The 130,518-nt window shown below is 37.3% G+C and overlaps 1 protein-coding gene across 2 annotated transcripts; it reads left to right on the top strand.

Annotated features, from left to right (window-relative positions):
- Positions 1-9,731: 9,731 nt before the first annotated feature.
- LOC139695186 (uncharacterized) lies at positions 9,732-129,276 on the top strand. Of its 2 annotated transcripts, XR_011702279.1 has the most exons (4): positions 9,732-10,033; positions 45,148-45,588; positions 96,150-96,275; positions 128,633-129,276. XR_011702279.1 is itself a non-coding variant. In XM_071593857.1 (3 exons), the coding sequence occupies exons 1-3, from the start codon at positions 9,802-9,804 to the stop codon at positions 128,635-128,637; spliced, it is 678 nt and encodes a 225-aa protein (XP_071449958.1). In that variant the 5' UTR covers positions 9,732-9,801; the 3' UTR covers positions 128,638-129,276. The 2 variants fall into 2 exon arrangements, 1 of the variants encoding a protein (XP_071449958.1); XM_071593857.1 differs by lacking the exon at positions 96,150-96,275.
- Positions 129,277-130,518: the final 1,242 nt, after the last annotated feature.

The following is a 130,518-nucleotide window of genomic DNA, read 5'->3' as shown; positions in this document are numbered from 1 at the left end:
GGTTTACACATTTAAAGGGCTCTTATTACTTTTATTCTAGTGGGACAGTTTAAAAAAAGTATTTTATTTAAAATTTCGCAAAGAAAAGTTTGTTCATCTAAAATGGAAGTTAAAAACCTCACGGGCACATAGATTATTCTTCTTCAAATCCTAATTAAAAGACAGTCGAACGATTTTCCGTGACGCTCTAACGGTTCACTGGGTTGATTAATCATCATATCTGGGATTTTTATAGATGTACTCTTTCCCCACCTCACGGGCACATAGATTATTCTTCTTCAAATCCTAATTAAAAGACAGTCGAACGATTTTCCGTGACGCTCTAACGGTTCACTGGGTTGATTAATCATCATATCTGGGATTTTTATAGATGTACTCTTTCCCCGGAAAAGCATCTTCCAACAGACGCATCTGCGAAATTAAAGGCCTTACAGCATCTTTCAAATCATCGAAAATTGTTTTCCTCAATAGCTGAATAACGAGATTTTATTTCGTGTCCTTGAATGTTCTCATAATTGATGCAATTATGGACTTCGTGGGGATCGGTTTACAGCAGTAATTAAAATTAATTTGCATCCAAACGAGAGACTCAAATAACACGATACGATTCTTTGGGCGATGGTTCGTCATGAAAATATTATATTTCAGTGCTGATATATTGTTGACCTTGCACGCATTAGTTAATTGCTGATTTTTTTAAATAATTAAATTCTTATTTGAAAAATATTTAACTAAATGCTCCACAAAATGAATAGTCAAGTCTTTTAAAAAAGAAAATATATCAATTTATGAGTTCCTTAAAAATAATAGGGTGATCAAAAAATGTTTACTTTCTTCGTGTATTTTCAAAAATAAAAATTTAATTTTATATTGTTTAGTAGGTGTGTATTTTATGTGTAAAGCAAAATTTCATTGATTTAACTTTACTTTTTCCTCAATGGGAGTCGTTGCATATTTGCTCGATGAAATGGAACATAAAAACTGTTTGGTAACTTATTCAACGATATACTATTAGGTTTGAATGTGGGATTCAGATCTTTTATTGATGAGTGTTTGCCAATTGTTTTCATCAAAATATTTTTTTGAATAGTTTAAAGAAAAATGACTTTTTTTATCAAAAAATTACCGACACTGCTTCCTAATGAATCCAAGTTTAATCAGCTTTCAACCAACCTTTTTCTTTTTTGTTGTCTCCGGTGTAACTTTATGGAATTTGCATGACATATTGAAATGAAATGAAATTATTGACTTTGTAATTCCACAAACTTTATTTAAAAACACGACACAGGTTTCGACGTGGAACGTCATCGTCGACTTTTTTCTGTTATTAATTCTATTTCCCCACTATTGCTACAGCATTTATGTTGATGCATGCAGTTTTTACGGTGCAGAAACTACGAAATATTCGTATTATGCTAATTTAGTTTTTGTAAAGTATATGTTTGGGCACTAAATATTGATTCACAGTCCACGATCCATATCATCACCGGGGTCAGGTAGAATTTTCATCTGCGTCCTTCGCATATGATGCTTTTGCCGTTGGGGTAAATTATAATCCCACTCTGGCAACAATATTTTATGCCCTAGAGCTCACTGCATGGCTACCTTGAAACTCTAGATTTACTAGAAGGACCCTGAAAAATATTACCATTATTCTTCCATTCTAAGTTAAAACTCATTTGCGTACATATATATTATCGTAATTAAAATATAACATATTAGAGGTGTAAATAGATGCGTCTTAATAAAACTTTACGGCGGATTCTCTAAAATGTGTTGTATTGATGCTAATTCATGCCATATTATATCATTTGGATATGTTTCTCACTTCGCCTATGCACTTAGTATCACGACATTTCCAACTAGATTTCAGTGAAACTGAACATATTAACCTCCTGACAATTAGGTATTTAGGCAAATATAATTCATCAAATTAGGTATGTACGATACAGAAGTACGCCTTTTAAACTTACCTGAGTCTTGGAAAAATTAGTTGTAAATTAATATAAAAACACTACACTACGCTAAGTTATCGTACTTTCCATTTAATTGGGCGATGGTCATTACAATTTGAAAGTAGATATACTGGTGGTACTTATTAGGAGATACGATGGATACCAAGGGCCATTGTCTCCAATGGAATGGGTAGAGAGTTTGGTAGAAAAAAATTATGACTTAAATGATCATATGTATAGTGGAACCATACTGTGCATATATTTTTAAGATAATGCCCAAGAGACGACATATTCCTGAATTTTTATATATTTTCCATGAAATTTCCATCGAACAATTGAAGATTTAGGGAGAATTACATTCCGTTACAACCATTTAAGGAGACCATGGTTATAGTAACAACATTTTTCATTCATATTTTTCCAAAATTGCGCGTGGATGTTGTTTACGCTTACACTACGGTGGCCAGCAGAAAGCAGGATTGTTTTCACTTAGTTACACCTTGGCCGCTCTTAAAAAGGTAGATAGAGTTTCTTAGCAAAAAAAATTTAATTTCGAGCTATTTCATGCTCCCAAAGATTTTTTTACCAGAGCTCTCATAATATTTCTTAATCTTTTGAGGTATTTAGATCACCGTTTTCATATGAGTTCTTGTTAAGTTCGTTCACTTGTAATTTGAAAATGAAATTTGCTGTTGAGGATTGAGCATCTATTTTATAGTAATATGTCTCTCAATGAAATTTTGTCCATTATCACTAGTGTAATAATATTTTACTTTCAAAAATATGATTTTTATAACATATTTCTACGAATGATTCAGTAGGTGTTCTAAATATATCATTCAAAGGGGTGAAATTTGGAACAATTTGAATGATATTTTCTGTCAATTATAAAGATTTTAAAACAAATATGATATTTTTAGCGCTAACGACATCCACTCATCATTTAGATTCAGTAATGAAAGTTTAATTATTTTAAAGACCGTTGTAGTGATCCGATTGTTTTCCTTATCATCCTATTTCTTCAATAGCCGATTCTAGATTTTTTATGGATGCTGAAATAGTTATCACTTTTAAATTTTCATTTTGAAACTTTTTATAACGTCATTCACCACGACGGAAGTAAAGTAATATGGTTACAAACAAGAAAGTAATTTGTTAAAAGTATTCATGTGGAGTGTGTCTTTGCATTGGTCAGATGCAAGGATAATATGAAAGTAACCACAGGGAAAAAAAAGTTTTGGAAACTAGTTTTTGGAGGCGGATTCTGAATACTAAATGGGCTGATAAAATAATAATTAAAGAAATACATAGAAGATTAGAAGAGGAAAAGACCAATAGGGGCAATTAAAAGAAAAAAAACTAAATGGATTGGGCTGAACACGAGGCATGACCTTTTATTGAAGAATATATTGGAAAGAGAAATAGATTAAAAGGGCTCAAGAGGAAGGCCAATAAATAAATACCTTGGCCAAATAATCAATGATGTTTAACAGACTTCTTAACAAGCCATGAGAAAACCAGTTGTGGAAAGGAAGGGCAAATCGTTTTGCATAATTCTCTATAGTGCCATATAACGTATTCAAATATATCGAGCTATTTTCGCATCGAAGCACGAATGAACAAATTTTGTTCTTATTTATTGAAATTGATAATTTTCTGCCATCCATAGATAAGGATTAAGCCATGTTGCGCCTTATCATGTATTTTAGTCGCTCTTTTCTTCAATTGACTGAATTTAGCAATGCCAACTCAAGGAAATATATATTTGTGTTAATGAGTTGTCTCCTTTCTGTTATCAATTCTTGTATCGTATAGATAATAACACATAAGTAAATTTTAATTGTATCAATTGAAATGAATTTGAAATTTATCACGAATTCACTTCTGTTTGAAATAAATATAGCAATTACGAAGCCCTTAGACAAAATATCCACTCAAAAACATACACAAAACTATTATTAGTGCTCAGGTGTGTGATGTGTAGACATGAAAGCCAGGGCTTTGAAGTTGACGGCAGAAAATAAGAAGAGGGAAGTAAAAATATTTTTACTATCGAATAAACGGGATATAGTATTTCAGATGGGTACATAAGGAAGGTGCGAATAACACCTTTCGCTTGTAGCACACGAAAACGCGTCCGTCAATACTAGCGTGACTGAACGCTTTCTTCCAGAGCCTATATTCCCTGTGGCCCTTTAAGTCGGATAAGGGATAAAGGAATGAACAAAGGGTGTCATATTTTTGTTATAGAGTACCTTAAAGATAAGCGTTGGTGCGCAATTAGATGCGGAAACTTGTTAATCTCATTTTACCTTTCGAAAACGGTCCCCTAGTGGAGACTTGGGGATTTCATAAAACAGCGTTAGGCATGGGGAAAATGACTGAGTACTATTATAAAGAAGAGCTAAAAATAACTGGCATGATCTAGAATTTATCTATTTTAAATATTTTACTGAAGTCCTTACCTAGCTGTGAATAAATTGAAAAAAAATTGTAGAAATAACCATTTTTTTCATCCCTAAACCATTTTAAATTCTATTTCAATATCATAACGGTACTTTTAGTGACAACTTTATGCAACAAATGAAATAATTTTGACGAGAACAAATGAATAACTTGGTAGCAAGTTAGTATATAGGCATTGGATTAATCAATGGATTCCAATGACGCTAAAGCTTAACGAAAATATGATTCTGATTATATGTTGCCTCATGTTTAATGTCTTTACTGACACCAAAGATTTTTAACAAATCAATATCACGAACAATAATTGTATATGTGTTTCTATGTAACACCTAAGCGAAGTTTCAAAACCGCATGAAAATTTAAAATTTGATCTTTGAACGATATTCATTTTAAAGCCTCCTTTCATCGTTAATGGAATGATAGCTTAATATTTTCTCTCTTTTTGGCCTTCATCTCTCATATTTTATGTTAATACATTTCATTTTTAAGTAGCTACTGTTAAAAAGTTTTTAACTTGCTAGTTTAATTTTTCCTAAAGATTTCCTTGAAGTGGAACTTCAAGGAAACCTTAGGAACACTGGAACTTGATAAGAGCTTTCAGTATAAGAATCATTACTAAACTCAAATCTCCTCAATTTTTTCTCTAAGGCATTAAAATTTTTGTTTTATTTTTTTATATTCGCCAAATTGTTTGGAGTACATTTTGTGTCTATATTTCTAGGAATTACTTAATCTGAATGCAACGATTAATTTTTAACTAATGGCGTAAAACTATTCTAAGAAAACTGAATTTAAGGCCTAAGTTTGAAATTATTGAAAATTATTAATTTAATTAAATGTTAACGTTTCTTTTGAATAATATTTCCTAAAATATCGAATCAATCTGCAATTATTAAATACTTCTCCCAACATATTAAAAATTCATATCCACTTAAAAAAATAATAGCTGAGATAACATATATTTTAATAATTTATTTGATTTCATTTTTTGTTACCAATAATAATCTAAATTTCCACCCTTATTGAAAATGATATTGCGGTAGAGTGGTAAGAAGTTCGCTATTTAAAAAAAATCAATTCATTAATCTATGTATTGCAACAAGCTGACACACAATTGTCATTCTTGCCCATTACAACTGTATGTACAAGGTATTCTGTAATCCCCAGGCATGGTGTGTAGTAGGGGATACATCGATCCAGGAGGCTTACAGTATGCCAAGAGTGTAGGCCAACTAATGTACATCAATGCCTGTTAGTTGTAAAAGGATTCAGGTATAGGACGCTTTAAAAGAGTAGGTGCTGTCTAATTCATTGAAAGGGGACCTTAAACACCTATTAGACTTTCTCTTCCCAGAAAAATATATTTTTTATGTCAATTAAGTTAGAAATAAGTTGGGTGAGTGAAATACCGACCCTCGGAAATAGGTAAATTGTGGCAGAATACGTCTTCTTGCAGTTAGAGAGCAAAGTAGAAAAGAAAAAACTAAAGAATAATAGAAAATGCATTCACCTTAAAGAAAAAACTACGGTGCTACATACTCCTTCATTGAAGTTAGTTCCAAAGCAGCCATTTTGCTATATGGCTCTCTAACATTGAAAATTTTGTCTTCCATTGAAAAAAAGTTTTATATTGTGCTATTAACTGGTGTATTAACTCCACATTCTTTCATGACCCACTCGATCCTCAACCTATCATCCCCTTTTATTTACCAAAAAACTTCCCAAAAATATCCCGTTCCCATGTTTTACCTCCATTTGAAAATGTGGGTTGCAGTATAATTTTATTCTGTACTATATTTCCTGTCTTTGGGAAGCCTTCTGTTTTCAAGATACATAACCCACATTCTTCAAGGAAACTTTCTCCTTGTTAACCCTAATATAATAATTTTTTCCATTTATCCCACAATCTGTCGAGATTCAGCAGAATTCATCCGCTTCTTGTTCACCGTTTGCATTCGCTGTGCTGTTCTTGAGATATGTCCTCCTCCTTTGAATAGCACTGATATAGCTCATGGATGTAAAAGAGGTGAATGAGACGTGGGTTCACACGCACGCGCATATGCTTCGTGTTTTTATATTCGAAGCGTAAAGCCACGGCAAGACTTGGACCGTTAATAATAAATCCTATACGAACACTAAGACTGGCAGTAGTCTCTCGCTCACAGGCAAACACTGGCCAAGCACTACCGCTTCCCGCACCGCAGGAGGAAAATTAAAAAAAAAAAAAATTCCCCGCTTCCCACAAAGCTACCGAAGTTACGATCTTGGGACCGTGTAATGGTGGCAATGGCAATGAGAGAAAACAAAAGAAGATCGCCGTCTGCCTCGCTTCGGTCTCTTGCACCCATGGAACTAATTTCCGACGAGTCCGGATCCCTTCAAATCCGTATCTCTTTTATTGTCCCCCTCCCTATTCCGTGTTATCCATTGGTCAATAATACTTCATTTATATTTTGTATATTTCCGGCGTGTTTTCTGAGTAAAAACATCCTTAGGGATCCGGATAGCGGTAATCCAAGGAAACCTTCACCCTAACTTGATTCTAGGGTAATATTTTCTAAAAGAGAAAATCTGCATCTATTGAATCTCCGCCAAAAGAAGATAAAGGCATTATTTTTCTGACCCCCTTACCCAAATGGAATTAATATAGACAACAGAGAAATCAATGATACTTGGTAAAATACATTACATATTGAAATGTAATGAAATAATTGACTTTGTAATTCCACACACTTTTCACACTTTTTAAAGTGTGTGGAATTACAAAGTCAATTATTTCATTACATTTCAATATGTTATGCAAATTCCACAAAGTTACGCCTGAGACAACAAAAAATACATTACAATAATTTAAATTGGGGGCCGGGGTGGACCAGTGGTAGCGTGTTCGACTCTCATTCCGAGGGTCGCCGGTTCGAGACCATTGCACGGAGAAGATTTTTCTGGATATTCTGCGGGAGAATATTTTTCAGCGGTCGACGACTTTTACACGCAGCACAAAATGACCCTACTACTGAGAGGAAGCAGCTCTCAGTAAAAGGCAATGATGGCGCAGATCAAGGAGATCGGCCCGGCATCAACTGCCACAACTTCGGGCGAGAGTGAAGTTCACGGAATCGGCCGAAGTACTGCGATGCGGAAGGCAACGGGAAACCACCGCATTAAACTCCCGAGGAGATGCAGCCCTTGCACCATGGAGCAGGGCCGCAGTACACCAATTCTAGGATTGTAATACTAAAAAAAAAAAAATTTAAATTGAGGTAGTGCCCTAAAGTATATTTTTGTAAGTCTTCGGTTTTCAGTATCTACTCTGCTATAAGGGTCGCATACACATCCTAATTGTACTCGATGTTTCTCTCTATAACTGACGTTAATACTCATTGAATTACATTAATACTCATTCTTCCTGAAACCAATGCGATTATCCCCATCAGATCGGGTGTCTATCTTTTCATCCTTTTTTAATGATCCTAAGTAGCACATAAGCCGGGTGCAAAATCAAACCCATTTTATTATAATCATCACGTATGATTGCCTTTTCCTTTATTGGGATGAGTAAACTTCGATCTAACGAAATCTGCTGATCGAAGATTTCACTCATACGTGCTACACATAAGTAAAAAAAAATTCTTCTTGACCCCTTTTTCTAAACCTTATATAGTTCCGCAGAAAAGTTAAATGTCCCCAACACCACTTTATCTTGTTTGCTAACTCAAGCTTAAAACATCTTCATGTAACAAGGAAATATGTGCACGAGGAATTTTGTTTCACCGTCGTATGATAGATGGCAGCACACGATGATAGCATAAACTTCCCTCAGGAACGCCCTTTGTCGTCAAACACGGGTACTTATTGAACTGCCCTTGTAAAATATTCGTATGCATTTTAAACTTTTGATAAAAAACAATGGTCGAAATAATCATTTGGTGCATCGCATTATCAATATTCATTGCATTGTATTTTGTTTGAGGGGTTGTATCCAAACCCCCCCTCCATATACCCTTCCGGATCGCTTGCAAGATATAAAATAGACGTTAATGTAACAATACCTGCATGAAACATGAGATTAGGTCTTTCATATTTTAATTCAATGCGTACAACACAATACTTATTCCACGCACGTGTCGTTGCATACTAGATCTATTGTATAAAAGTTCCATTGAAGTCGCATACTTGTATATTTTTGGTCAAACGCAGATGTAGGGACTCTTTTATTCACTCATGCAAAGTATTCATACACTAAACTCCTACAACGGACATTTTATAACGCTCTATTTTACGAAATTTTCTTGGAAAAGGTTCGGAATAATTACAACATATTTGTCAAATATTATTACGAGAAGAGAGTAGGTGTGACGGGTATTTAAGAGCATTTTGAACAAGAATCGGTTGAGTAATGAAGAGAAGAATCAAGGTTACGATTTTTAGTAAAGAAAATGGTATGCTTTAATTTGCTAGTAAGCACGAGGGAATTATTACAAGCTCACATTGACAGATTGGACCAATAGGATAAAAATAAGTAAGGTAGACACCAGTGCTGACAGATTCGAGTAATCGCTCCTCCCTAACGCGATATATATTTATACGTAAGCATTCCTACTTTCTTAATTCAAGAAACAAATTTTAAAACCTTCCTCTAGAATTCCTTATTTTGCATTGTGTAAATGGGTCTATACGCGTGTATTTTAATATGTGAAAATATAGATTTATTTGGATGCTTTTGAGGTATGAGTGGATAAGGCCAAAAAAATAAAACAGAAAGAAACTCTAACCTAAAACTTGTGGATATGGAGGAAAGGAAGAGACAGCATTTGGGAGAATTTGAAGAATGCAGAACCGTTGAATTCAGGAGAAACTGAGAAGCAATTAGATACTTAAGATTTAAATGGAGGAGAGAAGATACACACAGAGGAAAGCAGAATAATGGGTATTCTGCATGTGGTTATGTAAGGAAGAAATTTTGCAAAGCAACGTGGAAGATCCTCTACATAATGAGTTAATGCAATCCGAAATATGGGGCTAAGGATAATTTGTGTCACGTAAGTTAGGCCTTCAAGTATACAGTTGTTACATACAAAAAACCTACCTCCACCGGGTAAAATGCTGCTTATTATTATTATTTATATATAAAATAATAATTATGGGTGCATAAAAATCGGGTGCCCTACTACCAACGTGCGTGGTACGAACGTGGAGTATTTTTTAGATGTTTGTTGTTAACATTTCCTATGTTTGGTAAACACTTTGGTCCACGCGACTTTGTTGCGTCTACAGGATCGAGTCTGAATGCTGTTCTTTTCCTTTAGAATACCCGACTCCGAGGAACTGCAGCGGGGAATGCGAGGGACCAGGATCGGCCTCGGGGGAGGGTTCCGAGGCCATGGTAGGGCCGCAAAGCAAGGACCAGCTGTGCCCCGTCGGGTCGGCCCCAAGATCGGACCCCATGGGATCCTGCGTCTGCCTGCCCTCGCTGTGCCCTTCGGCCTACCTGCCCTTCACATGTCCCTTCGGCGCCAGGGTCCTCCGCAGGGCCTCGAGGATTCCCGGCGATTGCTGTGACCAGTACGAGTGCGCCTCCCCACCCATGGTGCCGCAACTCACACCAGACCATGGTGAGTGAGTCGACTACTCAATCTACTCCCATTTAAATTAGGGGTCATGTAAAAACTCCTTTTGCTTTGATGTGGTGGAGAACGAGGGATTACTAAAACTATAGCAGTTTCATTGTGTGTAACGGATGGCATGTTTAGTCGCCCTTTTTCCACATGCCCTTTCGGTGGATAAGCGGGTGTGATGTGTGCGTGGAAGTACATTTGTGCGTAGAAGTAGATTTTATGAATTAATATGAGGTTAGCATCCCCTGCCACATGTCCTTGCGACGGATTGTGGCAGGGTATAGATGTAGATAAATGACCTCAGACAAAAAATGAGAAGATATGAAGGGAACTTTTACATTGAACATCATGCTATGTGAGTTGCTCCCGGTCAGTGTGAAAATCATCGCGGTAACTTTTGTTAATCGACATTGCAATTTACGTGAGTCTTAATATGTGTAAATCACCGTCAATTGATATAATGTTTTGGAAAATATCTTTTTCAAGTGATTCCTCATTTATCGAATATTTACGGATTTCTAATTTAGGTAAATAAAAGATTAATATTCAATACATATTTAATAAACGCTTTCGTCAAGTAGGCAAAAGTAACACTAACGTATTTTTCTTCGTCTTTCTGACGGTGTTAAACATTTGAATTATAAACAACTTCGCTTTTGTTTCATTGGCAGCATACATTAGAATGTATTCTACGGATTAAAGAGAAACTCTCAATAATTAAAATAGTAGTTGGTAAAATCTGTAAAAATCCAGGTAAGTAATGTGTAAATATACTGAACAAGCGATCAGCCAGGATTATCTGTGGAATATTTATTAAGTGTTAAATTAAGAGAGAAATTAAAAAAAATCTTATACTGGCAGTATTTAAAATTCGCAGTCATTTATATTTTACAGGCTCTTTGAAATATTTACAAATGTTCTCATTAGGAATTCAAATCCAACCAGTGTAGGCTTTCAACCTCATTGACGAAATAATGGTGTTTTTTTATTTTCTTTAGACGGTTGGATGAATCTTTAAAACATGAGGGCAGATAAATATTTTCTAAAGAAATTTTAATTAAGGAAAGATTTATTTTTCTTAAATAACATGGATTAAAATATATAAAGGCTTTACTCTCATTTTCAAGGTAACAAAAATAACTGGGAATCATGAGCGCTAAGCTTGGGTTCGACCTCTTACTAATTTTCGATTAATTTAAAGTCGATCGCTAACCGTATTGTGGGCCAAAAAGTTAATTTCTCGTGCTTAAACATTTTTTATACAATAGTTTTTTTGAAATTATAACGGTCTCACGGCGTAGTCTGGATAACTCCTTCCCATTATAAATTCAATAAGCAATCCACCGCGGTATTATTACGTATCAAGAATTTGTAAAAAAATAAAAACTCCTGAATATTAACATTTTCAAGGGTAAACAAATAATCCATTTATCCCCGTACCGCACCATCGTGGATTCAAGAGGAAAATGTTTTCATGCTCATAAAAACTGATCACCTGCCCGTGAACTACAACCTTGACATGGCGACTGGTACGTTCCGATGAGCCCTGAAGCTGTACTAGCGGAAGCAATGATATTAGTTACCGTTGGGGTCACCCATGCCAGATAGGTCGAATTGTAGGAGACAAAGGAAAGCTAGTCCGTGCAGCGTCTGTTCCTCAGTAAGGAGTCAGCAAAGGCCCTGATTCCAGTGGGGCTATCAACAAGTGATGGTGTGACGTTAAAAACACCGTTGAGGAAGGTAAAGGGAACCATCCCTAGAAGCATTGGTGGACATCGATATCATATAATCACTAGCCACGACGGAACGTGGCCTGTGGGCCCTGTGTTTTTCCCGGCAGTGTGAGAGGCAATGCTTCGGCAGTCTCCGTCACACGTAACTTACAAACCAAAATCGTAAGGAGTGGCAGCAAAAACGGCACAGAAGAAAATCGAACCAACTACAAAATGACTTGGAAAGTTAGGACGTTCATGCGGACAGGGAAATCAGTAAATAAAAAGGGAATGTTGGAGAGAGCATATATAGATATTTTAAAATACTATACTTTTAAATTAATATCTATTAAATTTTGTGCGTTCTTTGAATTTATTACTAAGATTTGTATAATATTAGAGGAAACAATTTATGTTATCCGAATCATATTTTTTAACGCCTTGATTATATATTTTAAACGACATACTGAGGTTTAGATTCCTTAGTTCCCGAACTTTAACTCTTGGTAAACGTTGTTTTGTTTGAATACCTATCTATTTTTATCCATGAACGTTTTAACCACTTAACCACCAAGGTTAATAGAAACCACCTTAATGTAGAAATAATTTATTGTAAAACAACATTTCTGTTGATCATTCGTTATTATAATGTCAAATCTTTTTTGCATATTTCAGGGGAGGTGTCTATTGAGTCATCTAGACACAGAAAGGTTTCATTTTTAGGGTTGCACGGAACGCAAAGCAATTTCAGAATTAAGTGAGGGAAGTTTTGGGATTGGAAGCCTTAGTACGGGGAGAGGAGGTTGGTAAAGCTTGAGTAAGGGATTATATTAGGAATAACTTTTTCAATTGGAAGATTTAATATTTGAAAAGTGTACTAGGACCCAGGTTTTCATTTTATTCCAATTTTCGAATAATCTAGACTTATATTCTGAAATTCAATTTGAATTGGTTAGTTGCTTTTGAATCTTCATCAATCATTTTTTTTCAAATAACGGAAGGAGGGCTGAGAAACCGGAGTTAATGGTTGCCGTATGCAATATAGTATATTAGGTCAACATACCTACTGTAATGGAACATTCTAGCCAATTAGAAAATTGTTTGAAATATTTAATTATTTTATTTTTTGTAAATTTTATGGTGATTGGCATTAGCTAAGTGAAATGCTAACTAAATTTTCCCATAAAAGTTTATAAAATATTTACATTTTTGAAATTCTGCATCAAAAATTGATAAAAGGTCGGCAAGGCAAAATTTTAGTGGAACTCAATTATTAATCAAAAGAGATATATATGTTGTAGTTTGAGGAAAAGTTTGAAAACATTAATATTATAACTCATAGCTATTAAATAATTCAATTAATTCATTACAGTCATTTTGCATTAGTTTTTTAGAATTATACGTAATCATATAAATGACGAAACCACAAGAAAGTGTGGCGAAAGCAACGGATTATGAGCGAGGAAACGAGAATCGTGAAGATCACGAACTCACCACCGTGATATGCTGTCGGCATAACTATAAAAGCAACTCGGATGGATTTCATATCGTACTTATTTCATTCTCACAGTAGTGTTCACCACTCAGGCGATACAGAAGCAAAACCTATTTAATTATCTCAAATAAGTCAAAAATTTGATCTGAAAATATCTCCTGATAACACTAGCAATATAATTATTTTATAGAACCAATCATGGCATTGTACTCATGATTAAGGTTCAACTGATACAGCTATTCCTTCAATTGAAAGAGTTTGACGTAGACCTGACGAGTATTCATTACCAAGCGAAACATGTGAAGGAGCAAATAATAAACAGTGGTAATGAAAAGAAAACAGAGGACCTAGACTGATTGTCAGGTACTGTTTAGACATTGAGGTCAAAATTTTCAAGCCCCACATTAGATCATCGATCGATTCCTAAAGTGGAATTCGTGTGCGTAGTTCAATTTGTTTTTAACTTCTTATACTTATACTATAGTATAAGTTATACTTATTATTAAAATAAAATTGATTATCATCATACTGCTGTCATGTTCCTTATTCTTTATTCATTCTAATAAACTTCAATGTTTCAATAGTAATGCACGTTTTGATACACATTAAAAATATTTTTCCTATTTTCCCCATGTTTCATGGTCATCTGAATGAAATTACTGGTCAATTAATATCTACTCCTGAAATCATTTATGTGTAGTTTTGTATCTTAACACCTCTTGGTGATTATTCAATTTTATGGAAGTTTATGTCCATTAAATGAAGAACACAACGTATCTTTCCACTGTTCTATATTTACGTACAACTAATTTCAACGCTTAAGCTTCCTCCTGTACCTGATGATGACGTTATAGCGTTGAAACTGGTTGTACGTAAATAAAGAACAGTGGATAGATACATTGTGTTCTTCATTAAATGGACCTCTTTGTAAATTTAAAAATATATTGATTGCGTGTTTTGCTCATATATTTTTTTTTACCTACAAATGGGTGATGTTTGAACTAAGTCCCTAGAGTTAATCGAAATCCTCTCGAATACCAATGCTCGGAACGTTCGGCTTTTTGCCTCTAATTTTTTACTTGTTTAGGAGTGGAGTCGATGGTTAGTGCGAGTGATACCAAGAAGCTCAAACATCATAACATTCACCGTTATACTATTTGACCAAAGTACACAATTACAAAGTACAAAAAAGTAACTCTATATTGCAGTGCTCTCTCCTAGAAAATTAACTTTGTATTTAGCCAGTGTCATTTACATTTAACGAGAGCATATTCGAAAGGAAGATTAATTCAGATATGATATTTTAAGCAAATTTAAGTCCAGACAATACACTATTTTTCAGGGTTTCATATTGCATAGAAACAGCTAGTAATTTTTATTTCATATGAGGTGTTTGCTTGTTTATTGCAAAAGGAAAAGAGAATAACAGAGTTAAAATAACAGGAAACACCGAAATATTCCGGACATAACCGAAGAAGAAGAAAATAATGATGCGTTCTGCGACCCTCCATTTATGATGGATAACTATATTTTTACTTGATGTACGGAGTGCTTCAGTTACAGTTACTTTTATCTGAATAAAATCACTGGATAACTGATGCATTGTTGAGAAATGATATCTTCTAAGCCGTTCGATGGAGAAAAAACACGTTAAAAACATGCGCCGAGCTGGCGCGTTATCGTTGTGAAGAAGCCAGTCACCGCTTTCTTGTCACGGCATCACGCAATCTTTTCAGAACTTAAGCGTAATATTCTTTGTTGATCGTCTGACCTTTTGGGTCAAATTCGTAGGGCACAACACCCTCACAATTAAAAACGCAGGTTGTATACTTTACGTATGCACCTCGTTTATGACAGGACGATTCAGTTTGGATTATGTAAAGCAGATAACGTGGAAAATTGGATTTGGTAAATTTTCGAAATAAGAGAGAATAGCTGGCGATACAGAGATGTTGAAGATGGTCATAAACCAATCCTCATGGACGGATTACTACAGAATATGCAGTTATACTTTAATGTAAATGCGTAACGTTTTTTTAAGTGCACAAATTTTACATAGATGCATTGCTATATTGGTATAATTTAGTTTGGTATGTACTCAGAGTTTAAATAGTAACTATTAATTAGTATGTGATAGTACCTAATTCGGCAAAAACTCGATTAAAATTCTCAGCCGTTCAGGTGGCCTTATGATGGGAAATGTTTTTTTTCTCTTAAACAAATTATCCAAATTACATCATTTAAAAATGGATAAGATTTTTGAAGAACGATGAATTAGGTTATTGTGTTAAACAACTTGTTTTTGCTTCGCGAGGTCTTTGAGGTTTGACATTAAATACACCTGCACAAAGGGAGGACTCATAGGGTTATGTAGGCCCTCCGCCATGGATCGTTTTTCGTGAATGGTGGCTCACCATAGGCGTTAGAACTTGGTAGTGTGAACTGTAGGCAGGCTTTCGTGTCCATCTGAATTCCTGGGACGTCAGTCGATTTCTCGCTTCATTCCCCTGATCAGTTAGCTGCTCGCTCCGCATTTTCAAGTTCCTAAGCGCCAATCCACTTCATCCCTACAGTTCATAAATGGAAATTCACAGGGGAAGGTGGTGGACTATGGTACAGAAATTTGCTTATGAAGATCGCAAAGAGGATCTATGTTAAAATAATGCCTGGAGATATTCCTAAATAATCATTGGGATTGTACAACGGATTCGAACAAATTCAATTGAAATTTCAATGTTTATCAAAAATTCACTCAACATTCGCTGGATTAGCCGAAGAAACGCACGTTAAATATTAGCTGAATCTTTTTCTATTGATAAGATTTTCATTATTCCAAGGATTTATTTTGCTCAGTTTTCCCCTATATCCAATCAGATATTTCTCAATATCTTAAATGTCGTTTTACGGGTACATTATTGAGCACTAATATTCAATTCTTGGCTTAAACTTATATTACTCTTCATGATTTTCATTTAAAAATCGTTGCATTCCTCAGACTGGAACGTCCCATCATAACTAACTAGATATGCATCATTTGAGATTGAACATTTTCAGTATATATATTTTGTTCTGTGATAGATTTTATGACCTCCAGTTAAAAAAATCCATTATCTTTGTCGAAGCATGACTGGTAATATCAAATGCGTAAACGATGGCAACTACTATCTGTTATTCTATGCATTCAATTCTGATTCATGCTTGAAAAAATGTAATAAATGAATTATTCTGGTATTAAATATTCTCTGTGGTCAATGTAGATATTTGCTCCGTTCATCAATACCTATGTAGTATTTATTCTACCATTGGTAAAAATATTTTTCTGAAAATGTTATCGGATAAGACAAGTGGTGTTGAGTTCGACGTCATGATTAATCCAAGTTGAAGCTATAATATTTTTTGAATATCCGTATACTTCCTACAGGGTGTTTATGGTGTTCTAGTAAAATTATCCTGCTTTTAGCCTATGATTTAATAAGAATTGTAATTAGTTTCTCATTAAAAATTAGTATTCCTGAGAACATTCTTGAGATCAATGATATATACAAAGTTCAACAAAAATTAACTTCAATTAGATTGTTAACAAATTTGTAGCGAGCTTCCTCTTAAATGAACTGATTTTTAATTGCCATTATAAACTAATGTGGCTATGGAAATTGATATTGTTTTATAATAGATCCCTTTGTATTTGTTTGGATATGGAAGATGTATTAACTATCTTCTACGGCCAAAGAATTCGAAGCTCATTTTTTTACAATTGAGATTGTGTGGAAAATCCTTGCTTATTCCGTAAGCAAGGATTCCATTCCATCACTATTACATAATAGTGATGTTTAAATCCTGATTCAATCTATGATATCGCACTTAAATGTACGCTCGTAATTATGTTATATTTTAATTCAAAGTTTAATTGCAGAAAAGAAATAACCATTAATGAATATCTCCGAAACTAAAACGTTTAGCCCGCTTCTATTCAGACCGTAGTTTTTCTGTTTCTTTCCCAAGTAGTGCGGCCATGGTTGAAACATAACAGCAGCGACCGGAAAGGCGAATGCGCTATCCGTCGCGTTTCCCGGAACTTCGCTCGGGGGCGCCTCGGTGAAAAGAGTCCCAGTTTGCGTCGGGATGATTGGTTTCGTCGGCTCCCCGATCGATGCCAAAAGTGATGTTTTCCCCATCCTTTGTTCTCGCAAATTGATGCCTTCCACGGACTGACGGGAATCCGTCTACGATTAGTCTTTTGTTTCCCCGGCTCCTCTCGTCCACTATCTCCCTCCCCTCCACCTCACTCCTCTCTCTCCCGTCTCCCATTTCCTACCCTCCCTCCATCTCCATCACCCCGTCCCTTTCCTGCTCTTTGACTCGGCCGCATTTCACGTGCCCGCGAACGGAAACATTGCTCACTGACCTCTCTCTCCGACCTCCCCACTCCGAGCACTAAACTTCCCTCCTGCTCCATTCGACGATCCCTTCGAACCTCCTCCCATTGGCCCAAATCGAGCGGCGGCGACGGTGCTGCTGACACACAAACACGCGCACGCAAAAGGGCGGGTGCGGCCAATCGTTCGCGCAAGTGCCGGCCCTGAGAAGGAGACTGAGAGGGAGTGAGAGAGAAGGTCCACCGCGTTAGCCTTTGTGGTCGAAAATCCATTTTTTCGACCAAAAAGTTCGGCTCGAAAAAAAAACTCTGTTGAATATAGGGTATCTATTATTACTATTGGCGCTCTACCGGTTAAGGTGGGGATTGGATGGACGCACACTTAACATCGATACAACGATACATACGTATATTTGGCCCTCTTACCAAAGAAAACCTGACATCTGGAACTCAAAATAACGTTTTCCAATTCAGCATATTTCATTCCCCCCTTCATTCAGTTTAAACTTGGTCCATTCCTACCCTTTCCATTATTACCTAATGTTCTTTATTCTATTACCGACTTAAGTATCTTATTGCCGGCCAGCATTCTCCCCATTCATTTCTCTGCGGCCACCCTTAGATTTCTTCTAGTATTCGTCTCACCTTTCCAAATATGTTTAGAGCTACTAGTTAAGTTCCTTTTTGTCCAAATCACTTTTTCCATCATTCTCCATACTCACCTTTGAAAAGCCTCCAATGTAAGCCAGTCTTGCTTCAACGATCATGTTTCCGCACCGTAAAAAAAAACCACACCCTTTATTTACGTTGTAACGAGGTGCTTCTTTACACCCTCAATATTTGTCCCTGTAGTAAATTCCATCTTCGTTGTGAAATAATTTTGCCTAATAAGACTCATCCTATTCTTATTTCCACACCACTTTGATTATTCCGAGATCGGTACTCCGACTCACCTGGTCAAGTTAATGACCTATTTTAACATTCACAGAATAAATCTGTCAGAAAATGCATATTTCCAACATTATTTATGGGTGGGCTTTCTTCTGTGGGCCTTACGTGTGAAATATTTTTGGTAAATACATTTTAATAAGAGCACACCCTCGTTTGGGATCGACAATAAGTCTTCCTAAGAGGCCATTGTCTACCTTCAATGAGGGTTCATCATAAACATGATTGCCACTTATACAATTTTAATTGACCTTAGCGCCTAATGTAACAGAAAACATGGCAAATGGTTTAGTAAAGTTGGCAAGCAACAGGGCAAACCACCTTGCCTGGCATACGAAAGGGAACCTATAGAGAACTGGTAGATAGTGGTCGTCATTACTATGCTTTTCGAAACTTTCCATTAAATGCTAAACTCTTTCATGTTAACTATTTTAATTCGGTGAAAGAAGGCGTCTGATTTGTTTTATATTGCCTTTCTCTTTGTCGACCGACGTTGGTCTTCCCAGCCACTAGAATGGGAGTCTGCTGTTCCCATTGAACCACTGAATTCAATACTTTTCCCCCAGGGCCCTCATGTGTTGCCTCCAGATCCTCAAGGCTAGATCAGATTTTTTTGGCGTGAAGGGTGTAGTATTGCATAGATGAGGTCTTAAGGGCGTTCATAATGCCCTTTGCCGGTTTACGCTTGGGTTGGCGCTTTCTGAGAGTGAGGAGAAAATGAGAAGGAAATTTTGTGCTTTCTCTTGAAAATACAAGTCTACTGCCATAATAACAGGTTATAGAAGGATCAAACGTGTCATATGCTCGTGAAAATAGATCTTTATCTGCGACCTCATTTCAGGGTTTGTTTTGAAACCGTAGTAATATCGTGAAAGAAGTCCCATGATAAGAAGTTTCGGGCAAGATACATCTTTCTAATACCTGGTTGTATAACAAGCTTCGGGAAAGAGTCTTGAAAAAAAATGTACATGAGATATAGCAACATTACCTCAAAATTCTTCGAAGTAAATCCCTTGAGCGCCATCATACATTAACCAGAGGCTATTCCACGACTAGGAAGCTCCCTGGTAGGCGGATTCTAGAAGGTCATTAAGAGTGCGCGTGCAAGAATCTTTGACGGTGCTTAGGGTCCCATGGTGATTTCCTTTTAGGGAGGATTTCACTTTAGGCAATAGGAAGTAGTCTGCTATCGAGATCGTGTAGTTGGGACTGTAATAGGGTTGCAGGTTTACGCAAGCAGGCTCTTGAATTGATCATGGTCATCTCTCAAGACCATCTAGACGGGTTAACGTAGATCTTTCGCTACGCCAAATTTTCAGTGATAATGGTGTAAACTGCCTTCTTATTAATACCAATGCGATTTGCAATGATGCGCAAACTTACTTGACGGTGTGAATACAGCACTTCACGTACAAGTCAGGAAAGCATTGTTACTAATGCATACAAATGTATACAAATCTTGTAATAAAGATGTGCAACTGCCAACCACCTTTGAGCGTGAAACGAGGTATGATGGTCAATAGCTGAAAAGTGTTGAAAAGATTACTCTGTTAGGTGGATTATAAGCTACATTTCATATTGGATGTTTAAGCCTAGTATCTGAAATGAACAGGACACACAGAACAAGTATTCTTTTTGTGACAAAAAACTGACAAAATGCGTCATATTTTATCCTGGATATTTTTTCTGGATCGATTTGAAACTGGATTATTAAATAAAAATACCAAATAAGTAGAAATGGTAGATCTGACCTGGCGAAAATAATTCTTGCTTTGCACACACTGATGGCGATAGCATATACCAATTTGTTAAGAGAAACTACTAAATAAAAACAGTGTCAAGTCAAGTAATACGACCCAGATAAAAAACGCCCAAGCCATGAGTGGCACACCGACCAGTCTCTCAGCCCCAAAAAGGTAGGAATGAGAGAATCAAAAATGAAAACAATGCTCATTGTCTTTTTCGACGGTAAAGGAGAGATCAATAAGGAGTTTTTTTCCTCAAAGACATACTGTTAACGCTGTCTACTACGTGGATTTGATGAAAAGACTCCGAAAAAGGGTCATCAACACGAGAAAAGACTCCGCTATCTGGCATCTCCATCACGACAACGCGTCTTGCCACAACGCGCCACGAGTCCAAGAGTTCCTGGCCAAACAACAGGTGCCAACGCTGCCCCACCTACCCTTTGCTCCTGACGTCGCCTGAACAGACTTCTTTTTTGCTCCCTCGAATTAATACAGCCATCTAAGGAACCCGTTTTTCGTCCGATCCAATCAGCCGTGACCAAGACCTTACGAGAGGACCCCAAAGATGTATTCCAGGGCGCGTACCAATTATGGCCGAGTCGCTAGAAATAATTGAATAGGCCTAAGGAAGGATTGAAGAATTTTAACTGTTTGTGCAAATCTGTTCAATGAATTACTTTACAATAACTAATTGCATTACTTTTGTAACTCACTCTGTATGGTCGACTAATTGGTATTAATATTAAAAAGCAACATATAATAGCGCAAATTTCATGGGATTAATATAAATATGGGGTACAGAATATAGGGCTTCTTTTTAATGGGCACAAAACCAATCAAATAATGATGATGAAAGTAAGAAAAATGTTTTCTAACAAAATAACAAACAAAAGATATATTTTAAATAGAACGGTAACCAGATTTGGTTATAGTAACATTGCTTCTTCTGAACTAAGTATTCCGAAACTTTTGCCTGAAGCAATAATCAGAATGATTAAGATCTTTTAAGAAAATTTATTTAAAGTTATGAAAACGAAAAAATAAATTATGAACATAGTGGACTCGCAAATTTCGAAGTATCTAGATATAGAAATATATCCCCTTTATTATTCCCTTGTATGTAAAATGTACATGCAAGGGAAACTAACATTATTAATTGTCTACATGTGAAATTTAATGTATTTTAACTTTCAGTTAGAGCAAAAAATGTTGAAATTCTTTATTGTCCTAGGAGAAATTCAATTGATTACGGTAGCAATATTTACCGGAGATAAATTGCTATCGATGTTCTACAGGATTCAGACCAGATTTTTCGTTTCAAACAGTAATTAACCAATTTGATGAAAACCTTTGAATTTCCTTTTTGTTCATAATATGTCACTAGGTCCGTTTCAAATACTGCCCCCGGGTACCTCTGGGATTACTCCAGAATTTAATGAATCGACTAGCGAACTGCCTAGCGTCATCCACCGGCGACTTAATAATCTCAAATTTAACCGTCTAATCCCCTTAATATCCGCCTAAATTTTGATAACTTTTGTAATTGGATTTCTACCAAATGATATGATTCAAGGGGAAAGAGATTTGTGAATAAAACAACACATACCAGTCAGAACATGTGTTACTAGTCACGGTTAGCGGTTAGCACATTATTTTCACCACCCGTGGTGCGTGGCTATTTAAAAATGAGTATAAAATAAAAATATAACTGGAAAGGTATACTTTTAAAGAACATACAAATCAAATAATCTAAGTAATTGACCTTCCAAGTGACTTAGAGAGACATTGAAGGATTTACGTATATTTAAAGAAGAATAGGTAAAATGAGATAAATAAAGAGAAACTAGAATGCAGTGTTTTATAATATATCATATTGGGGCAGTTTAAAAGGTATATTTTTAAAAATACCTGAAAGTAAATTTGGGAAGTAAATAGAGTTATCGGAACGCTGAACTGTAATTATTCTGAAATTGGGAATTGTCGTAAATCTGGAAAGAGGATGGAGTATAACGTTTTGGTCTGCATGCTACTAATTGGATACATTTCGGATCGTTTTTGGAGTGGGGTGAAGGAATGGTTAAAAATGAAAGGAGGTTAAATTAATCAGAAAAATGACTTCACTTTTATGCTTGTCATACTCCAATTTAATGTTAACGGTATATTTTACTCGACGAAATATACACATAAATTCATCGTGGTAAATTCAGTTGGAAATCCAGTCATTTATACCATTAGAAATGTTGGAAATTATTTTTTCGAGGCACTTCTTCATTAATTTAAACAAAATTAATGTGACTTTGTTCTTGTATTAGATGACAAAACCACTCGTTCTTGCTTCCCTCTCTGCTCAGCTGGCTTACCTTTCTATGTGATCATATAATTGATCTACAGTTGTGGGAAAAGATAAGACGTTTTCATTCTTATGATGATAATTTCGTACATTTCGATTTGAATGCTCGCTAAGGATAATATATTGGACAACTCGGTTGTTCTCACTGGTTGCTATATCGATTCTGTAAACAGCAGACCTAGTTCTGTTTACGCATCTCATCGTTGGTTATTCACTTTGTTTTGCCTTGTTGGCTTTAATGTAAACGCAACGAGGCGGCGGCGTAGATCAATATTAGTTTCCCTCTATGAAGGTGGGTGGAATGTTTACAATCAGAGAGGAGGTGACTAAGGAAGGGAATACTGATTATATTCTAAGTCAAAATATTTCAATTGTTTTAGCTTTAGAGGACTTTAGACGGAGTGGAGTACGAAGGGTTAGTGAAGAAATTTAAAGATAATGTGGAATGACCGGTTGAAAAGGAGTCTTAAGCGGAATGTGCACATTAATCATTCTCAATAAATTCGGATTTTACATGGAGAATGAGGTTAAGCAGTGAAAGGTGGGAGGGAGGGGTATGACTTTAGTCCATTGTTATTGGTCCACTTTTATTTCTCTCTAGCTCCAACACTTAAGGACACGAAGAGGAATGAGAAAAGTGATAAAAGTATGTAGGAAGCTGATTAAAAATAGACCCGTGACCGGGTTGTTTCCAAGCAATCCGTTCTTTAACGTCCCGATGCTTATAATTCGCCCAGAAATGCCTTCAATTACGAATTGTGTTTGCTGAAATTTAAAAAAGTAATAATTATTTCACTCATCAGTAGACTTGTCCCCTTTAGTAAAATCCAGGTCATTATAGCGTCTATTTTTCTAAATTATCGGTTATTGTTCTTAAAAGTTTTTTAAATTTATCTGATGTGATTGGTGGTTGAGGCCGAGACTTTGTGGAAATCCATTGCGAACAGGGGTTTCACTAAATAACTTTGCAGTTTCCACATAAAATAATTGATTTATTTTCAACTAGTTTCGCTACACTGTAGCATCTTCAGGAACGTACAAAGAAAATATTTTTTTTTAATTTATCTGGGTTATTCGGAAATGGATAATATGAAATAGTAAAAGTTAGAAATGCATTGTAATGGAAAGACTTCCTTATATAGTCGAAAGAGTAGTTCGTCTAATACCAGGAAAAGAAGATGAAAAATCATCGCAACATGTGAGGAGTGAAAATCATGAGATACAAGGACTGCATTTATGTTTCCAAGCCAGGTATGGCTACATTGGAAGCAAATCGTTTGGCAATTGTTAAATCAGTGAAAAAATGTTGGCAGTAAATACCCTTCGAAATATATTAGTGTTCTTCATATGACGTTGGTCAACGTCATATGAAGTTGGGCAGTTAAACGTTACAAAGAAATGTTAATATGGAATTCCGTTTGGAACTTCCTTTTTTGAACTGAAATATTGCGTAATTAGTCATTTTTAAAATTTTCTGCGAAAAAAGGCACGTTTTTAACCGTTTTTTTATATTTAACAATGAAATCCTTAACAAAACTTCATTGATAATTGCCTAACGTGATTAATATGAGGTGCTAAAAGAGTGCGCTGTTTAGTCAGTTCGATTCACGGAAGGCAGAGTAGAAGTTATTTGCCCATCCTAGAGATCACAGACTTTTGAGATTATACTAATATAAAAAAATTGCTTCAAAAGCTAACGACTCTACAACAAGGATGATGTTACTTCGGATAAAACGTATTAGAATTAGCGGAGCACGAAAGCTTTTATGAATGAGAGGATATTCATAAATGAACAAACTACCACGAATCTATTTGGTTAAAATTAAAAAAATCAGGAACGTGATAAAAAATGCGTTAAGTAGATCTCTTCAAAAAAGGAATTTTGTTAGGCTTCGGGAGAAACGCAAGTATTCACATTAAAATGAAAAAGTGTCACTAATTTAAAATATTATCTGTTTACTGCTGCAAAGAAAATGTAGGTTTTGCGGCAGATCAACGGAATTCGTGGCTCTGCATAATTGTTTAGGATATGGGCTAGCGACCTTATAATGTAAGAAACCTACTAATATATAAAATAAACTTATAAAACCAATTAATCTTAACTAAATTGGTTCCGGTTGGAAACTCACAGCTCTATGGCCAATTGTTAAAATTCATGGAAAACGCTCTTCAATGGTTGACGCTGTGTAGTAGAGAAATAAATTCTATGCACACTCATTTGCGATTATAAAGAAACAAGATGTTACAACAGATCGGCGTTAAGGAGAAAAAAACCCAATTTTTAAAAATAGTTCAAAAAGTACTGTCAAAAATTTAATGAATAATTTGAATGCTTCCAAAATGAGACAAACTGATAGAATCTGGGAAAAATGATGTTATGTACCAAGCCTAAAAATGTTAAGCAAATATTTATAAGATAACTATAACTCATTTTTTTATTTTCAGCTACGTGCGTGCTTCAGAGAATAGAGAGGAAGTTTCCATATTTTAATGTTATAACTCTCGAAATTGTTTTAGGCAGAGTCAACAAGCCAAATATCCCAAACAATGTTTTTTATACCAAGCACAGCAAAAATATTACGAGAAGGATTCACTTGCGGCATATTATATCCCTAGAAACTAACATAGAAACAGATCCAAAATATAATAATAAATGAAACCTAAGGTCCGGAAAAAACTGACGCTAGAATATTGAAGGGACAACGTGTAACAATTCACTTTTCATAGGAACAATGACTAGTCTAGGATTAGTAAGGGTATCTGGGACTAGTAAGGGATTTATTATTCTCAATATATTATAACTCAAAATTATATTGTCAGAAGCAATCAAATGGAAAACACAAAATAGATGGACCCCATTGCGGAGAGATTCCAGTCCACTCTTCCCTCGCTCGTAGGTCAATCATAACAATGGGAAACAAGAGCACCTAGTAACCTTTTTTAAATAACCAAAATTAGATGATTTAATCAAGCAACAAATGTTACATGTTACGCAGAAAAATATTTGTATGCATGTTGGTGTGCATGATCAATTATATTTTCATATTCATATATGAACTAATATTGTGTAAACATACACCACCAAACGCCGTTCCCATGGCTTCCAGGGTTTTGTATAGATTTTGATGTAAATAAATTAATGAAATTTTTCCAACAGAGGAGACATGGGGGTAATGCTAAATTTAAAATAAATTCCACTCATTTTGGGAGCGCAACGGAACCTGGGGCAAATAATTTTATGCTTTTGGGGCAAAAGGAATTCTAAATTGGTTCCGGAATAGAATATATAGTATATATATATATATATATATATATATATATATATATATATATATATATATATATATATATATATATATATATATATATATATATAAAATATCTTCGAAATGGAACGCTCTTCGGCGACACACAAATATATAAAAACACAGATGTAGATTTTTAGAATATAGAGACACAAAGAAAGGACACTCACAATTTGTTATTTTACGTTTCGACAGCACGGCTGTCGAAACGTAAAATTCTGAAGACGATTCTGAAGACGACAGCCGTGCTGTCGAAACGTAAAATAACAAATTGTGAGTGTCCTTTCTTTGTGTCTCTATATTCTAAAAATCTACATCTGTGTTTATATATATATATATATATATATATTTATTTATTTATTTACATTTATTATAAAATTTATGAAGGAAAATAGTAATCCTTTCTTTAGGGGTCCCATTATTAACATTTTTCCGTAATTCTCCCCACTTTGAAGTAAGGGGATGAAAATTGGAGCATGCTTAACTCTTCACAGATTACATGACCACATCTGAATTTAGAAATGGCTTTTTAAGATAAAGGTGATTCCTGTAGGTACAAAATATTTTATGAGAGTTATATATACTTAACCGAAATGTTTTAAGTTTATTTGGGTGTATTTCCCATACTATTTCCGATATTTCTCAATAATTGTCCACTTATGATAATTTAGTGATTAACTGCCCGAAGTCATATGTCTACCATTCAGGTTATCATAGATTCAGGTACCCTGAAGACAAGCCTCACAGGGAGGCTCTTCAAGATCTCCCTCCCACATTTTTGGGTAGAATAACAATATTTCCGCAAATTCCGTCCTTCCAGGTATCCGAACCTCAATACTCGAGTTTCGTGTTTTTAAGACCCCCCAGGGGTCGCCTCAGGCTACGCGCCAGCGCGGCGTGGTTTCCGAATAGGTAGAGCGTTTGATCGCTGACCGGAGAATCCTAAGATCGAATCTGACCGACGCCCCAGGGTATCCTCGGCTAAATCCCAGCTGTGTGATTTTATCGGTTCCGAATGTTCCTCGGAGCCACATGCGGGAAGGAATTGGTCTCTCTACTTTGAATGCCTCTATTCCGGCCGCGTTAGGGTAGCATATCACGAGGTGAACACTAGCATGTCGTATGTAACCGATCACCGTTGATACCTGTGGTTGATTCTGATATAATCTATTGACTAGTCTAACTTCTTTACAATAAAAATTTTTGCACGTACCATTCTGAATCAAATCATTGGGCGTATTATGCATACGCGTAAATGATGAAATTTATGGCCTAAATAAATGGACACTAACAGTTTTTCTTAATACAGTTTCCACAGCTTAACCATATTTTTTCAACGAAAGGAGTGAAAGCTTTCTTCCTTCCAATAAGAAAGGTGGCTATACAGCTGAAATATTTAAAACATACGAGGCATAGTAATTAAGTACGGTACGTTTGCTTATATTGAAATATTCGTGCTTCAAAACAGACTTTTACACCCGTAGCGCCATCTATTGATTCATTGAGAAGCAATAGCAGCATTGGTTTGGTTTTAGAAGTCGTATGCTTTCCGTGCATGCAAACAAAAATGTCCGCGACAATCGTTGATCCCGCCAGCTGTGAAGTGCTTTCTGTCATAGGATTCTTGTATGGAAAAGGATTGTCGGCTGCTGAAATTCATCGGGAGTTATGCCTAGTTTATGGAACTATGGTTATGAGCAAAGGAAAGGTTAGACAATGGTGCCGTGATTTTCAAAATGGACGATCAAATATCCATGACGAAGAGCGAAGTGGCAGGGCCAGTATTCTGACCGATGAAATTGTTTTGCAAGTGATACGAAAACTGCGATGTGATCATTGATTGCCGATTAATGGCCTGGCTAAACAATTTCCTCGACTCGGACGCAGTACTGTCTAAAATATTATCATGGAAAACCTCGGATGCCAAAAATTGTGTGCAAGATAGGTACCGAAAATGCTCACCGATCACCACAAAGAGCAAAGAATGTCCAGTGGACTAGAGCTTTTGGACCGTTACCAGCAAGATGGAGATGATTCGTTTTCTCGCATTTTTACAGGGTACGAGACGTGGATATTCTACATCAAACCAGAAAAAAAACAGCTATCGATGCAGTGGTTACACTCATATCCACCAAAACCGAAAAAGTTTAAGCAAACTCCGTAAACAAGTCGAAAATTAATGGCTACCGTTTTTTGGGACATAAACGGTGTTCTTTTAGTAAATTTTATGGAACATGGGAAAACAATTACAGTTGATGTGTACTGCGAAATGCTCAGCAAACTGAAAAGTGCGATCTGAAACAAACGACGCGGGAAACTGTCATCTGGCGTACCTCTCCTCCACGATAACGCGCGTCCACACACTGCTGCCAAAACCAATAAGAAAATACAGGATTTTCCTTGAGAACTCTTTGACCATCCACCGTGCAGTCCTGACCTTGCACCTAGTGACTACTTCCTCTTCTTGCCCTTGAAATAGTGCCTCGGAGGACAACGTTTTGAAACCAAAGAGGAACTGAAGAACGGCATTCTCAATCGGTTCAACTCTCAGGCGGCGAGCTTCTATGCAGAGGGGTTAAAGGAGCTGGTGCAGCGGTACGAAAAATGCTGAGCAGTGAACGGCGATTATATAGAGAAGTGAATTAGGTTTGTAGCTGACTAAAATCACAAAAAAACTTTGTTTCACATGAGTATATTTTTTCCTGTAACCAAACGGCCCGTACTTTATGAACATGCCTCGTATCACCGTCTCTCTCTCTCTATACTTGGTTTTTCTAATTTTCATATTTTAATTCCTCGCTTGTTTCTACCTCATATGTATTAATTTTAGATTTTTTAAGGCTTTATGTTGGTACCTATGTTTCTCACTTATGCCGAAAGGTTCGGCCAATTTGAATGTTCAGTTAATTGTTGACAGCTGCTTTGCTTAGGAGTGCTTTGGCTTGTCTTCGATTTTTTCCTGTTCCGAAAAATGGGCCAAACAATCTTCATCAAATTTTGCGTGAAAAACGAAATAAAGTGTGCGGACGCATTCCGAATGTTTACTGTGGCACATGGAGAAGCTACGTTGGACCGAAGCAACGTTTATCGGTGGTACAATATGTTCTTAGTGGGCCGAGAAGGTGTGACCGACGAAGAGCGATGAAGATGAAGTTTACTATTTCCTTATTGATTACAATATTTCTATAGCAATTAGTTAATGATAAATTGTCATGTAAAATAGCGAATTATGATAGAAGCCGTTCTCCTGCGGTAAATATTAATTTTAATAAAATGACCAGCTTAAAATTATAGCGATATTCACTACGTCAAGAACGCATGAAATGTATATATTATTTATTATGACCAATAGAAGTATTTTGTTCTTTAGAGTCCCAAATATGGATTCCGTAATGTGCTATTCCACCACGCATATAAACGCAGGGCATCATTAGTCTCACTCAATTGAATTGGCTCCATTGAAGGAATTGGATGGAAAGGGATATAATGGTGAACTGAGTGTAAAAAATGAACGAGTTCGATCATTTAATTGGTCTTTTCAGTGTGAAATATATTCATTAAATGCATTGCGTCTCATTTGTTCTAGCACGAAATCTTTATATTCATTGTATGTGAAAACGGGGATCGAGATGGTGCGGGGGCTAACGTACTGGCTTCCCACCCAGAGGGCCCGGGTCCAAATCCCGACGTTGTTGAATATTTTTCAGAGGTATCTCGATCCCTACTTGAGGATCTTTGTGGAGGGCTTTTGGGTGAGTACGCCGTCCGTCGGATAAGACGTTAAGCTGCGGACCCCTTGGCGCCTTTCGTAAATAGTAGACTAATGCCAACGCCGGGTTTCTCTCCACCCTTCATCCTTTCCTGCCCATCCCTTATGGCGCAAATGACCTCAGCAGTCGGTCGCCTACTTCTTGAATAAATTAATTTTGATAGATGAAGACATTTTCAGGTGTATAATAAATATTTTCTTCTTTAGCAAGTTTACTATGATAATATAGTAAATATTAAATAAAAAACATGGATTTAGCCCCATTCTAATGGATCCTAATTCACACAAATCGTAATGGTGGAATTACTTTCACCACTCATCTCAAAAGTCATGAGGTCGAACGTTCGTTTTTTATGTGTTTCTTGGCATTTATATAATATATTCTTTTGACTAGCGTGAAGCAAATTAACTAACTTGATTCCTTATTCATTTTCAAGTACGCAAAGCAAGTAAAGTAGTTATATTTTTAGTTATTTTCGCTATCAATATACATACTTCGTTAGATTTTTGGGCAATTTCAGCGAAGTCAATAATTATTCAAACTCACAGATTTCGGAAAATATGCCGATAAAAGAATAAGTACTCATCCTTTTTAGTTATAACTAATAAAGTTAATATATTCCGTATGTTTGTATTGGTAACATTGTTTGAACTGCATATTTATTAATCCTCCTACGGTCCGTATTTTACTATGCGTCTGCAAATATTTTTGGGTTGGTAAATTGAATTAACACCATTGATCATTACCACACTAGCAGCCTGTTCACCACTATTTCAGAACGGAGAGGCGAGGCATATTTTTTAAACATAAATCAATATATTCCTATGTAATTTTCACGGATATTACCTGCTGTTTAAATAAATGGTGGAGAAATTGTTTACTTGTTTGAGTTATGTATGATTTTATTTTAAATATTTATATTGCATTAAAACTGCTTTCATAGTACCTTTAAATCGAATTATAGCTTTCAAAAATGGGCCGTTGATGTAAAATCCGAAGTAAAAATTCGGTCAAGATTTTTATCTTTTATCCCTCAGTAAATTTTACATTGGCTCTAGAAGAAAGACACTGTACGTACTCTTGTCAATAAAAGTATGGTCTGACAGGGTCATAATTTAACAAATGTTGCAAGAAATGACCGTAAATTAAAAATTATTGTTTTCGAATAAAACAAACAACAGAAATTTTCAAATTTGCGAGATTCTCCAACTGTCAATAGGTTTCATTTTTTATGGTATAACATGAGGTATGCCTCCAAGGGCAAAAATTGCGCACTTGGACCGTTTCGACTGTAGAGGTCACCAACAGGAGCGCTTGGGTGGGGACCATTAATCGTGCTGTTTTTTTTGGAAGCAAATTTCGAACCGTCCCCCTTCTCTTACCCCTTACCTCACCTCCTCCCCCATACCGACCTCCTCCCTGCGTGACCGATGCCACGCAATTTTTCCTCGGTCGCTCGGCCATTGCACCACGCGACTGTCCACTTTTTCAATGTTTTTAAGTTGAAAGAGCGCGCCCATACCGACGGACTGCTGTTCTCATAGGAGTTTCTGCTTTTCGTAGATAGCATTTGCAATTTTTCACTAGCATTTCGCCAGTGTTCACGATCCCTTCTCATCCTTAATAAACTAGTTTACCTGCCTATTTATGATTCATATCAAAAATACGAGTAATATATAATATAAATCCCTCTTTGAATTTTCCGCATGGCGTCAATTAAAAAAGTTGTTCTCAAATTCAATATTGTACTATTATTATTGCTTCTTAAGTATCATTTTATTTATTTACTTAGTAATAATTGAAAACAGACGTATTTTGGCCTTTACATCGTTACAACATCAAAGCCAGATAGGACAATTCCACGCAGGTGGTAATTAAACCCGTGACCTCTTGGTTCGTAGGCAGACTAGGTACCTTGCTGTTACCAGGATTGGCAGAATATTTGTTTCTTCAAAATAACATGTAGTAAATGTACTTTATTAAAAATAAAAATAGTATTTTATTATTAATTTTTGAAAAGTGTACCTTGCTTGTTTCTTATGATTGGGTGGTTTATGAGCCCACATGCGATTTTGTGAGTGTAAATACAGTATGTTAATTTTAAATAGCATATAGTTGAAATAGTATTAGCAGAAGCTTATTGATGTAATATTTTTTATAAGTTATATACGCAGTAGACTTAGTGATAGAAGTAGCAGTTAAATGATGATTGGAAACGGTGTAAATGTGATGATATAAAAGCATACCGAAAGTAAAGTTTACAGGCTCTAACAATCAAAGAAATATTTCAAAGAGTTATAAAAGAGGTCATCCAAGATGTGGGAAATTGATTGGACACATCCTGATTCGCAATAGCTTGTTGAAGATCATAATTGAAGCAAACATAGAGGAGAGGAATTACAGAGGAAGGTCAAGGGTGAGCTATGACAAGCAGTTAATGGAAAACGACAGCGCAAAGACCTATGGGAGAATGGAGAGATTGGCAGGGGAGAGGACAGTTTGGAGAGTGACTACAAACCAATCCCAGGATATGTAACCCGTGATGATTAGTAAGAGTAGACAAACAGGATAGGAACTCAAAATAATGAGACATGGGAGTATATTATCCATATTAAAAGCATTGTATAGTCTGATTGAGGAAAATACAATAAGCTGGTGTAAGCCTATTATTTCTGTAATAATTACTTGAAGAAGATTTAATGTAAACGATTGTATTTAGGATTCTTTGCTTTCAAGAAGATTGGAAAATTATTATTGGAATTCTTTCCTATATACTCGTAAGCTTATCGCATGCCGAGGATATCCTTGATTTTCGTGTACACGGATACAATTCAAGTATGGATGAGAGAGATTGAAGTATAATTTAAAAATAAATGTCTTTAATTCGACGATTTGCGTAATTTCTTCAGACACTTGGAAGTAACTATAGCGTACATAGCCGATTCCTCCTGTATAACATTTATGTTTATAGAATACTAAAAGGGCGAAGACTATGAGTTGCATGCCGATGTGATAGCTGTATTTTTCCCTTTTACTTTTCAATTCTGCATGACCTATCTTGTTATGATGGAGGCCTGCCGAATAAATTGCTATTGTTCTTTTTATATTCTCATTTCGTATAGCAAATAACTAATTTATAATATAAACTAACCTGTTTTTTAACTGAGTCGACGTCCACCATGCATAGAAATTTACTTGTTATTTGATATATTTTTACTAAATATTTGGCCTTATCCCTTTTTCTCCTAGATCCTCCCTTATCACCTATCCTTCCCACCTGGTGCTTGCACCCCCTGCCTCAGACCTTTTTGATGAATCGCGGGATATTTCTCTAGCTGTCGATATGTACTTTTAATTTCATTAATTTGGGCTTCCATATCATTCCAACAGCGAGTGAAATGGAAATTAACCTGCCACTTAGATTTTCTTGTTTTTATTCGACAGAACATGAAATATTATGTCTCGTTTAGCATTTCTTAAAATTATCGCGTAATTTTTATCCAACGACGAACTGCAATCAAATTCCTCACATTCTTAAAGCGATCGATATCCGTAATTCAAAGAAATGTAACCGCTGGCTAGCACCTTACCTAAACGCTACACTGAACTCTGTAATAGGGCCTAGAGAAAATTGTTGAAGGTGACGTCTTCTTGTGTAGTATTGTAACTGCACTCTAATGAAGGAGTTATCGTCTATGGCAGTGAAGTTTGGTACCAGTACCTCGGAACCATTAGGGCCATACCTTGGTAACTTTATCTATTGCCGTTTTCTTTGGCACCGATACTTCGGGTAGTAATGGCAGTTAGAGCTCGAATACAGAAAAACAGCACTGTCCCAAGTGTTAGGTGTGGTCAAGATCCAAGTTTACCTTATTATTTATGACAAAGAATCACGTAAGAATATTAAAATTAATCTTAATGCTTATAATTAGCTCCATGTTGATGCACACATTTCTAGCGTGGACGAGGTGATTGTTTTGCCGCTGTGATTGCTTCTGTCCCTTTTACCGTTTGGAAAATCGCTGATGCTCCGTGGCCCACGGCCTCTTTCGTTTAGTGTCATCTACATCTACATCTACATAATACCCCGCAAGCCGCCGCAAGGGCGTGTGGCGGGGGGTGTTAGGTCACCAACCGTAAAAAAGAAAAATACCACATGCAAAAAAAACAACACGGAAAATTACACCCACAGCAGCGCACACACTCATGCAAAAATCCCTTCATCCAATACTCATGCAAACACATATACCGCAAAACAACTAAAAAACTGCACCCCATGATGCAGCACGAAAGACATTCTACAACACGGAAGCCAGGACACAACAAGCAAGAAATTGAAACATCACTACCACATGAAAATGCACCACGAAACACTCTACCCCCAAAGAGTCTCTAATTGGCAGGGAATGCGACCCAACGTTGCAGGTAGCAGGAATTTGCCCCCGCGGAGAGGGACGAGGGATTGAAAGGGAAACTTAAAAACAGATGAACGGAACACGAATGAGGTCATTCGGAAAGAATGGGTTATTATAGCAAAACACATAAGGTTAGTGGAAGAGCATGCATTTAAATACAACTAATTATTTTTTAGACGCTGAGGGTGGCAAGTGGAATTTTTGCTATCTATAACCCTGCAGTTGCTATCCCGTATTGTCCGTGGGAAGAAGGAGTCCTTGAGTCGGCTAGTTCTGGCATCTATTTCCCGAATTTTATATGCATGATCCAAGCGACTAATGTATGTAGGAGTACGAATAATTTGCGAGACCTCGGTGCTGAAACATGCGGATCTAAATTTATTTAATAATTTCAATCTTGCATTGAATCGTCTATCAGCCAATGATTCCCACCCCAAATCCATGAGCATTTCGGTGACGCTTTGCGTTTTATCGTAGGATTTTTTTACAAAACGGGCTGCCCGGCGTTGAACCTTCTCAATTTCCCGAATGAGACCTTTTTCACTCGGATCCCACACGCTGCATGCGTATTCTAAATGAGGCCTTACAAGAGCGTGGTAACAACGTTCCTTGACCTTCGAGTCACTTTTGCCGACAATGCGTCTAATGAATCCCAATTTTTTATATGCTTGACCGCAGACTTTACGTATGTGAGTCCCCCAAGTTAAGTCTTTTGTGAATGTGACACCTAGGTATTTCACCGTATCAACTACTGCTAGGTCACCTCCAGCTAATTTGTAAGCAAATCCCGTTGATCTTTTAAAGAAATTTACCACTGAACATTTATTATAATTTAGAGTCAATCCCCAGTTAGAACACCATTTAGTAATGCAATCTAAATCCTGCGCTAGAATAAAACGATCCTCATCCCCAGATATCTCCCGATAGATCACCGTGTCATCCGCGAACATCCTAATTTTACTTTTCACTTCGCGGTTCAAATCGTTAACAAAAATCAAGAAAAGCAACGGCCCGATCACACTTCCCTGAGGTACCCCCGACGTGACTCGAACGCTGTCGGAACTAGCGCCATCAAGGACTACCCTCTGTTCCCGCTCCGAAAGAAAATCTTTAACCCAACTTATGGCGCCCTTATTTATACCCGCGACCTTTAATTTATGAATGAGTTTACCATGTGGGACCTTATCAAATGCCTTTTGAAAATCTAAGAAGATGGCATCCACTTGCCTCCCTCTCTCACCCGATAAAAGTAAATCATGTGTAAATAATCCTAATTGGGTTTCGCAGGAGCGAGTTTTCCTGAATCCGTGTTGATTGTCACTTAAAAAGTTAATATTGTCAAGGTGTCTCATTATTGAACTGACAATTATGTGGTCTAAGATTTTGCAACAGATAGAAGTGAGAGATATAGGTCTGTAATTACTGGGATCCTCCCTGTCACCACCTTTAAAAATAGGCGTTATTTGCGCGGTTTTCCAAATCTTAGGTACTTTGCACTCTGTGAGGGATTTGTTAAATATAAATTCAAGGTACGGGGCAATGTTTGGAGCTAAATGTTTTATCACCCTAGCTGGTATATTTTCGGGACCCGGAGATTTGTTGGGTTTAATCTCGTTAAGCAATTTTAGAATTCCTTGTTGGTCCACTGTTATTTTTTCCATGGGTGGAGTATGTATTGTTTCTTGGAGATATGCGGTGGCAACATCATTCGAGAAAACGCTTTGGAAGAATGAATTTAGGATGTTAGCTTTACCCTCACTGTCTGTATGAATTATATTGCTACAATCCCTTAAGCAAGCCACGGTTTGTTTACTCCCATTTACTTCCCTAACATATGACCAGAAAGCTTTGGGGTCAGTGTCCAAGTGCTCGCAAAGTACTTTGCGTTTAAAGTCCAGTAAAGCGCTACGTAATTGTGTTTTGGTTTCAATTTTGGAGGATCTATATGTGTCCCATAATTGTTTATTCTCAGGGGATGATGTGTTCACGCCTGCCCTCTTTACCCTAGAGTGTAGCATTCTCTGCTTTCGAAGGGCTTTTCTAACGTCTTTATTGTACCACCTGGGGTCGCGATTTGCTTTAACGTATTTTATAGGTATGAAATCTACGATTCCTTTTTGCATGATATTGACAAATTCTGTCCAAGTTTCTTCCACGTTGACATGACTTAAGCGGGTTTTGAACTCGGGTAGTGAAGAGTTTAATTGATTGGCAAAAGATTCAAAGTCTGCTTTATGGTAATTATAAATTTTTCTTTTTGGTTTAATGATCTTTTTAATTTCTATGTCCAAGTGGACATTAATTGCTTTATGGTCACTCAAGCCCTCATCAGTTGATACACTAATAATACGTTCAGGCGTGTTTGTAAGGAATAGATCCAATATGTTCTTTCCACGGGTGGGCATGCGTACTGCTTGATGGAGGGAGTTTCTTTGAACCAATTTTATCATGGAATTGCAAGATTCGCGATCGCGGGTCCCAGATTTAACGATATTGTTGTCCCAATCTATACCAGGGAGATTAAAGTCGCCACCAATTATGTTTATGCTGTTATTATATTTACGTGTAAAATTGTAAATTTGATCGTTGGAAGTGATCAGTGTGAAGTGTTTTCAAATCTGAGTCTGGAGGTCTGTAGAAAGAGCATAAATTTATGTTGGGTTGATTGGTCCGTATTAAGGTGCACCAAACACTTTCTATGTTATTATTCTCAAATGAAACTTGCCTGCTTTCAAAATGACTTTTAACTGCCACGAAAACACCTCCTCCGGGTCTTGTATCTCTATCGTGTCGGTAAACTTTGAAATCTATTGGGAAAATTTCTTGGTCATTTATGTCATTGCACAGCCAACTCTCTGTGCCTATTACTATATCAGCGGAATGAGTTTGGATTATGTGTTCTAGATCCGCTGATTTGTTCTTGAGGCTTCTGCAATTTATAACAAGTATAGTTAAATTATTTTGATGTTGAATAACGTCCTTATTTGTGCCTGACTGTAATTTAGGACGCCTTTGTGGGGAAGTGCGTGTCACATGTCTTTCTAAATCAATGCCAGTTTTGTCTGTGACTTTTATATTTTTGTTAATAATATTATACGCGCTATCCCCAGATGTTACTGACCCACTAAGTGACCTGCCCTCTATCCTAAAAAAGGCCTACAGTGGTCGAGTATCCTATCCGCTACCTTACTCGCCGCTTCCGCCGTGTAATGGACCCCAGAACGGTTAAGGGGAGTCCTGCAAGATCGGAGGGTTGGCCTCAGGTCGACGAAGGAGGCTCCTATGTCCGAGCAGAATCTCGATAGTCTCTGGTTTATGCCTTCCACTCGGCTCCAAACCAGAGACCCGCGATCCTCCCTCGGAACGATGCTGCAGACCGTTAGTCCCAGCCGAACCCCCTCGACGCCCTGGACGCGCTTCACCTCGGAGCTCAGTTCCCTAAGGGAACGGAGGACCTCCTCGGATCCACGGTCCGTGACGTCGTTGGTGCCCACATGGGCCACGACCTGCAGCCTAGAGCACTTCGTGCCTTTGACCGCCGCCTCGATTGCCTTCGTCACCTGAGGGACTCCTCCGCCTGGTATACACCAGGCGGTCACCCGTTGATCGGCGCCTACGCGGCGCGCCCTTTCCCTCAATGGGACCATTACACGACGGACATTCGAGCTACCTATTACTACAACTCCCTCCCTTCCCGTTCCCTGACGTCTTACCCTAGGCAGTGCCCTCGGAGTAGGGATAGGGGCTGCAGGTACGGTGGTGCTGTCATCCGACAGCACCTGGTACCTGTTGGAGACGGGGATGGTATCTGCCTCCGCAGAGTCCAATCCACGCCGCAGCGTTACCTTCCCCTTGCCCCGAGAGACGACCCTCCAATCGTCCGACCTACGGACGTGAGACACTCCCTCGTTGGGAGATGGGACACGGGGTAGGTATCTAATCGCCCAGCCACGTGTTGCATTCGGACGAATCCGTGCACCCATATGGGCGTGGCGGGTTTTCGTATTCCCACCCCGAGCACCATCTCTCCCGAGGGGTGTCCTCCGGCCAGCGATCTCCGATCGAAGCTCCCGCACCATTCTCTCCAGCATGACGATACGGGCCCTTATTGGGGCTTATTATGTCACGAGGCGTTCGCCCTTCTGTCAACTGTAAAGCACTCACAAGCGCACATTTTATGTACTTTGCCATTGCTGCTTTTCTAAATTGACAATGGATATATGTGGATGACAAAACACGTAAGCGTAGGAAATGTATGATTACGCGTACACTAAACGACGCCATTTTAAGTTTTTTATACACTTCTCACTTTAGTGACAGCCTTCCTGACCCTGTGCCCTGTACGTTACAGCCATCTCTGTTACATATTTACAAATTTTTTCTTATTATTTTACCCCATACAGATATTTTACTCTATTCTAGTCCCGAGAAAGTAATTGAGTGGTCTTAGAAACTGGACGAACATTGCTCAAATTCCATGATCAAATATTTTTAGGCACATCTTCTAACCAATACTTGTACTAATAACTCTTAAGTGAATCGTATTGCATCAGGTGTGACTAATATGACGCAAATTTTACTCGATGGTGTATGTCTACCTCCCATTCTCAGGGCGACCACCAATGAAGTACCTAGGCACATAGCGGACTATTCCCACCACTGCAAACTGCTGGGGTTAAGAATGAACACTACCCTCAGTCAGCGTATCTCTCTGAATGCGAAAAAGGGTTGAGTTTTTTTTTTAAGTAGCAGTGGGATGAGAAATTGAAGAACGGAGGTTTCAGTCGCTTTTACAAACCCGAATGACTCCCTTAGAGAGATAGACACCGATGGCGTCGGGAGAGAGGACATTCCGAGGGTCACTTTGGTAGAGGAGAGACAGGAAAGAGTTCAGGGGCTTCGCGTCTTTTCCTCCCGTTTGGGGTTCTACTTTTTTTCTGCGGTCAGTGACGCTGTCCACTTCCCTCACCCCCGTTCTCTCTACCCCACCGTTGGTTGTAGGGTGTCCCGGGAGAAAAGGAAAGAGAGCCGCTCGGCGGAAAAGAGAGAGGGACGACGAAAGAGGAAAAAAAACAAAAGTCTTGTGGTTTGCGTCCATTGACGTGCATTAGTTCCCCTACTCCCCCTCTCGACAGTCATGTACCCCATTCCCTTTCCGCGGTAGAGGATCACGTCCCAATAGAATGGGGAAAGCTCTGGTCCCTCAGGCTCTTGCCAAAGTCGAAAAGGAAAGTCCCGACAAGTCCATGGTACACAGGTGCACACGAAAGGACGCGCGCCCCGCCTACACGTAAAATACCTGACCCTAAATAGATTTCGTATGAAAGAAAAATATTCGTATGAAAACAGAGAAAAAATTCAAAGTTTGAAATCTTATCTTTCCTTTTCAAATTTGTCCCATTTGTCTTTCATCATAAATTTCTTATTCTTTTCCATTTCTACCGTTTCTTCTATCACTCTTTTTTCCATCATTGAGATCTACTCAAATTTTTCCGAACCGTTTTCATTCCCCAAATCTTGGTTATTCTCCACTTAAATACTCCTTGCTGCTCCTTTCTTATCACACATGACTCATTATAACACTCTCCTACTCCTCAAAATTCTTTTGAATTGCAATTGTAATGAACCATAAATTATAATTGAAATCTGCAGCCACTCGAGGAAGCTTGATGAGTTGTTTACGCTGTTTCTAATTTATATCGAATTATGATGCGATTTCCTGTTTTCCTTGTTCTTTACCATGTGCGACTACGCCATTTCTGCAGTTTAAACCGGGTACTAGTTAATGTCAAACCCCATTATTTTGCAGAACTCAATTTCTTTTCCTCCGCGTTCAATTCCCTAATCTCCAACCAATCTCTTCCCTCCAAAACTCTCCCATTGATTGTTCACCATTGCTTTTCAATCCCCCAATGCTGTTACTTGTAATTACTTCCTTCATTCCATGTCTCCATTTATTTGTCAATGCACACGTGCAAAGTGTGTATCTTGCAGAACTCAATAGCTTTCCTTCCGTGTTCAATTCCCTAATCTCCAACCAATCTCTTTCCCCCTAAACTCTTCCTTTAATTGTTGGCCATTGCTTTTCAATGCCTCAGTACTGTTACTCGTAAGTACTTCCTTTATTCCATGTCTACATTTATGTTATTAATGTAGACGTACAAAGTGTGTACTTTTTCTTCCGGAGACTACTAATCAGTATGTACAGCTAAATCACCACTAAATGGCTCGGTTTTACTATTATTTCTTTCAGTATAGGTCTGTAATTCAGCTGACCTTAATTTACTACTCTTTTGCAATAAATATATTTAGTGCAGGTGCTAATCTCGTTAACGCTCTTCCCTTACATTATAAACTACTCATTATTTCGTACTACTCCTTACTACCTCCTAATTATACTACTTATTATTTCTCTAGTATTCCCTGTATCCCTATTCCCTCCATCTTTGCCTCCATCTCATCTCATCAAAACATACATGGTCTGTTTTGGTTAGATGATGTATCCGGATGGCATGGTATAGACGGATGAACCGGTATACTTGCTGTATGTCTGCATGAAGTTCTTTTTTGGCAGAATTGTCATTGGTTAGTTATATTTGAATTTCAACTGCACATATGCTTAGGTCCATCTCGATTTACGTGAGCATCTAACTTCGGTTAATTTGGGTTAACGTGTATCTAGGTATCCGTTATTACAATGGGATTTATACCTATGAAAACATCAAAGTGTCTATCAGATGCGAATTCGGATCCGTCGATCAGCATTCAAGTGGTAACAATGCCTGTTTTTTTCATTTTAGACTCAGACTTAGTTCATCGCTGAAATTTGATTTAAGAACGATTAGAAGAGGACTGCTTCCATATTTGCTGTGGATTTGCAGAAAAATCGATTTTACCGGATAGCGGTTTGGCTTACGCATGCATTTTGGATATTGGTGTTGTATTAATGCAATTGTTTTTATAAGAGACAGCCACTAGCCATCATTTTTAGTTAAGATTTCTCAGCTAGATTTTAGTTCCAATTGATTAATGGCATTGCAATTGTAAGTTATTTTTGGTGAAATCGGACTCAACAAAGACTTATTTAAACCTGATAAAAGTGTTTATAAGGACATATCTAACAGAGATACTTGTCTTCATTCTTATGTAAAATATGCGGAAACTTTGTTTTCATTGAAAATTGTGATGCGTAATTCTGTATTTGAACCGGTTGCACTGAAAAAAGTAACGTTTACAAAATTAAAAACAGGGTAAATCAGTAATTTATCCGTAAGTCCTTGTCAAAATATGGCTACCGAAAAAATTTAACAATTATTCTCTCTGAAATGGAAAAATAAAAGCTAAACAAATCATTGCATTTACTCCTTTATGAAATACTGTACCAAATAAAAAAGAAAACAAAATACGAGTATAAGCGATCTAAGAAGTGAAACGCTATCATTTTTAGCATAAAAATGTTTAGCATTAACATTTGAGACAATTATTTTAAGAAATGTTTAGGGCTAGAACTAAATATTGAATTACGTTTGAATTGAAAAAGATTCATCAATCGTCATTTTACGCTAGTGGTACCCTCAGATGTATGATAAGAAGAATAACTGCATTGAAAAGCATGCTGCCGAAATTATATTTTTTCAATTTTATTTCAAGATAAAAATACTTCTGAGAGATAAAGCCATTTAAAATCGATGATTAAGAACACCGCTTTTTTGTAATTTGAGCCTTATACGGCTATTTTTTTGAATTTCGAAAAACGTTCCAGTTATTTTTTTTTCAAAATGGTCAAAAACACCTGTGATTCTTATCCAAACCTTAAAAGTTCAAGGATAAAATAGCATTTAAAATGACGTGGGATGACCCATACTGTAAAACGAAAGAGTAAAGATGTTTTTTATCTCGAGAACTATGAGACAAAGAAACAAGTTCAAACCACATAAAAAAGGTATTGAGTAATATCATTAGGTATTACAGGCTACATGGAATTTATTTTCTTTTTTCTTCAATTTTTTTATGTGAAGGCTAGGGTAGCCTAATTCCGATTTTCAAATCAATTGAGTTTTATTTCATGTTTTCTTACGTAGCTGACATTAGTCTGATAATTATAGAATCTCTATATAGTGTGGCAAGTTACTTTTTTTGTTTGCACAATTTTGCTCTCGATGATGATGGCATTTTCTCCTTTAAAGGGACGCATAATTTTCTTCATCACGTAATATGAAGTTATTTTTCGCATTAACCGTTCTTTCATACACCTCTGATCTAAATGCACCCCTTGCCAATCAGCATCCCGGTGGCTTGCAGAATATTATGTATATGTGCATATAGAGTGCATCAATTTGGGGCATTAACATGTGAAACCATTTAAGGGAGAAGATGGGCAAAAGTAGAAAAGATCGTTTCAAAATTAAAGTAAATATATTAATACAAATGGTCGGATATTTATACTTGCATTTATCTGCGAAACATTTTGCTTGCTCAGATGTCCTGCTGATTTTCATTGAAAGACATTTCTGAAGAAAAGTATAGAAATATGCATGGAAATTTTTGCCCAAAAAACTGTTCACTGTTGAGAATATTGACAGCTTTTTACGGATTTCATTTGAATTGTTTCCAGCTCTTGAATCAAATGTGGTATCATGGTAGAAAGGGTAACATGTCTCTGTGCTAGAAAATCGATTATTTTGATTCTACTCTCAATGAATTCTGTTTACCCCTGAGCTTATGGGAATAATGAATGTCATGCTCTGGTCTCATTAAAGCGTGTTTTCCAAGAGGCGAACCTCCAAGGTTAGCATAACAGTCGTGCGGGAAATGGACCTTTGGACTGTTGCTAGGCACAATGTTGTAGGGATGTGCGATGCAGCAATTTATTTGAAAAATGTTCCGCAAAATTTTACCATATTTTTTAATACACAAATACACGAAGTATTTTATTTAATATTCATTTTATAGTTTATGGAAAGCACATGATTATGATTCATAATTGTTGCTATTATAGTTCATGCTGTATAATACGATATGTATACTATTCTAATCACTAAGAAATCTGGATTGTATTTAAAAGTGTAAATTTCAAAGATTTTTAAAGATGAAATTTTATTCCCACGTACTGTGTTTCCAGATATTTCATAGACTATGTGGAAGCTACTGCTTGCATCGGGCAGTGACGATATAGTCGAAATGAGATAGAGACAATACTGTTGACTTAACGAGATTGTGCTTGTCATAATTACCAATTAACTCTTTTCGGTAACTGTTATTCATATTGATTGCTGTACCATATAATTATATCTAGGTGAATACAACGTCACCATCTCCATCATACTTTCATATCGACGGTCAACAATGGAACATAAATATATTACATAGCTTAAAGCGGGGGCAAACAACTAACTATACATCCAATTAGGCTAAAATGTATTAGTAGAATATTGCAAAGTTTATTTACCTTGGAGAAATAGGCGTATATTAGTATGTCCATATAATATTTATTATTCTGGATAAAGGTTTGGTTGATCATCAACACTATTAGTGCCAACATTTTAACATCATTGTCGTCTTCATCGACCTTCAATCGTAAAAAAATACATTTTAAGCATGGAAAAATACATGTTCAAAATGTGTGTCGAAAGTAGAAGGAATTCATAAAAGAATTATATTAATGACTGATGGACTAAGTAAAGATACAAAATAGAATTATTAAACATTACTGTTGAACATTTTACTAAAAATCTGGTTTTTTATGCTATATACTAAACGCAAATTTGGGTTGTTGGATGCATGGATAAACAGGTAACCTATGATGAAGTTTTAAATACATGAAGTCCGAAGAGATGAAGTTACGATGTGTAATCTAAAGAAGGTAGAACAAGTGAGGGGGGGGGGGGTATAACGAAAGTTGGTAGAATTTTAAATTGAGATTTAGAAAGGAGAATGTTATTGGGTGAAGAAAAGTGAAAAAATGGATTGTAGGTAAAAATTCATAAGAGATGGGATAGGCAGGGAATTTGGATTATGGGGAAAACGCTAGGCAGCGAGGTAGGGGGAGGAAAAGAATAGGCATGTTGTACGGAATGAAGGGAGGTACGAGACAAGAGATGTATGAGGTATTGATGATCATTTAAATGCAGTGTAGGTGTCGGTTTGTGTCCTGCTACACAAAGCTAAGAAATGTAGCAATGTTTAGCCTGCGTCCATCCAAAACATTCCGTAAAGGGCGCATTTAGAAACAATAAAAATAATCTATTGAGTGAGCGGTAACAACGGACTATAATGATTATTTTCTACGTTGCATCTAGCTAAATTCCCTTTCTCTGTCCTACATCATTTCCTTCTTTAGTTCTTCATCACCCTCCCTGACTAGAATCCGTTTAAGCCCATAAATGAAAAGAAATGAATTCATAAATGGCCGAGAAAAAGGAAGTTCAAGTAATATCTGAAAAAAAATGTTTGTCGGGACCCTCCTAAAATTGAATTTAATAGATTTTCATTGTTATTCGGCTGTCTACCGTTACCGTTTGGTAGTTAACGGTGGGGTCAACACAAATTTGACACCCCGTACTACTTTGTCTCTATTCTTTAAGACGCAAACTGTAACTCAAAACTACATTAAATTGGATATCACTTCAACATGCATTATATCTCCTTTCGACTCCTCCCATGCATTTCTTTTTTTCATCCCTTATAACTGCCAGTCTTGTTCTTCTCTTTGTAACAGAGTCTTTAGTATTCCTTCGCCGATTAAAATATTCTGTATCCAATTTTCCCCCCTTGGATTTCCCTCAAAAATTCTTTCCCTTTTTCCACCATGCACTTCACTTTTTGTTTTACCTTCTATCAATTTTCCCGATTTTATGTTTTGGGTTTGAATGGAATACATTGAATGAATGTTAAAAATTTCTATTAAAGCCTTTTTTTCAATATTCCACATTTTTCCACGGAATAATATATTCAAATGCGATATTCATAATATTTTTCCTTCGTTCTCCAGCAGACGATTCAATGGAGGCTTCGGCGCCTTCCCCCGCGTCGTCAGGGGCGCCGAGCGAGGAGACGGGGGCTCCGGCCAAGAAACCCCCGGCGAGTGGCCCCCCCTCGGGTCTAGAGTGCCCGAAGGATGGGGAAGGGGGTGATGGGGGCTCCACCTCGGCCCCGGGCCGGACGGTCGTCGGCTGCGACATAGTTGGGGGCCGCGCGTGCCGTTGCACTCGGCTGCCGGCGTGCAGACCGCAGGGCCCTGGCAAGGGCCGCAAGAGGAGGCGGAGGAAGGGGGGTGGGGACCGCGACGATCAACCCTACAGCCCCTTCACGTTCGCCACGCTGGAGGAGTGCAAGGAGCAGCTATCGCAGCAATTGCGGAGGGCCGAGGCGGTGGACGGTGACTACGACGACGATGAGGAAGACGAGGGGGACTACAGCGAGGACGAGTCGCCGGGTGAGTTGCGACATTCTCTGCATGGAATTCAAAACTCTTTGAAAATATTTGTGAAAGCATAGTTTTTCAGTGACATCTCCGTTTGACACCACTGATTTCAATCACTAGCTCGTCGTGAGGCACACTGTTTCCAGAAAAGTGCAATTTGGTTCAAGTTATGACTGAACCGCAAAAATTAACCTATTGATAAGAAAGTAACCCAGTCTCTGTCTTAATAGATGGTTCATTCTTTGATCAGTTAACTTAACTACTCGTTATCATCTTTGAGTCTAATCGAGTATTCAGTATTCTCTCATTTTTACCTAAAAGGCTAGTTACGTTCATCGCAAACTTGACCGTTCAGCTCCCGCAATGTTGTTCCTTGGAGGTTTATTTTCAATGTTTTCGATTTATCTGAATGTTCCCTTACCTGCCTTCCCCTTCCCTTTATATTTGTTTTTTTTCCTTCGCGACGTGATGTAATTGTATCGTGAACCTGCGAGTTAAAATTTGTCAATATATTTTTTGATGATGTAGTCTTACAACATTTCCTCAAATTTTACTGCTGATCTATTTGGGAATAATTTTGAGTTTCTAAACAGTAATTTGCCTCAGATTTTATTGCTGGTGCAGCGATTTATGAAATATTTTAGTTGCTGTGAAAAACTACAGTTGATTTAAAGGTGACCACGATTTCAGGTGCATTCAAGATATTTCATTGATCATAATCTTTGTAGAACTTTTTCTCTATGAGCCTATTTCCTACCTTTCAAACGACTTATCTCATAGTTCTCTAGTTGAAATATGCGTGGAGCTCTGTTGACCATCGTTGATAACGTGAATGAATGAATCTTCTTGGATGATCCACCTCCCATTATGTAGGCAGAAATGTAAGATCGAGGCGGAATAAGTTTTCAGCGGTATATGTGTTGGTTACCAAGAATTTGACTGCTGTCTTTCATCCTGGCACACATTCAATTGGAAAATAATGACCTGATTCAAAGTATGAAACCTTGTAGTGATCTATTAACTTTTTAATACCAGCTCTCACAGAATATTATATTTATTAAAAAGATATATTCTTATAATGTATGGCATTTTGTGTGTCACCCATTTATGAGAAGTGGTGAATGCGGAAATGATTAAGCGAGACAAAATTAGGTGTACATATTCATTGTTGCTGCACGCGATTTTTCCATTCTGTTTATTTAATAGTAGAACTACGAGGGTCATCCGGAAAGTAGTACCCGTTCGTGCCGCATGAAGTGCTGACGACGCGAGTAGCCGCTGGACGAGGTCAGATAGCTTCAGTGGCTTGTCTGCCTTCTCTGAGCCAAGTTGCGTGACGCTAGCATTGCCTGTGTTGTTTCTGTGATTGTTTACAATGTTTAAAAAAATTGAGAACGCCGCCAGTTGTGAAGTGAGGGCAGTGATTAAATTCCTCAATGCAAGAAACGTTCGCCCATGTGATATTCATCGCCAATTAAAGGAGGTGTATGGAGACAATGTAATGGACGAGTCGTCTGTTCGGCGGTGGTGTCGCAACTTCAACATGGGGAGGGGGAACACACACGACGATGAGCGTTCGGAGAGACCGTCTGTCATTACAGACCAACTGGTGACCTCAGTTGACGAATTCGTGAGGAACGATCGGCGCGTCACAATTGATGACATCTGTGAGCATTTTCCCAATGTTTCTCGAACAATTGTTCATGAAATTGTTAAACACCATCTGCATTATGCAAAAATTTGTGCAAGATGGGTCCCTCGCGTATCTCAATGAGCTGGCGGCGAAGGACTATGCAGCAGGAATACAGAAACTTGTCACACGTTATGACAAATGCCTTAATTTGCTTGGAGATTATGTTGAGAAGTAGTTTAAAGTATCCTCTTTCAAATAAAATTTTTTATGTTTGTTAATATTTACTTTTGTGTCTTTATTTCACGAACGGGTACTACTTTCCGGATGACCCTCGTAATATCGTGGGCATTAAAAAGTGAAGTCGACTTAAAGAAAACAGCAATTTAAAAAAAATATGCCAACGATGTTTTTGAACCATCAGGGAACGATTTCTCAAAATCCGTCCCACCCTTATCGATTTCGATTGTAATTTTAATGAAGGTAGGTTACATGAGAGTACAGAACATACTGCAATCAACTCAAACTTCCCCTCGCTACTTAGTCTATCATTCGAACAATTCCCTGGATCCACTCCCCAAGACATAATTTATTAGTTGCAATTACGATAGTCGTGCATGATGTCAGTACACTCTATTTTCCTTCCAAGTCACGCGAAATAGGTTTCAGATGGGTTTGGTCCACTTCGCCCTTTACCGGCGTTCGGACTTGCAGGGCCCGGCCCCGTTTGCCCTCGTGTTTGTTTTGGACTCGGAGAGGGGAGGGGTGTGAGAGGGAGAGGGCATGTTTTAGTCGTTTGCTTCACAACGCACGCGTTTAGGGTTGACACAGAAGCACAACTGTTTGTGAGGGTGCTAAAAGAGAAGAGAAACAGGTCGTCCCAATACACCCTCACTCCCTTTATCCCCAACTCCCCCATCCAAATCCACAGGATTCAAAAACAGATCGGTCGACCTCTCCCGTTCCGTGTTCTTCTGGGATGCGTTGGCCTCTTGACCGCTGCAGCCAACTAGTGCCTCTCGTCTACCACAATTGCGGCGATGCGGTGGAAATTTTGTCAACCTCATACTACTGATTACCGTCCTTGATGTCCCGCCCTTATTTTACGCTAAACAGCGAGGATACGAACCCATTTAGAAAGGTAGAGTTAGGCAGGGGTGGTATTTTATCTCCGATGATTTTAAATAGCTATTACGCGGGGGTAATATTGAGGTTGGCAATGAAAATGAGAAATGAAAATGGGGAGGTGATTTGGTCAGCTGGGTTGCAGTTGTTCAAAAATAATTTAGTCGGAAAACCAAAGGATGCATTGAAGCTATTCTTGTTCATTTTACGGAACCAATCCGAGATTCTTGGCACAATAGGAGATCTCAACCGTTTTCTTATAATTTAGTCTTTCATGCTTATTCTTCTGTATTAGATGTGAATATATTCGTAAAAATGCAGGCAGTCAGTAATATTTTCCCAAAATATTTTTAGTGAATATATTATTTTTTTCACAATTTATTGATAGAATTACAATAAAGCCTAAAAGCAATTGAGAGCTAAAAATCTCTTCTTCGGAAATTTTTTCGTTTTTTGATATTTATCGCAATAATGTGGTCTTAAAATAGCCTGTCCCAAGTATTAATACTAATTTTCATGCGGATTTTATATGCAAATAAATTCATTTTTATAATATTTATATTTCAATGAAATATTATAGGAATAATAAAGTAATTTTATGTGTTAGGGATATATTACAATTAAGGCTATTCTAATTATGGGAAAAATACACGTAACAGAAAACTTTCACAAAGGAATTTTGGGTAAATGATTAATACTTCAGAACAATCCCATTTGATTGGCAATCCTAGCAAGAAAACGATTAAGCGCTACGATTGATGCCTTCATGTAAAATATTCCTCCTCGCAGCTCAACTGGTTTTTTGCCAATATTCTTACATGCTCGCCACGAAATTGCCCACTAGTTTGGGGTACGTTAGGCCAATGCTAATTAAATGAAAATGGTGACGCAGGCGGCGCGACCTTCCGCCACACCACGTGGAAGTTATTGGTATCCGGGTGTAGCATTTGTTTATGAATGGACCAATTAAAATTCACCCGATTCAGAAATATAGTTTATTAATCTCCCCACCTATAAGAGTGTATTTCTTTTTCAAGAGATATCATCCAGTGGTGTGAAATTTTATGTCCACGGCGGACACAAGAGTATCAACACAAGACTAAAATAAAACGGAAGGATGCATATTTTTTAAAGCGTAAATCGCATGGTATTTTATATTAAACGTTATATCATGACTTATGATATAGTCTTGTGTGACAAAAACGAATTTTTAATAAAATGAATACCTTTCCCTAGTTTAGTTGAACACCTGATAACATAACTGACTTTAACTTGCAGTAATTCTCCGTTGCAAAAGTCCTTGTAGTAACAGCTCCGTTGAAATGTGAGTTGATCAATCACCATTTTGAATTTTAGACCCCTAAGTTACTATTATCTGAATAATTAAATAGATGATTAGGAAATTGGTATGCAATAAATATATTGAAAAGGTATGCATATTAAAATATCCAGTGCATTTTCCCTCTACAGTTGAATCACATTAAAGACCTAGGGTACCTTATTTGTTTGATTAAATAATTTTTATTACCACATCTCAAATAGGTATGAACAATTTCTCAAGGTGTTTATTACGTTAAATCAAATGTTGGATTACTTTCTTAAGCAGATTTTCTGCTCGCTAACGGGCATAACGTTAGTACGAATGTGCAAGATGTGATTGAGAATTAAAATGTTCTTTTTCAACCTAACTCATACACAATTACATTAAATATAATTATGACCATTTCCATTTAATGGTAAAAGAATAATTAAACAAAATTTTACTGCGTTGAAATTATGAATTTTTGTGTTAAAACGTAACAGTTATCTCACAAAATAACCATACTTCGAAAAACAATGCAAGTTGATTTACTATTCATAGCATATTAAGTCATGTGATGACCGCTATTTTAGCCTGGGACAAAATATATAATGTAGCTTATCTTATCATGCCAAATGGTACTAGTGTAGTGACATACAGTATTTATTAATATTTTTACGGAAGCAAATATGCAAAGATAGACGATTAGCATTCCTCTGTAATATGATAATTCACTCCAGGAGCCTAAAAAGGACACGATTCTTTATTATTTGTAACTAAAAGTATTTTGATAACAAAAGCATTGCTCTGTATGCTCAGTTAATGGTTTATGGACTCTTTAATAGCCCGATAAAGCATTTGATTATTAGAAAGATAGCTTTATATTCGATTCCAATTTTATTTATGCTTAAATGAATCGTTCTCATTCAATTTTCCAGTCTCGCAGCATCATTAGTTACAAATGCAGTGGAATAATATTTTCACCAGCTTACGTATCATGAATAATTAAGTCCTATTTATTGGTTATATAAAATTACCATGGGTAAATTCTTCGCAGTGTGTGGGAAACACGTTTCAGTAAGTGATTTAAATATTCTAATCATTGACTATTGTAATGTTTATAACATTTGAATTCGGTAATGAGCATATAATTTTGAGATCCCTCCTTATCAATTATCCATATTTCTGTGACAAGACGCCCATTTCATAGAACACCCTGGAATTTTGGGCTTGTCTTAGATATGCAAAGTTAATTATGTTCGCAATTCCTTTCGTTCTTCGCAAAGTTTAGTCTGTTCACGTAGATTATAGGAATGCTAAACTCGTATAGGATTGGCATCAGTGTTTCCGCGAAGCTCTTAGCAAAGAGGCGCGCGACAATAATTAAATGATGTGCTGGATTAGGTAGCATAGCAATTTTAAGGGCAAGAGAACCGTGTCTCTGCTTTATTTTCAGAACAATACGGAATATTGCATTCCAAAATACCTCATTGGTGCCGCATTAAGTTATGGAGGGTAGAAAAAAAACACACTTGCTTTCCAAAATTAAGTCGCAATGACAGCAGGCAAAGCCAAAATATTTGCCGTATAGAAGGTTTAGTTTCATCGTCTGATTTAATTTTGACCGCAAAGTGCAGCCATCTCTGCGCAGTATAGGCGTTATTAATATTTCGCACTTTTACGCGCCATTTGGTCAGTGCATGGTAGATGTGGATACTTGTTGTAGTGGACAAGCTAAGATTTATCTTTTAGCTGCGGTATGGTAAAACTAAGATATTCATGAAAAGTGCATTGCATGAGATATACCAAATACATCAGGAAATAACTTCAATGTATTTAACGGCACGTTTAAACGCAGATATATAAAAAATAGAAGTAGAAAATGTTAAAAGAGTGGCATTGAATGGTGTTCAGTTTAAATGATGAGACCTTATTATGTCTCATACATCTGCAGATCGTTTATTTGTTATCTAATTAACCAAGAGATCGGAGTAATTTTGGATTACATTTCGGCAAAAATAGGTGAAATGTAAGAACGAGGGAATAATGAAAAGAGGATATCAAGAAATTGGAAAAACTTAGTCAAGTACGAAAGTTAGATGCAACAAATTAGGATATCTGGTACTTATCACATACGCGATCGGATATTTATAACTCAGCTTACCAGTTTTCCATACTTCATAGTTAAATAGAGCAAGCTGATAATCTTGATGTATTAAAATGTATGGATCTATAATTTTGCATATTATGGCCTATGACGATACCGTTTATGACCAGGTTCAATGTTAAAGGAATAATTTAATATTTTTCTTGCAGCTTGCTGTAAAAATAATACAAAATATCCACGTTTTTCCACTAAGGTGATTACATAGTGTGATTGCGCTTATTTTTAAGGAAGTTTTTCCATGAAGAGACATTTAATTTCCTCTTTCTATAATTCATCCTAAAATAAAAGAGCTCAGACCTGTTCATCGATAGTCAAGTTTTTCTCAAATCAAAAAATATGGCCATAACCCTTAGGAGAAGTATATACAATGATGGATCAATGGCTGTCAGAAATCGACAGAAAATAGAGCGGAAATAGGACATGATGAGCCACATCTAATCATCCAGATAATAGGACATGACTGATCATCCATCTTCCTCAATTTTTCTAATTTATTTTGCTTAACTTTAGGATTTGCGAATTCCAGTTTTTTCACGTAAGGTGCCGTTGTACCTTGCATGCTATGAATGCGATTTTCCTAAGATAGAGATACCATGTAATGATGACACTCAATTACCACCAACGATCACTTTACCATAGCACATAGGAAGGTATGAACTTATTTCCGTTTGTCTATTATTCTCTATCTCTATTCTATTATTCAAGGATCTAGAAAACACAACACTAGGTTTAAACGCGGCTTTAACTTCAATGCGATAATTTAATAAATCAGGGAATATTGGTATCAGGATGGACACTTTGCCCATTAACTGCATAATATAATGCAGCGACGTACTCTAATGACTTTGTTACTACCCTTGCTAGTCACGTTTTATATCTATTGAAATTATTCTAACGATAGAAATGTGCTTCCTAACTAATTAAAGTTGGTTTCTCTCGCAGGCGCGTCCGCGTTCTATTGGCCCAATTCCCGGCGAGCCCGGCGTTTTGTTTTCATTTCAGGTGAAGGCGAGGGAGATATAGGTCGGAGTGAGGAGAATGAGGGGATTTAGGGGTGGGGTGGAGAGATATTAACGCATAAAAATGGCAAACGGACACACTTCATGGGCTCTCGGCTTGAGCCGTGTATCTCCCCACTGCCCGTAATGTGAGGTCACATATCTATCCGAGCGCGCGCTTGTGTGTGTGTGTGTACGTGTAAACGTGTGCGCATATTCATAAATTCTAATCTCCCACCACCCCTAACCAAACCTATGAAACAATCCTCGCCCCAAAGTGCGATTATTTGCAGTGGCGAACGCACGCGTATCCCGCGGTGCTGTAAATTCATTAGGATCGGTTTTGGCGCACCGTCACAGCCCTCAGTTCCATTATCCGAGTGGTGGGAGAGGGGGGAGGGATCGGAAAATGAACGAAAGGTGCGTTGAATGTGTTTATATGTGTGCACAAGGAAAACCCCTCCCCACATCTAGGTGTTCTCGTCACGCTCTAACTTCAATGATGGGCGTTCAATTGCTGGTCCCGGTTTGAACAACCACTCCCGTCGCCCTTTTACGGCCAGATAAGTGCCCGTTCCTTCATCCCCACCTACACCTCGAGCTATGGAGATTAAAACTATGAAGGTTAAAATTAAGCCAGTGTTTTGGTATAGACAGTTAGTACGAGTCAGTTATTTTTAAGCCACAATACAGACTCACGGTTCAAGTTTCGCCGTAATGAATGACCAACTCGATTATGGTATTGTATTGAAAGGGACTAAAAATCATTGATGGATTTTTACGAGAACAATTCTAGACTCTTAATCATCACTTATAGTTACGTGGAATATTAGGCGGAATGTTGTTTTGAGGCATGATGTTCTTTGAAAATTTTAAATAATTTAAAACCTGAGCGCAACCCTATGTTTTTACATCCTCCTATTCCAGCACACTTTCCGAAAATTAGCGAAACTTCTAGGCACTCAAGTTACATCTTGCTGGCAAGATTTTGGGTGTCTAAAAATACTTTTTCAAGCACCACTGTGACCTGTTTAATTTCGTTTTATTCGGAAATTTTCTGGAAACCGTCCGCCATTCCTTTCTTTTTTCTTCCCTCAGGTGCCATACCATTAAAGGTATCATATTATCAACTCAAAGGTTGGCTTGATGAATTTATGAAGGGATTTTCGTCGTACCAAGCACAATTATGGAGTTTAACCTCTGCTAGTACAGAGCAGTACCCTTCACTGTGCCGCCCGTGGTTGACCAGAAAAATTTGGTATCCAAAAACGTAAACAGTTTGGGTGAAGTTGAGGGTTCCCAGAAGCGTTTCCCGAAAGCGATCCCGGGCCTTACGGCTAGCATACCGGATTTTAACTACTGACTATCACTATAAGACAGCACAACATCTGATTTTGAACTCCTGAAGTAATGAGTATTGCTGTTGAAGTTACCTTATTTCAACAACTCTCCGTTTATCACATCGTAGATCATTGATTCATTTTTGACCTTTTATATTTAAATATTCACACCAACATGTCAGTCAGTCTATAATGTTTAAACCTTATTTCAACAACTCTCCGTTTATCATATAGCTATATTGAAAATAGATCATTGTTTCTTTTAACCCTTATTATTGAAATATTCTCACCATCATGATGTCATTCTTAAATTTGGTAGCCTTGGGTGAGGAATTTATGTAGCAACACTTTCTGTGTTATTATAAAACCAATATCTGCATTTCTTGAAAAACATATGTACAGAATTACAAAAATTATTAACAACCATGTGTACTATTGAGGCGATTTACGACTCATAACCAAAGTGTTAAATTTATTTCAGTAGATAACTAGTCTTCTTTTATTGCAAGATATATAAGTATACGCTCTTCATATGTAGGTACTTTTGAATCAATTGATAACTTCTGTTGACGGACCTCTCCTGATTATCGTGATACTGTTTATGTCTTCTCCAGGGATAGTGTTGGCATTCCTGTCTAATGAGTGACCACCTTTTCACCAACAAATTGTATTTTACTACCCTCATAAAGGAAAGGCTGTCTTTCTTACTTTTACAACCGTGCATAAACTTTAAACGCTCTCGCAGGTATACTGCTTTGAGTGGGCGTTAATTTAAATCTTGATAATGACGACGTTAAAAAGCAAAAGATAGGTAAAAAGCTCGTAGGCGAGACAAATGTAATGTGGTAGAACGTTTCTATAATGCTGAAAATAAACACATTAGTAATTAACTCATTATTTTTATTCAATTCTACTTTAATCTATTACTTTCACCTAATTATTCACAGATTGTTTAATGCCTCTTGTTTCTTATCGGTTGCACAAGCTTTTACTTGCAAATAAACTAACTTGTTTAAAAAAGTATGACATTTTTTTTCGTCTTCGCATTATATTTATCATTTTTTGATTTTTACGAAACGTTTCACTCTGTTGATCCGCCGGGTGTATTATGAGTAATTTAACTAGCTGAAGCTCTAAGAATAGGCTAACATGTTGAGAATTCGAGCACAGTCAAGCGTGGAGAATATTTCCACGCAAAACTTCTAAGAATATGCGAAAAAAAAACCTGTGACGAGAAATGCGGTTAAATTCCAAGAGACTAAATGATGTTATTTAATCATGCGGAAGATTCAATGGGTGTTCCACGCCATTATCCGTAAATTTGGGCGGATAATTGCACAATTCACTCCAAAGTAGTCTCCCGCAGGATCCCTGCCTGGAAATGAAATTAACCTTTGGTTGCCCTTAGTGTCTTCAAATGGCGTTGAAAATTCGTTCGGCTTTCTCTCATTCAAGGGACAGTAGTAGGTTGTTGTGCCGAACGCTTTGAGATTTCACGCGGTCCCGTAACCTCATACTGTAATTATACCTCCTCGTTTCCCTTTATCTCCTAAAATGATGTCGCTCTTTCCACTTCCCGTTTCCGTTCCTCCGGTCCAGAGGTGGTGAGGACCGCGCCCCGTGAAAGTGCGGTGTGGAGAGTGGAGAGAGAGGGGAAAAATTTGACGTTAAATGGGAGAGAACAATGGGGGCATGACGCATGCAAGGGATTTGGTAGTGCGCGCGCGCGCCCTTTGATCCCCCAAGGCCAAGGGAAAGGGCCAGACAACTCCGATTGCAAGAGCGATGATGCCCCATTTCCCGCCATGCCTGAGCTTTTTTCGCTTGAAACTTGAATAAATTATGGCAAATTACTATTTTTCGAGGCATAGTGAGAGAGACGCTAGAGTGCAAAAAAAAGGATTTTTTCCATCCGGTTACACCTATGCTACAGAAAAGATCGAGTACCTCGACAAAAAATGTTCAGTGTCTGAGTACAGAAAACGTATGTCCTGTAACATTCTAAGTTTTTGGGAATGTTTTACAGGGTCCCAATCCCAAATATAAGTAGAATTATTCCAGGGAAAAAATGTATTGTAGATCAAAGCACAAATTACTAAAATTCTTTATATAAGCATCCCTGTGAATCGACGCACCAATGCCAGTGCATTTGCAGTCACGGTACGCGAACGAAGGTGTCGACAGGAACACCAGTCTCATAGACGCCTCGTCGCAGTCACTTTCACGTTTATCCAGCTTTTCAAAATGCTTGCTTTTCAAGCTTCTTTTTATTCTGGGGAACAAAAAGAAGTCCAGCGTGGCCACACTGAGGCTAGATAGGGGCTAGGGCGTAGGTCACTTTCACAGCGGTCCAAGAGATCTGATGAGATGGTCACGAGAGTAGTATTCTGATATTTCGACAGTACTTTGGGTGATGCTATTCCGACAGTATCTTCAAACACACCTTTCTCATGGCTAAATCTTCTGTAATAACAGTGCCTTTCGGAATGTCGCACTTTTCTGCTAGCATCCTGACGCTCAAGTCTCGACCGGAATTGGGCATATCTCTCACCTTTTATACAGTTTCGTCACACTGTGTCTTTGACCAAAATCCATAGTGTTCCTCGTCTTCAATATACTCTCTAACACCTCGAAATATCTTGCGCCAGCAGAAAACCGGTCGGGACTTTGCTTCATCTTCGTAATAATCTTTAACCATGATCATGGTCTCCGTACCCGATTTTCAGAGCTTAACACAACATTTTTTCGCATACCGATACTTCATGGAACGTGGCACCGTGAATTGGTTAAGAGACACTCAAACAGAAATCCTCATATCGGAGCGGCCTGCAGACAACTGCGTGGGTTGCATTGCTTACCCAAAATATTTCATTACGTTTTCCGCTACAAAAAACACGCTTCAGCCGTCCACATCGGCGGGAAAAAAACATTCTTCTTATTTTTCTGGCAAGGCAATGTATTCTCAAGAATGAACTTCTTTTGTAGTAGTCTACCAGCTAACTGTAAGAATTTAATGAAACAGGCCTAGAAACTACTCTATCCTTGAGAACTCAGTAGGAGGGCACAAAAAATCCTTAGGCATTATGCTACGCATTAAAGTAACTAATTATTTAGCGCTGTAATACTTACTTGTCCCTTAATACCATCCAAAATATCTATTCATCTCTTCCTTCTCTCTCCCTTTCGAAGTTTCTCCCCTTTATTCTGCCTCAATTTGTCTGGTATTTTTAAAATGTCTGCCGGCAACCCTTTCCCACTCTGTCTTGGCTAGAATTAAGTTTTGATTTTTCTTCCAGTAAATTTTGTCCTTTCAATGCTTCTCCACACCTACATCTCCAACACATATCTATGATAATCCTCCTGTCTCAACGATAATGTTCCTGAACCATCAAAAACTACTCTCCACGTGAAGTGTTCACTAGTATTTTCCTTTTGTCTTTGTTTAAGCCACCTGTCATCAACTCCTTACGTTAAGTGCTTCCTTACTTTACGTAATTGTCCTTTAAATGTCACCACCACTTCGCCCAAGAGTGAACTGGAATGCATATAAAATGAGCTTATCATGCCCCAGGGTATCTGTTGTAAAGGAAAATATTATTTCATCGTAATCGCACACGCTGTGAAATGAAAAAAACACACGGATCTTGTTAAGCCTCAATTTAAGGTCTAGATTAAGTCACTCCTAATAATTTACATAAATAAATTATAGTTCTACTAATTATTTAAAATGTAGATGATAAATATCTTCAATGAACTATAGGAACTGAATTCCGTGAAATTCAAACATCGAGTATTTTAGAGTGAGTTATATATTTGTCCGTAGTCAATCAAACACAAAGTGCCTAAATGTTTCCCGAGTTAACGTAAGAATACCCATCGTTTTTATAAAAATGGGAAAAGGTACAATAATATGATAACCGTTAGTTAATAAAGAAATACCGTTTAAAAAAATAAAAGAGGTTTTATTACCCAAAGTAAATCATGAAAAGTGTATTTAATAAATTTTCCCATGGATGTTGATGTACGTGTACTCATAGATGCCCTGAAGAAGTTTCCAGAATGTATGGTGTCGGTTGGCTTGGAAACAGAAGATCTGAAAGAATACTGTTTTTGAAACATACATGGGGTTATACCCTACTATGTCGTTGTAAAATATCATTGTGAGATGATGTGGCAGACAAAGGGTTACTATTAGTTTTCAAAATCATGCTCGACGCTTATGGAAGAGAAATTTGGCTTTACTCGATAAAAATTTTTCGTATTTTAAGTTTTAGAGAACAAATAAAGACATTGCAAATTTGGTCATTATATTTCATTATTCATGACCATGTTTCAATACGAAACAACAGCATCGTTTGAATGATTTTCCAGCCACTTTCTTGATTATGAAATTGAAGAACCAAGGTGTTAAAAAATTATTCGTCATCATTCATGCAACGGCCGGAGTTTGGCAGGAAGCCACATGCGGAACTGTGTCTTTCCGGTGAAAGAGAATCCATTGGCATGAAGAATTCATTGTTTCTGAATCCGTAGAATTGAGAAGAGTAATACGATATTATGGGCGTAATGATTCAACCTGAAATAGTCATTAAACGACGATTAGTTTTGCTTATGCGACCACGAATGACTGATCCTCCAGTGCACGGGCCACTTCGTTCGGCGAGATTCCCGTCATTCACCGCTCCTCTATTATCATAATTTGCATCGGGAGGATTTAAACAACAGCTGTTGCTTATTAGTCGACCGTGACATGCCGTTGATGCATGTGACTCGAAACTCAGAGCTAGCGATTGAATTGCAAAAGAATCCATTACCGTTGATCTACTATAGGTGTATTTCTCCTCTTGCACACAGCTTGGTTGAAGGACGTCATCCATTGGACAGCCGTCGTTCAACGTCAGTGTGCATAGGTGCATCTCTTATGATGGTATCATCCATGGCCAGAAAAATAACGGGGCCTATAAAGGAATCCGATTTATTTTGAAGTTTTAAGGCTTGTCGATGGAAATTTATTAAAAAAAGGAACACATGGATAAAAAATTATTGTTTCCAGTTTCCACTTATTCCAAACGTTAAAATAATATATTTTTCTTCAATCAAAATTTAGACTAGTGTTTATGAATTCGTTTAATTCATGCACCAAATTATTGTCCGTCTGATCAATTCCTAATACTTTGACGTATGATCGTGCCTCGAATTTCGAGGCACGATCAAGGTGAAAATCTGTGACAAATTGGAATGAGTCGTACTGTCTTACATATTTGGACCCATTATACGAAATAGGAGTCAGTGGAGGTTAATGAAATTGTAATGTAAGTTACGATGTGCCGAACTCTAAAGTGAAAACTTGTCAAATTCCAAAGAAACTGCGTGAGATGCCGCAACAGTAACTTTTTTAACGGAGACATCCGCTAATTTGCATTTCAATGCAACAATTTAAGAGTGTAAAAATCATTTGCCTTGACTGGGACTCGAACCCAGATCCCTCAATATCCGGTCGAGTGCCTTAGCCACTTAAGGGTTCGAGTCCCAGTCAAGGCGAATGATTTTTACACTCTGAAATTGTTGCATTGAAAACTTGTTTACCTATATAATACTTCGATTAACTGAGCCTTGCCAATATTGTCCACCACAAGAACTGAAGTAATTCTGCAATGATACCACACTGACATGCGTGCAGCACGTTTACTCGATAGTTGTCACTAAACTAATTGCCAAAGAATTTATGAAATGCGAGGAGTTTAAATTAATTCGGTGGCCATTAAACGCTACTTTTTAAATAATTCACCTACCATATTTACGTTGTCGGAAGGTCGCGACTCATTTGTAATATAGAGTGTAACTATGATGTAATTCACTCAAAATTTTGTGCCAAGACAATGTAGATATTATTTACAATATTTGCATAAAAAATTACATGGCTCGTAATTGCGTATTTTTTCTTTGATTTTAAACCAGTCGATAAAAGATTGAAAATATTCGTATGTTGTAAAATGAATAGTTGCTTAAGTCAGTTAAGCATGCGGCTGGATAAACGAGGAAAATTTTGTAGATTATCATGTACGAACATTGAGAACATCTACGTTATTCCCTCCGAGTCATGTATAGAACGCGCATTGGGGGAGTGTTAAGACAAGGTCTGTTCCAAAAGTGGTAGGACTGAGTCGATCAAAAATATTTTCTTGCCAAAATTTACGCATTCACTTTAAAAGTCCCCCACCGCTGCCAGCGGGTTTTCCGCACCTCGAACGTTTTCTGGCCTCGCCGAAGCAGCACCCGGAATGCTGCAAAGCTCCCTCGTCATGGCAAGTTGTAACGCTTCCGCCGAGCCTTAGTGACGTCCTTTTATAACGGATTTGAGGCGGAGGAAAAAGGAAGAAGTCTCATTCCTGGTAACGACATTGTCTACAAAATTTGGATCCTCAATCACATGTTCGAGAACCTCTAGGCTGATCCGCGTGTGAGTTTCCTTTTGTTCATCCGAGAGCACTTGCGGCACCTACACCCTTCTCATGCCCATGTTATCGGTCACAGGTTGACTTACATTACTTTTAGGGATTCCTAGTTCATCAAAAGCGTTTCATACACTTAAATTGCGATCCCTGCTCAAAACAAATCCTTCACTTTTGCAAGATTTTCGTCACTTGTTGAGGTCGACGGACGTCCTGAACGTTTGGCTTCTTCAAAACTCTGTCTAGCCTCTCGAAACAATTTGTGCCAATCCAAAAAAACCGATCTTTCCACGGCGTTATCACCTTAAGCTGCTTTGAGAAGATTATGAGTCTCTTGCCCGTTGTTTCCGGTCTCTTGCCCAGTTTCGCGCCAAATTTGAAGGCGTAGTGGTGCTCCAATGACAGGTTCATGACGGTGCGCAACGAAGTCGCGTTATAGAGGTTGCGCAAATGAACCATCCAAACTCCGAAAAGGCTGGGAGCCAACTTACACCGGCCTCCGGTCTTTCCTGAGACTCCCTTCCGTCGAATGCAGCCAGATAATTCGCTGCAAGTCCGTTCATCTGATCGGGGAAAAGTCAGCCATAATATTTTTGGGGCACATCTTATATTTAATATGCAAATTTTGGTGAAAGTAAATTTGTAAGATCAAGATGGAAAAAAGAAAATGATAGAAAGAATAAGGTGTTTTAACTGATTTTCTGCATTTCTAACCTTGGGTAACAACTGATTGAGAGGCTGTTTCGACAATTCATGGTTCATGAAACAAAAATGAATTCGATAGGGTATATTTTGAAACATTTCAAAATATGTTATCAAATCAAACTAATCCAATGACTAAAAAAGTTTAATTATTTTTAGATGTTTCCGTCAAAAATTTTACTTAACATTAAAAAAAATTAATGCGTATGTTTAAATGATATCATCATCTCAATTCTACTATTATTTCAGCTGAACATTTTCTTTCTTAGCCACCTCGCTGATAAGACGATGTTTATATAAACCTTTCGGTAACATCGCAATGTGTCATTTTATGCCTGGACAATCATATTATCTAATGCCTGTATATTGTTCAATTTTCACAAATTAAGAATCGGGTTCATCGCGGCATGCTTTGCAATATTTTTTTTGGTAAATTTTATAGAGTCAATTCAATGGTTACGCCATCCATTCTTTCTTTCAAATAAAAATGTTGACTAAATTTTGTCGTACTAAACATTTTCCTGCAAAACCAATTGAATGAAGGTCCAATTTCTTCTGAAAGGATATGCAAAATATTCTTATAATTTTCTTTTTACTTTAGAGTTGGATTCATACCACCCTTTTGGGACATCTTTTTTCAGTTAACACATAATGCTAAAAGTTTGCGTATTACGATATCACGCACGGACGTAATAAGTAGTTATGGTTAAAAAAAAATTCTAAAATTATACACTAACTTTGGATTAATTCTTTATTTATGACTGAAATAAGAAGGAATCGCAAATACAATGACGTTCACTCATTTCCATCTGATAGAAAGTTATAACCTCCCAATTGACGCATTTATTTACCTTTCAGTGGTAACACGGTTCTTAAGGCCTCTCTAATAACTATTTCGTTTGCCACCACACACTTGAATAACCTTAAGAACTCGCTTCCTCATGCACTTAGTTCCCTTTAGTTGTCCTGTTTGTATTTCTCACTTTAACACCAGTGTTCTTTCATCTCCTTCATGTGCTTTCTCCTTGTTTTCGAATACTTACGAACTTACTGTCTTTTAAGAATAAGATGTCAATTCTCTCAATTCGCCTTGACTGTTTCATTGTTGCCAAACAATGTTCAGAGAAAAGCCTTCTTTATTTTAATTATCGGGTACTGTAAATTACCGAAGAATGTCAATTATTGGGAAATGAGATTATCTCCAAAGACTCGGTGGAAGGCTCGATTCCAGATTTAGCGAATTGTAGAAAATTCATTAATCATATAATTTCGAATTTTCATCTCGAGGAGTTCTAAGTACTAGGTAAGTTCAATACAATGGCGGAAATATAACTACCCAACACAAAAAAAGATTCTCTTTACCATTACTGCAGTTTATAACTATGATAACTCGGACGAATGCTTTACCAAACATTAAAACAATTCTCCTCGTTAATAACTTCTTTAGATTTTCTTCATGTAAAGTATTGTATCCTTCCCAGCTCAGAAATTATTGTAGCGTCTGTTGTAATGTAGTGATAACAAATTAATTCCTGGCAGGATAAGTGGATGCAGGAGATATTTAAAAGAAATGGGATGGCTAAGAAATTATTAGAGGGAAGTATTCTAGGAAAACAAGATAGAGGGAGAGAAAGAATGGCACGTTTGTTAGTATTAGGGTAGTTAGAAAGCATGCAGGTCAATTTAATGAATAAGTTATTGTAATGCCATGTGTCATACAAGTAAGAGCTTACGAGCATTATAGTGTGTACCGTCATGGTACCCCAACAGCTTAATGAGATCAAGTACATTTTTGTAAATATAGCTGATATTATCAATAATGTCCAATGATATTTTTTCTTCTCTCCTCTTGTGGTATTTTTTATTGTTTTTTTGGCTTCTGTAGTGTCAGCACATGGTTGACTTAGCAGGATTAGAAGGACTTACTTTCATTTTTTTATTTCTTTCCTTCATTGTGTAAACAGAGTTCATGTTAAGTAAAACGGTAAGGAAATTGATATTACGTAAAAAATAAAGATATTTCTTAGGGATTGACTAATGTCAGATCTCCTGATATTTCATAACTCAAAATTACTGCTCCAACCAACCAAATAGGATAGCCGGTAACCATCCATCTTTACGATGTGAGGGAATATCATTCCATACGGATTTTCGTAATAACGGATGGAGTTTTGGAATGGACCCCAGATGCCTTTTAGGGAATTGGTGTCGAGAGGGCGAAGGGGTGAAGCGGTTCATCCATTCCCCCTTCCATATACCCTCTGGTTAATGGTTGTTCAAGATTTAACAGGTAATTCTGAGCAACGGTGAGGTAATAGGCAATTGTAAATCGAAATCCATACACCGTACCATATGAGACCAGAGAACTTACGTCAAATTTTGTGGATCCATTGAATACAATATGATTGTATATTAAAATCTAAGATTTTTTATGCAGATATAAAGACGATGTCTCGGTTACTGCGGCGTATTATTCATCAATAACTCATATTCTACCAGTCGATATTTTAATTGGACTTATCAAGTATTTCTTTGTATAGACTAATCTAAGGTAATCTAAGTGCATCACATTTCTCTCTATTATTATTTTAATTAAAAACTTAAGTAAATTTAGTACCATATGTTAAGCTCACGCTTTATTTTTCCTCCTTATACAGGAGCTAGACATATACCACTCCTTTAAAACCACCCTAATATGACTAATCATTTGACCTTTATCAATGTAAATGAATTTGGTTACATAAACTTGGTTATACATTGCAAAATACTTAAATGAAAATTAATTTCTGGAAAACATAAGCAATAATTCAATAAACAATAGTCCTGATAGCAACATACATATATGTATGAATGTATTGAGTGAAGGGAACTTGTTGGGTATTCGAGTAATTTTGTAAATATTAATACGTTTAAATCAGTGTTTTGGAAAATGATCTCTATTTTATGCTATAAAGCAACCCATTCTAAAATTTGCCCATAGTAGGGGCATACAATTTTTTTGTAAATGGAGAAATTAATAGATATAGGGTGAGAGAAAAAAATAGGTAGGATTTGACTCGACAGGGAAGACATTAAAGAATGGTTTCGGTTCTCACTTAATTGGTCATTAAGTTTACTTATCGTTAAGGAAATATATGAGTGGGGGATGTTATTGACAGATTATTAATAATTCATTGTCTTTTGCTATTGTTCAGGAGACTCAAAAGTTTATTCCGAAATGGTTTTACTTAAACATGAATAAAATGTAAATGAAGATGATACATTCAGCATTGTTTCGATTTCATTTTAAAGATTCCGCTGATTACATCATCAATATAGGTTTTTTCTCGCACATTGAAAATTACACTTAAGTATCAAAAAGCTTTGGTTTAAGGTGCCAAGCTCGACCCAACAGTTACTACATATAAATGCTTGATTATTGCAAATTTAAATATTCATTTGTGCACTCGACGTCAGGAGCATTCGTCACTTCTACCACGACGTGGTTGGCTGCTAAGTTCACTTCATGAAACGACAGCGTCACTGGGTTGTATCAGAAACTCGAGCGCAAACAAGATTGTGATCTCCGTATTGTTTCATTTTTAAATTGACTTCCCTTCGCCGCGTTATCCTCTGTTGGCGGGGCCAGAGAGAGGGAAGAGTTATTTGTCCGCCATATCGCCTCCCTTCCATTATCGTCGAATTTAAAGATATCGGTTGCCTTACCACGGAGCCGGTACTTCTCGTCCCCTTCGTCCCTTTATCTGATTTTTTCTCGCGAAAAGAAAATCAAAAAAATGATAGGGACGGACTCTATGCGGCCCCTTTTTATAGGACGCTCCGGGGGCACTTAAAACTCGATTTGCCATGCAACCTTCCCTCCCCCCGCCCATCGCTCCATTCCCCCTTCCGAATGTGGTATTCCTGGGCGGCGGTAATGCTATTCCGGCGATTTTCCTTTTATTTTTCCCTTCTCCCTATCTCTCTCTCCCTGCCCCGCTCTTCCTCTTTTGGCCAGATTCCATGGTGGTCCCGGGGCATATTTTTATATACATACATTTTTTTCCTGGTCGTTCGAAAGCCGCTCATAAGCGTCGATGAAGTACGGGGAGGGTCGCTCCACTACTCGGCGAAGGAGAGATATGCCATCCTCCATATGGACCCGCCACCGATCTGGTGGTTGTGGTAAAAAGAAAAAAAAAGAAACGACTCTGGATACTTAACCTTTTTATGTGTGCGAGACCAGCCCAACCGTCTGGAGTTCATTTTATTTTTTCTCCTCCCTGTTTCCACACACTTCCTCTCCACTATCCTCAGTATCCCACATGGCGTTCTACTCCCTCCTCTGTCAATGGGGGGGGGAAGATATTTTTATCAAATACGGTGGTCGCTTTTGAGGTAGTGGTGGGACATTATTGGATAGGGTTCTCTCAGATCGTTTCGCTTCCGTTAAGTCAACTCGATCCACCCTCCCCAACCACTATTACACCGTGGACCGACCGTCCAGCTTTTCGCACGCCGCGTGGAGGGGGTTCGTCGTGCCCGATAAGTTCCGAATTTTTTTATACTGGAGTTGGGCGGTAACGTTCTTTTGTTGGTTATCTCCCATGATCCTCCCCCTCCAAATCCGCATCTCATACTCTCCACTCTCGATAACCAGTCGAAGAAGACTCAGTGCTAGCAGCACTGGAGGTTTCATAAGTACCCCAAGGCCTCGCTATCCCAAAAGCCCACGTCCCACATTTTCACAAACATCGGTGCCGTTGAGTAACACACCGGGTACACCCAAAACCGAGATGTTGGGTTTCAACCGCCAATCCTCGAGAGGTATACGCCCCGCGTCCGCAAATGGCAGAGGAGGACGTATTTCCAAACAACCTTGAAGTCAGGGTATTTCATAACCGTATATTCTGGTTTTGAAAGTCCTAAAGTTTTACGGCTCGCATGAAATAGGGCACTTGAGACTACAGGCATAATTCATTCATCCCTTTATACCATGCAGCATACATATCCTATTCCTGCCCTTTACTTGTTAGTCTAACATTATCCCCTCTATCATAGCCTTCAACATCCTACCACTGAATCAAACTTTTCTGCTGTCTTTGGACTTCTCCCAGCATCACCCTTTTCTTACGCTCCATGCTAATACGTTGACGAGCTTTTTCTTACTATCCTTACTCAATGTCACTTTAACTATTTCCTTCCTCCAAGTGAGCACTTCTTTGTCTAATGCAATTCTTCGTATTATGTCAATTCTACTTTTTTAATAAAATTTTAATGGTTAATGGAATTTGCCCCTCCCCGGACTACAACCTTGACGTGGTGGAAGGGCTTGTGCGTTCCGATGACCCCTAGAGCTGTACTGGCGGGAGTAATAAAAATTGCTCCTGGTAGGGTCACCCATGCCAGATAGGTCGAAGGTTAGGAGCCAGACGGAAGGTAGTCCACGCAGCGTCTGTTCCTCAGTGAGGCGGCTGCAATGGCGTCTGACCCCAGTGGGGCGGCCAGTAAGTGATGGTGTCACGTTAAAAACACTATTGAGGAAGGCAACGGGAAACCACCTCAATTATCATTCCCTAGAAAAATATGATGGACAATAGAGATATTTTGAGTCCTGGCAACCACGGGGCTCGGCCCAATCGGCCGTGTGTCGTGCCCGGCAGCGGGGGAGGCAAGGCTTCCGCGGTCGTCATCCCACGAAACCCTTGCAAGGGAAAACCAGCAGCAGCAGGACAGAAGACGCAGGAGAAGAAGACCAAATTAGTTAGAATAGGTACGTGGAATGTTAGGACAATGATGAGGACGGGGAAATTGGAGAATGTTAAGCGAGAGATGGAAAGGGGAAATATAGATATTTTAGGTCTATGCGAGGTGAGATGGGAAGATAGCGGGGATTACTGGAGTGATAAGTATAGAATAATATACAGCGGTGGGGACGAGAGCCAACGAGGGGTCGCCATAGTATTAAATGAAGAGGTAGGAAGAAGCGTAGCCAACATAGAGCAGGTAACGGATAGAATACTACTAGTGGACATAAAAGCAGAACCGACGAACTTAGTTATTATCCAGGTATACATGCCACCGAGCAACCATAAGGAAGAAGAGGTCGATAGGATATACGATCAGTTAGAGGACATGATTGCATGTGTTCCTGCAGGGAAACATTTGATAGTGATGGGGGATTGGAATGCGACAGTAGGCGAAGGAAGAGATGGTGATGAGGTGGGGGACTACGGTTTGGGCACGAGGAATGACCGCGGGGAGAAAGCAGTTGAGTTCTGCAGGAGACAGGGCTTAGTTATCACCAACACTTGGTTCAGACACCACAAAAGACGCAGGTATACATGGAAAATGCCGGGTGTTTCAGAACGGTACCAGCTAGATTATATCCTGGTTAGACACAGGTTTAGGAACAGTGTGATAAATTCCCACAGCTTCCCGGGAGCGGATGCGGACTCAGACCACAATTTAGTTGTTATGAAATGTAGCGTACGTTTTAAAAAGATAAGGCAGGGGCGGCGAGTTAGAAAATGGAATGTAGAAGCATTAAATGGGTTGAAAAGAAAGGAATACAAACAGGCGGTAGAGAAAATCATGGAGGACGGTAAAGAGCTAAGTACTATTGAAGAAAAATGGGAATGTATCAAAAAAGGGTTGTCTAAAGCGGCAAAAGACACTATTGGAACCGTTAACGCTAAAAGGACTCGTAAACCATGGATCACGGATGAGATGATTGCAAAAATGGATGAGCGGCGAAAATGGAAGAATATAAATACAGAATTAGGCAAAATGAAGTACAAAGAATTGAACAATAAATTGAGGCGGGCCACAAATAAAGCAAAGGAAGCATGGTGGAAGACGCAGTGCGAGAATATGGAAAGTCTGCAGAGGAAGAGGGAAATCTGTGCGCTTTACAGCATAGTTAAATCTTTATCGGGAAGTAAGAAAGGGAGATCAACGATAGCAGTTAGAGATAAGGCCGGTAAGGTAATAGTTGACGTAGGAAAGATCCAAGAGAGATGGAAGGAATATGTAGAAGAACTGTATAGTAAAGAGCTTAGACCAACAAAGTTAGACATTGAAAAGGAACATGACGTAGAGGAAAATAGCTTAGGTCCAGGCATACTAGACAATGAGATAGAAAGAGCATTAAGGGAGATGAAACTAAATAAGGCCGTGGGGGTAGATAACATTCCCGTGGAACTTTTGAAATGCTTGGGAAAATATGGGAGGAACAGGCTATATGGGCTGATCCGTAGTATTTATGAGGAGGGAATCTGGCCGGAAGACTTTGTGAGATCAGTTTTAGTTCCTATTCCGAAAAAGGTAAAGGCCACGTCATGTGAGGACTATAGGACAATTAGTTTGATATCCCACGCAGCTAAGGTTGTTCTCAGGATCATAAACAAAAGGATAGAGAGTAGGGCAAATGATTACTTAGGGGATGATCAGTTTGGGTTTAGGAAGGGGAGAGGTACGCGTGATGCCATTGCAGTAATGAGATTATTAATCGAGAGGAATATAGAACACAACCAGGAGGTATTTGCCTGTTTCGTAGATTTCGAAAAAGCGTTTGATAGAGTAAATTGGGAAAAACTAATGAGTATATTGCAGAAAATAGGAATAGATTGGAGGGAAAGGAGGCTAATCCGCAACCTGTACATGTCTCAGACTGCTCAGGTGAGGGTGGGAAACGGGGAGTCAGGATGGGCAGTGTTAGGAAGGGGTGTAAGGCAGGGTTGCCCATTATCACCGTTGCTGTTCAACCTGTACGCAGAAGAAATGATCAAAGAGGCATGGGATGAACTCGAGGTAGGAATGAAAGTGGGCGGGGAATTCGTAAAATCAGTTAGGTTTGCTGATGACCAAGATTTAGTTTGTCAGTCAGCCAAGGGGCTGCAAGCATTGCTTAGTGAATTGGAAATTCAGTGCGACAGGTATGGGATGAGAATCAATATTAATAAAACAAAGGTTATGCGATTTTCTAGAAAGAAAAAGGCCAAGCTTAACATTAAAATAGGAGGGCAAAAGCTAGAGCAGGTAGAACAGTTTACGTATCTCGGTAGTGTTTTGGACCAACACGGTCAAAGTAGTAGGGACGTAAGAAGAAGAATTGCGCTAGGCAAAGAGGCTTTCACAAGGAGGAGGGAGTTGATGACGGGGACTTTGAGTAAGGATGTTAAGAAAAAACTCGTAAAAACTTTGATATGGAGCGTAGCTATGTACGGAGCGGAAACGTGGTCATTGAAGCAGGAGGATAGACGTAGATTGGAGGCTTTTGAAATGTGGGTGTGGAGAAGAATGGAGAAGGTGAAATGGACAGAGAAGAAAACAAATGAGGAAGTACTTGGTATGGTGGGCGAAGAGAGGGGTTTGTTGGGAGCAATCCTATGGAGGCAGGAAAAGTGGATGAAGGGGGTGTTGGCCGGCAGTGGGATGTTGAAGACTGTGATAGAGGGTAGAATGTTGGGCAAAAGAGGAAAGGGAAGGAACAGGATAGGGTTGTTGGACGGGATGAAGGGAGGAAGAAAGTACTCAGAGATGAAGAGGGACCTGATATAGAGTAGGATGATTGATTTTGTGTTTTGTTAGGAGTAATAAAATATTTGTTTGGTAGTTGTGTCCGTCCAAAAACCTACCTTAACCGGTAGATTACTTTAAAAAAAAAAAATGGAATTTGCACATGTGAGTATGCCAGCAAGCATCTATCTCAATGTTGAATGCCGCTTCTCAGGACGTCTTGGTAGCCTAAACCATTTGATTTGGTGTCACGTGGTTGGCGGCCGCGACATCGTTAGTGAGAGTGTAGCACAGAATGAGTCTTATTCGGTTTATGAGTCTTATATATACTTATCTACACAGATATATAGTTTAGGCTATATATAATATATATATATATATATATATATATATATATATATATATATATATATATATATATATATATATATATATATATATATATATATGCATATGTTTGTGTGCTGTAATGTGATCATTGCTAAGAATAATGTGCTTGGTGCTGAATTCGTGCCAGCAAGTTTTCTGAGTTTTACAAATATTTATCTCTAAGCTGCTTGAAATAATATGAGCCTCATTCCATTCTTTTCATAATTCAAAATCCGCAATAATTTTAGCCCCATACTTTTGCCCATTTATACGTTTCCTTTAAAATTTAATTGCGAAAAATCCGCAATTCATTATGTGATTGCTGAGCTCAGGAAGCGATGCTTGGGTGAAAAAAGTTACCGGATTTTGGATTCACCATTTTCAGTAATTTTTTTTTCCTTCCAAAATACCCCGGGAGAGCGGAGAAAAAACGTGCTTTTTCAGTAGAATAACTCTTTTTCCCGCGCCCTCCTTAGGTAAGCGTGGTGCCTCCAGTTTTTAACGAGTTGGGACCATGACGGGAAAGGCATCTAACTATACATGTATACGTAGAAATGTGTGTGCACACGTAAACTTTCCTTTTGTTCTATTATTTAGGCCAAAGAAAAGAGGAAATTCGCTGTTCGGAAAATTTAGCGAGAAACAATATGTGGTGTGAGAGAGAAAAAGACCAGTTACTCGGCGACAAAGTCGAAATTTCGTTTCCCCACAAATCTCCTCTTTCTCTAGAACGTGGAGCGCATGGCTTCGTTGCGATAATGACGGCCATTCTTGTAATTGCAGTAACAATTTCGTTATAACCGACAATAGTCGCGAGATGAATAGGCGTGCTTTGGGCCGGAATCCATTTTCTCCGCATTGTGTTGGTTTTTCGAGGCAGTATTTGGAGGAATCGAGGAAGCATGCAAGGAGGAGGGGGTAGGAGATGGAAGTGAGCTTCAAGCATTCCCTTGTTGTCAATTCCCTATGCGGAATCCCGTTGCCACGGGCCGGGAGGGACGTGAAAAAGGAGGCAGTGGGAGTTTTTATCCACCTATCGCCTCGCTCCCGTTCCTGCTTCGCTTCCCGACCGTCGCCGGAGCTGCCATAATCGACTTCCCTACTCTATGCTTGTGAAAGGGCTTCACCACCCAACAAAACCCTCTCCGCCAAGTTCTTATTCCCCGATTGTCGCGAGCTCCAGCAGGAGAACGGTAGCTGCGGCGCGAAGGAGAGTCCGGGAAACGAATGCTACCGACTGTCGATTCCCTATTTAATCATAACCTCTTGCTCTGGTGCGGCCACAATGATGAAAATGATTTTGAGGGTCACCTACGGTCTTCCTGAAGCGTCTTTGTAAGTTAACTCTTTGTTTTTTTCTTAAACTTTCAAGTAAAACCATCAAATTTTTCAGGTTGAGCAGAATATATCACGTATCTCGGAAGTATTTTGGACCAAAATGTCAAAGTAGTAGGCCTCGTATATATATAAATAGAATAAATAAGGCAAATATTTTTCCCAGGGGTAAAAATTTTGATCATTTCAAGTCTAGGTTTGATTCCCGGGCATAAAAATCTGGGCACCCACAGCCCCGTACGTTTTCTTTTCCCCAGTGCTGGATTTTCCTGTTTATAAATAATTGCTTTCAATTTAAAGTCATTTCTGTGTAATGGACACACAGATAGTCGAGAGCTTTTTAAAGAAAATGCTTCCTAAGCCCGATGGACCGATTGGTTAAATGAGTTCAGGGCCTGTAAAAGTTACAATATTTAGAACAAGAAATTATCAATACAGTCTATTAGGTTAAACGGTAGAAATATTGATAATCAGGTAATAAGAGGAAAATATCGAGCAAACGTATAAAGAAAATGCTTCCTAAGCCCGATGGACCGATTGGTTAAATGAGGTCAGGGCCTGTAAAAGTTACAATATTTAGAACAAGAAATTATCAATACAGTCTATTAGGTTAAACGGTAGAAATATTGATAATCAGGTAATAAGAGGAAAATATCGAGCAAACGTATATTTTTAATTCTATAATAATTGTACGTGGATATAAATAAATAAACCTTGTTAGTTTGATCGTGCCAAGCTGAAGGGTTGATTGCTGTGTTTGGTTATTGTGACTGAACCTTTGCAATCTATGACAAATATATTATATATCCTTTAATTAAGTTCTTTTAACGCATAAGATTTATGGTTCGGTCAAAATGATAGTTGTAGTAAATGCATTGCAAAATATTAAGTAATCTACCGGTTAAGGTAGGTTTTAAATGGACACAACTACCAAATAAATAATTTGTCTCTCCTGACAGAACACAAGCCAACATCCTACTTTACAGCAAGTCCCACTTCATTTCTGTGTGCATCCTTCAACCCTTCAACATGTCCAACTTTCCTATCATTTTCCTGCCCCTTCCTCGTTTGCCTAACATACCCCTCTTTTATTACATTTTTCAGCATCTCACTGCCGATCAATACAAACTTCATTCATTTTCCCTCACTCTATATCTCTCAAAAGGCATCCTTCCTCAAAAGACCTCCTATAGTATATTTATTCGTAAATACCGTATCAAAAAATAAAGGTTTATTTAACAAAAATGCCATTTCACTTAACTAAAAATTGGCTGTGTTTTCATCTCATTTAATTAATTAAGTACAGATTGCATATTAACTATCACAAAAGTATCGTGAGATGTTTTTAAAGTAACAGCCAATCATAGGTATCAGAATTGAAATTTTACTTCTCTATTCTTCTCACACTGGAATTGAAGAATACTTCAATATCAGTGTAGAAGTATTCTTCAACGACAATGTGAGATTTATACTCGAAACCTCAGCACCAGTTATAATGTACACTCGAAAAGGTTTATCTTTTTAAGGTTGCCAACAGAGCTTTGCATTGCACTCTTATGGTTTATTCTAGTGGTTCTCTCTGCCTAATGGTTTCCAGTAATAAATGTGTCCACAGTTATCTGTAATATCATCTTACATAGGTTTGCTACAGTTTTCCTGTAATATCATCTTTTTTACTCGTCCTGTGCTGATCAATTCGTTATACCCTTTATGCATTATATTTAAAAGCGTTTTTCTTCATGTCTCAGAATATCCTCTACATGAGAAGAAATATGCAAAATTGTATTAAGTGCATGTATGGATTCAAGAAGGGGGTAGATATGATTAAAACTTGGTGGGCCTGAAAGAAGAGTGGTATGGGCTGAGGTAGTCTTCATCTGCATTAACAGCACAGGCTATTACTACACGGTATATTTACGCACAAATCATAGCTCCAATGGAATGTGGAAAACTACTTAACTGTAAAAAGTAAATGTACGATTGGAGTAGTAATTGGAATTAGAATATTACTCCATTATGAACTATTCCTGCAATTCCCAATATTTATCTTAGGTAATTATTCCTGCGTATTAGTTTTCTGTATGACGTTAGTCATTAAATTTCAAATCGCAATCTTCCGAAGAAGAGTAGAATTTCTGAGGTCAAAAACCCTTAGTGGCATATAATAATAAGAAATAGGGTTTGGGGATGACTGTAAAACTACCGGTATGGTCACAAAGGCGATCCAGAAGATCCGACCAACTATGAACTCGACGAGGTGTACCAATATTCAAGAACAATATATCATCGCAGTCAATGAATTCCATTAGAGCAAGTTGAGTTCCTTCTCGTGATGACACCATTGTTAGATTTATCTACTCTCGATTGATTCACAGTTTATTCTTAAGCCGTTCACGAAAGTGGACGGATGGTATTTCGCGAAAATATACCCAGAAACTCATTTGTAAAATTAAAAATTTGTACGAAGTGAATTTTTTTTTGTGAGAACACCTTTATCGCACTGTGTACCTAAACCATACAAACTTTGACACCCAGGATAATCATTTTTCTTTTCCCGAGGCCCCATCTCTATTGTACCATTAAGGGAATCAGAAGAAACGATCTCCTGGAAGGTCGTAATTAATGATCGGGGTGGGTGGGATGAAAGGGGAAGAGAAATGTTTCTTTTCCCGTGCGCTCTTCGAGACAATTGAGGATTGCCCCTTCCCCACACCTTCCTTGATCCACCCGACCTCCACCCCTTCAACCCCTCTTAAGAAGGGTTAATTCAATACAGAAAGTTTATAACGGGGCCAGGGGTAGATAGGGGGGGGGGGGCTATTAACCGAAGAACTCCTTCGAAAAGGCCGTAAGGGATGCAGGAGGGGGAGAGAGAAGGTTTTTTACTCCTTGGGTCCGGGAGGAGGATGTTTCTACTTTTCCGCGCGGCGGATTGTGAGCGAAGTGAGTGATTGGTCGGAGTGAGCGGTTGTGAGGAAGGGGTGGGGGATGAGCGTAGGGTTGGGGGCTCAAGGGAGTATGCGGGGGGGATGGGTACTCGTTGGACGGAGGCAATCCCTTAGGCACACAACATGTTTTCTTTCCATTTCGAGAGAGAGTTCGGCAAATGATGGGGGAGTGATGTTGGATCAAGAGGATTGAGGGAGTGGGAGTGAGTGCGAAGGGACAGTAGGGGCGTTGAATCCGGCGTGTGGGATCGGTTTTCTTTCCGAGGGAACGAGAGTGGTGGGGTATGGAGAAGGGAAGTGGAGAGGGACTGGGGAGCAGAAGGCAATTAGCAAACCACCAGCGCCGAGCGCGGCTGTGAGCGGAACTGGCTCGGCTTTGGCGTCGGAGACGGCGCCGGCCGGATGGGAGGGATGCGAAACTTGGCGATTTAATCAGTCATCAGCCCCGTCCTTCAAAACTTTGGTTTTGCGGGTGGAGGGAGGGAGTTTGGAGAGCTGTAGTTTTGAGTGGAAAGGGATGAGGGGGTAGCGGTGTAGGGGGGGGTTTTGCGGGAGGGAGTCCTTCCGCCAACACTCCTACTCTCCGTCCCCTCCCAACCCCATCCTCTTAAAATTAGCAGAGTTTCCACGTATGCCAGCGTCGTTGGTACTCCTGCGGACGAGCCTTGGTGAGCGGTGTGCGTCACAATGAGCGTTTTAGCTCTTTATCGTGGGGTGGTACGTGTGCCAGAGACTTGCGACCGAGTATTAACTATAATTTCAACCCGAGGCCATTGTTCAGATAGTCCTTAGTAGTTGCCTCAGCATTATGGTGCTTCGATGGAGTAAGTTTTTCGGCACCATTCTCTCCGCTCTAGTATTTTTTCGGTTTCTGTTTTCTACCCATGGGTTCGAATCCAAACAGATAATTCCTTTTCTTGATTTATTTTAAATGGTTTCCGATATTTTCACAGAGGTGTTTTAATCAACTTTCCATCAATTGATTAGCCACTGAGATTAGGCTGCCATAGTAGTTTGCTTAAGACTCTTGTTACCGCCATTTATACCTTATTATTAGTAAATCCTCTTGATAAAACCATAGAAGGACGCCTCAATTTATATTAAATTCTCTATATTTCCTTTGAGTCGCCACTTGGGTCTAATGATGGCTATCTCAACAAATTACGGGGAGGAACGCAATGAGGACATGCCAGTAACTTGATCGTATTATCGATGCTTTGAACTATGGCCTAATGATAGCCTTCCGATGTTTACCATGTTTACGCGCAAGCATCCCCATGCCTTTGGTGTGCTGTATCATTGTCATATTTCAAATATATTTCAATGACACTTCATTCGTTTACTTTTCTTGCCTTTTGTTCGGTACTCTACGGGTTAAGTTTAGTTTTGGATAGGCACAGCTTATAAAATTGTTCAACAACGTATTTAAATTCGTGCCCTTACCGTAAAGAGAGGAAAATCGATTAGATGAAAATATATTGCGTGATTCCGCGAATTGGGGCGATTGATTATCTCAGGAGCATAGAACCTAGACTGCATATTTGGTGGTACTGATATCGACATTGTGCATTCAATTAATTCATTCTTCCAATTAGAGGTACATTTTAGAGAGACTCTAACATTATCTCGTGGAATAGCTTGAGGAATACGTGGAGTTTTGCGTGTAAATTCTCTCATCTTTCGAGCATCTTTCCTTTCTTCAAATCTTCGAACTACCATCAGTTATTCCTCCACTGTAAAAATCATGTTCCCATCCTTCTTCTTTCCCGCTCATATAACGTCTTCTCTTCTATATTCCACTGTATTTCCATTTTCTGTCCGACCTCTTTTGTTTTTGCCTTTTTTGGGATTTACCCTAACTATTCCTTCTCTTATTTAAACATTTCAAAAGCTTCGTTCATCCCTCCCACATAACCTGCTCCATCCATTCTTCTCTATGCAAATATCTCTAAAGCCTTGTAATCTACGTTCATGCTCTTACATCAAAGACCAAGTTTCGTATCAATAAACCACCATACTCCGCATTAAGGTCACGACCAAATTTTTGTTTATTTACTTATTTCTTAGCATCGGAATCAATGGCAGTAATACCATTCGTTTCAAATAGGGAAAAGGTGAAATATTGGGGAGCACATTGATGAAGTTGAACTTCTCTCATTTTTGTGCTCTTTTATGCTATTTTTTCCTCGATCCCGTCAGTCTGAAAAAAGCTTCGCGCGCAAATTGTTTCTTTTCGTGGGCGAATTTATCAAATTTTCTTTTATGATTTCGAAAAGGGGAGAGGACCGACTCAGAATGGCTCCTGAAGAAGACCCAGCGGATGACGTAGTTAATTGCCAATCGTTGAATCCAATTCAAAATGAGGTTGAAAGCGGTCTGAGAGTTAGGAAGGGTGGGTGGTTTGCGTGGGTTCAATAGTTTTTTTGTAGGTTTTTTTAAGGTGGTGGGCTAGAGATGCGACTCCCACGCTTCCACCAGCCTATGCCCTTGATTCCATGAGGGGATAGAAAAAATGGTATGAGCTACGCCGGGAAGCTAGTTTCCTCTGGGATAATTTTATCTTATTTTTTTGCCTCTCGGTTAGAAATGAAATTCGAAATGAAGGGAGCGGGCGAGGGTGTTGGGAATAGTGGATGTACAGGAGTGTATAAACAGGAGGAGGAGATTCTGGGTCGTCTGCAGGGAACCGCCGTTCCCAAACTAGGTTCAGTTTTAATATGCGGCACGTTGCCCGAGAGATGATGCATGCAATCCGTTTTCGCAACCCTCCCCAATTCATCCGCGAATGATGTCCTCCGGCTATTGTTTGCGGTAGATATCGTCCCGTGGGAAGAGGCCACATGCCAATAATTCATTGTTCCCTTTAGTAAAGGCTTGTCTCTCGTGGGCTTCGAGTAATATTTTTAACTTGGTCACCGAAGTGGTAGTAAGCCTGATATGTTTTGGTCAGCGCAAAATTGTATGCATGCCCTATCTTTTTTCTGAACAATTGTAAAGGCCGAATACCTAACGTTATCTTATTGCATTTACCAGATCTATAAATTTTTTGCGTCTCTTAAAGGTGAAAAGAATAACTATTTCAGAAAATTCTCAGAAAACCTGAAAACCTCTTCAATTTTCTTGTATAGTTTCCCACATGTGTAGTTTTCACAACCGAACGTAAAATATCTTTTCCTACATGAATGAAATTTATTTTTCGTCCTTCCTATGGAAGAGAAATAGCCGGGGGTGAAAATTGAGCATTTAATTTTGACATTCAAAAGGTAAAGCAGACAGTTATGCACATTAAAATGTCAACGATGTTCCATCAATATTTTGTGTGAGATACGTCAATTGGAGTACAAAATAAGACAATTTAGTTGTTTATATTCATGTTATGTTTCAGTTTTCAGAATAAATACTCAACTATTTTAGAAATTATTGTGCATAGTAAAATTTTGCTCCAAAGAATCGGGTATGTTTGTAATAAAGACAATCGTCACTCCTTCGGTTGTTTCAAAAATGATTTTTCGCTACCGCTACTGTGTCACGTAGTTACAAAAAATGCCGACGCGATCATTGGATATAAAATATTTTCATGCCCTAGGTTTTCAGTTAGTTTGCTCAGAAAACCGAACTCAAGCCATAGAAGCCAGAGGCACGTGGGTAAACATCTTTCAAAAAATAACTTGTTCATGATACCTTAAAATAATTTTGTTTATAGCCATTTTATTTCCGCAGTCAATATTTTTCATAATACTCTTCCATAAACTATGAATGGAGATAATAAAAACAATTTCAATTATTTGAATCATTGTTCTTTTATTCAGAAACTAAAAATCAAGTAAAATTATGTCCGACGTTGATCACCTGGTGAGGATTGAACCCTGGCACAAATCCTGACGGTGTATTGACGAGTATCATTTAGATGTGGATGAGATAAGAGAGTACTTAGTAGTCCAGTATTCAGTAATTTCACTGTGGTATTTTACGTGAAAATAGTTGCATTAGTACATTAACTTCATGCTTAAAGAAATTAAATAACATACGGGAGAAGGGGTATAATAATTGCGGAAAGTATTAAACAAGAAATATGATAATTTTATCTTAAGGGAAAAATTTAGAAAATCGGAAATAGTGGAAATATTTCACCAAACTGAATCAGAAAGTACTCGGGGAGATTAAGCAAAATACCCCTTCTTAAAAGCTAAATTATGCATCATCGAGGGTGAACTCTCTAAAAAGCCTAAAAGGTTCTCCTTAAAACTCTCCGTTGAAAAAAAATACAATGCAAAGCCAAGGAACTCGTGCAAAACTTCGTGTCATTAATGAATTTTGTATCCCTTTGTCGACACTATCCTCGCATCTTTTATGCCCGGCTTACTTAATCTCTCTCCTTAATACGCGCGACCTGTAAGAAACTTTCCTGGAGGGGAGAACCGGGAAGGGTTTTCATAATTTTTATGAGGCATTTTGATTTTCAGTTCAATGTCCACGGGTAATTGTCATTGCCATTGGATGCAGAGCTGTTTTAGTCGACCTAGGTCATATTAGATAAGTTAACTTCTTTGCTAAATTTTCAAGTTCTATCCAATATTTATGTGTGATGAGAATCAATGTGAACAAGAAAGGTAATGAGTTTCTCGATATTTTGGTTGGCCTAGTAAAAAATTAGTGGGAATATACTGAATGGCATTGTAAAGAATTTCATCTATCGAGGAAGTATTTTGTACAAGTGCTGCAGGAGTAAAAAGGTGGATTGCGTCAGGCAAAGATGTTTTTCCGCGGCGGGAGGGATTTGATGATGGTATCCTTAATTAAGGATGTTGAAAAAAATTATGGAAAAGTTTTATAAGGAGCGCAGTTTTGTATAGCGGCGAAACTTGGTCGTTGAGGCGCAATGCTTGGTACAGATCGGAGACTTATGAGATATGGGTTTGGAGAAGGATGAAAAAGGTACAATAGACGGATGAAAAACAGACGAAGTACAGGTTATGGTTATGAGAGAAGAGAGTTTTATTGGGCAACATTCAAAGGAGGCAACAGAGTGGATTAGGGATATGTGCAGTGGCAATGAAATGCTGAAGACTGTGATAGAGGGTAGAAAAGTCAGAAGGTAGGTAGAGGAAGGAATATGGTATACTTATTAAAAACACTGAAGGGTAGTGGAAATTATGTGGAATTGATGAATGGTTAATTGTATTTTAAGGAGTTACGCTGTGCCGTGTTAGTTTCTTTTTATAAATTTATTAGTGCTTTTTCTCTTTTTCCGTAGATTATTGCTCGTAATTGTCATCACTCATTTTTTGGAGAAAGAAGCAATGGCCTAATAATGTGTTAATATGCTTTAGCATGAATATACAGGTATATATCTTACAGAAACGTCTTAATTGACAAATAAGCAACGTCTTTTAGTAATTTACGCATTTCTAAACCATTCCATGTAAGTCTTACTCATGTACCTTTTACGTCAGGCAAGCCAGATCATAGCTCCATATGCGTGTGAAAATGTTTAAATATTTGTTACAATAGTAAGTAAATCACGAAATGTATGCTACATTGCTCTCTATAAAGGGGCCTCATTCTAGATGGTGTCAGATATTCTTGAAGGAATTGAATCAGATATTTGAAACCATATTTTGCTTTGGTTTTTTTTATTTTTTTAAATAAGAGCACGAAAGTACGTTTTATCATTGACTTTTAGTGGACCTAACCGGTGTAATGTTTTCCTTGGTGATATTCTTCCAATTTTTAAAACACTGTGTATTTTCTGATGCGCGATCTTGTAGGTAAGTCGATGCTATTCTCAACAATCCCAAACATGAATATTTGATGAAATAATCTGTTTACATTACTAAATGTTTTGGTTTCCTCTTGTGAGAGGATGGTCAACGGCCACTTACGACGGAGTTAACGAAAATTATCTCATTTTTTCGTCTATCGAGAGAAAGATATCGGTGACACTATTTGCCACGGTGGGTAAATGCCTATCTGACCGAGTCACATAGCCGCTCACCATTCTAATAGCCCATTACGCCATGCCGCTATGTGCGCGAATATCTTTTTTTTCCCCCTTCTCTTGAAATTTTTTTATTTCAGTGTAAGCGTTAATAAGTCCGACTGAATATCGCGTTTCGTGTTGAGGATGGGGTAGCAAGGGATGGACGTGAAATGAGGTCAAAGCACTCGTGATCCAACCAGCTTAATGCTTAGTCACAGATTTTCGTTTTATTCTCTGACTCGACGGATCGGACTGAAGACGAAATTGGGTTCGTATCGCTGCAAAAATGTGTATTGCAAAGAAACGTTCCATCATTTAAAAAATGCAATGCGATATTGTTTCGCATTTTTCCGTTCATGTAGGGCAGTGATCCTCTTCCTGAGTCACACGAAGCTATCTCTCGTCACACAAGACTGGTGATTCGAGAGTTTTTTTATGGGAGTGAAGTAAGTGGGAGATACATATTGCGCCGAAAAGATAAAAGTTAATAACCAAGAGGAGATTTTTCACACGTGCAGAAGTACAACAAAGGTTCCAAGTCTCTTTTAACTGGTGAGAATTTTTATCTGTTTTTTTATGACACGATTCTGCTCTCTGGAGCTGACAATAATGAAAATAACCACCAAGTGGAGCTAATCCCACCGTCCTTGTTATTTTTTCCATCAGAAGAGACGGAAATCCCTTTTTTGGCTGAATTTATCTCTCAGGTAAAATTGCTAAACAAATATGTATTTATTAATAACGTTCCTCCAACTATAATAGTGCAGTCTCCCAATCGGAAGCGATTTTCTCTATCTTTGGACGTTGGGGGGTTATTTTAATTGTTTAATATTCTGAAATTTTCAATACTGTAATTGTATTTTACTAATTAGTTTAACAACTTTAGTGGGACAGATGAATATATGCTATCCTATTCCAGGAAAAAATAATTTTTTTTAATTATAACTTTTAAAAGATATTAAAAAATGGAACTATTTGTTCCATGGCGTCTGAAGGTACATATACTCGTAAAATATGTGTGAAAAGGGAACGATGGCCTTGGATCTGAGAGCCGGAAAGAATTCTTTCATAAAAAAATTGAAAAACGTAGTTAATTTGTAATTATTAGTATTCTTTCGGGTAAGGGTATGTTTCTGATTTACTCAGGCTCTACACACTGCTGATACACTTAGTCCTGACTTAGGTGACACGATATATTCTTAAATCCAAAGCTAAAATAACTCATTGTTTAACTCAGAATGCTCCTTAACTTTCTTGATTTCATCCAAAATACATTTCTTTTCCTCCTTCCCCTGCCCGCTTTCACGTCATTTACCCCACTCTCACAGTCATCAGCATCATCTGTATCTCCTGAATCCTCTTGTTCTGCCTTCTTTGATTTTCACTAAGCAAACCTTTTCTCTTCCCCTTACCAATGACAAGAACTTAGTCGTTGGTTTTCCTTCCCGCCCTTTTGATTGTCTCCATTCCTCTCTTCACCCTAATCTGAAAAACATACAATATACAACAATCCTATAGCCTCAAAGATCAAGTTTTTATTTTTACCAAATGACGCTCAAAAGTAAAGGTTTTATTAGTTTTTTCTTTATAATTTTACGTGCTTACGGTGTCCGATATCAAATCCTACTTCCTTGTGTTTACTTAAATGAATTCTTCTTTTAATCTCCGCACCGTTCTACCCACCCTCATTCCAAACACTTCTTAATCGGTGTCCTATTTTACCCGTCCTGGTTTGTGTCCGCGAACTTTAATGTTTATATACGCCATTCAACTTCTTGAAAATGCTTTTGTTTTTGTTTTGATGTGATTGATTCTCTTTCCACACCTATCACACTGATTTCGCAAAGAGCTAAAATAGTGATTGTAATATTTATTCTTCCTGGCTAACTAAACGCTAGATCATCCGCAAATATAACTAATTTGATGAGTTCCTCCCTTACATTCACTCCAGTCTCTAATGCCTCTCTCACCATTTCCTTCGCATATATTCGTTGAAAATGATAAGTGATCATGGACTTGCTTTAATCCACTTCCTAGTTCTAACCATTCCAACTCTCAATGTCCTATCCAAACCGATGCAGTTGTTTCTGATAGAAATGTATTTTAGATGCTGTTACCTGGAAGGCCAAAAATCAACTAATTGGCCAAAAGTTAAATTAAAAAAATCCCCTTTTTGGTTTTGCATTCTTCAAGAGATAACTAACTATATTACCATCCGTTCACGACTAATATTTTTCTGTCTTTTTCAAGTCGTAAATGCATAAGTAATATTAAGAACTTAGAAAAAAGTTTGTCTCAGATTTTTTAGCGTTTAAAATATTACATCATTTAGCTGAATAATCTGTATTGCGTACATGACAAAAGCAGTTAACCCTTTTTGACTCACACATTATAAAAAGCCTTATGAAGTAAAAAACTAATCTATTTAGAAATATTTTCACATCTGAATATGAAAACTAATGAAAATAATTATAAATTGAATAATAATATAGAGGAATAATGAAAAGAGGTATATTTTTTCCCCTCGTCACGCAATTTTTTTCTAATTTCTAAGTATCGTATGCAATAAAATCAGAGACGGATTTCAGAAAACTATAATTCTTTGGTATCTTGAAAAAAGGAAGGAGACAAAACAACTTGAAATTATTCCTGAATGAAAATGATGGTACATAGGGGTTGAACAGGTACATATCACATTAAGCGTTAGTAGGATAGAGGGCAGGAAGAAACGGTCTCACCCCATATCATGCAAAATTTGGCCACGAAGAAAACTCCGACGTACGGTTTCCGGCTCTTGACGTAGACTTAGAAAAAGTCTCTCTTCCCTGCCCCGGCAGACTTCGGAACACGTGACATTCCGAATTCATGGAAATCAGTCCGTGGGAGCCATTCCCCTCGGAAATTCACCGGCCTGGCAGACGCCTCATCCTCGGTTGTCCCCGCCCTCCTAATCGCCTTGTGATCCTCGGGTCGCCCGTAAGTGTGTAATGGTGCCGACCCGACTGCCATGCAAATGAATGACCGCCCTATGAAATCCAGCGTTTTGCAAACGTCCCTTTTCCACGAGGAGTTTCCCCTTTTAAATTCGGTGACTTTTGACTTCCGCTTCCTTTTATATACTCGTTTTCTCTTCCTCGGCGGTGAACATTCATCGTGGTCTTAAAAGCGGAATTATAATCGCATTTTCGTGAACTGTGCGAACATTTTCCCGATTTGTGTGTGGTTTTGGGCTATTCGTTTCCACATAAGCGAACAGAATAGAATAGAAACATTGAGAGATTATGGTAAATGAAAAGCACAAATATCAATGCATGATTGATGTAAGCTCATACTTTTCCTTTCCACTTTTATTACTTTGTACAACGAATTTCAACGTTACAGAATTTTCTTCAAGTACGTAGAAACACGTGTGGATAGTCTACTACATTGCAAGAAATGAAGATTGAGGGGTGGTCCAGGGGAAATTTAGGGCAGAAATAAAAAGGTGAATTAGAAAGGGGACGTTTTTTGAAAAGGGAACCTACATCATTTGATATTGGAAGTGGGGTCGGTTAAGGGAAGAATGTCAATTTAGATAGGATCGTTCTGGGTGAGATTCCATTGAGGGATGGGGTTAATGATTGGCTTAAAAGATGGCAAGTTTCTGATGAAAGTCAGCATCAGTTGATAGGTTGGAATAGGTCCTTGTATGTTTAAATGATTTCAAACTGTTAAAACGCATGAAACAATTTTCTTTTTGTCTCTTGAAGTCATACATCTAGTAGGAAAGAAAAATTGTATTCCATGGTCGTAAAATGTGTTGTCATTAGGTAGGTAAGATCCTTGGCCGCAATTTTATTGGAGCGTTCCTAGAGTCTTGGCTTTGAAGCTCCACCCCCATATGACCATTGTACATATTTTCACAAGTGTCACACCTCAACGTACAAACTCTTTTTTCGTTTTTCCCCTTAATTTTTATCCTTCGTATTTTTTGAACGTATAACAAAAATTGGCCTCCAATGGTATCCTTGATAAAATAATCAACCAAAATCCAAACCGAATCATTTTATTTTTTTAACAAAATGATAACGAACTTTCAGATCAAAATCGACAATGGTAAGGCTTGTGTTTGCGAAACTTATAAATTGCGGAAAAATAGTACGACTTTGTTAATTCCACTTAATGCTTTCAGCTTACGACCCGGGTTTCAATATACTTGATGATGATAGTTTGTATTGAAACCCGGGTCGTAGGATTAAAGAATTGAATAGAATTAAAAATGCTTCAATTTTGCCCGTACATTAATCGTTACTTAATATCACGACGCGTTCGAGTATATACTATATTCTTCGCACCTTCCGTTTCGGGGCGGGTATGAAAAGCCTCATATTTCAATATTATATAAAATATCCTCACTTCTACTAATCCCCTCTACTAAGCGCAGTTAGTATATACTTCTTTCGTCTTTGGAACATTCATCTTTAGTTTCAGGCTTTGCATCCACATAGAGAGCCTTGCCCTTTACATCCAATTAATGAGCGCTAAATGGCAATTGGTCAGCCTAGCCTAAGTATGGTTTTCACCAGTATACGTAAACTTTGCTAACCAAATGAATGGCAACGTAATGGTATTATTTCAGAGATAATTAATACTGAAATAATTCATTGGCTATTGGAAAATGACTTTAATTGAACGGACTGAAGGACCTTTAAAATTACTATGTAATGCTTGATAAGCTGATAACTATTTTTGATATTATTATCTCTTAATTTCCAGTCAACTGTTCCTTTTCAATAGCATGTAAGCATTGAAGGTTTAATAAGTTTTTTCACATGATGGACGTTAAAACACATCAATTAAATTGAAAAGTAAGATCTGGTGCTTTCCCGGCATATTTGCTTCATGAATTTTTCTCGGGTCTTCCCACGAGTCAAGGGTTCCATATTGGCCGACGTTTCGATGCCCGACTCGTGCATAGTCCTCAGGGTAGATGATAAAGTTTTACTGGCTTGTAAATTTTAATTTTGAAATATTCTGCCTGAAAACCTAATTTTTTGGTGGTTTATTTAGCAAAAATGTAAAAAATGCAGTAAAACACCGTTTATTGATAACCAAATTTAATATAGAGAGGAAAATAAAGAAGATAATATAATATTTCAGTGCGTTGTGCGTTTTTACTTGTGTACGTTTTAGGTTTGAAAAAAAGGCTTTCACAAAAATAAATTCTTTCTCATGGATCCATGATGTGAAGAACAGTGTAGGTTTTAGAAGTATTGGGAATTTTAATAGGTTAAATTATTTATTATTATTATTAATATTTACATGTGCAGATAGACAATGTCAGGTGGCACACAAGTCCCAAGTAATTATAAAAGATAAAAAATAAAATCAGTCTGTAAAAAAAATACACTTAGAGGAAACTTCCAAACACAATTCTCCAACTCAAAAAAAGAAAATCCCAATCTCATTAACACCAATCAATCAACAAGTAAAAACAATAAAATTGATCTGTTACATATAATTTTGCAAAAAAACACCAATTAAATTATTACGTAAATTGTTGACATACCTGTATTTCCTTAAAAGTATTCACTCAGTTAGGAAAGGGCTTGAATAGATTTGCTGGTAAGGCGCCCCAATTAACAATTGTTTTGTTTAGTATAGAAAATTTTTTTAATTCGTTTTTTGTGCCCGGCATTTTACATTGAATTTGTGATCCTTTTTCCTTATAAAATTTGGATTTCTCGACTCTTTCCTTACATCTACCCAAACTTTCTCTCCCTTCAGAATGCGGAACATACCACAAAGTCTACTTATTTTTCTTCTACTTCGTAAACGTTCCCAGCCCAGCATTTTTAACATTTCAGACACACTATCCATCCTCCTATGCTTCCTCAGTACATAAAAGTTAGCCTTTCTTTGTACATTTTCCTGCTTTTTGATATGTCCTTCTTCGTGCGGTCCCATACAAATGATGAGTAAATGATGAAATTGGTTTTACCAGGGTCTTATGCGTCTTTTCCCTAGTTGCTCAAACGCTCCCTTCGAGGTTTCTCATCACCCAATGAAGAGTTTTGAAAGCTTTTTTAACAATGTATTCTACGTTCAGCCCTCACATTAAACCTTTGTTTAAATAAGTGCCTAAGTATTTACAGCTATCACTTCTAGGAATGGCATGTTCCTGGAATTTGTAGTCCCTATTGTTTACATACATTGTTCTATAAGTGATGGATTTGAATTTTCTATCATTAATATTCATTTTGTATACGGCCCTTTGTAGTATTTTGCGGTCGATCTTATTCTCGACTTTCCTGTAGATAATGCAGTCATCTACAAAAGTCTACTTTAAGTTTTTTTTCCGGAAGATCATTTATACAGATTGGAAACAAGAGCGGGCCAAGTAAGCTACCTTGTGAGACTCCCGATATCACCCTAATTTTTTCAGAATATGCTTCTAATTTGATCATTTGTGTTGGACTTTTGATGAAATTTTTGGCCCTATAGGTCACTCTTCCATCTATGTTTAGTGTTAATTGGCCCATCTTAAGCATCAGTTGATCGTGGTCAACTTCGTCAAAGGCTTTTGACAGATCGCCTATGATAGCATCCACTTCTATACCCGCAACCATAGATTCGAACATGAAGCCTTGAAGAATGAAGCCTTCTAACTACGTAATGAAGTGTATTATTGTGGTTTAGTGTCAAATCATCCCATTTATCAAGCAGATAGCTTCAGCGCGTATATTTATTTCAGTTTTTCTTCAAAAATTGAAAAACTTGAAGTAATATGCCTTTTATTATATCTAAATGCTTGATCTAATGTAACTTAAGGTTTTTTTTTACTTTTTTATAAAACTGACTACTGAAATGTTTGCTATTGGTAAGTATAATTGTTTTAAGCTCGGAAAGAAACAGTTTATGTCCTGATAAATCTTTAATTCAATCGTTGAACATTTTTTAACTAAATTTTCACCTCTTCATTGACCAGATTGTTGCGCGTCGTATTTAAAATGTTATGCTTTCTTTTCTCTCCTGTGGAGACATGAATATTTTTCACGTCTATTCATGCATTTAAGAAAACACAGAAAAGATATACGGAGTTAAGATATACGGAGTTGTCAAGTTTCAAATAGTTTTGGGTGACCGAAAATGTGGTGGGATCGTAAACGCTCCTATATGTGGATCGAGCGTCTAAAAGTAAAGGGAAGAGCGGAGTAAATTGAAGTGAGAGCCGAAGAAATGAGGAGGGCCAGACTTATCAGACACATTTTGAAACACGTTAGCTCTCTGAATATGAGTTGTTTTAGGAAAAGTGAGAGCGGAGAGTTGAAGTAGAAGACACTGGGTGGGATAGGAGGGTGAAATAATGGCAGACGTCAAAGCGAAGAAATATGAATACATGAATGGGTTATTGAATAGGAGACCTGAGTGAGCGTTGGAAAGTCTTCGAAAGTTTTCCATATCGTGGGAAAGAAGGGGAGGTGAAAAAAATATCTTTTTTTCCGAAAAAAATAAGAAAATGAAGATGCATGGAAATGGAAGATTTTCGAGCCCATTTGAAACGTATCGAAAACTTATTTCCACGTTGTCGCTTTCCATGACTTTTTTTTCCAAAATGTTTGCCTGTACTGTCAGATCTATAGGTGCTGAATATAAGAACATCTATCAAACGATGACGGGAGAAGGGAATGATAAAAAAATGAGTGTGGGATGTATATGTAGTGTTCATTTTATTTATATATATATACATAGCACTGATCCAAAAACACCTAAATTGATATTTGCGTTACGTTAAACTTCAATGGCAATGAAAACGTACGCAAGGGATTTCCTTTTCGGAAAGAGCAAAAGAAACAATTTTCACCCAATGGTATATATGACTCAAAAAAATTCACGCGGATCAAAATATTAATGATATTTTATCGATTGGGAAGATAAATGACGACAATAATGAGAATTATTTACTCTAAAAAATTGTTATAATGATAAATTAATGAGCTGCGGCGTCTAAATGAATCTGAAAAATGCATGACTTGGAATTATTCAATGTTGCAGCAAAATGCATTAGGGTGCATTCCGAAAGTAATGCAAATTAAATTTGCACTCTGCGCGTCTGCGCCACATCTATTAGTTTGAGTGAGATCAAACTACTTGAAGTACATGGAAGATACGCCAAGCTCTGCCACAAAACCAATCTCAGTGCTCTCCAAGCTGTGAAAGTGGCAAGACATCAGTTATTGTAAACCTCTGTGCGCCGACCGTGTCACGAAAAAAATGGAGTCGACGTTACGCGGTGACTAAGTTTTGTGCTTAGCAGAAAAATTATCTTCAGGAGATTTATTAAATGATTCGTGAGCCTTACGGGGACTATGTTCTGTCCTACTTACAAGTTCCGAGGTGGTAAAAGGCCTTTAAAGAGGGCCGGGGAGAGGTTCACAAAGAACAACACTCTGAGCGACCGTCAACCAGCAAAATCCACAACAACGTGGCTCGTGATCGACAATTGTTGGGCTGTTAATGTCGGTTGAGCATCAAATTGGTTGTCAATGAACTGAACTTGTCTACTGTTGAGTTTCGCATTGTTACTGAAGATTTAGCGATTAGGAAAGTGTGGGCCAATGTAGCGCCCAAGGTATTTGCCAAAACGCGTTACGAGTCCCCGAGTTCCTGGTCAAACATCAGGTGCCAACGCTGCCCCACCCACCCTACAGTCCTGACGTCACCCCAGTAGGCTTCTTTTTGTTACCTCGGATTAAGGCAGCCCCAAAAGGAAACCCGTGTTTCGTCCACAAAATAGATCCAATCAGTAGTGAGGAAGACCTTGCGAGAGATGAATTTCGGTCATGGCAGAGTCGCTGCAAAAAAATGTGTAGAGGGCCAAGGAGAGTAATTTGAAGAATTTCAAGTGTTTGTGCAAATTTGTTGAATAAATTACTATAAAAAATAATTGCATTACATTCGGAATGCACCCTATATCTACCAATTAAAATTTTTCTCCTTGATCTCATGATCTACTACTATTCCTTCTGCCATGGAAAATGTATTCGTAGGGTATAAATGGTGAGAAAATTATACATTGTAAGGGGAACAGTTTAATTGAGCTAGTAATGGCGTTGAGAGGAAAAGGTGGACATAAAATTAAACAAAACTGAAATAGAGGAAAGAAACTTCAATTTTCAACGGGGGTGAACACCAACTGGGAGGCCTGACTGGAGAATTTAAAATGTTGAAGATTAATAAGCGATGATCAATGCAATAGTACTGTCCGCTGTCAAGTGAGTGTCGGGCGAGGGAATGGAATGGACTGAAGTAAGGGAGAGACGAGTGTAGGACGGCGTTGAAATTGCCGAGAGCGATATTCGTTGGTATTACTTATTCGTCTTTCAGGATTATTTAAATTCTGAGTCTAAACTGAAAAATGTACTTAAGATAATATACTTTCGTTTTTCATTCTTCCATGTGTTTCCACATCTTCTGCGCTCCCTCTTTCATCGAGATGTTAATTTTCATTCGTTCATTGTATTTGTTTTAACGAGATATCTACCTGATTCAGTTAAAGGAAATCGTTTGATGGTCGCTCATCAGGCAATAGTGTCATTCCTTTGAATTAGGTGTGGCTAAATCTTTGCCTATCCCATTACTATAGGCTAAAGAATTTTCCTATGTATCTTTCAGGAAAAGAACTATCTCTTAATCTGGATTAAAAGATTTATCGTATCTTGAATCAAGGTTTCATTTCTACCGTTCATTGAGTATTCTATATCGGAGTCATTCCAAAGAATGTACTAAACGAACCGAAGAAAATGCGCCTCTCTTAGGTATATATCAATACCATTACTTTAAAATTAATTGATGAATGAACTTATGTTATTAGTAAAAGCAGTATGGGCCTTATCTCCGGATGCATGGAATAAAAGCGGGTTTATTTCTTAGCCCTTCTTTCTAGAACGCTACAATATCACTCGTACAACTTGGACGTCTGCCGAATAAGGTGGGTTTTAGGGTGGATACAGAAGGAAATAGGCAAATTGCAAGACATAACGTAAATCCCTATGGCTCAATAAATCCTTTTTCAAATCAGAATGCATTATATGACCGTTCTTTTTGCCCAACGTGCCAACTATTTTCTTACTTCTTACTCGGCAACCCTTTTTCACAACCGTCAATCTCTCATCACCAATAAAAACGCTCAATTTTGGCTGCATTCTTTTTACTTCGGATTTCTCAAATCAACCTTCTTAGTTCTTTTTTGTTTGTTTCCCTTTTTTGTCAGTTGAACTGCTTTCAACCTTCTCCACATCCACCATTTCAAAATCCTCCAATCTATCTCAACGGTAACGCTTCCGGACTTTAGTAAACCATCTTCTCATGAAAGTTTTCATTACTTATGTTTAACACCCCTCAAGGGTCCTATCAACTCTTTCGTCATCATACACGTTTTTTCTGTCTAAAGTATTTTATCTTCTTTTGCCCACTACATTTTGGTCATCTTGGTTCGAAACACATACAACGCATATAAGATGTGCCTGCATAAGTAAATGTCCTCCAACTTCAGCGCTTGCATCACCCTTCCTATTTCTCTAAAATATCATAACTTTGCCTCAAAACCCATATATTCCCATCCAATAACTATCACTCTGGCAATCTGAGTGGTAATGTGTGTGTGTGTGTGTGTGTATATATATATGTATGTGTATATATATATATATATATATATATATATATATATATATATATATATATATATATATATATATATATATATGTATGTGTGTGTATATATATATATATATATATATATATATATATATATATATATATATATATATATATATATATATATATCCTTTATATATATATATATATATCGATTATACGGAAACACACACACGAGCAGTATAATATTGGGGCGGCACAATAGAGCACAAATGAAATAGTAGCGCTTAAAAGGACACTCATAATGTAAATTGTTTAAGCTTTTTGCCTTCTCAGAGGCATTCTTTGGCCAATTTACCGTGTGAGTGTCCTTTTAAGTGTTATTACTTTATTTGAGTTGTATTGTGCCGTCCCTATATAAATAAATAAATAAATAAATAAATATATATATATATATATATATATATATATATATATATATATATATATATGTATATATACATACACACATATATAATATATATTAAATATATATTGGCGGTTTGTTAAATGATGGTAGAGTTCACCCCCTACTAAGCAAGACGGCGTGTGAAACTCACCCATGAGGGTAGGGGGGCCAGTTCCTTTCCTGTGACGGTGATAGTTTCCCAGAAAGATTTGGTACGCGAAAAATCACACATCTTGGGTGGAGCTCCTGGTGCCCGGAGAGGTTTCCTGGGAATCGAACTCAGGCCCTACCGTGAACCACACACACATAAATATACATACATATATGCATATATAATAACATCTTTTGATTAGTATGAAGCAATTTCCATTATTAACAAGCTAAATAATTATAAACGAACCATCAAATTAGTTACATACTACTTGCATACTAAGTGATCGCATCTCGTAATTTTATTTCTCCAACGCTTATCAATTTGCACTGAAGAATTCAACTTTTACCTCGGTGGAAAGAAGTACTTAGCGACTTTTAGGGTCAACATTTCAATTGGGCCCTGATAAGAACAAAAGAAAGATAAAAAATGAAAGAATACTTCGTCAGTAAAATTCCTACTGGGTAGTGGGATCGCTTTTGCAATCAAATAAGCATTCATTGCCCAGATAAATCATGATCATTATATATATTATTCTTTTGGATATTTTTAAAAGTTATTTTCAAGTTTTTTCGAAACAGTTGAAGTCCAATTTTCTTCCGGATAGCCTAAATCCGGGTGGTTGAAATATCCTATCACCACGCATGAAAGGTGAACCTATTCAGAGTTTTTTTACGATCTTCCATCCGCAAATTTGTAAGATATTTTCCAACATGGAAATACACTAAACTTCAGAGGAAAGGTTTTCAATGAGATAAATTTAACGCAATAACTATCCTCTTTTATAAAAGCACGCGGTTTTTTTCAATAAGCCTTCATTTCCATGATGATAAAATTGAAAGGGTATCTTACTTCGGGGGCGGGGGTGCAAAATAAATTTGCGCGGACATAACATGTGGAAATTTTTCCGCAAAAACTTGGCCATCATTGTCAAATCTCATGCTTCAATGGAGAGGGGTATATCGAAGTGAACGGCTATGGAGGACTCGAAATCCTTCGTTCGCGATAAGCTTAGGAGGCCAGACGATGCCTCCATAACGGCCCAATTCAATTCCCGTGATAAAGGCAGACTTACGGCACAAAATATATCGCTTTCGAGCACGTGTGGAATTTATTGGGGAAAGAAGGCCCTTTTCCCGATGTGAGAAATGGAAGACTCTTGACGTTTGTATCATGCCTATCTCGAATATAATTCTATCCAATCCAGGAAAATATTTTTTCTCCTTACCAAATGATAGATCGTGCTTCGTCCATTTGTCTTAAATTATTAATTTTAATGAATAGCGCTTTGGTTTGTGTGAACGAGTTGATCAAATCAACGAGCCTGTTGGTGAAATGTCCCTTAAAGGCGATGGTAATTGACTTGGTGTGAATACGTATATAAATAAATAAATAAATAAATAAATATATATATATAATGAAGAAGATAAAACACAGGAGAGTTGGGGAAGGGGGAAAGGTGGAATCGAACAGATCACTAGCGCAAAAAGTTTCTTTGACCGGGACTTGAACCACGGATCTTCAACTGGCCGGGTGGATACTCTGAACCATTTGAGCTAAGATTTAAGGAGAAGGTTTGAGCTAAGATTACGGTCAAGAGCCTCGGTCGGGCAAGTTGAACTACCGTGTTTAGAGAAATATGCTTTATTTTTCCGGAGAAAAATCTTTTATAAATGAGTCATTTCATAAAAATGAATTCTTCTCATCAGTTATTGCCAGATACCTTTTTAAAACAATTTTTAAACAATTGAAGGTAAATACTCCTGCTGTAAGTTTATTCTACAGAAGGCAGAGGTTGAATATTTTTTGGAGTAAAAGAAAGGTTTTCCGGACATTTTAGTGGCTACAGGTGACCTATTTGTCTATATAAGACTCAATTTATAAAATAAACGAAAATAAATACAATTTATTATATCTCTTACAGAGCTGTTGGCATGAGGGTACACACATTTCTTCTTATGTCTTTTGAACAAACCCAAGTGTCAATGAACATAAGGGTGTGATGTTTTTCCAATTGTGTTTTGAGACATGGGAAAACGCAAATACGCAATGTACTCGGTATGGAGGACAAAAATTATTTTTATCGAAATTTGCAAAATTATTCTCTCTTCATGAAATTTTTACACACTTTGAAAAGATATTGTGCTTGCATCCTAAAGGTTTTTGCCCTCATCATCCTACCGTTTGAATGACTGTTTCACCGTGGAATGTCCTCGTACCTCAGCATGTTTTATGATTCCTTGGCATATTATTCTGAAATCAGGAGATTTTAAGTGAAGGCAGAGAGCTCTTATTTATCACATTTCCACGCCAATTCTCTTAAACGCCCAGGATGATGAAATAACTTGCAACCCTTAAGTCATTCTCCGTCCCCGCCAGCTTGCCACACTTATTAAAATTTGCCACCGGCGCCTAATGGAAGGCTGCTTAATAGGATTTTCTTCTACATACTGCTTGTGTACAGATATTTTATAATTCTATTAAATGACTTTTTTGTCTACACTACTTTTTATTTGAAAACCCGGTCTCCTTACGCAATTACTTAATGGAGATATTATATTGAAACTGATGCCTAACTGCAATTTACGTACTATGGACAAATGGGGTTTTAACCAAACAACATACTTGATTAAAACCGCCTACTCGCCATCCTAATTGGAAAATGCGACCAGGTGAAATACATACGTACTTTATGATAATTATGCGTGCGCGTATTCATAATCCCAGATTACGTATATCTTTATGCATCATAAGAAAGAATTGAGTACCTTTTTTTTCTGGTTCAGGTGTATTTGAGAACTTTACAAACAGCTGACACAAAACATATAAATGATTGCTGACTTATTTAAAACTATTGTATCATGTTCAATCAATACTAATTAATATATTTTATTCTTTTCTTTTGTGGTAAAGAAGTGTCAGACCTAATTGTGATTATTCTACTTGTATATGAGATCCTCATTAATTTGGATTGATAGGAGAACGAAATCACGTTCTTTGGGGCCACAAAATAGTATTTAATTGGAAAAATTTTGAGTTGTGAGTTTGGAATTGTAGATAAAAGATGAAATGGATGGAAATGAAACCAGGAGATAACATCCTAGTCATGGTGAGAGGGGACGGGATGCACCTATGATTGTTGGGAGAAATCTCAAGGAAGCAAGGTGGATGAAATATTGAAGACTGTGATAAAGGGAAACACGTTCGGCCAGCAAGGTATATATAGATATATATATATAGAATTGTAGAAAGATTTTTTGAAGGATCATGGTGAGTTACTATTTTCTTATGACAGGCTAAAAATTATATGGGTGCTTAGTGTATAGTCTTCCAATACCTACCTCAAACGGTAGACTACTCATTGAAAACATTCTACGCGTATTTATATATATGTATAGAAGTATGACTTTGAATTTATTTTTTTCTTGACGACCGACATGACTGTGCAGGAGGTAAGGGCACGGGAAAAAGTACCCGAAGTGGAAAAGCTTTACAATATAAGGAGCATTATTGGCAGCGATGAATAAATCTGGGTGGTTGTAGTCACTAAGGTAGCTTGGGAGAGAGGTGGTAAAGGGCAGCGGGGTAAATAAGCACCTTGAATGGAGTTCAAAGGAAACCTCTGTGGTAATGAAAGTTAGGTTATATGCAGGTAAATTTTGTTATGTAAAGATAAAAATTAAGTACGGGAAGATTCAATGCATAATATTTCTCCCGTGCAATCTGTGCTCCAGGAGTTCTTTGCAATTCTGACATAATTACTGGTATGACCTGCTTCCTCTCTAGCAAAAATAAATGATTGTTCAGTTTTCAATGTAATCCTTCAATTACTTTTACTTATTTCTCAAATTATTTTTGTGAACACTAAACTGGCTAGGGAGAAATAGGAATCTTTTGAGTAATAGATCCAATGGCAACTTTTTTGTGGCACTTTCTGCGTAGCATATTCCTGAAACTCTCCCACAGTTTCGGTTCTTCATTTCTAATGACGTTTCAATGTCATATTTGTCCATTTTCTTCAGGATTGTGGAGTTTAAGCATGGCCATTCACAATTAAATTTCGTAAAATCGTCCCTAGTTGTCCTAATAGTATTTTTCAAACTATGCAGAATATTCGGGCGAAATCATATTTAAAGTTCAGATTTCATTTTTATGAAACTTAGTGTACAGTTTAGATATTGGAATTAACCTATATGAACTTCTACAATTTTGGACCCTGGAGTGTATGACACTAATTCCCGTGGCACCCTTCATTTTAATAAACCATTTTTTAACTCGACCTTCTTCTACCCCATTCATTTCGTAAAAGGTTATTCGTCTTTTTTCATAGTACCAATCCTTCCCAACTAACTAAGGGATCGTTAATATTCCTCCTTGTTTGTTACTTCCTCTTAATGGATATGCGATAGCATCAAAAACGATTGTATATTATAAATACCTTGTAATATTACTAATTTATATTATTTATTTGATTTCACCTTGATCTGTTGATAGGTCATGGAAGTCCGGTCTCGACCGTGATTTGGACAAAGGAGCACCGCATGATCGATGACGCATCTCCGTAGCTTAACTAGTCCCTCGACCGGATGTTCACGGTTCCCTTTTCAAATCTCGATCAAGGTGAGTTGCTTTCACTTTCTTAAACTGCGTAACTCGCGCGCATAATATTATTACAATTATTCGCATTTTTATGAGTTCAGGAAATTTTGGTCTTCCTGGATAAAAGTAAGGTAAACACCGCTAAACCAACTTCGTTATTATGTTTTCTCGACTGAAAATAATAATGAATATGCCACCAATTATATAGAATCAACCAGACGGCAACGTGAATGCGATGCAGGCCATAAGTCTTACAGCGCTGCTTGCAATAAGTTTGCACTACACCATGGCGAACTATCATTCTGAATGCTGTCCAACACAATTTTAGAAATTGGGTGAAAAAATTCTTAAAAAATAATAACTTCTCAAATGTGAGAAATTTTAAAGAAATGATCCTAATAGTTGATGTGCGATGATAAAATAAAGAGTAAGTTGGCCCTTAAAAAGCTTATTTGACCATATTTTGGAATAGAAAGGCTAATTCAAGGCACGCCCAGAAAATCATAAGATGTACATTTCCATATTTCTGGGTCACTATACATTCCTCTCGGGTTAGGGCTTCATGGATGGTGGGGTGGAAGGAAAATCAAACAAACGAAGAATTACACGGGGGTTATGGAGGGTAGAAGATGAGGAATTCTTCATTTTCTTAGATCTTTGGCGTGTTGTGCAATCATAACCGTGTCTTAAGGCGACTTATCTCAAAGGAAAACATAACACAGAAAGAATAAATTTTCTCCAAAAAAGGCCACTGCGGAAGAGAGTGGGGGGGGAAGATGGACGGATGGTGATGGGGGATATGAAGGCGCCGAGGAACTCCTTTAAGAAGAAGGACTCTTTCACCCTTTCCCCCAAATCCTTTGCCCTTTAAAAGGGCCTTCTTTTGTGTTCCCTTTCCCTGGACCTGGATTAAGAGCAATGGGCCATCACCATCCAGGAGGACCCTCGTCGGACCCCTTATTACGATGCCCTATCCCCTCTCCACCCAACTTCCCCCTCATCTCTAGATCCCCAGAGTGGCTGATGGCGGCGATGATTGCATCTGTGTCCCCCTTTTGATCAAAAATTGATCAAAACACGGAATTTCAAAAAGTTTTCCAACTGCTCCCTTTCCCTCTCTCTCACTCCATATATTTTGCTTAAATTCTCCTCTCTGATGCTCTACCGCTCATTTACATACCAGGACTACCGCCAGCGTTCATGGAGGTCCGGTTGGTAAATTTTATTCACTACCGTGTTCCAATAAACTGTAATCTTCGGCATATACTATATACGGAAATTCGGCAGTTGCCTAATTTGTGCAAAGGAATAAACGAAAGGAATATTCTTATAAATATATTCGAACGTCTATGTGTACATATAGGTATAAATATATATATATATATATACACACATATATATATATATATACACATATATATATATATATATATATATATATATATATATATATATATATATATATATATATATATATATATATATATATATATACATGTATATATATATATACACACATATATATATATATATATACACATATATATATATATATATATATATATATACACACATATATATACGTACATACCATTACATACACATACACGTTCGAATATGTGTATAAGTATATATATATATATAAGTATATATATATATACGAGGGTCATCCGGAAAGTAGTACCCGTTCGTGAAATAAAGACACAAAAGTAAATATTAACAAACATAAAAAAATTTATTTGAAAGAGGATACTTTAAACTACTTCTCAACATAATCTCCAAGCAAATTAAGGCATTTGTCATAACGTGTGACAAGTTTCTGTATTCCTGCTGCATAGTCCTTCGCCGCCAGCTCATTGAGATACGCGAGGGACCCATCTTGCACAAATTTTTGCATAATGCAGATGGTGTTTAACAATTTCATGAACAATTGTTCGAGAAACATTGGGAAAATGCTCACAGATGTCATCAATTGTGACGCGCCGATCGTTCCTCACGAATTCGTCAACTGAGCTCACCAGTTGGTCTGTAATGACAGACGGTCTCCCCGAACGCTCATCGTCGTGTGTGTTCCCCCTCCCCATGTTGAAGTTGCGACACCACCGCCGAACAGACGACTCGTCCATTACATTGTCTCCATACACCTCCTTTAATTGGCGATGAATATCACATGGGCGAACGTTTCTTGCATTGAGGAATTTAATCACTGCCCTCACTTCACAACTGGCGGCGTTCTCAATTTTTTTAAACATTGTAAACAATCACAGAAACAACACAGGCAATGCTAGCGTCACGCAACTTGGCTCAGAGAAGGCAGACAAGCCACTGAAGCTATCTGACCTCGTCCAGCGGCTACTCGCGTCGTCAGCACTTCATGCGGCACGAACGGGTACTACTTTCCGGATGACCCTCGTGTGTGTATATATATATATATACAGGTATTTATTGTCAGGATTAAATCTTAATGGCATTCACTAATTCACTAATGCTTCGTTCACACGCATTTATATCCCATTGGGCCACTTAAATAGGTCTGGTTTCCGTTTTATTCACACCCACACACAAGGCTTTACCCAACTTCGCCAGATCAATGTAATTGTCCAGCTGTCACTGGTTTTAATTCGTTTTAATAAGCCTTCGTATGCACAGGTGTTAGGCTACAGTATTTCGTGCTTAAAAATATAAATAACTTATAATAAAATAGCTGATTTTAGCAATATCCAATGTAATTCTGAAATACTGTGATGGTAAAAACATCAATGAATAAAATTGGATCAATAGTTTCCATGGATGTGATTTGATTTTTGCAAAAACAATTAGCACTTAGCTCGAATATAAATGATTTAATAGTTAGAGAAATAATTTGATGGTTTAATTGCTGGCAACTGTTTGAGATCGGAAAAAACAAATTAAATTTATTTTTTCTCTTCCTAAGATATTCTCAGGAAATCATATCTAAATAGGACATAGATTTTGTTACTCTGCGTATTTTCACCCTGTTATACCAAAATATTTTGGCCTATACCCCATACTTCCTGGGAGTTATGTCCCCAAGCAAGCAAAATAATTTTCCAGATTTATGTATTATTACGATATACTATATATGCATATACACTGTAAAATACATCATGTATAATAAATTTTGGATTAGATTTAAAAATATAGGATAACGTCGGCTGTTGCTTAGCTGTGTTCACTCTCTGCATCTAAAATACTAATTCGTCTCCTTCCTATCCCTTCACCCCTTAGTATCTCCTGTATCCTTTTTCCATGTATTCTTCGAATGCCCCTCAAAAATGTTCTCTTATCCTCTTCTCCGCCTATATATTATCGCTAATTTTTTCGACTCATTTATGTCTTTCCATTCTCCTCTTTAATCACTTAAAAAGGTTTCCAAACTTTGCTTATCCTCCGGCTTTATGGCCAAGTTTCCGAGGCGTGCCAAACTGCGCTACGTCTGGAGCCGTTTTTATTTGTACCACCCAAGTTTCCAGTAGGCTGAGATAAAAAATCCCCTTGGGTATTCAGCACAAACATTTAAGTTTCTAATGTACGGATTTATATCTCGTCTCCCTTTTTCCGTTCCTTTCCCTTTCTCCCATCCCTTCTTATTCCAACCCTCCCAACCGCCCCGACTTACCCTTTGGCGCGAAGCCTCGACTCCTCCGAGCAGGGTGACTCGTAAGTAAGGTTGAATATCTCTTTTATTTATTTCCCGCTTTAATATTTCCTCCCTACATCTCCCTTTCATCCTCCTCTTCAGCTTCGACCCCTTCCAACTCCCCCTTCCCCGCCATGCACACACACACACACACAAAAGAGCGCGTCTCTCGTTAGGAGCTATAAAAACCCGTCGCATCAAAACCTCTAACCATTCCCCTCGTCGCTCCGCTGGGAGCCAAACTTTCTTGAATAATCATATTCCCTCCTCCTCCCAACCCACTCGCTCTCATGCGCCCACTCCATCTCTCCCCCAACGCCTTTATCCGGTCTCGTCCCTCCTTTGCAATCAGACACGAACGCGATCTTCGGCGTGAGCGTCGTTTAAATGTTTGAATTCTAACTGCGTCGCGAATCAACGCCGGAGGCGTTATTATCCCCACTTCTCTACTCTCCCAATCCCACGACGTCTCTTCCATCATTTTCTTCTAGCGCCGCGTTCCCCAATCGCCGTTCGCCATCTTAGACTCTGGCGCTTGCAACTTTGGTCAGTAATAACGCCCAGTTTCGTTAAGGTTATTGTTTGCTTTGATCTGGATGGAATGGTGTAGAAATGTCTTTTGGAATTAAAATGGAAATCTTTCGCACGTAAATGTGTTTTCGTAATTAAGCATCGAGCTCTGTGTTCTAATTCTGAGGCTTAAGCCACACGAAGGGTAATTTTGTGTGGGTGGGATATGTGTTTGTGTGTGCATGTACCTGGCGCGGTAATAGCGTCCATGAAGATGACTTATAATTTTCCAATAGTGTTATTACGTAAGAGATAATCACACAATAGCATTATTCAAAATTCCCTTGAGGGAACCTCACACAGACTGTGTGTTTGAATCGAAAGACATCGGGACGGTCGGTAAGGATTGAATGAAATCGTGAACGCAATATTTTGGGTCGTGACCAGGATGTGAATGTAACGATTGGTCTAAAAACCTGTCGTATACTCAGGTCTAAATGATAATAATTTGAATGTCCATCTATTATGTAGACAGTATTTTTCCGTTTTAGTATCGTATGTACCCTCTGGGCATACCGCCTCTTAAGCGGATCTCACTAGTATTTAAAATTATGGTAGGAAAACTTGAGCTGTCCTCGGTTGGAAGTAGATTTTTGGTTTTAATTTTCGGTACAAAAGTGACACCTTCCGAAGGTATCAAAAATGCCATTTTTCATTTTTTAATTGAATCGTTTTATTTTTTTGAATCAATATTTTGTTCACTCTAACGATTCAAATGACGTTGCTCTCGAAGGGAGTGGAACACAAAACAACGGAATGACGAGCAAGATAAGGTTATTTTGATAAAAACGTGTTTTCTTCAGTCAATCAAAAATTCCAAATCGGTTTAGCCGATGGAGACCAAAAGTTAAACCAGTTACACCATCCTTAAATTTTCAAAAGGCCATTTAAATTTCCTTTAGTTCTATTCCACTTCAACGTTAATAATGCAGAATTCTAAATTCAATCACAAAAGTTTTCAATGAAAGTTGAACCATCCATCAGCACATGCCTTAATGCAATTTTCTGATAAATAATTTATTAAATTCACAACTACACCAATAAAATTCTTTTATTTGACTCTTTACGCCTCCTGCATAATTCTAACTTTTGAAGAAATTTCTTAAAACGGAAAACCCCGACAGAGAGATCATTTTTAATGCCTTGGCCGACAAAGTTAAAACATATACTTAAGGGAACACTAATCTTATTAGTCAAATCATGGAAATATTTACTAACCATAATCTACCGTTAATGAGTGGATTAATTTTCAAGTTACCGACAAGGAAAACGACTTTCATAACTTTTTTTCATTCTGATATATAAGGAATTTCTATTAGTACAACAACCAGTGACCCACGTTACATTTAATATTCATTGAAAATTTCATTGCATGTCTTTCATGTAAATCTTAACATTTTATTGACTCGCTACATCCGGTATCAGTTCAAACTACATAACTATAGAGATGAATGAAAATTCTTGATCATTTTTTTTGTTAGGCTTTGTCGCTTTTAGCTGTGTCTTGTTTTCCTATACTTTCAAATGAATTTCCTTGATTATTTAGATTTGTCTTTTCATTTGATTTTATGCATAAACATAGCTCAAATTGCCCTACCTCTGAATATTATTTCGTTATTTTTGCCAAAGTAGTCTTCACTAGATTCCCTTTTAGTGTAAGTGTTGTGTTACCTTTCATCTAAGGATAAATCTCTGATCCTTAATTTGTACCAAATATGTGCATAATTTATAACATTTATTTATCCTGTTAACTTGTATGTGTCATTTTTTGCATTATGACTACTAATAGGAGTCCTCACGTATATTTCATGTGAAATTAAGACAGAATGATGGCAACATTTTATCCTCAAATTTTCCTCATGTGTAAGGTGGCCTAACTACTCATTACCAGAGCCAAGGATTTCAGGAACAGCAAAAATATTAAAACAAAAACTGTATTGGCATATGATAAATCTTATAATCTTTCCTTTGGACAGCGGAATCGATCGACTTTAAATAATTTTTGCTATAAATTTTGGGAAAAGGTTAACGGTTTTTCAAAAATAATTTTCGGAACTTTAAAATGTTTATTTTGTCTAAATTTAAAATGATAAATACCAGTATCAAGGTTTGGTTCCAAACTTCAATTACATTAATTGAAAGGGCTTTAAAATCCCCCAAATTCTCTCATCATTGCATTTTTCCGCCAATGGGCTGCGGCCAGCTGAGTGCACGAATCGAAAAAATCATCCCACCGATGCTGATGAAGGGCAGTGTTAATTTTCTGAACCATTTATGCCCATACGGTAAGACAATTTTTCCGTGCTCGAAAACACTTAAGCTTATTAAATACTCATGTTTTTATTCCCACTCCCAAACAAAGGCCCAGCCATTTTCTCAATTTTTTGTTAGTATGTCCAGAATTTTATTAGATTATTATTGGCATTCTGCCGTTTGAACTAGGTTGAATGGACACTGGCCATTGCACATCGATAACGTCCTCTACATTTACAAACAAGGCATAGCCATCCATCCTACGCAAAAATAGACTATTTCATTAGCTCATGAATTTTTCTCCAATAATTTCACCCAACTTACATTACTATCTTATTATTTTAGGCTTACATTATATACATACATATTCATACACGTGTATACTATACATGTTTATATGTATACGTATACAAATATGTATTTACGAACACAGAACTCTGCCCCCTGACGCCATCTCTTGGCCAAAGAATTAGGGCTCTTGGTTAATATATAAGACCCGCAAATTTCAGTGTGCATTTAGTTTCCGCGACAGCTCAGGTGGCTAGAGCATTCGTCCGGCAAGTGGAAAGATACGGTGTTCAAGTTCCTGTCAAGGAAATATTATTGCGCTTGTGATTTGCTAGATTCCACCTTCCCCACATCTCCTGTGCTGGTGCTTCATATGTGTTCCTATCACTTTTCCTTATATATATATATTTCCATGTGAACGGATATTTGTACGCCATATAGCGGAATTTCGTTATATATATATATATATATATATATATATAACGAAATTATATATATATATATATGTATATGTATATATATATTCACATAGAAATTGGAAATATTTATAAGGAAAAAGTATAGAAAACACATAAAAGACGAACACAAGAAGGTGAGGAAGTCGAGCAGGTCATATGTGCCAAAATATTTCCTTGAACATACTTGAATACCGGATCTTTTGACTAACTGAGCCAATGCTCTAACCACTTGAGCGTTTGAGGAAATTTAATTTACTCCGGGGTTTATGCAACCAAGTGCCCCGCTTCTTTGGCCAGGAGATGGCGTTAGGGAGCTGTTTCACTCACCAAAAGAGAAATGGACTACAAAAGAGAAAAGGGCTGTACGTAAAGCAATCATGCAACGTCATAAAGAATAGGAATAGTGCCTTTCGTAGCACGCATAGCCGCATAGCACGTTTAGATGAAAGAGACAAGCCACATTGGCCATATACACATTTAAATACGAAAATCCGCCATTAAGGGAGCATACACTCATTCACAATGAATGAAGGTGAATGAGTATATGTTCACTAAATGGCGGTTTTTCGTATTTGACTGTATGTAAGTATGTATACATTATCATTATAATTAGGTTATCTACCAGTTAAGATACGTTTTTAACGGACACAACTACCAAATTAATATTTTTTTCCAACAAAACACAACACAGAATCCTTCTTTGCCACAATTATACTTTTTAACTCCGTATACAGGGTTCGTCCGGCAAATAAGTGTACTGAGTTCAGGAAAAAAAAATTATTACACTTTTACATATCTTAAGCTAATATTCCTCAAAATAGGACCCTTGTGAGTCGATACACTTGTTCCAGCGGCGTTCCCATTCCTGGAACGCTCCCGCGAAGGCATCATCGGGAACCTCTCGAAGACTCGTCGTCGGCCTCTTCTCTGCCCTCCACGAACATCTTGTGCCACCGAAAGATCATGTTTCTGGACATGGCTGACTACCCGTAAGCCTGGTTAATCATACCGACAGTTTCGGTAGACGATTTCTCAAGCTTTACCGCAAATGATGGAATAACGCTGCTCCAAAAACTTCGGCATCGCGTTCCGTGACGTGGGTCGAAGCGTGGAGGTTCGCGTTAACAGAGCTCCTCACTACACCACAGCTCAGAGCCGACTGCCTTTTTCAGCGTCGCTTGCCAACATACCCCCCTTCAACCGCAGCCCGTCAGAGCGGTGCTGGGCGCGCCTGGAGCGGCGCGCCCAGCCCAGGAGTCAGTACACTTATTTTCCGGACGAACCCTGTACTTCCTTCCTCCCTTCATTTCGTCCAACATCCCTATTCTTTCCTTGCCCATTCAACGCTTGCCTAGCGGTCTCCCCTCTATTTCAGTCTTAAAAATCCCTTGTGCAATCTAAACTTACTGCCTACACATCTTCTGTCTCCTTTGGATTAATTTTCAACAATCCTCTTTATTGCTCCACCGTGCATAGCACTTCTATTTTTAGTGTTCCATTATTTTCATGCCCATTTCACGTTTTCAATCCTTTTGCATATCCATATTTCAAAAACTTCCAATCAACACATTTCATTTTTTATTAACCACTATACTTCCACAAAGTTTATTACAGTCTACAAATAAGCATTTTAACGAGTTTTTTAAACACATTTGATAAATTATTTCGATCGATTGGAGCGATCATCACATTACAGAAGCTGGTGTCTTAGAATGTTGGTTAATACCAGAGTTTGTATGTTGTCTGGCATGTACCAATCGTAATCTTATCTCAAAGGCACAGAGCATTGTCCTGATTGTTTTTTTTTCGTTTTAGAATATCATATATTGTTTTGGCTTTTTTTAAGTTTTTGGCGGATGACAAACATCTTCTTGATTGTTTGGTGGAAATGAGTCTGTAATTCCGAAATTTTCTGAATATTTTCGACCTTTTGGTTATCCTCTTCAAGCATAAATCGGAACGCAGCCATTTTGAACTGTCGTTGTAACAATTCTAAATTCACTTTTTTCCCTAACATGAAATTTGCACATCCATCTTTGCGCTAAAAACCGAAATAGGATCTTTTACGGTTTGAACAATGTAATTAATTGGAAAATGCATTGTAATTTTTCATTATATGACTGTAAATTGGGTTTTTCGGTTAAAATATCCATCAAATATTTTTTGTCATAAATCCAGACCTTTAATACTACCCCTTTGGTTTTGTATTAGTTGGCAGATTTTTTTATAAATGTTCACGTTTTCAGTAAAAATATAAAAATGTATGATTTATGCTCCTCAGCTTCTTTTACCTTACATGTTTGCAATCAAGCTTGCATTGTAGTTAACTTCCATGATTTATCATCAACAAAATCTGAATAATTTATTCTCTCTAATTGATCATACCGAGAGGAAAAACTTAATCAATGTCCATTTATGATTTCCCGAATTCTACGAATAGCGTGACATCTACGAATTACCATGTGTAGATAACTCATGAACTCCATGTTTATAAAAATTCAACTAATATTTCAATTTCATGATGCATAGGCGGTGCGTATTAAAAGGAGAAGCAGTTGTAATAAATATTTATATGCGGTAAGCATACGCTGCCTCGATGTGCCAACATGCAACTAAAATCAGGGAAGTTTCCAAAGAGAGAACTAAACCATACTAGAAATAATGCCAAGTGTAAATGTTATGATAAAATCCGCAGTTATAATGATAAAAATTTCAATTTGAAAAATCTGAAGAGTTTGAAGTCTTGTTAAGTGTTCTTGACCACACATATATTAATAATAATTTTAAAAGAGAATTGGCGTTTTAAAAACTTGCCAAGAATAGGTGATTGGTGATGAATGCGTTAAAAATAGCGGTTCAAAGTAATGATGATATACCTAGCTTGCTGAATAATTGCGCTATTCTACTGCATAAATTATTTTCCTAGCTAATTAGAAACCCGTTTTATTCCACTCTAATTATGTCGTGGAAAAGTGCAATTATTTAACAAGATATGATTTTCACCTGCCATAAGAGCACTGCTGAATCTAAGCAAATATTTAACCTGCTCAAATAAAGCAAGCAACGTTTATTAAACACTTTCTTTGGGAATAAAAAAGGATGAGATGGATTGGGAAATTAATAAATGAAATAATGGGGACGATTGGAAAAAACTGAAGGAAAAGGTCAATGAAATGAAGAAAGTATTGTGTTCCGTTGGGTGCCAAATGATCGATGGAAGCTGAGTGAAATGGAGTGCTATGCTGTAATATTCTTACGGTGCTCATCGATCGACTGCTTGAGTCGCAGAAGTGATGAGGTGCAAAATTTGGCAAATACGTCCATTCACACGAAACATTATGTGATAATAGCTATGGCAGAGGGATGATGGAAGTTTTGGAAGAAGATCAAAAACCGTGGATGGAGGCGATATCGGGAGATGGATTGGTACGCTGAATGCCGTAGTAGAGAAGCCAACGATCAAAAGGCGGGGCGAGTGGTAGGGGTAGAATATAGATGTATTTGACAATATGACAGGAAATAGGATGTACAAGGATCTAACTCAGAAATTGACATTTGGAAAAATATGTTTGCACAAGCCGTTAGGGCTCCGCAATTTTGCTAATACGATCAAAGCATACAGTGATCGTTAGAATAAAAAATAATAATAATCATGTTGGACGGCTTGAAGGGAAGATGTAGGCGCAATTAAAGAGGGGCTCATCATAGTGAAGGATGTTGGGTTGAGTTTTGTTAGATGAATGTAAGGGAAACGTCGCCGTGCCGTCCAATAGCTCGATAGATAGTACCTTCTGATAATCCAAAATCTGCCTAAACCAGTAGAATGCCATTAATTATTATAATAACCAGCATAACTAATTTATGTATCTAAGGTAGGGTTTTAGTTGTCCCTGACTACAACTAGGTATATCGAGTGAAATCGCTTCTTTTAATAGGTATATATTACCATTAAATTACATATCTTATTTCCTAATTCTATTATTACTGTCTACGTACCTTAATACTGCGCAAATAGTCTATTATCCTCCATTTTATCCCCGGCTAGACTAATATCCCCCTCCTTTATCATTGCCTACAGTAATTCACCTTTATTTCCTTTGAAATACTTTTTAGTGTTATTGAATCACCAAAAGGTTACTGTTTCAATTATACACAACCTCGCGAGAAACCATATACAGTTCAGTTTACTTTCCTAAAAGAAAGTTTTAAATCAGCTTAACAATTAAGCCAAATTTCAGCATTAATTAAATCCAGGCCTCAAGCGAAAAAAGACAGGTATATGATGGAATTCTATCCGTATACTCGGTTACCCAAAATCTTTATCCTGTAGTAGTCGTCGTTTCATTGCCCAAGCAGAATTTGTATCGGTATGGAGAGCAAAATTATAACAAGGTGTTCTTCCAAGGCCTGCTTTTGATGCAGATAGAGTTACTACCGCTCATCCGTGGGAAACTTGCGGCCATATTCCACCTAAGAATACCTCATTCCCTTAACTACCCTCCCTCTTCATCCTGAACTCCACGTATCCCAAAGTCTCTTAAGGTCGAGTCACATCGTCTCACTTTCCGTGGAATTACAATAGTGTTGGAATCGTATAAACTACGGCGCCGGATGTCGCACATGGATAATTTCAGAGCGGGCTCTATTTCTTTCCCCCTCTCTCGGCCTAGTCAGTGTAGCTAATCAACAGTGAATATTCTCTGAAGGCGTGATGATTAATAAGAGAGGAGAAGTGAAGAGGTAATCGGTAAAGATGACATCGTATTAAATAGTCTTGCAAATATGTTTGGGATATGGAAGAAGGATGTACCATTGAAAGCATGAATGCCTATGCTAGAGAAATTTCTACTCTTGCCTTCAACGCAGATAAGACGTTGGTAGCATTGTGATTTTCTTGCGACGGCATCGCTTGTGATGACACCGCAAATAACCCTGCCTATGATTTCGATTGGGTGAAATTTGGAACGGAGAATTGAATCGTATGATACAGCCTTTAAGTTTCGGTCCAATTAAGAGCTCTCGTGTAATGGGGTATCATTTATTTCCCTCTAGAGAGACGCCATTATTTCTCGAGATGGGCATGGGCATCAATGATCGGCCAAAGTTTTAGTGACTTAACATAGGCTAATATATTTTGAGCGCTTCGATACATTTTACTGCCAAGCTTTTGAGTCTACACCTACTTTATTAAAATAAAGTCTATTCAATTTAATTGTGCCTGTATTTGAGTAAATTATTTAACTTTGTTTTGCGAAATGAAGTCAGTTACAGCTATATTTGTTATAGTTAATTATTATGCGAGGGATAATTGCATCAACTTAGTACAGACAATGTGACGATACAGTTTTCAAAAAATTTTGGATAAAATTCTCAAAGAGGCATTTTTGCCAGAGTTCCTTATGTGGTTTATACTAAATTGTTTACTGAGTTCTAAACTAGTCGTAATTTCCTCCAACTATAAAATTTCTCTTTGAATAGAATGTTAAAGGGTTCTTAGGGTTCGTTTAGCCCTGATATGCAGTGCCGCATTTTCTAACGCTTCGAGTAGCCACTTGGGATTAAACTGGTGAATTCTTGAACTCAGTGTTGGCCCTCAGTTTCAATGGATTACTCCGATTGGGGGACTCTTGAGCAACAAGTACCATCGCGTGGTTTACCCGAAGGCGATGGATACGGCAACCGGTGAAAACCTGCCGCAGCCCCCCGACTCAACATCCACGCTCCGAGCCCAAATCGCGTTGCTCAAGGGGTTTTTAAGATATCAGCGTATCAAGCCGTATTGGTCCACACCAGTCTCCCAGGGAATTCACCTCCCGCCATCCGGTGGCCAATCATCATAAATGATATGATCCGTTTGTTCCAGATATCCCACATAAGCCGGAACGGAGAGCTCTCTCGATGTCTACCCGTATGTGTTACTCTTTGAATTTCTCGAGCTAATATTTAATCCACAATGTAAATTCATCATATAATGGAATCCATTTAAAAAAAAAAAATTAGTATTTTCCAGTGAGTTTACCGGCGTCTGTCATATTTGGCTCAAACCAATCAGGAAGGAGGGAAGAATTCCTGCGTTTGTACCAGGAAATGCACTTATGTTAATCCATTATGAGGAATGTCATAGGTTTCTTTCCTTTTAGCATAAAGTAGGAGTTCATAAATATTACATCCTATGGTTAATGGCATTGTATCGATTTAGAATCTTTCAAATGTAACGCATTTATTGATGTGCGAGTATACGTAATTACTAACCGACCATTCGATTAGACAAAGAAACCCTGCTTTTATGTTATTATAGTAAACCCATTCTTTTAAATGATTTTCTACATACATTTGTGTCTTTAGTCTGCCTCTCATTCGTATATTGCTCCAAGCTGAATCTTCGGTTACTCAAACCATTATTACAGCAAAATCAACCTCCACTTAAAAGAAAGGAAGAAAAGTAGACTAGGCAGAATCCCTAAAAATTGGACGGGATGATTTGACAGAGCTGCCCTGAGAAGCCATAGATGTTGGTCAGTGGCTAGCACAATCAATTTAAAACTATGCACTACTCACAAAGCTCCTTGCATTTCTCGTCTAGAGGATTTCATTAACTCTTACCTTTATCGTCTACCCCACCCGTAGTCACCAGGGCTCATAATCTATATATCCTGTGTATCATAAAAATCTTGGAAATAATAATTGAAGCGGCTTCTTGTTACCTACCTCAATAGTGTTTTTAACTTGACACCATCACTCAATGGCCACCCCACTGGGGTCAAACGACTTTGCCGCCGCCTCACTGAGGAATAGACGTTGCGTGGACTGCCTTTCGTCTGGCTCGTAACCTTCGACCTATTTGGCAGGTGTGACCCTCCCAGGAGCAATTTAATTGATCCCACCAGCACAGCTCTAGGGGTCATCGGAGCGCACAAGGCCTTCCACCACATTAAGGCTCCAGTCCATTGGAGGGATTAGGGATGTAAAAAGTAAAATTGTGGTAGAATGAGAAGCTTTCACAATGATGAGGGAATTATTAACAAGACTGTTATATAAGTATGTAAAAAAATTGCTGTCAAACCTTGATTTAGTGCGGCGCGGAAGTATGCTTTCGGAGCAAAAGGAATGGAGTAGATTGGAAGTATTTTAAATGCGTTTTTGGAGAAGAATGGAAATGATAAAAAAAATAAAGGAAACCAAACCCGGGAATGTTAGTCTTAGTTGGGGAGAGAGGGTATTTTTGACATAAATCAATTTTGACAAAAAGGAGGCAGGAAGTACGAAGTTTGCGGAATTAAATAAGGGTATTTTGTATGGTTGAATATCGCGTAACAATTTGTTTGTAGAACCAATGAAAAGTATTGTTTTACCGTTTCATAGATTGCGCATCTTTCATCTATTTTTAAGGACAGGCTATCAATCATAGACAATAATGGTGCATATACATTTCCTTTTTTATAATTTTTTAATTATGTAATTTGGATTCCTTACTATACTTGTGTCTTTCTTTATTTGTTAATTAAAATATTAGTTGAACTATTTACCAAAACAATTAGCAGACTAAAATGTACGTCCGTGATGGGAACATGAAGTTCATGCAACTTGAAATCATTTACTTCATTAAACCTTAAAATAAATAGATCCTTTTGGCAATTGAAATCCGTATTCCACTTTTTCAGCAGCTCCTGGATACTGCATTAAACCAAGGTTTTTTTTTCGGAAGAGCTCTTTTATTTTAAGCTAATTAATATGAGTGAGCTTTGTTAATGCCACTGTGCTAAGGAATTTCCCTTACTTGACTAACAATTTTTAACGTTAAAGCAGAGGTTCTGAAATGTCATTATTTTTTTATTTTCTTTACACTGTTTAGAATAAAGCAAGTGACTGATCCTGGGAGTAGAATTTAATATGTTCAATGAATTCAAGTGTTTCCTCCCTTGGCCCTCTTACTTTTATTATTTCAAGTGTTCTAATAGTTTAAATGATTAGTCTTTGCATCTAATTGTCTAGTTTTTTCTTTGTCCAAATAGTCTTTATTTGTCCCAATACTCTGGTTTATTCATTCATATTTCACCGTATCATCGTATAGAAAAAGAGTTAAAAAGTATTTTCTGTGAAAATTAGTCTATTAAGTAAACACCCTCTGCCACACACCCTGGGGGTACCTTGAAGGGTACCATGTAAAAATTAATATAAATAATAAATTCGAAATTTTTAGCCTACGTTTGCACTGACCATAGTGGGTGACCAATCAGAATCTCAGCAAATGAGAAAGGGGTGGGCATTTTCTTTGGATCAATTGGCCATCGTGCAAGAATTTTCTAGGAATTATAGCGAGAGATTGCCCAAAACGTTTTTGAAAGACAATTGCATGGGTATCTCCATAAAATACATTGGGGTTGGCCTCCGACTACCGGTTGGGACAGGAGACGGAAATTTGTCTGCCAGGATGCATATGCACATTGGGAAAAGGCTTGCTATCCTCCTTCCCTTCCTCCTCTCCCAACGCCTACGCCACTGCATGTACCGCATTTAAGAGGAATACGGAATGTAATTACTCTGGGCTTCTGCCCAGGATTCCCATTCCAGTTGCTGGATATCAAATCTCAATTACGTCCACGCTTTAAATTGCTTCATTGTAGATTGAGGTTATTACGTCATGATCTGATTAAATTATTGCTATGCATGGGGAGACAATTTTGAATAATTAAAGGAAATTGGTCATTTAGTTCATGTGAATAGATTTTTATTATTTAAGTGTTTCAACATGCATGCTGAAAAAATTAACGAGGATGATAAAACTGCTATTCCAGAACAGACATCTCCATCACAGTCGACGCAAAAACGAATCCATTATTAATCAGTTTTTTAATCGAGCTGCAATCATAAGTCACCGTTTTCACAGAATGCATCTATACAAATATCAGCCAAAGCCTAATCCATATATATATATATATATATATATATATATATATATATATATATATATATACATATGCCCACACACATTCAAACACGGATTCTTCCAATCCGCTTTCCCTCTCTCTCTCTCCCTCTCTCACTCACTCTCAGTACAAATAAATAAAATCGCGTTTTTAATAACCCAATACTTAAGCCAGAACTTATCCAGGATTAGTGTTTAACTTATCGTGGAGAAACTTTAATTTTTACGTGAACTCTAAATATATTTGACTATTTCCCATTCATATATTCAAAAATTACTGAATTCTGAAGAAGGGACATTCGAGTCAAAAAGAAAAAATAATTAAGAGTTTTAAATCTATTTTTTTTTATTTAATAATAAAAAGCTCAGAAGTTTTTTAATGGTTAAAAGGGATATCGGTGGCGTAATATTTAACGCCATTCAGAGAGAAAGCCTTTGCAAAAAATTTCAGAGAGCCATTATTTTTAATTTCGTCCATCGCCTTCATGTTCGGAATGAGTGCTGACCTTTATTTTTTTAATTTAATAACACTATTAGAATCCTCGTTTAATTTTTTTCGAAGCTGGATCCCTAATAAAATTAAACAGAAGTAGTATGAAATACAATCTTCAATGTGGTCAACTGAGGAAAACAAGTTGGAGAGACGGGAAAGAGGGATCTAGTCCCAAACGGGTATCGCAATCAAATATGACCGCACGTTCAAATTTGTGAGCCGTCATCATAAAAATATCGATTGGCATTTATGGAACATCCGGATGAATATATATCATCTGGTAAGGCCACATGCCAAGATAAGACTAATGTTACAGCCAACGTGAAATTAAAAACCTGGCATCAAATATATAATGAATTTTTTTTCTGCTTTACGAATGAAATAACTTGTAGGCCAATAGCCATAAATATTGTTTCCATTAGTTTTCCCAGTAAATATTGGGTTTTGGTTTTAACGCTTTTGTGCTATATTAATTTCGCATAGACGTAAATGTAAAAGGTACGTTGATGGTTTTTATGATTGGAATGGAATAGTAATAGGAATTGGGTAAGAATATTGGACGAAATGAAGGGAGGTAGAGTAGTGGAACCAAATACGAGTTACTTCTGTACCACATACCAGATTGTGTTCCGTTATCAGAGGTAAATAAGTGTATCGCAGTTTCGTATTTATCCATCCGTAAACGGTAGATGACCGATGGTAATGATATTTATTATTTTTTGGTATTTTTAGGGTTAACGTCAGTTCTCTTTCGTATATGTTTTCCTATGCATATATTCTTTTTCCATAGCAACAACGATTAAATGGTTTAAATGAACCAGAAATAAAAAGAGCCCTTTTTCCTCTAAGTCTCATCTCTGCACTACGCATTCTAGGTATTCAATTCATATGGATATTTTTATGTACGTACCTAAGTATATTCTGTGTTATAATCAGTATTTAAATTCTCAGATGGATTACTGAAGTTTGCTATTCAGTGTTGATTTCCTCTCCCTTAGATTGGTTTTCCGTTTTACGTCCTTTTTGATTTGTTTTACTATATGTACCTTTCTCTTAGGCTTCCATTACGGAATCCTTCCCTCAGTTTTCCTTTTTATGATGCTTCTAACTAATCCGTTGTGCTCCGAGGTGAGTTCAACCCATTTAATTCTACATTAGAGAAAGACGTAGAAAGAGTGTTTTCGTTAAAATATGGCGTGTTTGGTTGATGCTGATGATCATTGCAATTTACGATAAGTAGATGAGGTAAATGTAAAAAATAATTTAGAAAACTGAGGCGGGATTGGTGTTATAGGGTGGTAAAGGGTGTAATAGGGTGTTAAATGGAGACATTAGATGGTGGATAGAGATGTTTTTAAGGTAAAATGTACTACTACAAAGAACGAGAATGCAATGAAACTATTGGCGAATCTTTACAAAAAAAACTAATAGTAACACACCGGCCGCATAGTACTAATAACCGCTTTTAAAAATAAACATATATAATACCCGACTGTTTTTGTGGAAAAGATGTACGAACTGGGAATGTGTGTACATAACGCACCTATCGGAATCGGTATCATCATATCGCGCAATAAGCAATTTTTCCTTTACATGGCATAACGTTCCTTATTTGTCGTTAAAGCAGGTGAACTTGCGTTCTTTAGGGTGTTATTGAAATTAATGTAAGCAAAAAAACTTTCTTCTCTTCGAATATCTTCAGTTTCTTTTACGTTGCGCTATTCCTAAAATATTCTTTCATCTTTCGTTTGACTCCATTTTCTTTTTCTCAACCACTTTCTGGGCCTGATTTGTTCTTTATCTCTCTCTCTCTTTCTCCTTCCTCCCTTGAAATCCTTCCAATTCCAACAATTTATCTCTCAAATTATATATTTTTATTTCTTTTTCATCTTTTAATTTATTTCTTTCTAGATTCTTACTTTCTTTTCTTACTTTTTGAACCCAAGTCGTTCTTGTCTTCTTCCCAAAAATATATCTAAAATACCCTTTGCTAACCTATTATCATGAATTCTGTTTAAACTCCCGAAAAATGTAAACCTTCTTTTTATTTTTTCCGTTATGCTTTCCACATTTTGATACATTTCATCATCACAGCTTAATATCGTTACTTCTGTAGTTGCATTTGGATAATATAGTATGTATCATTTAAGTTCACCGAGTATTTTCATTCGTCATTCGCGTACTTTTTGCTTTGCTAAATCACGTTCAGTGTATTTTTTGACATCAAGATACACACCTTTTTAAATCTTTAATTGTATGCGTACCACATGCTACTTATATTTTATGAAAATTCTTCTCTATGACATATTTTAAAAACGATTTCCTAGCAGCACTTAACCTACAGATTTTACATTCTATCCTACAAGATTGTATATGCTTTAAATAATGAATGTTTTTAACAGGTGATTTATAATGAAAACTTCGTTGCAATTTTCCACAGTTAAAACTTTATTGCCGACCATGGTTTCGATACACTGTATCATCTTCAGGTGAAGTACCAGAATTAAGTACCGCAGGTGATTTATATTTTTTGTCGTTATGCATATTCAATTCTACAAAAATAAAGATCTTGAATTAAGTACATAGTATCAATAAAACATTCTCTCCCTACCTTATGCTTTTCTTCCTCTACCCACCTTACTTCCTCACTCACCCATCATACCAAAGCTTCAAATATAGCCTGCCTTCTCAAATGATGTTTTTCAGTACCATACCACGCCACGCTTCTTATGAGTCTTATTTCCGTTATTACTGAAAATCTCTAATTATTGGGAGATTTTCAGTAATAACGGAAATAAGACTCATTTATCAGACAAATATTTTTCTCAATGCAATTATTGCTCCACTTATTTTCATCCACGCCATTCCCATGATAGCCTCGGAATATTTTTTCTTCTCTTTATCAATTGAGTGTAAGTACGCTGAAGTTATTTCTAATTCACTTAACGTTTGGATGACAGTTCTGGTTCGTCCACCTGCCACCCTAACCATTCCATTGTGCCCATTCTCCGGGTCTTAGAGTATGTATGTACATATATGCTCGCTATTGATTCTCTGAACCCACCTCGCCCCCGCATCACAGTCGGTGTAGCGGCCTGACTTTGATTACGTGGGCTCCCTTCGCGAATCCTGAGTGATCGTCCGTGACCCCCTGATTCCCTACCCAACCCTCTTCCTCCCATGGGCACGCAGAAACTCTCTCCATCTCCGCCTCTGACGCACAACAAGAGGTGTCATTTGGGTGTCTAGGAATGGGCGGTGTCCACTGTGGGCGCTGGATGAAGGGAGGGCTTGAGAGTATGTGGGTTTTGGAATAGGCCCGGAGTCCGAAACGGCCGGACTGGGCGACCGTAACGGCTCCGGGACACTCGCCTACCCTTCTCTCTCTCTCTCTTTCTCTCTCTCTCCCGCGAAAATTTCGATTCCGTCGGAATGAACGAGGGGATGGATGAATGGCTTCAGGGGTAGGTGGATCGCCAGACCAACCCGCCCACCTATCTCCCGGTCCCAAGGGTTCGAGGTTTAGGGTGTGTGTGTGTGTGTGTGTGTGGAAGTGAAAGGCGATATCCTCACGGATGGTCCACAGGGAAATGGTTTCCTCCCTTTTAATTAATTGGTCGGTTTGCCGAAATGGAGTTAGGTGGCGTTCTTTATTCTACGGAATCGACATGGCTTGAACGCTTTACAAGAATACTCGAATAAAGGTAGTTATGTGACTATAAATGTTCCCTACGGCATGTATTAGTGGATATATCAGTTGATTAACGTTGGAAATAAAATGAGCAGATCAACTGGCACATGGAAGGATGCTTATGATTGGTTGAGGAGAGTTAAACAGAGGAGTTTGAGATACACCCCTGAATGGGGGGGGGTGAAACTAAATGAACATATTCAGAGGCAATTGTTTCCTGAAAACATAAATAGAACGGAACTATGAACAGGAAATCTTTTGATGAGGACCAAGGATTAATCAGATTAAGTACGTGACAACAGACTTCGACATAAGGGAATATGAGGTATGGAAGCAATTGGCGCTTAGTAAGAATGTTAGAGGACCATTACAAGCCTCGAATTGATGTTGCCTCAGGCGTTTTTACGGTCTAAAGTTGATACATCGTCGAACAGGGTTGTAAACAGACTAGGATTTATTGGGATTGTTAATTTACTTTGTTATTACTGTCATTTTTATGAATAGGGGATTCTATTTCGTTATTAACTCGATTAGAAGTTACTAGTCGTGTGTCTCTTTTACACAGTAGTCATTATTAATTATTCCTAGCACATAAAAATTTGAAAAAGAAAAGGATATGGCCTATCCCATACCAAAATGAAATCTCTCATTTCAGTCAGTTGAACTGGATAAAGTTTAAACATACCAAAAGTATCTCATAACTTGTTTTTAATGAAATGTGTTTTTCATGTGAAGCCATAGTTTCAGGAAAAGTTTTAATCTTAAGTAATACATTGGTCCTTTGAGTTTAGCCAGACATTGTTATTAGTTTTTCCCGCGTTAAAGTCCATAAAAATGTCCTTATTTAAAACTGCTGACCATTTCGCCCTAGTTTTAAAATTTATTCCATTATGTACATCTTATTCATGGATTGCCATGATATACTTCGGAGTTCTGATCTATTTTCATTTCAAAAAGATTCCGCATCCAGCTAACTAAACATAAATCAGATATTAATGTAAGTTGGATTTGTATTTTGAGTATCATTTCTCCGTGCGCTCAATTTTATTCAGTAAATCAAGTTCAATTCCTTTGTTAGTGATCTTTGTTAATGACCTCTGATCTCCTTCTTCTGCAAGTCGTGTTGACTTTCCCCAATTCTGATTATTTTATCCTCTTCGTCTTTCTCACCGCCCTACGTTTTGTTCATCAGGAATTTCGTACTAGCATGCCTTATTCTCTGTGTGACTTAAATGAAATCTGGGAAATTGTTCTTCTTTAAGACCTATATCTCTGTATTTACCTCCTGATTGAGATAGTGAAATGAACTGAGAAAGTAAGCTCATTTGTAAACATAGAGTGACAAAGCTGTTTCATAGCTCCACACTAGCTGAACAAAGTATCATGTTAGCAGTAAGAAGGCAAAATGGAAATGGAAGTATTGTATGCTCCCAGTAATGCCTAAAAGATCTTCTATCACTTCAAAGAGTGCAAATGAGTAGCAGTTGAATAAAATAACTAAAGAGTAGTCTGAATTACAAGTAGAGATATTCAATAAGATATTTTTTATTTTTCGCCAACTTCGTCAAGTTACTATTTTGAGAATTTCATTTACAAAAGTCCTTAATTCCATTCGATTCTCAGACTACTTTTTCTCTCGTAAAACCCTGTACTCAAGTAATCCAATGCCTCTTTGACGTGTTTTATCCGCAACCTGTCTTTCTAGTCCTTTCCATTCAATCTGTTTTTTCCATTAACGTGCTTGAGGCTTTTATTCCTTTGCAAATGTCCAATAAGCTCGTATCTTATTCCACTTAGTGTTTTCAGAGAATCTTTTCCTTCGCCACTCTCTTTCAGGAATGTTTATGGTGATATGCGCCATCCATTTGAGACACGACAATTTCTGCTATGCTGAGTATTTGCTTCTTTGCTGTTGATCTTTTGAGCTATTATAGAATAGCGCTACCATGATTTATGAATGTGTATGGGTAGCATGTATGAGTTTTCACGGGATGGAAAAGTTTTGTTTTGATATGATGTCTTACCTGGCTGTAATCTTTCCATCAATAGATATTCCCCCCCTCATTTCCCACTGTCGAGATAAAAAATCCTATCTTTCCAAGGCATATTACTTACTTGAGTGCAATGCCCACTACCCACCAATAGTGGCCCTCTGTCCTCGTTTCGCTTGCTCGGTACTCACCGAGCAATATTTATAGTTGGACGGCATAATAGAAAACAAAAACATAAATAGAAAACACATGAAAGGACACTAACGTTTAAGAGAGTTTAAACCAACGGTTTTCTCTCAGGCCTTCTTTCTAAAGTAAGACTCCTAGGTGTGACTGTGTTACCTAAAGAAGGTCTAAGAGAAGATAGAAATATTTAAGTTTCTTAAACGTGAGTGTTCTTTTGCGTGTTATCTATTTATTTTTTATGTTATATAATGTATTCCGGTGTTACGTTTCTCTGGTGAGTGTTCCCACATCATCGCAATGGTACGGGTTTCTAAGGGGATGATTTTTAAATAGCGCTTATTATTTGGCGGTTTTGGATTTTTTTAATTGAAATTTCTAGCAGTATCCAATTAAAAATGATTTAACGATAAAGATAAGAAAGTACATTCATTTTTCTTACCAATGACATTACTTCGTATGATTATTATATCTAATACAATTCTGCAAAATATATAGCCTGCAAGGGAGAAAAATTAAAACTACATGCATTTATTGTGCAAGCTGATATAAATGATTTGAAATCAAATCTGAAACATAAAGCTTGCAATGTTTAGCACGTTTTCGGTGGAGTGTCGATATTTGATAATTTATAAGGTGTTAAAGTTTTTAAAAATTCAGTTCCTTGAAAAAACTGAGTGCTCCCGGACAACATTGCATAAGAGCGTTTTGATTTTAGGCTTATGTCCTTCTATATAATAGTTGAAGATAATTTATGGGTATCTTTCTCAATAAAGCTTATTATTCTCGTCTGCTTTTCTTTATTCTTCACCAATAATGCCGTGTACTCAAACAATCGTATTCTGTAAAGGAGCCCTCGGTATGCATTTGCCCATGAATTACATTTGCTCGTACATTATTGTAAACGTTGTAGCCCATGGATAGCAAGGTAAGCGCTTTCAAGTCACGTTACCTTAATTGGATATTGTGGAACTGTATGGGCCTTCTTAACCTCCGAGTGATTCCGTTTATTGACCTTGTCTTATTCGTCGACTAAGGCAGCTTATTTCGCAGTATGGCTCTTATTATAGAATTCGACCCATTATGCGCTTGGTTGGTGTTTGTAACTTTTGACCATCATGCTGTAGATGTGCAATCATCACCATGTAACCAAAAACAGCTCCAATAGTAATGAATGCTAATTGCAACTAATACAAGAGATGAAATTGATGGTTGAACTTGCACTTAAAAGCATGATGTTGAAGGATATCAGCAGGAGACGTTGTAGTAAGAGCTTATATCAGTTGTGGCTGCTAAACCTAGGGATACCATGGGCCAATTTTTTCACAAATGAGTGCAGATGCGCTATAAACTCACATGAGTTTTTTTTTACCTTCATACTTTTGCCTTTATGGTGGTAAAATACAAATTCACTTAGCCTTGTGGGAGGAAAAGGAAATACCCCATAATTTAATTAGATTAATTTATGTACACCTTTTCAAAAGACACATGTTAATTACATAGAAGGGGCCCCGGAATATGATTCATTATATTAGTGGCCATTTTAAATAAAAGTATGCTTGTTTGCATTATCAGCATTTTTATTTGAATTAATTATTACATTAAAAATATTTATTACAGCACAAAAACATTTCTTACCTTTATTGAAACTTTTCCGTCTGCTTGGATTTCACTAGTTTTTTAATGTTTGTTTTAAATTTATCAGTGAAAGCAGCGGATAGTTCTTCAAAAATAGTTAGTTATTCGCGGCCTTGTTTTGCTTTTAATCAATTATATGGATGAAAATGCTTGTTCACATTTATATGCCGTTCCAAAGGAAAATATATAATGCATTCCATTGTTTCTGGCTCAACTTTTTGGAAGTTCATGTTCATTAAATAAAGAATGCAATGCATTATCCACTGTAATCTAACAATTAATATTTATATCAAAATAATTAAAGGGAAAAACAAAAATATAGGTCTTAAGTACGTACGCTGTATCACACAGAATATCAATTATGTGGAATTTTAATTTCGTTCGCGTCAATAAAAAGTAGTGGCACTCTTATTTGACAAACTTAATATGTATTTATTCTTGAATCAGTCTTTCGATCAGTCTCAATACAAAAACCACGCTAGTATACTCGATGAAACCCTGCTTCAAACTCCACGCCACGGTGGCTAACTCATAATTGACTCACCATATCGTAAGCGCGCTGCTCATTGGCACGTGACTTCAAACACATCTAGTGTTGCTAAAGTGCGGTGTTATTGATCGTTTATTCAGGAATGTGGAATGGTAACACCAACAAAAATATCCGTACGTTTGTAAATCCACCAAAAGTAAAACATCTCACAAGTTCAATTATAAGTTTCAGACCCCAAGAAGGCTACCGAGGGCTGTACGAGTTGTACTGAGATCGCTTTGGTATTGAATATATTAAGATGGATTCAGTAATGACCTATATTTCAAAAAAATAAGTAGGAATAAAGAAAAATACGCTATGCGTAATCATCCAAAGCGGCACGTTTGGTGTATGTGCCACAGTTTGGCCACCCTTGGAACTTAGATGCTCTCATGAAAAATGTTTTTTCAAGTAACTTCATAACTTGTTTGTATATCAACTTTACAATGTTATTAGTTTATTTTATTAGGAAGGAGTTGCTTACGAATTGAAACTGCAAATTACGTTTACACGTAAACGTTTATACACGTGACCGAAGTGAATCCCCTCGACAAAAATATTGCGTAGGTACCAATGTTAGATAAAGGGCCAGAGAAAGCAAATGCTCCAAATTAAACCAGGAACTTACATTTTTATTTTCTAATTTTTGCAGATTCCATAACAATTACTTTGTCTTTGACGAATTGGAAAGTATTTTATCATTAGATTTCGCAGAAATAATTTTTTTCATTAATTTGAGAAGAAGAGTAGAAATTAATTCTGGTTAAAGTTCCCTTAAATCATTTCTAATTATTTATTGTTTGACTTAACTGCTTAAAAAAATTAATATTACTTCAACGGATTTGACTCTTATTGAAAATTTTCATGCATATCTGGATTCGGCAAAAAGTACGGTGAGGATTCAAGTTTCGTTAACTTGTCATTTGGAAATTGAAAACAGTCGACGATTTTAACGTGTGAAAGCCGCTATTCTCTTTCAATGGGTCCAGAGTTGAATTTGGTGCGGAAAATGAAAGATGCATCATCCAAGTTCTTACAGTAGATATCAATAATGCTGTAATGCAAATAATGGGAAATTTTTAACAAAATGTAGGCTTATATGGAAACAAAGGTAAAAGTTCAAAAAACGTTTTAGTAAATATTTTGAGTGAGCTGATGAAATATAAATGGAATGAATTAATTTAAATGTATTTAACATGAAGAGACTCGTTGATGAATAAATTTAGAGAGTGTTTTAGCACTGAAAGAACACTAACCAAAAAATTTTTAGGAAACCCCAAATACATTTGCACTAAAATGACGTATTTAAAGAAAAAAGTCAACAATTTCCGCCGTACCAATATTTCAGATGCCTGGAAGCGAGGAATCGTTAATTAGGCAAGAATTAGATCAATGCACATTTTTAGCAAAGAATATAATGCCGTATTAGTCGATAATAATATGCAAGTCCATTTACTTGCTATAATACTACCTCCGGTGCATACAAAACGTTCGTGAAATTAGAGAAATCGCCATCATAATTTGATATAGCTAAATATTCTCTTCACGAATTTTTCGTGAAAGTAAAATAGTTGAATATTACCGGCACGTACTTTCAAATTACCTCGTTGATTTCGTCGCGGCAATTACTACGTACACAACTTCTCTTAACGGGAGGCCTTCGGGAAGTGGATCCGGTCGAGCGAAAGTCTTTCAACTCCTATCTCTCCCCAGACGCCTCCCGAGTGTATTTGGCTACTGCTCTCCTTTTGCCATTAGGGAAACTACCACCCGAAGAAAACGTGTACACTCCTAATTTTGGAAGCTTAATCTCACTCCTTAATGCCCTCGCATCCATGGGGTAAGGATAAGGCGAGGCTCCCAATTGCCGCCTGAGAAACCACCGATAATTATTATTGCCCTCCTCCCCATCCAACCTCCCTCCCTCTCCATCCCCAAGGATTACGCGATCGCTTCAGCGGCCAAAACTACGAGACGGTTTGCATGCAAATGCGACCTTTCCTGGCATAATGCTGTCACTTTATTGGCGAATAAACCTCAGCAATAATGCTGTACTCCGGAGGAATTCATTTAGTTCAGGCACAACACCGCCGGCTCACGACTGAGCTCGCGTTCAATGTGTGCAAGGCGTATAGGATTTTGATGGCCAATTGAGAAAGTACACTTTATGTCTAGTACAGTTATGCATCTGGTTTATAAACTTGGTCTCTTAGCCACGTCAAACAACAGAGAAATTTGAAGGTATTTTGAGTCAAGGGTGAGGAGGAGGAAGAAAAAAAATGCTTCCAATCGGAGTTTATAAAAATGAAGGAGTATATCGGATATATTCTATTAATCAGGAAAACTATATACTGGATACACCGGAAGGCGATTTAATTTTTAAGACAAATATAGAGGATAATGGTGGAAAGCGCATTTTAGATGGAGATATAAATATTTGACAGGATTAATGGAGGATGAAAGTATATGGAGTTAAAACAACTATTTAATGTAACATGGTGCTTAAGAATATTTATTGCGGTGAAAGACGGATCTTTGACGGGAAGAAATGCATAGTTTTTGATTCGAGGGGTTTTGTGCCAGTGGTGGAAAATCCCACGCGGGGGGGAAACATCCTCGACTTCTTTTGAGACCGAAAGTGGGTTGTGAAAGTTGAGATCCTTCCGGGAATAAGGGACCATTCAGCTGTGCATATATATCCCAACTGGGAGAGGCCTCAGTACAAGAGGCTAGTAAACATAAAGACAGTATGGCAATAAAAACGTGGTGATAGGGTAGGGTTCCAGACCTTTTGAGGGAAAAGTATTTGGAATGGGTAAGTGGTGGGCAGAATGTAGAAGAAATCTGGGAGACATTTATGGAGATAATGGAGGAGGGATTAAATAACTTGGTTTCGAAAAAAACCTTAGAGAAAATATTGATCCAGAGTTCTACAACCTCAGAATCAGATCCTTTGAAAAAATAATATGGGTGATTCATAAAAGACGAAGTGAGAGCTCGGAATTGCTCATAAATTACAAAATATTAGTTCGGGAATCAAATAAAGTTAAGATAATAGCCAAATAAACTTTCCTTAAGAGCATAATCTCGAAAAATACTGGAATTACATTTCATAAATCCCTGTGGAGGAGGAAAGACAACAGGGAAAACGCAACAGCTTTAAAAAAAGAGGATGGAACACTAATTGTTGAAGATAAGGCAATCACTAATGAATTTAACATTTGGTATGCAAGTGTATTTAAGGGGATGCTAAGCAAAATGGATTCTGTAGACACATCTCTGAGTCGTCAAAGATGTGAAAACATATTAAATGCTAAAAGTATTAAAGCGACGAGCTCACAAATGTAAGAGAAAATTAGGAAAATGAGAACGAATAAATGAAAATAGCCACATTTTATTTCAATTTACTTGCTTAAATTGGGTGGTAGTGTAGTTTCAAAATTTTTTAAATAATTTTTTCAATGTTACCATAAACAATAATACCCTGCCAAATGCATGGAAGGAGGCATATTGAACAACAATTTTCAAAGGTGGAGACAAGACACTAGATGATAATTATAGATCAGTAAGCATGACGTCAGTTGTGCTATTAGTTATTGTTAAGCTATTAGAAAAGATGATTTCCACATTTTTCGGGCTGCGTCCGCGTATGTCGTTTAAATGTACAACAGTTTCGCCAGCTATCCTGCTGGCGTCCTCAGGTCAAGGATGAAAAGAAGCTTGTTGTCCCGTCTTATATAGGAAAAATCCGGCGCCAATACCGGGAAATTTCTTGGCCAATCAGGGAACGTCCTCATATTTGCGCGGAATTATTCGTTTCCACGCACTGTGGAGTGGATATCCATCCTCTCTGTTAAAATTTTTTCACCTACTCATCGCCGCGGAAACCTTCGAACGAATATTAGAAAAGATAATTGCTGATTACCTCTGCGTTGCGTGGAAGGATGAGAATTGGTAGTAGAGTCACCAACATGGTTTCAGAAAAGGGCACGCTTGTGATACTCGGCTATTACGGTTCTGCCAGGTAATGTCCCACTCTTAGGATGCAGGAGTAGAAATGAATACTATTATAGGCGATCTGTCAAAAGCCTTTGGCAAAGTTGGCCTTGATCGCTCATAGCTTAAGAAAGGCCAATTACCACTCACAGATGGGACACAGGGATGAAAGAGTATTCTCATGAGTAAAAAAATTTCATGAAAGGTTCAACACATTGGGTCAAATTAGGAGAAGTGTATTCTGAAAAATTAGGTTGCTTTCGGGAGTCTCACAAGGTAGCGTACTTGGCCCGCTCTTATTTTCAATCAATATAAATGATCTCCCGGAAAAAAGTAAATCTCAAATGAAACTTTTGCAGATTACTGCATTATCCACAGGAAAGTCGAGAATGAGAGCGATCGCGAAGTACTGCAAATGGTCGTGAATAAAATGGCGGAGTGGGTGACAAATAATTGAATGATTATTAATGTTACCTTTGCAGTAAGACAATGTTGTCCCTTTGCGGATGAGTCAACGTGTATTAACCGTATAGGTTGAGAAAAATAAGTTTTGTCTGTTCTAAAATAGAATCAAGTATCATCTGGGGTAGCCTATATGACTTCATCTCATGGGCGTCTGTTATTAACTTTGCGTGTTTTATCTATGTATTTCTGATTGTTTAGTTCCCCCACGTTGTTTCCATTAGGTTGAATTAGTCTCACTGTCCTCATAAAGCTACTTCATCTGCGTATCACTTGTATACCCGTTCCATACTTATCGTCATTCTCAAGTTGCACCGCATTTTCACTGCTTCAATTCTGTGCATTTTAAAGCGTTTGACATGCTATACCACAGACAAAATTCCACATATTATTTTTTTTTATTTACTGTTATCATATAGTCTTCTCTTGAAGAGATAAAATAGCTATATATAAAGGTCACAAATTTGGAGCCATAACGACCTAAGATAAGGCGTTTGTTTACGTTTTGGATACTTTTTTGAGGTCATCGCCAAAGTTGAGAAACCCTCTGAACAAATACGAACTATCTGAATGCTTGTGGCAGAGGATGTTAAAATTTCCTGAAATACCTTTATTATCAGCGGAATCGGAATTACTTTGAAAACTATCAAAGATATTCTGTGAATAAAAATTGCCTCATGTGAGATACCTAGGTTTTATAAACCATTTGGAGAGACATTATGAAACAACTTTCTGCTTATAACAACGCTCGATATGTAAGCAAACTAACATATTTAGATATAATTGCAATCCCTTTTTCACTTAACAAGTATTTGCATAAAAGGTATCGGGAATAGTTTCGAAAAATATAATTATTTCAAATATTACTAGAGTGCCTTCAAATTCTTACAAGTGCATCTCTTGAGCACCGACACACTTTTTCCGGCAGTTTTTTAATACTCGAGGGTTACCTAATAGGCGGTTTCTAGAGCATTCTTAAGGCTACGTATGCAAGTTTCTTTGACGGCAATTAGGGTCCCATTATGAGTTCCTTTCAGGGAGAATTTGACTTTTGGGATTAGGGCAAAGTCTGCTGGTACCAAGCCGGAAATGTAGGGGGGTTAGGGAATGGTCGTGATGTCACTATTTGTCACCACCTTGGAACCTCAAGCACTCAAGCTTCGGGACGAGTTAAGCACACATCTTTCTCAGCCTTAAATTTTCAGTGATTGTGGTGAGCCCTGCCATCTTCTCAATGTCAATACGATCTGCGGTCAGGAAAAAACTAGGCTGATTGTCTGAATTCAGCACTTTACACTGACGTTGCACGTTGTCAGCAGTCCTTGACGTTGACATCCAATGCGGGGATCGTCCTGCATACTCTCTCCGCCATCTTTGAAGAGAATGAGTCTCTTAAAAACTACAGTTTGTGACATGTTTTCGTCTTTGAACACTAGATAAATGATACTCCATGTCTATTTACCCAATTACATAAGTCCACACAAAATTTGATGGCTTACCGATGCTCAATGATTCCCTGCATTTTGCGCTTGCATCGAGTCACTTGATAAGGATCTACTAAAAACACGATCTAGCCTGAACAACCCCCTGCAGGCGATTGGTATTCAACGTGTTGTGATGATCAGATGCCCGTTGCCAAATTCATGCGTTTTTAACACGGTGCGACGTACAATCACATCAGGTAAAAACCGTTTCATTAGTTTTTATACAAACCTCGTGTCTTTTTCCCTTCTTCTCCCGGTAGATTACCTTAAAAAAAATATATATATATATATATATATATATATATATATATATATTTTTTTTTCGAAACTTTTATTTTTTTTACATAACGGTCTTCGACGACGACTTTAACACACAATAAACTACGACATTAAAACACAGAAACTCAAAGAAAGGACACGCATGTATGTAGTTGTGACGTTTGGATGGCGCTGCCGTCATTATCAGAATGTGGTAGAACGGAGAGGATATGTGTGGTGGAATGAGGGGAGGGGAGGTAATAAACAAATAGAAAGCGGATAAGAGGGAAAGGCGATGTCTAGGCGCCTAATGGAGGCAAGGTTTAAATGACTGGAGCATCTAGATATCATCAAAATATCTTTATTATTTTCCCTATGCAACTTTGTTGCCTTACACGCCTGTACTGTACAAACGAATTATACGAACAAGTTTTCCGTATCATTGTGCTAATAGTCCTCATGGCCGAGGGATATTGTTCATGACATCTTTATAAATAAATTGTATTACCTAGCAATCCCCACATTGTCAAATTTAACTCACTCTAGACATATATTATTAAAAGATACCACAGGTATATCGTTCTTTGAATATTCATCAGTTTTACAAAGTAACACCTTAATTTCTAAGTAAAATATTCCAAGTTCTGATGTTCATACTAAATATTTAGATTGGTATGTAAAAGTAGTAACTTATAGATTATATTTATCAAAAATAACTTTATGCAAAGTAGACCTTGCTCAAATAATATTTGTTTAATTTTACAAACAGTAGTACGTAGATATTCCTCTAATCAAATAACCATAAATTAATATTATTTATAGTCCAAAATCTATTTGGAATCGCCTCGGTCAAATATTTACATTCCAGTTTTTATGCTGGAGTATTTTAGATAAATTGATGAAAGCGCTGGAAAATTATTTTAATATTGATATAAAATTTTATCATTTTAACTATTCCGACATCTCTATAAATAGCGCTGTACGCGATTTGGCCTTAAATTTGATTTTTATGTAATTAATTGTGTGCTGAGACAAGAGGTTTTCAGCCAGCTGAACTGCCCTCTTAAGGAAAATTTTAAGTTCAACGTAAGCGGGAGGTAAGAATCTAGACTTATTACATCAATAATTAAAGGTACTTTCTCCAAAAGTTTGATTTGCCTTTTTTACAAATCGGTGAATGTCAAAGGATCCTAAAATGATGACATACATTTGATAATCATCATTTTCAATTAATCTTAAACAGATGAATTTAAAATGCGTCATGTGCTGAAGTTAAGGGGGGATGATATTTTTATATCGTGAAAAGTTTGAGAACCACAATTAACGATGTTTGTTTTTGGTATACTAAAATTATGCATGTTTTTCTTGTATTAGATATGTGTTACAGTTTTGTGTCAGTCTTCCTATTTTTAACATTTTGCATGCGCTTTTACATAGAATTGTACTAAAAACAATGACTAACATTACCCTCCTTCCCCAAACCTTTTGTCTTTGCAGAGTAGTTGCCCCTCCCGTCGCGAGATGGAAGGGCGACTCTTCTTCTGCCGTCGCTGTGCAGAGAAATGAAGGCGAAGACTAAGAGACACAATAATACCTTGTATAACAAAAAAGAATTATGAAAGAACCTCTTACTTTAATAATGTGCTGTGAGACGATCACAAAATGTATTCAATAGCATTGTTCCCCTAAAAAATAAGTGATATAAAATTGTTAAACGTGTATGTGTATGTTTCAATGTGTACGGAGACGTCGACATAACAAAGACTCTTGAAAAAAAGGAGTTGAATTCGTCGATAAATATATTTGTGTATAATCAAGTGTGTGAAACTTAACAAAAAAATATCAAAAAACCAGAAGGTGTCAGTAGAACTTAAAAAAATATATAAGAACATGGTCGTGAATTTTACTTTTGAGTGAATTTTCTAAATTTTTTGTCGGTAAAGAAAAAAATATATATATATAATATATATACAAATCAAGTTGAAAAATTGGTGAAGATGCTCCCTACCCCCGCCCTGACTATGTTTTGGAGAATATTGTGTACAAACGAGAAAGGTGGATATCTAGGAAGAGTGTTGGAACGCAGTAATTTTGAACCATATCTATTCCAAGAAATTGTAAAGGTGTAAAGAGTTGCAAAATAAATGGGAACAGTCTAATAACCCGCTGGCGTATAATTCCTTTCTAAAACCTTGGTGCCCTTTTTCAAAAATTATGTTTCTTTGTTTTAAGTTTTGTCGATCGCTCAAAGTTGGTCCTTATCGACGTAAGTTGTAATAAAGAAGAGTAGATTCAAACACAAATGTGCTCTATATTATATTATTATATTTCTCTAATGCCCGCATAAGCAATCATACTGAAAACAAATTTTATAGATGTACCCAATTTTTCGAGCTTTTAAAAGATTTTTTCTATTATCTTGAATGATGCTTCAAATTACGGAGATAGTATAAAATAATTATTGCTACCAGATGTAGTTACAAGTTTACTTGGGAAATGAAATAAGTTATTTGATAATTTATTCAATGTGCATAATAAGGATAGAGTTTCACAAATTAATTGAAAAACGAGAATAATTTCAAAATGCTATTTAAGCATTTTGTCATGTATCCATAACTATACAACTGATCATCAAATTAATTTGAAAAATAAAATACGATGATCTGTTGGAAATATAGAGATTTGATGAAACATTCCGGCCTCTTGACCACTTCTTAAAAGTTCCTTTAATTGACGAAACATATTGTTCTTTCGGAGGCAGTGATTTCCTTATCTCTCCAAACCTATAAGAAATGAACTTTAACTTACAATTTTTATCTATATTGGTCACCTCTGGCTACTGGAATAGGTATCAAATCATAAATATTTCAATTGCCTTTTCCTATTTCACGCCTTCTGCCCAAATAATCAACCCTATAAGTAATTTAATAAACTTTTTACTCTACTAATTATTTTAATGAATGAATTTTTCACCAACATCATTTTAATTGCACGCACATCTTCAAGTGAAATGAGAAAATCCAAATCCCTTTGCCGACAATGAACTATTATCTTATTTACCAAATGTAAGACTATACATTGAAGGCAAAAAGTATTTTGAGAAGTTCGAAACACTACCATGTACCTTCTTTGCATTCAAATTGACATTAATCTACTTTAGAAAGCGGTCACAAGCACCTGAAATGAATTAGTGAACATACTTTTCCACAGAATTTATTTGTCTTAAAACAAAGCTTCAGAATGTGTCTGTATATACATCACATGTATCTTATTACTCAGATGTAGCTGATGATACTGCATCGCAATGAAAGATGCTGAACTAAAACAAAGTTAATTTTGTTGAAAAGTCCTATCTTTCATTTGATGCAAATCCAAAACATCCG

Source organism: Hetaerina americana, unplaced genomic scaffold (genome assembly GCF_022747635.1).
Source record: "Hetaerina americana unplaced genomic scaffold, ioHetAmer1.1.p SCAF_6, whole genome shotgun sequence".
NCBI classification, from domain to species: Eukaryota; Metazoa; Arthropoda; class Insecta; order Odonata; family Calopterygidae; genus Hetaerina; species Hetaerina americana.
Note: the sequence above shows the minus strand (reverse complement) of the source record. Positions and strands in the feature narration are given on the sequence as shown.

Excerpts from the sequence above, each read along its gene's own strand:
- LOC139695186 (XM_071593857.1), top strand. The coding sequence starts at position 9,802 with ATGGTAGGGCCGCAAAGCAAGGACCAGCTGTGCCCCGTCGGGTCGGCC. Across the intron at positions 10,034-45,147 it reads GCAACTCACACCAGACCATG|ACGATTCAATGGAGGCTTCG; the intron begins GTGAGTGAGTCG and ends GTTCTCCAGCAG.